Below are 144,179 nucleotides of genomic sequence, written 5' to 3'. Positions count from 1 at the left end.
CTACATGTCCAAAGACTCTCTCTCTCTCTTTCTACTTCACAAATTTCAGGGCTTAGTAGAGAAAATTAGATCAAGTCTAAAATCAGTTTGAATAAGGAACTGGCTGGCTGATATAAACAGCTACTCTGTAGAACATAAGGTAGACCAAAGATCTAAAGACCCAGTATTCCATAAATATCCATGGAAAGTCCACAAGCAGGGCATGAGCCCAGTGGCTTCTTCCTGCTATTGTTTCCCAGCAGCTGGTGTTCAGAAACAGTTTATTATTATTTGTTTGATTTGTGCTCCACATTTCTGTACCGCCAACTCAAAGTGGTTAATTTAAAAATACTTTCTCTGATATTGAGAGTAAGATACCGCCATTATATTCATTAGCCATTGATAGCCTTATCTCTTCCTCAATCTATTTAGCTTTGATCTCCCACACTATATGTTATGTAGCAAACTTCATAACTTTCTGAACAGCAAGATATTTACATGTAAGAGAACACACACACACATATATATACATTTTTTCCATATGGGTGGTGTGAATATATTTACACAAGTTCTTCAAAGGGCAATTCTAAGGAGACTATTTTTATGAAAGACTTTGGGATATGGAGATATGTAAAAATATTCAATTCAAAAGAATCAATGAGATGAGTAAGATAGGAGCATTCCTGCAGGGGACAATACATTGACTTATATTTTCTCCCCTGTACTGTCTTGTAGATATTAAATATTTACACAAGAATTTGGAAATTATATATATTTTTGCCTCATGCACTCTCTTTTCCCATGTTCCTTGTCATACATCTACAATAGGCATATTTATTTATTAAAGCGGGACTGGCATAATTAGTGTTGAATTTTAATTGGGTATTCTTAATTATTTTAAATTTTTAAATCTAAATTTTAATAATCAGCCTTTAAAATTTGCTCTTTTTAAATGTTGTTTTAAATTGTATATATTTTGTTTTTATTCTGGCTGTACACCGCCCTGAGTCCTTCGGGAGAAGGGCGGTATAAAAATTTAATAAATAAATAAATAAATAAAATAAATATATTTTCTCCCCTGTACTGTCTTGTAGATATTAAATATTTACACAAGAATTTGGAAATTATATATATTTTTGCCTCATGCACTCTCTTTTCCCATGTTCCTTGTCATACATCTACAATAGGCATGTTGGTTCTTCTGGAGGAATGGAGGAGTGGTATGCCAGATATTTAGGAAAAAAATTCAAATAAATTCAAATTCCACTGTTATGGAACTCACCACTGAAAAAATTAGGATATCACAGAAAAATTAAAGGGTGTACATGTGAAGAAAAAGAAAGTACTAAGATACTATGGAGTTTTGAAAATATTGCATTAGAGACAGATCTTCGTCTTTGGTTTGGTAAAACCAGTAGGCAGATTTTGAAGATAAACCAGTTATGGATTAGAGGAAATTCACGTGGTTTGAAATAGTTGCATTATAGGGAGTGATCATTTTCATATAATCTCTGATTTTGAATATCTTCATTCCTTCATTAATGTAGAAAAGCAAAAGATGATACCTTTGCTGTGCTTGGGGATGGTTCTTGGTGGGATCAGCATGGCTCATTCTATTTTCCTTTCCTTTTTTTTTTTTTGATCTTTTGGTAAACTGGTTGGATTGCCTCCAATTCTATTCTTACATTAGCTTTGCAGAAATTGGCTCATTTATTCTAGCTGTTCTCCTGGTGCTGAACAGCCAGAGTTTCTGCCAGTACTCCTTAATCCCTACATGCTGGCTTGGAAATTTGGGAAGTTGAAATCCATACATCTTAAAGTTATGGGGTTTGAAATACATGGCCCTACCCATTTCTTTTTCCTAAGCATGGACATAGGTAGAGTTGGCTGATCTATATTCCTAACAATAGGAAGAGTAGTTTTAATCAGTGCTGGTTATTTGCCAATACTGGTTGCTGTCCAAGATGAACTTTGTTTCTTGGTTATTGATATATCAGGAATTGATGAAGAGGTTATTAGTATGTTTGTGTGGTCATTTATTTTTCTGGTTTTACTGTTGAATGCTTTTACTATAGATGTTTTAAAAATTGTGACTTTAAAAAAAATTTTAAAATTTAATTGTAATCTTGATTCATTTTTCTAAGAAAAAGGAAAACTGAGAATTATTTTTAAAAGTAGGACTATAGAAGGAAAACAGAAATATATAAAACAATCCTATTGTACTGTATGGACCAATGCTTACAGTGAAAAAAGATTTGACACATCTCTTCTCCCCTCTCCCTTCCTCTCCTCCATTATCCATCAATATGTTCAACAGATGAAGACAGTTTATCAGGGGACAAGAACAACCTGAAGGCATCTGACTCTCAGATCAAGAGAAAGAAACGACGTCACAGGTACAAAAAGCAACTCGTGCTAGATATATGGGAGCATAGCTGCAATATCTTCTGTATTAGTATTAGGATATGTTGCATTAATATTCCAAAAATTGTTACAATGGTTTTGTAATATATGATTACATTGCCTTTTGGGGTGTATATGGAAGTGGATAATAGAATTATGAATGTGAAAGACAGAGGGAGATATGATGGGAGGCAGGAAGTGGGCTGCCCTCAGAGAATGCAAGAAAGTTGTTTTATACCAGTTTTACATTGCAGCTCATTTCACGGTCTCAAGCCTGGTACCCTATCAGCAGGCCTTCAGTAGCCCTGCTTTTTGGCTGTTACTTTTAAATGCCACGTCAGACTGTAAGAAGTCCCACAATGAGAAGGAAGGACTCACTGGAGAAGTGCCTAGTGCTGGGAAAGATTGAGGGCAAAAGAAGAATGGGACGACAGAGAATATAGTGGCTAGATGGAGTCACTGAAGCAGTCTGCGTGAACTTAAATGGACTCCAGAGGATGGTAGAGGAAAGGAAGGCCTGGAGGAAGGTTGTTCATGGGGTCGTGATGGGTCGGACACAACTTCGCGACTAACAACAAGAAGAAGAAGAGGGCCAACCTGGGTTGTAATGTAGGCTCCAATCCGTTTAGAGATATGCCCAGCTGGGTTTGGGGTTTGGCATTAACCAGAGTTTTAGGGTAGGGATGGGGCTGTGATGATTTTCATCTGGAAATCTTACAGCTTTAAAGGGAGCTGGATCACAGATCACTGGATGTGAGACCCTATTCATTAAATTGGGCTCTAAGGATCAGTTGGGATTCACCAAACTCTCTGCTGTATAGCAACTCCCCTGCCTGAGCAAATTGACTTCATTTCTCAGTTGGCAGTAGAATTCCCCAGACTTATGGTTCTGGGGAACTTCAACCTGTCTTCTCTGTGAGGAGGATCTGAGGTAATTCTGGAATTCATGGTCACCAAGATGACCATGGGCTTATCCCAGATCATCTAGAACCCAACATGGAACAGCAGTCATATACCAGATCTGATGTTCCTGTCAGAGTAGTGGCTTTGTGAGCTGAAATTGGGGGAGCTTTTTGTGTTGTCTTTGTCTTGGTCATATCACACCCTGATTTCCATGTGACTTTTTTAGTGCCACTGCAGGGAGGTGAGAGCCGTTAGATTAGTCTGTCCCCCATTACTGATGGACCTGGATGGGTTTCAGAGGGAGCTGGGAATTGTTCCTGTTGATCTGCTGCATGATCCATCTGAAGCTGTATAGAACCATGATTAAGTCCTACTTTGTGGCATTAAGAGTGGTGAAGCATTAGTACTTCGCCCTTATTGCATCTGCAGATAGCTGCCCTGTAGCCCTTTTTGAGTAATAAGAACCATTTTGGGTAAAGGAGGCTTAGAAGACCTGTTGCAGGGACATGAAGAGGAATTTATTCACAGTCAGCTGGAGAAAGTCACTTAGATTTGCTCACAGTAGGACACCAGCCTCGTTATAGGAAAGAATATTGCCCAGTTATCTGGAAACAGTTTGAACCTATTGGACTTGAGGAAGTGGACAAGGTCCTTAAAACTGTGTGCTTAGGCATCTGTTCTTTAGATCTATGCCCTTACTGGCTTGTTAAAGTGACCCAGGGGGTGTTGTATGACTAGGTTCTAGAAGTGGCTAACTCTTTTTTGAGTGAGGGCTTTCTTTACCTCTTAAAGAAGATTTGATTTGTCCCTTCTCAGGAAGCCATCACTTAACCCCACCAGAGTGAACAATTTTAGTCCATCATCTAATTTCCCCTGTTTGGGGAAGGTGATTGAGAAGATGGTTATGCAACAGTTTCAGAGGAAGTGGCTGAACCAGATTATCTGGATCCTTTTCTGTCAGCATTCAGACTTGTGTATATTACACTGAAACAGTAATGGTCATGCTTTTGGATGAACTCTGGTGTGGATGAGATGGGGGTTCTACATCAGTTCTTGCCTACTTGACCTCTTGGCAGCTTTTGATATCATCAACACCGAGGGGCACTCAGAAGAGAATGCGGAATAGTGTTGTGCTGGATCACCACTTTTCCCTGTGGTAAACTAGTTGGGGATGATTAGGGAGGAGAGGTTCCACACTTTTTAAAAAGGCTGTTTTTGCTCCCTACTATAGTAGTGATGCTGTTACCTTCTTTGGTAATGAAACATCTGCAAGAAAACAATCAAGCTCAACAAGCACTAAGGACCCCACTAGATTAAACACAACATTTACTTTATAAATTTGGTTCTACAGGAGCATATTTCTTATTTAAGATGCTGCATGGGCAACCTAATCTGGACAGTATTTATTTTTGTCCCCATAGAACTGTGTTTACTGCCCATCAGCTGGAAGAACTGGAAAAGGCTTTTAATGAAGCTCATTACCCGGATGTGTATTCCAGAGAAATGTTAGCTATGAAAACTGAATTGCCAGAGGACAGAATACAGGTAGGTTGTTTTGTTTTTCGAGCCATTGGATTTCTTTGATGCAGTAGACAAATGCAAGGCCCAAACCCTTCCAGACCTACCTAAGTTTGAAGTTTGCAAGATGGTTTTACAGAAAACATTGAAGTATTTTCAAAGTTGAAAACTAAGAAGGGAGAAGGGCAGGGGTATCCATGGGGTGTGGTCAAAATAGCAAGATGGTAGCTGTGACCGTGTGATCAATGCTCTGTTTTTATGTGTGTGTCACACGTGTGACATGTTCACACGTTCAAGGATTTGAATGAACCATCATGACTGCTATCTTAATTTTTTTGACTGTATCATGCAGACATTCCAGGACAAGGGGTGGCTCTATAGTAGTTGCTATTGCAAATCACATCTAGAATTGATTTTTTATTACTAAAAATAATACTAAAAATAATAATTCTCTCCTGCTTGGGGAGAATTCAATTGAGAACCATTTGAAATTGACATTTATAGGTTAAGGGGAGGCTAGATTAAAGTATTTAAGAAATCATGCTATCTTAACAAATCTGCCACAGGATAGAAGGCTAGGCTAAATAATCTACTGGTCATTTGACTGTTATTCAACATAAGTCCAATTAGACTGAGGAAGCTTTTTAGATCTACAGAAAAACATCGGTCAGATATTAGTGCAACCTATAACATACTTTATCCCAAGGTTTTCAAGTCAATCCGTTACCTCAGGGTTGACTTGAAAAACGACCAAATACAAATAGGCCTGTGGGTCTAACCTTTGGAAATAGAGAACGTTTGGCTGCTTTTTGGTATATTTACAGAGGGAGAGGCCCACTGAATTCCCCAAAATTGGTTGTTCATGGTTAAGGTTAAAAAAACCCACCTTAAATAAGATATCATAATGAAATCCTAGAGTATAGCTGTTCTTTTAAACTTTCTCATCTGAATCCTGATTTGAAAAGCGATGCCAAACTTTCTCTATGTACACACGGCTGCTTATTGTTTGGTACAAAATAGTGATGTGTCCCCCCCTCTCCTAAACTAAGTGTCTACCTGCAAAATTGACCAAAATGGAGAAAGTATTCAATGCATGGGGTGGGGGTGGGGGGCTTTCCATCAATTGTATTGAATTAAATTATAAATAATTTCAATAATTTCAACCCCACTCATGCACATGGACACATATATATTGTTAAATGTGTGCTTCTGGTTCTACTTTTGAAAGGTTTGGTTTCAGAACCGAAGAGCCAAGTGGCGGAAGCGTGAGAAATGTTGGGGCCGCAGTAGTGTGATGGCCGAATATGGTCTCTACGGTGCCATGGTGAGGCACTCCATCCCACTTCCAGAATCAATTATCAATTCTGCCAAAAGTGGAATGGTTGGTTCCTGTGCCCCTTGGCTATTGGGTAAGCGTGTCTGTAGAGTTGTTAATGTATAGGTGATTAAAATTACTAAGTAGACAAATGACTAAGTACTACTGTTTCCTGTTGAAAGTATCTTTTTCCTTCTTTCACTCAGGGGTTAAAATAATCACTAGCAGTAGAATGACCCTTCAAAATGTTACATTTGGTAACATAGAGGTTATTAAATCTGCCTTCTAAAACTAATGGAGGGTAACTGATCTCCCCTTAACAAGAATCCTATATTGTGTCTGTACAAGTAGTCTTTGACATGTGACCATTTGTTTAGCAACAGGGACAGCACTGAAAAAAGTGACTTATAACTGGTCTTTAAACTTACAATTGTCATAGTATCCCTGAGGTCACATGATCATGATTTGGGTGCTTGGCTGCCATCAAGCATTTACATTAGTCGCAGCGTCTCATAGTGATGTGATCACCATTATAACCTTCCAAGATGGCTTTTGACAAACAAAGTGAACGTGTTGATTTGGAAGTTTGCAAGTTGCAGTCACCTGATGTCTTGCTTAATAGAATAGAATAGAATAGAATAGAATAGAATAGAATAGAATCTTTTTATTGGCCAAGTGTGATTGGACACACAAGGAATTTGTCTTGGTGTATATGCTCTCAGTGTACATAAAAGATACGTTCATCAAGAATCATAAAGTACAACACTTAATGATAGTCATAGGGTACAAATAGCAATCAGGAAACAACATCAATATAAATTGTAAGGATAGAAGCAACAAAGTTACAGTCATAAGTGGAAGGAGATGGATGATGGGAACGATGAGAAGATTAATAGTAGTACAGATTTAGTCAATAGTTTGACAGTGTTGAGGGAATTATTTGGTTAGCAGAGTGATGGCCTTCGGGAAAAAACTGTTCTTGTGTCTAGTTGGTCTGGTGTGCAGTGCTCTATTGATGTTATAATGACTGTGATTCACTTGCCAACTATACAGCAAAAGGTTATAAAATCAAGTGCAGTCACATGATGTCTCACTTAACAACCTTAATGCTCAATAAGGAATTTTCTGGTTGCTATTGTGGTCATAAATTGAGGATTATCTATGTGTATGGTTATGTGTGCACATATCTGTCTATGTAAGTCATTTAGTGTCCATATGACTCACCAGAAAATGTCTGTGCAAAACACATGCAGACATACACACTCACAATACACACTATTTTAAACTTATTTTCTGCCTATAGCTTACCCATAACATTTTCTGTTATAAGAAGACTAAATTTGTGTGAGTAGTGGAATTCGATATTTCTTACCATTCATATAATCTGCAGTTTTCAGGTTTGAGAAATGTTAATGGATCTTCATAATTTCATAGAAAAGTAGAGTGAGTTACAGAACAATATGTATGTATACATTAGATTTTTTTTATTCCACTTGTTTTACTTTTATAAGTAAAAAGATAGCAAGCATACATAATACTCTTTCCTCCTATTTTCCCCACAACAACAACCCTGTGCGGTGGTTTGGGTGAGAAACCACAGGGCCGTGGTGGCTCAAGGCTGTAAGAAGCCTGTTATTAAAACCAGCTGCCTGCAATTACTGCAGGTTCAAGCCCCACCAGGCCCAAGGTTGACTCAGCCTTCCATCCTTTATAAGGTAGGTAAAATGAGGACCCAGATTGTTGGGGGGGCAATAAGTTGACTTTGTAAATATACAAATAGAATGAGACTATTGCCTTACACACTGTAAGCCGCCCTGAGTCTTCGGAGAAGGGCGGGATATAAATGTAAACAAACAAACAAAAAAAAGAGAGCTTCCTCTTTATTATAACTTAAGTTGACATTCAAGGGACCTCATTACGGGGCACTAGGGATTCAAATGCTGAACTGCCGATCTTTTGATTGGTGGCTCAGCAGCTAAGACACTGACCTTGTCGATCGAAAGGTTGGCAGTTCAGCAGTTCGAATCCTAGTGCCGTGTAATGGGGTGAGCTCCCGTTACTTGTCCTAGCTTCTGCCAACCTAGCAGTTTGAAAGCATGTAAAAAAAAAATGCAAGTAGAAAAATAGAGACCACCTTTGGTGGGAAGATAAGCGTTCTGTGCCCTTTTGGTGTTTAGTCATGCCGGCCACATGACCACTGAGACATCTTCAGACAGCGCTGGCTCTTCGGCTTTGAAACGGAGATGAGCACCTCCCCCTAGAGCCAGGAACGACTAACACATACTTGCGAGGGGAACCTTTACCATTACCTTTAAACTGATATTCATAGCCAGAAGACCCCCCTCTTGAAAACTGATATTTTAGCTTTCACCCTAAACTAGAAGTGTTCACCCACATGAAACAGAAGCTGTTGCATTAATTTCATGTCTCTTCTAGTGTGGTTGATGCCAATCCATTTATGGGTTGGGGAAAAAGGGAGGAAAGGGGCATTTTCTTTCCCTGTTTCTCTGTAGTACAATAAGGTAGCCCAGGGATTGAGTTACTGTCTCATTGCATTGATTTATTGGGAACAGGATGATTGTATAATATAACTGACTTTTTATTTATTTTAGGAATGCATAAAAAATCAATAAATATTATAAGAAAGCCTGAAAATGAGGAAAAAGGAAATGGCATCTGGAAATCTGAACATCCCGAGGAGGAATTCAAAATTAAGCAGACAGAATATGAACGAAACCCCACTAATAAATTAATCTCAATGGACAGTTCGGAAGATACTGCAATTGATCTCTCTAGTACGGCAAAGCAGGAAAAGAAGAGTAGTAATCTGAGTTTTGGTGGAGGCCCACAGACCAAAATGAAAGATGCTGAACACTAAGGACAAGGAGGGGCCACAAGACACACTGTTAACCAGCACTTAAGTCAGCTTCTTCAATGCTCTGGCAAAATATGAGTATTATTGCTCTATGCTTATTTATTAGTCTTTTTGAAGTGACTCATTTTACATGCAAAGGGGACTTTCTGAGATAGGATATATCCAAGATGTAATTTATTTTTACAACTTGAAAGTTGTGTATTTGTAAAGAAGATAATTTGCTGCAGCTGGATATTTTTTCTTTATATGTCTCACTAAGTCACCTTTCACCAAAAGTCTAAAAATAGCATTTGGTTCTATTTTTGTTAGAGAGGCAAATAAATACCCAATCATTCAATAAATCTTACTCGATCAAGTAAGTAGAATTATTAATGAAAACAATATGCAATAGATTTCTGCTAAATTAAACCAAGGTAGAAAATTATAAAAAGATCTGAATTTTCCCCCCAAAGATGATCATTCTCCGTACCTGCGTATGGATATTTAATAATGAAGGAAAAATTATGTGATAAAGTAAATAATAATGAGAAACACTTTTCTGAGATTATCTGGTACCCTCCTGATACGTTGGAAACACAAATCCTAGAATTCACCACCAGCCTGGAATCTCAGATATATCCGTCCTGATAGTCATTTGCAGTGGACTTAGGGGAATTTCTGACTTCAGCTGGTTTTAACAATAGCACCAGCTGTTTTTTCTTCCTTCTCCATTAAAGCACAATATACATCGGATAAGAAACAGATCTCTGTGTGAAAATATTTATTAATAATAAATATCCTTTAATTTCAAGTATCCTTTTGCACTAGACTCCAGTTGGAGAAACTCAGGTTTCTTGTAAAATGTAAAGTAGTTCCTACAAACCTTACTTCTGCCTATTTCTACTGTATTGTAAAAGCAATATTCATTAGTGCAGTTAGATGTCTCACATGTACTGTACCATATACGTGATACACAGAACAAGGGAAATGAAGAACCTTGATGAAAATCTGCCAGTAGCAACCAAGAACCTATTTTGCTTGACAGATCTGCACTGAAGCTTGTAAATTGATGATACTGTTCTGATTTAATGCTGATCAGAATCCTTCTGACCCCCTTGAAAGTTCTATGGAATAATATAGAGTTATAATTAAGTTAAATGCTCAAATTTTCCTTTGAAAATCGAAGAACACTGTGCTCACCTTTAAACAAATGACAGGACAATATTGATCCGTAACAAAACACAAAACCAAATTTATTTTCATGACATAAATACGGTATCAGTTCCTGATCCCTAACAGGATAGAGCTACGTTTTATTACATGGAATTATGTGTGTAGATTGGAACTCAGTTATTTGCCAGTTTGTGGCCTTCTTTAAATTCCAAGCCCAGCAGCTTTATTCACCAAGGGTTATGAGAATGGAAGTACAACAACATATAAACGTTTGCACGTTGCTCACCTTGTTTTAGAGGATTTTGTATTAGTGATGTTGGTGATTACATTAGAACATCCAATAGTCCAATTGCTGAAGGCTTGCAAAAACATAGGTTTCTGTTATCCTCAATTATACGATTTCATTACATATTATTTTCTGAAAATAGGAAATTAACCCTTTTTACCTATGTTTTCAGCATAAAATATGACCCTCTGTTTCTTACTACAAAACTCTATTAGTGGAAAAATATGCAATAAATCCAATTTATGTTATATGACACTATGCATAATTGAACACAAACCTGTATTTATAGAGAAAAAAGCCATAGAATGCAGAAATAAAATGTTATTTTATAAGATGTCATAGAAAAATATTTTGTACTTATTCTGCATGGAAGAGTATCAACATTTGATCTTTTCCCTTTGAACTTTTTATATGTACATCTGAAAAGCACTTTGGATATCTAGCTTTGTTTGTCATCTATTTATTTATATATTCACAATAAATGTTAGTGTTTTTGTGGCTTTGTGGAACTGTATATTAGCTGCGGACAGTGTGCTTACAACTCCTAAAGGCACTGCCAGATGGCCATGTTAAAATGCAATCCGCCAGTCCTACTTAGAGGCTTAGGGACATGGAAAGGAATTCTTTTTCACGAAACATAGATATTTGCATCCATTTTTGTTTGTTTATTTTTAAAGATACTTGAAGAGTGAAAATAGAAAAAATAGACAAAGAGGAGGAAAAAAAGAGAATACATTAAAAAATTTACAATAAAAATTCTATGAAGTATTTACAAAATATTAAAATTGAAAAGTTCCCCTATTAGATTGCATCAGATAGTCATACAAAGCTTAGAATTCTAAGAGCTAATATTAGAATACAATCAGAGATTGATAAAAACAGTTGAAATAATAAAATTTAAAAAATAAGATTTAACAATTTCCAATGAATATGAAGCAGTTCATTTTTTTATTTCAATCAGACAAAATCTAGTGCTTAAAAATGTTGAAAAATCCAAAACTTTGGATGTAGAAGAAGTTTATCTGCAGAATTATAAACTTTATAAACTTCATAAAGAGCTTCCAATTTAAAGTTAGCATCAGGCTTCAAAATATGAAATTATTTTTGACAATAAAATATATTCTATAAATTTAATGTTCCTGAGCTGGCATATAATTTCCAGTGGAAGGGAGGGTAACTTAGCAGTAGTTACATATAAAGTCAATTCAGTATATTTTGTAAGAATATAAATTTTGATGAGGCAACAGAAAAACAACTGCCAGAAAACGAATCTTTGTTTCATCCTTAAATAATTATTTTCCCAATTGCTGAGTTTTGTAACATTACTACTAGATATGAAAAAAAAAGATCCAATCTTCCATTAAATATATGTATGATAATATTATAAATTATATTAACTTTAGAGTCATGTTGAGTTTACTGAAAGAATTATTAAACCTTTGGGGCAAAGGAGGTATTAGGAACTAGTAGTAGGTAACCTCAGCATCTTGTTAAAACACATATATTTATATAATGAAGTGAAAGGACAAGGATCTTACTTCTTGGTTGGAACCCAAGCTACTCCGCTTGTCATTTTCTCTGGCAAGAAAATAAATGTCACAGAACATGGGGTTTTGAATGACCCAAGGATTTATTCAGAAGAGATAACAAAAGAGATATGTAGTAAAAGAATAAATCATACATTTATTCATAAACAATGGAAGGTCTGGGGGTGAGATGAAAATAACTACAAAAGTTTTTTCCTTTGAACATGTTGGCTAAAGGTGGAAGAAACTGTGACCAAGCAGTATCTGAGGATTCCTCACCATTCTTCTTGAGGGTGAGAAAGAAACTGAATGCAAGGAATGAAAAAACAAAACAAAACACCAGCTGATGACAGCAGGATATGACACACCTGAATGAAAAATAAAATATCCTTAGCGGTCCATGTGGAAAGAATGGGTTGAGAAACAAAAGACTAGAGATGGGATGAATTGTCAACAAAGAGGAAGCAAAAAGTTATGAGATGAAAAAAGGTTCAGGTTCACACTTCACAAAACCTATTCCAACAACATATTTAATACAATCAACCACTAAGTCCATCAAATTTCCTTATTCATGGTTCTGTCAGCATACAATCACGCTGTCTAGTCAAAATTTGCCACTTTGGGATTGTAAAGAACCTGTCCATCTTCCCCAGCAAATGTCTGGTATCTCATTAACCTTTACACTAATAAATATTCGTACAACTTACTTAATTTCAGCACTACATTTTGGCCAGGAAGACAAAAAACAGTCCTGTCTTAGATATGATGAACAATCACTATTTGGAAGTTATGCTATATCCTGCCAGTTCTTAGTAGTGAGTTCAGGGTGGCCTCCTTTTTCAACTGTTCTTTCTTTCCAGCAATTTTTCTCAAAAAACTAGCTAGGTAAAACAAGTTAATTGTGATAATATTGCATTAGGAAAGATGCTACATACAAAAGGTCTTGTTCTTGTTCTTTACCTTTCCAAAATATTGAACATGGAATAATTTATACGAAGTCAGATTCTAATTTAATGCTACAGGAAAAAAAATCTGAATACTAAAGGGAATTTGACAGTGAGATCAATTGTCCAGATAGTAGTATATATACCCATTCACTGGATGTCTTGGTTGATAGCTATCTGAAGGGGATTGCAGCCCATTGCAATCAGGGGCATAAATAATCTCTTTTGATGCTGAAATTGCATGTCTGGAACATCTGACTTATTTTTGTTCTTTAGCCAAACTGAATATGTTCTGGGAAGCATGATTTATATACATAGGTGAGGTCGTGTAGTGCACTATCTATAAATGATGATTTGCACTCTACAATAGTTTGGTACACATAACATCCCGATTCAAAATTTATCAAACTGTATTCTAGTTTAGAGCCCAGTGTGACTCAAGAATCAGACTTTTGGAAAAGTTTTTGAGATTTGTGATTAGATGATTGTGTGGTGAGTACTTTGGTTTGGTTATGAAATCAGACAGAATTACTTTAGAATCCAATGTTTCTTTATGATATCACTACATTCCTTGATTGGAAACCTTTAGACTGTCACTCATGCCCTAGTCACTTCATGATTAGATTATTGCAGAGGTGGAATGGACCTTGAAGGTCTTCTGGTCCAACCTCCTGTCAAGCAGAAAACCCTATACCATTTTAGACAAATGATTATCTAATCTTTTCTTAAAAACCTTCAGTGCTGGAGCACCCACAACTTCTGGAGGCAAGTTGTTCCACTGATTAATTGTTCTGTCAGGAAAATTCTCCTTAGTTTTAGGTTGGTTGTCTCCTTAATTAGTTTCCATCCATTGCTTCTTATACTGTCTTCTGCTGTTTTGGAGATCGATTGAGCCCCTCTTCTTTGTGGCAACCCCTGAGAGATTGGAATACTGCTATCATGTCTCCCTAGTCCTTCTTTTCATTAAACTAGACATATCCAATTCTTGCAACCGTTCTTCCTATGCTTTAGCCTTCAGTCCCCTTTGTTGCTCTTGTCTGCATTCTTTCTAGGGTCTCAACACCATTTTTATGTCATGGCAACCAAAACTGGATGCAATATTCCAAGTAAGGTCTTAATAAGGCATTATAATGTGGTATTTACACTTCATGTGATCTTGATCCTATCCCTCTGTTATTGCAGCCTAGAACTGGCTTTTTTGGCAGCTGCCGCACACTGTTGGCTCATATGACTGTATGACTATAACTTGTTGCTGGCAATCCTTATGATTTATATTGATATATTGATCATCAATTGTGTTGTAAATGTTGTACCTTGATGAACGTATCTTTTCTTTTATGTACACTGAGAGCATATGCACCAAGACAAATTCCTTGTGTGTCCAATCACACTTGGCCAATAAAATTCTATTTTTTCTATTTAAGTGATTGTCCACTAGGACTCCAAGATCTCTCTCACAGTTATTACTGTTGAACCAGGTACCATCTATTCCAGGGGTGAAATGCTCCCGGTTCGGACCGGATCTTCCAATCTGGTAGCAATGGTGGCAGGTGGTTCGGAGAATCCCTGCCCCCGCCCCCAATGCCCAGCTGAGCTGCGTGATCATCAGTTGTTTTTTTTAATTTTTAAAAGTATTTTTTCCTTCGGCTGAAAAAATGCTTTTAAAAGTAAAAAAAAAAAGCCTCTGATGATCGTGCGGCTTAGCTGGGATCGTCAGAACCTTTTAAAAGCATTTTTTCTACAACCTCTTCGGCCGAAGAGGCTGTAAAAAATGCTTTTAAAGGGTTCTGGCAACCAGGCAATTCAGATGGGATCAACAGAACCCTTTAAAAGCATTTAAAAGGCTCCTCTGGCGATCCCAGCTGAGTTGCCTGATCATCAGAGGCTTTTAAAAGCATATTTTTACACCGAAGAGGTTGTAGAAAAAATGCTTTTAAAAGTTTTTAAAAAAAAGTTGGCCATGCCCACCCAGTCACATTACCCCTACCAAGCCATGCCCACAGAACCGGTAGTAACAAATTTTACATTTCACCTCTGATCTATTCCATACGTGCATTTGGGTTTGGGGTGGAGTGTTTTTTTTTGCCTAAATGTAAAATCTTACTTTTCTCTACATCGAATTTCATTTTGTTATATAGTGTTCCAATTTGTCAAGATCCTTCTGTATCCAGAACCTATCTTCTGGAATATTGACTATTCCTGCCACCTTGGTGTTATCTGCAAATTTGATGAGTTCCCCTTCTACCTCCTAGTCCAAGTCATTGATGAAGATATTGAAGAATACTGGGCCTAAGGCAGAGCCTTGTGTAACCCACTGCATACTTGTCTCCATGTAGATGCAGTTCCATTAAGGATTTACATGTTAAATGTGGTTGGTTAGTCAGTTACAAATCCATCTGATGGTCATGCTGTCTAACCCACATTTTTCTTTTCTTTTTTTAAACAAGTTTTTATTGATTTTTTAATTCCCCCCCCTACACACATACGTAGTTTATGAACAGAGTATTGGCCATATGATATCTTATACAGTTTAACATATCCAAATACATTTTATTTTATTAAAATTTCTGCCAAAGTATTCTTATCCATATTTTGATCGTGTCTTAATATTTCCATGCTCATTTATATAAATCACATCTTCCTTCGCCCTCCAGTTCTAATTTCTCCATTTTTACTAATATTTATTCTCTTTTATTATTTTTAAGCTATTTCAATTTTTATCCTGATATATTCAAACATATTCAGGGTTGTCTTTCTTCCATTTCATCTTTTCCATTTTACAGCAATCTTTCTTCTCATTCCTCTCGCTCCCTTTTATCCTTCCTACTTTCTTCTCTTCTCTCCTCTCCTACTCCTTCTCTACTTCCCCTAACTTTCTCCCCTTCCTCCCTTCTTCCTCCCTATCTTTCTCTCCTACTCTTATTTCCCCTCCCTTTCTTCCTCTCCTCTTCCCTTTCTTCTTTCTCTCTCTCTCCTTCCCTCTTTCCATCTCTCTCCCTCTTCTTATCTCTCTCTATTGCTCTATTCATTTTCATTTCAATATTTTTAACTATGGTCCAGACAACCCCAATTTTCCCATTTATTAAGTAAATTTCTCAGCATTCCTCACGTATGTTTTAATTATTAACATTGTCTTCATATTATTCCATTTTTACTTTACAACCTTTTAATTAATACAACCTTCCATCTCTTGTTTTCTTTAAATTCTTATTCACAATTCAATAATCATTTTTCTCTTCCAATAGAATACATTATTTACTAACATTTCAATTACATCTCAGTTTCAATTATTTTCAATTATGCACCATACTTTCACATTTCATCTGCTGGACTATTTTTCTTAAACAATATACTTCTTTTTTTTTACTTCTTTTCAATTTTATATCTTAATTTCAATTAATTTCAATTAATTAAAAATCAATTTATTTCTTTGTCCTTTTCTTTGTCCTTTCCTTTTCTCCATTTTGCATTAAACAGCATATTTTTTATTTCTTACGTTCACTTCATTTCAACCTTTCATACTTCCCTTTAAAATAATCTATATATTTCTTCTAAATTACCTCTTACCTAAAATTTCTACAACTATTTTAATTTCTTTTCTGCTATTCATTTTTCTACTCCTTTTAACCATTTTCTTTCAATCTTTCCAAAATTCCATTTCTTAATATTCTTCTCCCTTTCCCCCATTCTTTTACCTTCTTCTTTTTCTCTTTCTTATATCTTCCTTTCCCCTTCCTTTCTCTAATTTTTACTCTTTTGACTTCCCCCCCTCAATCTTTCTCCATTTCCCCTTCTTCTCTTTTGTCTTTCACTGCCAATCCCAGTGTAATCATCTATTTTTTTAACTCCTTTAATTTTCCCCCTCAATCTTTTCCCATTTCCTTCTTTTCTTTTCTTTTTTTAAATATCCTTCCCCCTCATTTTTCTATCTTATCAAATAGTAGGTTGTGGTCTACTTTATCAAATGCCTTAGTGAAGTCCAAGTAAATTATACCCACAGCATTTTTCTGTTCCCCTAATTTTGTCACTTGGTCAAAGATCACAATGTGCTTTACATTGAAGACCCCCTGGAAGCTACAGCTAGTTCAAAATGCAGCAGTGTGAGCAGCAACAGATGCCCCTCAGTGTACCTAGGTGTCATCACTGGTATGTCAGTTATACTGGGTACCAGTCAGCTTCTGAATGTAATTGCAGGTGCTGGTTATTACCTAAACCCTGTATGATAGCCTCCCTGGATATCTGATGGACTGCTTGTCTTCACTTATTTCTGCCCACCCTGTATGCTCCAGGTCTCCTCTATTAAACACTGTAATCTTGTGGGAAATTTTGTTTGAAAAGATTAAAAATTAGAATACCAAAAAGCAATGATTATGTTACTTTTCAGTTGTGTATAAATATAAATGCCGATTGTGTAGAAAGATGAGTATGTGTAGACAGATTTTTCAGAAAAACGTTAGCCAGATGTAGTTCTGTGTACTGTAGTTCTGTGAACTATTTTTAGAACATTCATAGGATAAAAAACAATAGGATCAATGAATGGTTTGGATTGCTCTCAAAACACAGATGTACTGGATATGATAGCAAGAAATAGAAGCTTAAAATTATTTGTGATAAACTGAAATGTTAATTTTCTAAGTGAAAGTGCAGGATATATGATAAAATAATGATTAGCAAAGGCTTATTTAATCAGAAATTAGGCTTTACTAGAGCAGAAGTTTGGCACATTTAAAACCTAATCCTGATTCAACAGCATCTGCAGACAAATTGATCTGGGCTGTGTAATGCTGGCACCAGCAATAGTTTGCACGTATGACCAAACCGCTATAATGATGCAGATGTCATGTCTCTTTTTGCTTATTACATTGGAAAACAGCTACCAATTCTCAGTAAAAATATAAAAGGTGATGAAACACAAAATAAAAAATAGGCAGTTTAACTTGCAAGTACTTTTGCTATTGGACAACACAGTAAACAATAGAATTGTACTATCTATAATAGCTTTTATTTGTGACCTCTCTCTGGAGAAAACAGATGAATATCTAAAGAATTTTTTTTTACTGAGGATTACAGAGCAGAAACAGATTATGAATGGACCTATAACAATAAGCAAAGTTTGTGAAGCTATAAAAAAGATTTAATCAGGAAAAGGTGCCTGGAACTAGATGGATCGTTATTCCTATTATAGATTCTTATGCATAGATTCTTATTATAAAATTTTGAGGATGAACTTTTACAATCATTGCAAAATACAATGAAGTCTATCTTATAGGAAGGAAAGATGCCAGAGAGTTGGAAAGAGGCTAAAATAACACCAATACTAATGAGGGATAATATTTGACTTTAACAAAAAACTATAGGCCGTGATGGTGAATCTATGGCACGTGTGCCATAGCTGGCAGGCAGAGCCCTCTCTGCGGGCACGCGAGCCGTTCCCAGCTCAGCTCCACTGCACATGCACGCCTGTCTCCAGTTGGCCAGATGATTTTCGGGATGTGCGGGGGTGGGGCACATGCAAGATACATGCATGCATGCACGGGGAGGGGTCACATGTACATGTGCGGGGGGCAGGAGGATGCTTGCAACCCCCCCACGGCTCATTTGTGGGCCCAGGAGGCTGCAGGGAGGCCTGCTAGGCCCAAAATGGGGGCGTGGGGTCACATGTGCATGCACAGGGGGTGTGGGAAGCATGGGGGGGACGTGTGCGCATGCACAGGGAGGGCCATTGCATTAAGAGTGCTGGCATGTGCACGTGCTATCACATGCACATGCACTATTGGCACAGGATGAAAAAAAGGTTAGCCATCACTGGCCTATATCAAATTTAATCAAATTTATATGGCTGCCCACCTCATGGGAAGTGACTCTGGGTGGCATACAACAATCCAATACAACAATAAATACAAAAAGCAAAAATTTTCCTAAATAACCATTATACAATAATTATTTTTTAAAAAGCATAAAACTGTAACAACAGAACTAAAACAAGAAAAGAAAATAACGTAGTACACAAAGAAACGTTAATAATAATAAAGTCACCTCACGAGTTTGCCTGTCTCCAGGAGTCCCCAGACCGGCTGGCATTACCAGGTTTTAAGGAACCTTTGAAAGTTCAGAAATGATGAAGCTGACCTCATCTCTGAGGGGGAAGGAGAAGATTCTATAGGGCAGGCACCACAGCAGAAAATCTTTGCCACTTAGGGTCTACCATATGTAATTCTCTAGAGCAGGGGTCTCCAACCATGGCAACTTTAAGTCTTGTGGACTTCAACTCCCAGAACTTGAGTTGAAGTCCACAAGTCTTAAAGTTGCCAGGGTTGGAGATTCCTGCTCTCGACAATGGAGTCAGTATCATATCCATTCTGTTGGATTTGGTGGGATAGGCAGATGAAATTGGGAAGAGGCAGTCCCTCAAATAACTGAATGCCTTGCACGATTTTATAGCTCAACAGCAGCACCTTGAATTGGACCTGGGATCAAACTGGTAATTAATGTAGTTTGTGCTGCAGAGATGTGATGTGTGCTCTACCAGTTATGCAAAACACACACAGCTGCTTGCACTGCGGCTTTCTGCAGTAGGAAGTTTCTGGATATTCTTCAGGAATAGCCCTAATTAAGGGCATGGGTGATTATGATTAGAGCCCCTTGATCCAGAAACAAGAGTAACTGACATATAATATGAAGTTGTGCAAAGCCCTCCTAGCTACAACTGCCACCTGCTTCTCAAGCAGGAATTGTTAATCCAGAAAGAACCTCCCCACCCTGCCCCAAATTTCTCACAGGATCTTCTTTGTGGCAGTGCAACTGCATCCATCACCAAAAATAATGTAGATCTAGAACTAGAACAAAACCCAAAGTTACTCACTTTTGCCATGGTTCAGTTGAAGCCTGTTTCTCATCCAGACCTTTATTGCCTCCAGACGCTGGGTTAGGATGTCCATAGCACTGTTTTTTTTTTTTTTGTTATAAAAAGTTTTTATTGGTCAAAAAAAATTAATGCAAATACATATCAGGTATGGTAAATTTTCATTTTTCTTATACATGATAAGAATTTTACTCAAAATTTTAAACACATACAACAGCCATATGGCAAGCAGGTGATACGAAGTAGCTAAGTTTCAATCTTACACAATAAGGAAGGGTCAAGAATAATCAGAATATCATACGAAAGAGAATAAGGAAAACCAACACAATACCAAATATCTTTGTCACTTCCTAGTTTTGGATCTCAGAACTCTGGGTTCAGCCTGACCCAACTCCAGGGCCGCAACAGCGGCAGCCGCCTCCGCCCCATGGTCTATAACCTCCCCTTCTTCAATTCCTGGGTCATCTAAATCCAGGAGGGCTTTGTGTTCCTGTCCATAGCACTGTTTAATTCACCAGGAGCAGATGTACAAGATGGGTATCATTAGCATAGTAATGATTATTGAATAATGGCTACAAGTTATTTACCATGATTCTATCTGATAGAGTGAAAATAAATGTTGTAAGAATTTATTCATTTTGGTTTTTACTTAAAGGATAGTTAAAGGACAATATTAGAAATCTGTTGGGCATTTTTGAATATTAGCAACATAATGAAAAACAAGCTGTATTGATTTTTGTAGAAGAAGAGAATGCCATTGACAATTTGAACTATGCTTGCTAGTTCAAAGTTTTGGAGATACGAACTTTATAAAATGGGTAAGATCAATTTATATTTCATAGAAACCACCAATAATTGTTAATGAAGATCTAACAAAGCCTTGTGAGATACAAAAAGGACAAGGTAGGGACGTCCACTGTTTCTTTCTTGTTTATTTTGGTTCTTGAAATACTGACTAAATACGTAAGATGAGAGGATTGTGTGAGTAAAGATTAAAACAGAAACTTATAATATAAGAGCTTCTGCAAATGACTTGGTTGGTTTTGAAAGATCTTTTACAGGGAATTGAAACATAAATTGGAAAACTAAAAAAATTTAGTGCATTAGTAGGTTTTGAGATTAACAAACGTGAGGATGATGATGTTAAAAAACATGAAAACAGAAAACAAACTGAACTGAGGAATAAAATGGGTTTTACGACTGAGAAGAAAATAAAATATCCGTCTCTCACTATATCAGATATGACTCATTTACTTTTTTCTTGCACTTTTAGTTTTCTCTTTGATTTTTCATTTTCATTTTCTTCCCTACTTTATATTAGTTTGTATTACCTCCTTTTTAAAACCATGTATATAGTAAAATAATAGATTGTATTTATATGCTTGCTTTTTTATTTAATGTATTTACTGTATATACCTGCCATTTTGCAATCACAACTGTGGCTGGTGAACACAGGATTAAGATAAACACCCAATAAACAATGACACAATAATAGGGAATGGCAACTGAGGGCAATCAAGATGAAACCTCATGATCTCAGTAATGTCAGAGAAAACCACAATGATGCAGTCATTCAACCTATAGATTCAATGCCCAAGGGAACAATCAGGTTTGCAAGGATTTATGAAATGCCAACAAGATCAAAGCCAAATAAATTGTCTGTGTGGGTTGGTGGTGTTGATGATGATGATGATATGATGATGATGATCTGAAGGGCAAGAACACAGAAGACTTCTGAGGTTCTGCCATATGGCTCTACTTAATGGATGGGACCCAGAACATACCAATCCTCCTGGATCTAGTGGGCCAGGCAGAAACAATTAATTCTGCAATATGCAAGTCAAAATGATGAATTCCTTTCTGACTTGAAATAATATATAAGACGCTGATGGGAGACCCAAATGGCAGAGGTACAGTTTCAGGCAGGGCAGCCATAGGCTGTATCCACAGTAGAGACCTTCAAATTTCTATGTTCTACCATATTGCAAGATGTAAAATAGACAGCTAACATCAAAAACGTCATCAAAAAAGGACAACAAAGAATGTTCTTTCTGCGCCAACTCAGAAAGCTCAAACTGCCAAAGGATCTGCTGATCCAGTTTACAGAGGAATTACTGAGTCTGTCATCTGCACCTCTGTAACTATTTGGTTTGGTTCTGCAACCCAACAAGACAGACGCAGACTTCAGAGGATAATTACAACTGCAGAAAAAACAATTGCTACCAACCTGCCTTCCATTGACAACCTGTATACTTCATGAGTCAAAAAGAGGGCTGTGAAAATATTTACAAACCCCTCACATCCTGGACATAAACTGTTTCAACTCCTACCCTCAAAACGACACTATAGAGCACTGCACACCAGAACAACTAGACACAAGAACAATTGTCTCCCGAACGCCATCACTCTGCTAAACAAATAATTCCCTCAGCACTGTCAAACTATTTACTAAGTCTGCACTACTATTAATCTTCTCATTATTTCCACCACCCATCTCCTTCCACCTATGACTATATGACTGTAACTTTGTTGCTTGTATCCTTATGATTTATATTGATATTGTCTCCTGATTGCTTATTTGTACCCTGTGACTATCATTAAGTGTTATACCTTATGATTCTTGATGAACGTATCTTTTCTTTTATGTATACATATGCACAAAGACAAATTCCTTGTGTGCCCAATCACACTTGGCCAATAAAAAATCTATTCTATTCTATTCTATTCTATTCTATTCTATTCTATTCTATTCTATTCTATTCTATTCTATTCTTCACAAGAATGCAGCTTATGAGTTGCTACTGGATAACCTGTATAGCCATATATAGCTGAAAGGTTCTTTACCTATGCAGCGGGACTAAAAGCTTATGAAATAGCATTCAGTGATTAGACACAGATTCATATTATCCAACTGATAACCTCCACTAATTATTATTGTGCTGATACTAAGTATGGGCTGGTTGGTACAACCAGAAAGGCATTTATATAAACTGCAAGAATAAAGATTATAAATCCTTGGCTAGAAACATCCATTCTCCCCCACCCCACCTCAATCTGGAATGTTTAAAATAGAAACATGCATAATGCTGTAAGTAATTCCACATTCCTTTTAATTTATCTGGGTTACAGCAACATTTTCTATCATATGTACATCTTTTCACTTTGCCATATGGACAGTTAGATCCCGGGATTTAAAAGTATTTACTGAATTAATGGTAGCAGGGAGTGTAAGGGAGGACATTTAAAAATGTGACAATTTAAATTATCTAGATCTGAATTGGGGGGAGGATGTTACAACATTATCTGGATAATATATTGGCTTTCACAAAGAGACACCCTCCCATGTTTTAATAATAAATGGCTCTAACATCTGAGGACACATTTTCTAAACAGGAAGGCTGTGCGTGTTCATTTCAGAAACATCTGTATTTTGTCATTACTGAATAGTTTAACAGTATTAATTTGTGACTGGCATTTTATCTATTTATCCTACCTTGCTGTCTGGTGTTGTTTTGGATTGGAAGATTAAGCAAAGGTGATGCTTTACAAAATTGCCTCAGAAAGGATAACAGGAGGGCTAATTTTTAAAATTTATATAAAATGTTACAAAAGCATGCTAGATTCTTTCCTATTCCATCTTAAGATCACGCTCTGATTGGGGCCTCTTTTATGCAATCTTAAACAACAGAAAAATACTTGTCAATACTCTGCAGTGTTTACTTATAAGAAAAGTGAAAAACTGAAGAGGTGCAATGAAATGTATATGTATGAAGTGGTCACCTGATTATTTGTTGCTGAAGGTTACATGTATTATATATTACATATTTTTAAAATACCACTGCATTTTACTGATATTTAACATTTTGGAGTAACAATAAATAAAATTTAAAAATATGACAGAAAATTGAGCTGGATAAAGGGAAGCTACAAGAATGTAAGGGTCAGACTTGGTTCCATCTTGTGACAAAAATGTTATTTCTCTTAATATGTTTAATTTTGTTTTATTTATAGCCTGTATATCTGCCCATGGGGTACTTACAGTGTATAACTATCTAAAATAAGATAAATAATTAAAAATATGAGAAAATATAAACACAGTTAAAATTAATTTAAATATTAAAGGACTTGTCTGAAAACGAAGAAGTTGAAATATTGGGGGTAAATGCAATTCCCAGGGAAGACTTTTCCATAGATTGGAGTAATATTGGCAACATCGTCTTCCATCTGCTCTTCAGACAAGCCTGGCAAAACAGGCAAAAATGGGGCTATTTTTTAAGAGTGCCTCCTGCCAGTCTCAATACTCAGACGAGTTTTCTAGTGAAATAAGGAATTCCTTGGATAGAACTAATGCTGTTTGATTTCAAGTTAATCTTCAACCAGAGAAGAAAATAATTGACCATAAATGCAGGATTAGCATACAGAATATGATCCTACTACTGCATATTAGTTGGCAGCCTAGATGTTGCATTTTGCATCAACTGAAGCTTTTGACCCTTCTCAAAGGAAGCAGGGCATCAGTTACAGGTAATACAGGTAGAATAACTGATGAAGGTAAGATATTTATAACTGTAGCCAGTTCTGGTCTGCTTAGGAATGATCACAGCTGGAGCACAAAATTTAGTTAAGCTATCCAGGCAGCTGAGAGACAGCTGGAGTTAAGGAGTGAAGCCAGACCATGCCTTGCTCTCCTAGAAGCAAAATACAGCCCCATTTCAAATAAGCTGAATTTCATATTCATAAATTTATTTCCTCATGAGTGTACAGCAGTTGTCTCTTGTCTGGACTTCATTTCAGTCTGTTCACCCTTATTCATCATGACTGAATTGAACGTATCGCTACAGCTTCTTTGCCAAGATATTCCACTTACCATTTGCCAAAGTTATTCTTGTGATGTTGGTACTTATCATCAACCCACTTGTTCTGTCCCCCCACCTCAGTCTGGGAGGCACGAGAAATGACTCAATTAGCCGGCAATTTAGTCCACGGCAGCTATCAGCTCTGGCAGCAAACCAGCGAGCGTCTGCCAAGGTTTTCTGTTATCTTTCTTGATGCCGGCGTGTCAACCAGGAAGTCAGGAACAAACAGCACTTCAGCTCAAGTTTTCTCCAGGCAGTTTGATTTGTTCGTCACGAAGTAGTATAGCAGCCCCTCCTGCTTTTATACCCTGTGGGGTGTGGCTCCGTGACTCAGCACTTTCTAGGCCTGCCCCACCCCTGCTTCTGTTGTTCCCGCCTCTCTTGTCTACGAAACCTGGGATCTAACCAGGATTGACTGTCCACAGCTGGGTCTGGGAGCATTGCCTGGGCGGGGGAGATACAGGAGACAGAGGCCTCGTTACTTCCTCCACCTGGCCTGCCTCTGGCTCCTGGAGCTGAGCCAGAGAGGCCGGCCCTGCGGAGGGGAGCCCTGACGGCCCTTCCCCCTTACTCTCTGAGTCACTCTCTGGCAGGGGGCCAGGCCCCGGGGAGTGGAGGGAGGGTTGGAGCCACAACACCACTGCTAAGGCAGCCTGAAGACAGCTAGAGGTGTTTTAGTATGGAAACAATATTTTCCACACAACACCACCACAAGGTATTGTATGCAAATAATCTAGGAGGGTGGCGAAGGGGGGAAGCTTGAGATGTTGGAGTTAATGATCCACTCAGTTCTTGGTGTAGTTGTTTTGTGACAATAACCCCTTCTGTCAATCATTTGCCTCTATGCTTTCTACAATAAGAATTCAGTTATAAGAGAGAGTGAACTGTTATTTTTGCAGACACTTTTTTATGGTTCTCATTTTTTTGCCTTTGTTATGGTTGGGTCAACTAAAATGAGTTATACTTCTGCCAAGAAACTGTAGAATCCAAAGCACCCAATAGGTGAATGCTGCACACAACCACTCCAATGCCAGATTACCGGTTGGCATTTGGGCGATACAGCTTTCTTCTACATTTACCATTGCTTTGGCTCAGGGGTGAAATGTAAAATTTGTTATTACCGGTTCTGTGGGTGTGGCTTGGGGGGGGGTAATGTGACTGGGTGTAGCCAACTTTTTTTTTTTACTTTTAAAAGCATTTTTTTATAGCGTCTTCGGCCAAAGAGGTTGTAGAAAAAATGTTTTGAAAGGGTTCTGACGATCCCAGTTGAGCTTTTAAAAATGCTTTTAAAAGTATAAAAAACCTCTGATGATCGTGCGGCTCAGCTGGGTATGTGGGGGGGAAGGGGGGGCAGGGATTTTTGCTACCAGTTCTCCGAATCACCCGCCGCCATCGCTACCGGATCAGGCAATCCAGTCCAAACCAGGAGCATTTCACCCCTGCTTTGGCTGCAAATGTTGGCTTTTGCAGCAGTTTTAATTGCTGCATTTGAGGGTAACTCAACCTGCTATCCTACACTCAGCAACACCCCTATACTTAACTACAACTTTTAAAAATGCTGTCTGGGTGCTTCTTGGCTGCTTATGCTTATATATACTGTTGTGACAAATAAATAAATAAATAAATAAATAAATAAATAAATAAATAAATAAATAAATAAATAAATAAATAAATAAATAAGATAACCTCTGGATGACACCCAAAAGATACAAAACTATCTAGTGTTCATATTTTGACCAAATGTCAGGTCAACAATCTTTGGGGTCCTTGGTGCTCTCTGAGCTTAGTGGTTTTCTTGCAGGCTTTTTCTTATCAAACTAAGTAACATCATCACTAGCACTGATGATCTTACCTAGTTTGGTAATGAAACATTTGCAAGAAAACCATCAAGTTCAGAGAGCACCAAGAACTCCACAGTTCAACCCTGGGCTACAAATAGTTTTATCTTGATTCCTGTATTTTGCTTGATTTGTTTATATGGTCATCTGGTCTTTTTGTCCTGGATAGTTCACTTATTATTCTATGTTGTTCTTGCTGTACAACTGGAAGATTTCAGCAGCAGACTTAGACTGGACACCCAAAGGTACTAAAAAACAGAAGGATAGATAGCATTCTATGTCTTATTACAGCCAAAGAATTCACTGCAGAACACTAGTACCCCAGCACCACCTTCTGGACATGACCCAGCAGGACGGGCAGCATTACTCCTGAACAATATTTTCAAAATCTATACTTAGCCAGTTAGGAGTTCCACAATTGATCCAGCAGGTTTGGAACCTATGAATTAAACACTATCAAGTGGTCTAAGAAAGCATATATGGCTACACCCCTTCAATTCAATTCTTGCCATAAGTTATCCACCAAGGTAACTAAATAAGACTTGTGTAGGGTGCTTGGCGCTTTCTGAGGTTGTTTTCTTGCAGATATTTCATTACCAAACTAGGTAACATCATCACTGCTACTGGTAGAAGGGAGCAGGGTTTGCTCTCATATTATATACAAATGGCTTGCTTTGCCCTCTCAATATTTGTAGGACTGGTCTTGATGTACCTGGATTAGTCTGTTATTTATTGTTAGCTTGCTTGTTTTAGTAGTTCCTTAATTGGGGTATTGTTTAACTTCTTGATGTCTGATGTTCTTGTTGTCTTATGTTAATCTTGATGTTAATTCCTGTTCACCTGAATATTGTTAGTAAGGAGGTGTTTTGGTCGTTTTCTTTTTCTTTGGCTTTTTGATTGTCTCTTTTGAATGGTATGTAGAAGTTGCTATCTTTATGTGCCTGAGAAGACTCAGAGAAGACTCAGTTTCATATTTTTAGTATACTATTGGCCCATGAATATTTTATTAGTGTAAATAGCTGATAGGTATGATTACCATGATCTAAAGATGAAACAATTACAATAATCAAACAATCAATTAATGAAGAGGCGCAGTGGCTCAGTGGTTTAATGATGCTGGAGATGGTCTCTGCTCCAGCGGTTTAAGTCATCCACTAATAATAATAATGAATTAATCAATCGAATGACCGGCCTAAAGAGTTGATTAAAATGGATGCAGTTAATTGATATCCTCTAGCAGCTGTTCCTGGAGTTACTATTTCTTTCTTGATCTCCTTAAAGTTAAATTGTATATTTGGGACCAGCTGACTTATTTAACAATGGTTTTAACAGATAAGAATATAATTGCTCCTTCAAGGAAATGTGAATTCCCTTCATCAGGGTAGGGATTTAACTAGAAAGAGCAAAAAGTGAGTAAAGGGGAGGTGGCTTCATTTGAGGATTCCCAAGCTAAAAATAATTCAAAGCACCAAAATGGTCATTTCAATTATCTCAATGTGTCTTTTCCCCAATTTTAGAATATGAAGTAAGACAGATCCAATTTACTTATTCATAAGGAGTGGCAAGTGCTCAGAATGAGCTTCTGACTGCTCTGTCCCACGTTTCCTGTCACACAGCAGGTGCCATATGAAGAGGAGGTTCCTCACAGTGTGAAAAAAAACATACTCGATACCAACACAATGGAGACAGAAAGCCAAGCCTTCTTTGTTAACTCCTCCATTAGGGAATAATGCTTTAATGGGCTTTCATTCATGCTTGATCTGATTCACCCTGAGAGTTCCACCAGTTGTACTCAAGGTTTATTTTATTTTATTAATTATATAGTCTTTCTTGTGAAACACAGATGCTTGTCTATTCAAATCAGTAGAGTGTACAGCATAGCAATATTCATATTCTTGCTGAATGCTGCTTCTGCGGGCAACGAAGTCCAGACATATGAACTGATGTCCATGGATTCAAAAATCTGTAATAACTACTTATTACTGAAAACATTTTAAATACTTATAAGTAAATCAGTTGGTTTCCTAAAAGTTCATAATAAATACATACAGGAACATCACAAAAATGCCTTGAGATTTGTTTCATAAAATATATAAAGAACTGTATTAAAATAAATGACATACTAAAATATGTTAGACATGTAATGAACAGACGAGGGCACTATCCAGTTATTTTTGACTGCTACTAGTTTTCATTTTTATTGCTAATGGAAGAAGATGATAGTATTTATGGGATACTTTCAGAGAGATTTGAAAATTTCAATTGTCTCCCGATGTAAACCACTTATTTTTCTTGGTAGACAAAATCATTTATTACCCATTTTGTGATAATTAATGCATTTCTGACCCAAATTTAAGAAGCTAGGCCCTGTAATAATAATATGATTGCAATTTCAATGATTTAAGAAAACAAAACTTGACTGACAAACATCGTAAGAAGTTTAGCACAAATATAGCAATGGAATTTGACCTAGAGAAATGTGCTACAATAGCAACCCTGGGTGTCATACTAAAAAATCTTAAATGGCATTTAGAAAATATTTCCATTGACAAAATTTCCATCTGAGCAACAGTGGAGTGGATTCAAAGAGAATGAAAAACCTTGGATAGGAAGTTCAGAAAAACAATGACGATGAATCATACCCTTTATATATGCAGCAATGTTGACAGACAATAATTACCAAGGAAAATAGGAGGGTGTGGAAGGTTGTAAGTACACCAGACAATTGAAAAAGGAAAAAGGGCATTGGAAGACTATCGCAAGGACTGTGAAAAAAATGCACTGAAGTTAGTGCGCCATGAAAGCTTACTGAGTACTGGAGAGACTCAATAGGCTTCCAAGAAAGACAAAATGCGACTTGGTAAGACAAAAGATAACATGGCCAGTACATTAAAAAAAAAAAAAGCAGGCCAAGCAGATAACAACAAGACCTGGCAATGACTAAGAACAGGAAAGCTGAAGAAAGAAACAGAAAGAAAGGCCAATTCTGGCTGTATAAGACCACATCTTAAGAAAAATGCATACAAAGCCAGAGTTGAGAAGAGGACAAGCGTCTGCCACACAATACACAAGATTAACAATTAACAATTACTATCCAATTGTTAATTGGATAGTAAACATTGCAATACCTAGAGACAACAAAATAGAAGAGAAAGAATTGGAGAAAACAACAAAATATAAAGATCTGCAAATAGAAGTAGAACAACTATGGCAAAACGAAGCAAAAATAATACCAATTGTAATAGTCATCTTGAGTGCAATTCCAAAACTTTTGGAACACTATTTGAACATCATTGGCATTGACAAAATCATCATCAGTCAATTGCAAAAGGCAGCTTTACTTGGAACAGTTCATATCCTGCAGCAATATCCTAAATATTATTAAACAACACCTTCTGACAATTCCAGGTCCTTAGGAAAGACTCGGTAAGAGAACAAAAATGCCAGATCCAATCTAGCAGTGTGTGACCAACTATAGTTGAATGGATGGCTCACAACAAAAATATTGCACTAAAATCAATAAAACAAATCGTATAAGTATAAAGATAAAAGATGGCAAATATGATGAACCAGCAACCAGTACAGCTCTTGGAACAGAAGTGTCACATGGGCATACAAGTTATGTCCACTGCTGTTCACATTGCTGCATTCAGGACCACATGAAGCTTCCAGAAGGTCTTCAAGGGCACACCCATGTAAACTGTGTACAGTAATCAAGCTACAAGACGATAAGGCATGATGACTTTCTGAAGCATCCCCTGAATTGGAAAGAGTGCAATTAGTGCATCAGATGGACTTATGCAAAGGCCTTCATGGCCATACCTGAAAACTGCTCTTTTAGCAAGAATTGTAAGTCCAGGAAGATCTAAAGACTGTCTATCTACCTTGAAGAGTTTTAAAGCTACGGCATCCAAGGTCAAAGATGGAATATCCTGAGATCTGACTGGCCCAATCACCACAGCCATTCAGTCTTGGTAGGTTTGAGTGGGAGATGGTTCCTCCATATCCAAGATTTGGTCACAGAGATTACTCTGTAATTAAGAAAATAAAAGACAAAGACTTAATAAATGGATTTAATGTTAAACCTTGCAAGAAACAAAGAGAATTAAAATATGGTGTTATTTAAAGGCAAAAACTGAAAAAAATAATGTTTCTGTACTAGAATTCGAAGAATTTAGCCAGGTATTTTCACATTTGTGGTGAAAATATTTGTGTCCCTTGACACAAAAAACAAAGGACAGGAAAAACTACTTTATAACATTCATAGACTGTCATTCAAAGTATATTGGCACTTATTTCTTAATCAGTAAGAGTGACGTATTTGAGAAATTCAGACTGTTGTGTGTCATGTAGAAAATAAGTTGAACAAAAAAATATTAATTATAGTCTGATAACAGGGAAGAATATTGCAACCAGGAATTTGAAAAATAGTAGAACAATAAAGATATAAAACATAAAAAAATAAGTTTGAGCCCTGAGCAAAATGGGGCTGCAAAAAAATAAGTAAATCAAAGCTTGCTAATTATGATGAGATACCGCTTGCTTGATGCAAGACTGCCAGACAACCTTTGAGGAGAAGCAACACAGCTACTTATCTGCAAGGCTGTTTATAAACAAAAAGGTGATAAAGTCCCATTTAAGTTATGAAATGGGAGAAAATTGAAAAATTATTTGGATGCAAAACTTATGCATATATATATATATCCCTAAAGAAAAAGAAGGAAAAACTAAACTGTTGATCTCAAGTAGGAAGAACGCTGAGTTATTAAATAAGAACAAAAGGCTATAAGATTTTGGACTTAAAAATTGGAAAAGTAAACATATACAGTGCTGCTCATTTTTATGAGAAGAAAGGATAACGCAAAATAAGCTGCAATATTTACATACTAGTGCAAACTGGCCTAGTTTTACAACAACAATGACATTGCAGATTACAGAAAATGGGCTTGAGAAATGATTAAACAACAATTTCTGACAATCCCAGATCCCTGTGAAGGGAGAAATAACATCAGATTCAGAAGTCTGCTAATGCAGAGAATCAGAATTAAGAATATCTCAAAGATGTGCCTAATATATATAATAGGCTGGTTTACACTAGTATATTATAGGATGTGCCTGATTCTAATTCATGGAAATAAGCACAAAGACTAGTAACTACTAAGGCACAGAAGTGGATAGAAACTGCATAGGAAGAAATTGAATTCTTACATAAAAAAACATGGATTTTAGTGAAATTACTGAAGAGGCCAGGGTGGGTGGGGGGAGAACCTGAAAGTGTTTTTCAAAACAAAGCAGAATGTTCAAAAACGCATTCTATGGAATTTCATAAAGCTAGGTTATAGCAAAGGTCCGCATTAAAAATATGGTGAGGATTACGATATTTTTGGACCAGTATTAAATATGCAAGCATCAAGCTTCAATGAAATAGGACTGTTAGCCAGAAATGACAGACTGGACAGCAGTAAAAAGTTTAAGCATACTTAAAAGCGACTATGGACTTTAATTTAAAATAACCTATAATCACTAATAAGCAAAATGCATTGGATGTACAGATTCTGATTGGGCTAGAGATAAATCTGACAGGAAATCTATCATTGGATATATATTCTTTAATGGGAACATACCCTTTGCCTACTGCAACAAGAAACAAAGCTCTGTAATCCTGTCATTTACAAAGGCGGAATACAGGTGATCTTTACTTACTGACCACAATTGGGACCAGCAACTGTTGCTAAGCAACATGGTTGTTAATGTTAGCATACAGTATGTAAATATGACATGATCACATTGGATTTAGGACATTAATTCCATTGCACTCGTAAAGTGAATCATTGCAGGTTGCTAAGTACAGTAACATGTGACAGCTTCCTGACAGCCTCCCCACTGACATCTAACCATTGGTGGTGCAGTGGTTAGAATCAGTGGTGGGTTTCAAATATTTTTACTACCGGTTCTGTGGGTGTGGCTTGGTGGGGGTGGCATGGCATGGCTTGCTGGGCATGGCTTGGTGGGTAGGGGAAGGATATTGTAAAATCTCCATTCCCACCCCACTCCAGAGGAAGGATACTACAAAATCTCCATTCCCTCCCCAATCCAGGGGAAGGTTAGTGCAAAATCCACATTACTTCCCGATGACTACAAATCTTGATCAAGGCAAAACAATAGATGCAATCTACATAGACTTCTGCAAAGCTTTTGACTCAGTAGTAGACAATAAACTTCTCCTAAAACTAAAATCCTATGGCATTTCAGGACCCCTCCACAAATGGATATCTGCTTTTCTGTCTAACAGACAACAAATGGTCAAAATTGGCAATGCTCTATCTAATCCTGTTCCTGTCAAGAGTGGCGTTCCTCAAGGCAGCGTCCTTGGACCAACACTCTTCAAACGATACATTAATGATCTTTGTGACCATATCTCAAGTAATAAGTAATAAGACCAGATGGACTATGTGCATACTTTTTAAAAAAACTTTCAATTAATATAGCTGAACCCCTAAGCATAATCTTCAATAAAGCCTTCAAAACCAGTTCCCTTCCAAAACTCTGGTCTCTAGCCACAGTCATCCCTATCTTCAAAAAAGGAGATCCAAGCCTTGTTGAAAATTACAGACCTATCTCTCTATGTTGTATCTCATGCAAAGTAATGGAATCCATCATAAACCAATCCATTACACTCCATCTCGAAACAAACAACCTTCTCTCTAATAAACAATTTGGTTTCAGAAAAAAATTGTCTTGTAACCTACAACTACTCCACTGCAAAAACATATGGACTACCAACCTTGATCAAGGAAAAACAATAGATGCAATCTACATAGACTTCTGCAAAGCTTTTGATTCAATAGTACATGATAAACTACTCTTCAAACTAAAATCCTACGGCATTTCGGGACCTCTTCACAATTGGATAAATGCCTTCCTGTCAAACAGACAACAAGTGGTCAAAATTGGCAACGCTATATCAAATCCTGTTCCTGTCAAAAGTGGCGTTCCCCAAGGTAGTGTTCTTGGACCAACACTCTTCATACTATACATAAATGATCTCTGTGACCTCATCTCAAGTTATTGTGTTCTCTTTGCTGATGATGTTGAACTATTTAATACCACCAACAATACAGCTATCCTCCAAAAAGACCTTGACTTTTTATCTGAATGGTTTAAAACTTGGGAACTCCAAATCTCAACCAGCAAATGCTCAGTCTTACATATTGGAAAAAAGAACCTAAACACTAAGTACAAGCTTGATGGACATTACCTTATTGATGACCCCCACCCTGTTAAAGATCTTGGAGTTTTCATATCAAATGATCTAAGTGCCAAAGCCCACTGTAAGTACATCGCAAAAAAGGCCTTAAAAGTTGTAAACCTAATCTTGCGTAGCTTCTTCTCCAAAAACACTACACTACTAACCAGAGCATATAAAACATTTGCTAGACCAATTCTAGAATACAGCTCGCCTGTTTGGAACCCGCACCACAACTCTGACATCAATACAATTGAACGTGTCCAGAAATATTTTATAAGAAGAGTTCTCCATTCCTCTGAAAACAACAAAATACCTTATCCCACCAGACTTGAAATCCTAGGCTTAGAAAACTTGGAACTCTGTCGCCTTCGACAAGACCTAAGTTTAACTCATAGAATCATCTATTGTAATGTCCTTCCTGTTATGTATCTTTAAATATTTTGGGCGGGAAACAAGCACGTTGCTGATTGGTTGAAGCCGCTGGTTGAACTGTATATAAGGAGAGGTTTTTCCCCAGTCTTGTTGCTGGGTTCACCCTATATTAAAGAGCTGTTGTCACTACCCTGGTCTCCAGCCTCGTTACTTCCCGAACTTAACACTGGCGACGAAGGTGGGATCTCGAGGCTAAGGAGCACCAGAACCGAGCTGAAGCACGGAAGAACCGAACCCAGCAAACCCAGGGCAGAAAGCGGAGATGGCCAGTTACACTCCGCCCGCCGTTTGACCCAGCCAGAGAGAAATGGGGAACGACATGACCCGTTTGAGCTTCCTAGAAGCAAACGAACTGCAAGGAGTTCCAGACAACCGCAAAGGGCATATTTCTTGAGCCACTGCGGTCCGAGGTCATCGACATCGCGAAGCCCTGGCAGAGCCAACGCCGGTACAATCGGTATCGTGGCAAACTCTGCAAACCCTGCTAAAAAACCACTTCGCGCCAACGCCGTCCAAATACGTGCGGCGTTTTGAATTTGGAGAGCGCAGACAGCTGGAGGGCGAATCCATCAGCGACTACATGGCCGCCCTGCGGAAAGCCTCCAAGGACTGTGGGTACCGAGACCTGGACGAGGCGCTGCTAGAGCAACTCATCCGTGGGGTCAGAGACATTCGTTTCCGGAGGCGGCTGCTATCAAAAAGCAACCTAACGCTGGCAAACGCTCTGGACAAAGCCAGAGCTCATGAGATGTCCACCCAAGCGGCGGAAACCCTGCAAAAGCCGCTCACGCCGAAGGCAAGCACAAAACCAATCCCAGTACACCACGAAGAGATCCAGACCGAATCAGACGGTGAGGATGATGAGGAAGGGGTTTGTCGAACCGAGAAACGTGGCAAAGAAGACCGGGACGAATGCGGAAGTTGCGGAGGTCAACACCAGCACCAACAATGCAAGTTCAAGGACGCTACATGTCGGCGGTGCGAGAAGAAGGGGCACCTGGCTCAAGTCTGTCGAGCTCCCCAACCTTCCCGCCGAAAATTCAAATCAGCTAATCAGAGCGCGGGATCGGCAAGGCGACCCGTGATTGGCTCAAACAAAAAGGGCGCGAACTCGAATCAAACGACAGTGATAATCGGCCGCGCCACAACCCGGGTGGAGAAGAAAATCTTCACCAAACCCAAAATAGAAGGAGTGCCGTGCCGACTAGAAGTGGACACCGGGTCAGCGATCACAATCATGTCCTGGGACACTTTGCGAAGCTTTCCCATCAGTCGCGAAACGCCACCTGCAAACACAACGGCTACGAGTCCACGACTACCAAGGGAATCGCATCCCTGTTCGAGGGACCACCTCTGTCCGAGTCGAGTACGGACCACACAAGAAGACCCTCCCCCTCACGATCGTCGAAGGGACCCTGCCAAGTTTGTTGGGACTAGACTGGTTCCGTGCATTGGGCATGGGAGTGACTGGCATCTACAGAAGTGACTGTAACCTAAAGACACACTCATGAGTGAATTCAAGATGTGTTCAAGGACTGCCTGGGCAAGTACAAGGGGACCCCTATTTCCTTCAACTTAGACCCCAGGTAGCCCCTATCCGGATAAAAGCAAGGAGGTACCTTTGCCCTTAAACCCAAGATTGACAAGGAGATAGACAAGTTAATAAGGCAAGGGATACTGGTACCAGTCGACCATGCCAAATGGGAGACGCCAATCGTCACCCCAGTAAAACCAGATGGGTCAGTTAGAATCTGCGCTGATTACAAGGCGACGTTAAACAAAGCCTTACAAAAAGCGCTTACCCAGTTCCGTGGTGCAACACTTGCTGCACTCGTTGGGACAAGGGCAAGTTTTGCTAAATTAGATTTGGCACAAGCCTATCAACAACTACCCGTAGACGCAGCCACAGCGAAGCCCAAACGATTGTGACTCACAGGGGGCTTTCAAGTGCACCCGGTTGCAGTTTGGGGTGAGTGTGGCACCAGGTCTATTTCAAAACTTAATGGAGCGACTTCTGCAAGGGCTCCCAGGGTAGTTCCCTATTTTGATGATGTATTGGTATCAGCAGAAAATTTAGAGGAATTGGGGAGCGTCTGAGAAAAGTTCTGGGCATTTTCCGGTCAGCGGTCTAAAGGTTAAAGTGAACAAATGCCAAATAGGGGTAGAATCCGTAGAATTCTTGGGCTACAGAATAGACAAGAGAATTCACCCACTGAGAGCAAGGTCAAGGCAATAAGAAAGGCTCCAGCGCCCAAAAACAAAACAGAGCTACAGGCATTCCTGGGTCTAGTGAACTTTACGCGGTCTTTTAAAAACAAGGCAACCGTTGCCGAGCCGCTACATAAGTTGCTGGGAAAGAATACTGTTTGGTCTTGGGGAAAGTCGGAAGCTAGGGCTTTCAAGCAGTAAAAACCTACTCTCGGCGATAGCTTGCTAATTCAGTATCATAGCTCATTGCCATTGGTTCTAGTATGTGACGCTTCCCCTTACGGAGTGGGGCTGTGCTCAGCCACAGGCTCCAAATGGCACAGAAGCCCCAATAGCATTCTATTCCAGAACAATGTCCTCAACAGAGAGGAACTATAGCCAGTTGGATAAAGAAGCCCTAGCTATAGTGTCAGGGGTAAAGAAGTTTCACGAATACGTGTTTGGCAGAGACTTTGAAATTGTTACAGACCATAGACCACTGTTAGGATACTGGCTGGCGATCACCAACGCCTGTGGCACTTTCACCCGATTGACCAGATGGACTATCTTTTGGCTGCTTACTCCTACAAGCTGCAGCATCGACCAGGAAAAGACCTGGGGCATGCGGACGCATTAAGCAGATGCCCACTGCCAGGGCGATCGAGACCCCACTCCGGGGCACCTGTACTATTGATTGACTCTCTGGACTCTGGCCCAGTCACATCTAAGGAGGTGGCTAGGGCGTCTTACCGGGACGTTACCTTAAGAACTGTACTTGGTTGGGTGCAAAGAGGGTGGCCCGCTGCGCCGGGCGAGCGTTTTAAGGAATTTGTGAAGAAGCGGGAGGAACTCTCGGCTCAAGGGGGGTGCCTGCTATGGGGCGATCGAGTGGTGATCCCGGAGAAATTGAGGGAAAAGGTATTGGACCTTCTCCACGAGGGTCACCCAGGGATCGTAAGGATGAAGGGGCTAGCGAGAAGCTATGTTTGGTGGCCATTAATGGACTCAGAAATTGCTGAGAGGGTAGGGAAATGCCGGGCCTGCCAGGAATCCAGGCCACTACCCCCAACGGCCCCGGTTAGGGAATGGGAAAAACCCCAAGGGCCCTGGTCAAGAATCCACATCGATTTTGCCGGCCCCTTCCACGGCCAAACTTTCCTAGTGGTAGTCGACGCGTTCTCTAAATGGTTGGAAATCATTCTCATGAGATCCATGACAGCCGAGGCGGTAATCGCAGCCCTGCGGCACCTGTTTGCAACCCACGGGTTGCCCGACACGCTAGTATCCGACAACGGCCCGCAATTCACGGCAACCCAGTTTGAGGAATACTTGGCAGATGAGGGCATCCGACATGCCCTCTCTGCGCCGTTCCACCCTGCGTCGAATGGCCTTGCAGGCGTTCCGTCCGGGCGCTAAAGAGGCATTGTCAAGACTCAAGCCAGGCGACTGGCAAACAAAGATAGATTTCTTTCTGGCCGTCCAGCATAGAACCCCCAGCACTGCAACAGGCAGAAGCCCAGCCGAATTATTGATGGGACGGAAGCTCCGGTGCCCACTCGACCGTTTAAATCCCCACTACACACCAGAGGGTTACAAGGGGGAACTAGAAAAAACTAGAGGAATGGACATAGGCGACCGAGTGTGGGCCCGCAACTATGGGGACGGCCCAAGTTGGCTAGCAGGGCAAATCGTAAAAGCAACCGGTCCAAAGTCATACTTGGTTGAGTTAAAAGACAACCGAGTATGGAGGCGCCACATAGATCAAATCAGAAAAAGAATAGCCGAACAATCCGAGCTCAATGAAACAGACCCTGACCACACATTATTTGACCCCACAGCTGATTTAAACCCGGGAGAGGCGCAAGACTTAGCTGAGTCCCCGGAGGTCCAGCGACGCCACCAGGCTCCCGTAGAGAACAGCAGGGACGACTCTGCAAGTAATCCAGGGCCGGAGGGCCTAGGGAAAGAGCTGGGAGGAGCAGACAGCCCCTCCGACCAGCTCAACCCACTCCCAAAGACTGAACTGCGCAGGTCCGAAAGAGTCAGGAGACGCCCAAGTTATTTACGTGACTACGTCGAAAAATAACATGTAAATAATATGTAGATGTTGATAAAGTGTTTTCTGGGAGGGGAGGAGTGTTATGTATCTTTAAATATTTTGGGCGGGAAACAAGCACGTTGCTGATTGGTTGAAGCCGCCGGTTGAACTGTATATAAGGAGAGGTTTTTCCCCAGTCTTGTTGCTGGGTTCACCCTATATTAAAGAGCTGTTGTCACTACCCTGGTCTCCAGCCTCGTTACTTCCCGAACTTAACACTTCCTGTTAAAGACTACTTCAGCTTTAATTGCAATAATACAAGAGCAACCAATAGATTTAAACTTAATGTTAACCACTTTAATCTAGATTGCAGAAAATATGACTTCTGTAACAGAATCATAAGTGCTTGGAACACTTTACCTGACTCTGTGGTCTCTTCCCATAATCCTAAAAACTTTAACCAAAAACTTTCTACTATTGACCTCACCCCATTCCTAAGAGGACCATAAGGGGCATGCATAAGCGCACAAACATGCCTACCGTTCCTGTCCTATTGTTTTTCTTTTCTTCTTCCTATATATAAATATGCTTATACCTCCGAATATTTACTCATATATATGTTTATATACTATATAATTTTTTTTGTATGACACATATATATTGTTGTGACAAAATAAATAAAATAAAATAAAATAAAGCTGGGACTTGGGAGGCAGAGAATAGATGGGGGCTGGACAAGTCAGAATTTTTACTACTGGTTCTCCGAATTATTCAAAATTTCCGCTACCGGTTCTCCAGAACTAGTCAGAACCTACTGAAACCCACCTCTGGTTACAATGCAGTATTACAAGCTAATTCTGCCCATAGTCTGGAATTTGATCCTGATGGTCTCAAGGTTGACTCAGTCTTCCATCCTTCTGAAGTCAGTAAAAGAAGGATCCAGATTGTTGGCAATATGCTGACTTTGTAAACTGTACAGAGAGGGCTGTAAAGCACTGTGGAGTGATATATACGTCTTAGTGCTACTGCTATTGCTATTGCCTTTGCTTGTTGGAAACTGTCTGTCAAGATCGCAAATAGCTATTAGATGACCATGGGATGCTACAACCATCATAAATGTGCCCCATTTTGAAGTGCCTAAATCGTGATCACATTACCATAGGGATGCTACGATGGCTGCAAGTTTGAGTACTGGTTATAAATTGGCACGGCAGTTCCCTCAGTACCTGGAGGAAGCTGTCTATCTAGACCCGTTCCAGTCCGGCTTCCGGCCCGGGTATAGCACGGAGACAGCTTTGGTCGCGTTGGTGGATGACCTCTGGAGGGCCAGGGATAGGGGTTGCTCCTCTGCCCTGGTCCTGTTGGATCTCTCATCGGCTTTTGATACCATCGACCATGGTATCCTGCTGCGCCGGTTGGAGGGGTTGGGAGTGGGAGGCACTGTCTATCGGTGGTTCTCCTCCTACCTCTCCGACCGGTCGCAGACGGTGTTGACAGGGGGGCAGAGATCGGCCGCGAGGCGCCTCACTTGTGGGGTGCCGCAGGGGTCGATTCTCTCGCCTCTCCTGTTCAACATCTACATGAAGCCATTGGGCGAGGTCATCAGTGGCTTTGGGGTGAGTTATCATCTGTACGCTGATGATACCCAGCTGTACTTCTCCACCCCAGGCCACCCCAGCGAAGCTGTCAAAGTGCTGTCCCGTTGTTTGGAGGCCGTACGGGTCTGGATGGGGAGAAACAGACTCAGACTCAATCCATCCAAGACGGAGTGGCTGTGGATGCCGGCATCCCGGTACAGTCAGCTGCAACCGCGGCTGACTGTTGGTGGCGAGTCACTGGCCCCAACGGAAAGGGTGCGCAACTTGGGCGTTCTCCTGGATGGACGGCTGTCATTTGAAGATCACTTGACGGCCGTCTCCAGAAGAGCTTTTTACCAGGTTCGCCTGGTGCGCCAGTTGCGCCCCTTTCTGGACCGGGATGACTTATGCACGGTCACTCATGCTCTCATCATTTCCCGCCTGGATTATTGCAATGCTCTCTACATGGGGCTACCCCTGAGGTGCACCCGGAGACTTCAGTTAGTCCAGAATGCAGCTGCGCGGGTGATTGAGGGAGCACCACGTTGCTCCCGGGTAACACCACTCCTGCACAGCCTGCACTGGCTACCTGTGGTCTTCCGGGTACGCTTCAAGGTTTTGGTTACCACCTTCAAAGCGCTCCAAGGCTTAGGGCCCGGGTACTTACGGGACCGCCTGCTGTTTCCACATGCCTCCCACCGACCCGTACGCTCTCACAGAGAGGGTCTTCTCAGGGTGCTGTCCGCCAAGCAGTGTCGGCTGGCGGCCCAGGGGAAGGTCCTTCTCTGTGGGAGCACCTACCCTCTGGAACGAACTTCCCCCTGGTTTACGCCAATTGCCTGACCTTCGGACCTTTCGCCGGGAACTGAAAACTTATTTATTTATCCAAGCGGGACTGGCCTGATTTTTAAATTCTAAATTTTAAATTTTTAATTGTAATTTTACTGGGTATTTTATATGGTCAATTGGACGGTTTTAATTTCGGCCTTTTATTGAATAAGCTTTTTAATTGTTATTTTAATATGTATATTAATTGTTTTAAATGAAGGCTGTACACCGCCCTGAGTCCTTCGGGAGAAGGGCGGTATAAAAGTTTAATTAAATAAATAAATAAATAAATAAAATAAATCCACTTCTTAGTGTTGTTCTAATTTCAAACAGTCACTGAATGAAGCAGTCAGTCAGTAAAGACTATCTGTACTGTTCTGTGGAACAAGTACATGTGGAACAACCAACTGAACCAAAGTATGTGAGAATCACACCAGGTGATTAGAATTGTAAACATAAAGTAGTACAGACCCAATTTGAAATACACGGATATTAATTTACACTAGGGGAGAGACATGCAAGAAAAGGGGAAAATAGAAGTATTGTCTAACTCAGAAGTCCCCGACCCCCGATCCGTGGACTGGTACCAGTCCATTGCATGTCAGAAACCTGTCCATGCAAACAAGTGAAGCCCCATCCGTGGGATGCAGGCACACATGAAACCACGCCCCCTCTGGTCTGTTGAAAAACCACTCTCTGTGGAACCAGTCCCTGGTGCCCAAAAGATGGGGGGGGGATGCTGGTGTAACTGATGATATGATGGCATATGCCTTGTAAAGTCACTGCCCAGGGATAGCTTCCTCAGACTGAAAATAGTGAATAACAGTATTCACTGTATACAATCCATTTTGAAACACAGTTTGGGGTACTTCACTGATGAGAAGGGGAAATTGGATACTTTATCTGGATTCATCAGACTGTTTCCTTCATGAGTAGAAGAATCACCTGGTGTCCTACTTTCTATTTTATTCTGCCTTTATGTCTATAAGGTAAAGGTAAAGGTTCCCCTCGTTTCAAAGCCGAAGAGCCAGTGCTGTCCGAAGACGTCTCCGTGGTCATGTGGCCAGCATGACTAAACGGCAAAGGTGCATGGAACGCTATTACCTTTCCACCAAAGATGGTCCCTATTTTTCTACTTGCATTTTTTACTTGCTTTTGAACTGCTAGGTTGGCAGAAGCTGGGACAAGTAATGTCCCAGCTCACCCCATTATGCAGTATAAGGGATTCAAACCACTGAACTGCCAACCTTTCCATCAAGCTCAGGGTCTTAGCCACCACCTCCCTTATGTACATAAAAGGGGGTAACTAAATATCATTTCCTTTGCAATTGTGCTAATTACCCTCAGCATTGTTTCATTATTCTAGGAAGTTCTGTGTTCTTTGGATATATAGATGGATTTAGATAATGTAAATTCTTGTATCTTCAAGGTTCTCTCTCCCCCCCATAACCTTTCGATCACGTTTTTGCCAGCGTTTTTTTTTTAATTAGTTATATTTTAGCTAGTTAAAGTAGAAAATTGTTCACAGTAATTTTCTAATATTCTGGGTAACAGGAAGGGGGCTTTTCCGAGGTAGCTGCCTCAACCCACGATTCCCACCGCGTGGCTCTTACTGTATGTCCTCTATAAACTTCAACTATGTGTGCGCGCTTGGCACCACTTAGTACTCTTAGACTTCCTCAATGGATACGTTAGCCTCGCGTCACACTAACTGGCCTTTCCAAGTTATCTGGGAGGGATGGGGATCGTCCTCTTACGGGGTTAGGAAGCTTCACGCTGCCCTGAACCTCAGCGGCACCAACGTTTGGTCAGCTTCTTTAAAGTTTCTTCCTCGTTGTCAAAGCTGGAGATTTCTGCGAGGAACTCCTCCAAACGCGGGCGGACACCAGGGGAGGAGAGAAGGGGAGGAAAAGGCGTAATGCGGAGCAGGGGCGGCGCGGAAGGGCCCCCCCTTGGCACAGCAGCCTGGCGCCTCCCTGAGGCTCGGGCCGTTCCGCCTGAGACTCTTCACTGGTCAGGCGGCTGCGGCGGCATTCGGCGGGCTAACCGGCGTTTTGCCCGCCCTCGGCTCCTTCCCTCTCCGGTCTTTGGTGGTGGACCCAAGCGCCCATGGCAATCGCCGCCTTGAGCTACCTGCGGAACGCCGTAGGAAGGCAGCAACTCTGGAGGCACAGCTGCCTAAGGACTCCCTGGGCACCCCTCTCTTTTGCCCACCGTGGCAGAAGCGATCGCGGGGGGCGAGGTGAACCGCGAGCTCCCTCCCTGAAGGGAAACTACTGGCAGCTGTGCGAGCGGGCAGCCCGGGAGCCCGGCCCTTTCTGGGGGGCTCTGGCACGGGAGACGCTGCAATGGGACACCCCGCACCACACCGATTGCGAGTGGGATTTCGCGCAGGGCCGGATCCGCTGGTTCTTAGGCGGCCGGTTAAATGTGGCGGGTAAGAGGCGCCTTTCCTTGACAGGGGAAGGGACGGCGACGGCACCGAAACTGCCTCGGGTCCCTCGGTCCTTTCCTTCTCCGGGCGGGTCGACGATTTATATTTAGCCTCCAGGTTTCGAAAGAGAAAGGCACGGTGGAAGCTCTGCTCTCCGGCATTTGGAAGTCACACCTAAATTGTCTGCAGGCAAGTCACGCCCGAGTTATCTGGAATCCCGCACCCTCTAACCGGAATACTGGCATAGCGATACTGCGGTGGAAAATGGGGGCAACGCAGTGACAGCACCTAGGTTTCATCCGACTCTCCTTCCCAAAACCGATCGCGGGTACGAACGCATTCTAAGAAGGCCTGACTCGGAGTCGCAAAGTTTTGCGGCCGAGGCTGTACTTTATGTGCAATAGTTTTCGCTCAAAACACTCCACCCTTGCACAGAGGGAGGGAGAGGAAGACTGCGGCTTGAAAAACCGATCTCCGTTACAATAGGTTGCATTCGGCTAATTTAAATACTAGCTTCCCGTTGCTTGATGGGTGCTAGAGCCAATAGGATTTGCCTGATAAGATTCAAGACAAAACTTTAAAATGTTTTGGTTACTGTAGATACTTATGGTCGCAAGTACAGTAGGAGATTCCTAGACGAGGGATGGGATATAGAGGAGTGATGGGATATAAATCAGTCGGTAAAAGGTTAAGAATTAAGTAATGCCAACATTCAAACCCTGGAAGAAAATGAAATTCTAGCATAGAGAGCATTTTCTCTGTTGCTAACATGCTCTAAAGAATGTGATCATCTGTTCTGTCCGATAATCCACGGTTCTAGAATGAAGGTAATAGCATTTGTTGTGTCACTTATCAGTTTAATTATAGGGACTTACAGCTAAAATTATAGATTCCCAAAAACAACTTCTATTAAGGAAACTAAAGTGCCATTATTGAAATAGAAAGTGAAACATAAAAGTACATGGAAAGTAAAATACTTAGTATTAAGACCTGAAAAAGCAGCTTGTCTAGTTTGATAAAGGATTTTACTTAAAAGTAAAGTCTTTAGTACCTAACATACTATTTTAACATGCTACTAAGATTTTAAAGTGAAAATTTGAAACATCAAAATATTTAAGAAATTTCATCGGTTTTAATTTATTAAGACTGTTTTTCCACTTCTTTTTTTTTCATGGGTTCAATGTGCCTGGCTAGCATTTTAACTTCAGTTTAAATTGTTGTTTCTCTTTTGCTGGAGAAGGTTTATGGCACTACTTAAAATAAGTATTTTTTATTTTTATTTTTTATTTATTAAATTTATATGCTGCCTATTTCACTATGAAGGCGACTTACAAAGGTAGCTTACAAAGGTAAAAAATATTAAAACATTAAATATTAAAATGAACGAATATTAAATAAGTAAAAAACTCCAGAATCCTGCTGAGTGGAGGTGGGATTTTTTTCTTAATCCATTAACCACCTCCAACATGGAACACCCGCATTGGGCCCCCAAACCAATCAATAGAGCCAAGTTTTGAGGTTCTTATGGAAGGCTAAGAAGGTGAGAAAGAAAAAAAAATGAAGATTGGTTTTGTTTGTACAGTATGTACTTTACAAAGGAGGGGGGCACCAAGATTTGTCAGTGCTTAGGGCCCCATTGAGCCTTAATCCACCACTGGCTGTGAGTCTAGGAGGACCCCCAGATTGCAGACCGAGTCTGTCTGGGGTAGTGTCACCCCATCTAGAAATAAAAGAACCTTGGTTCTGGAGGGTCTAAATATCCCCCAAATTCTATATTTTTTGCCAGCTATTCTAACAGATATTTATTTAGATGGTGAAATGTGATGATAGTTGTAATGGTACCCTGTAATAAAAAAAGAGAAAGAAATTAAAAAAGTTCCCCTTGCCTGTATTTAAGTATAATGTATGGAGGAGGCTCTGCCTACTCGTCCGGATGCTTCTGCGCATGCATAGCAAACACAAGCAAACCAGTAGCAAACTAAGTTGAAACCCACTGCTGATGTATACATAAAGTAATCTACAATTGAATGTTTGTTAAATATATCTACGTGTACCTGTAGAAAGTCATTTTGTATATCTCTGGTTTGAACTTGTGTACTGTACAGTATTGAGAAAATAGGAAGTGAAAGAAAGCAGGCCCTTGTGAGGAGCAGAATGAGCTTACATGATGAATTGCTATTTTGGCAGAAGGGAATTGTGACATCACAATGATTATTGCTTAACTTAGTAGAACAAATAATAAATGAATTTTAGTACAGTATTTATGGATGTATTTTTTATTTAATGTAGGTGTATGATATCTCTTGTGGCGAAGTCTCCCCAACATACTTTATAAATTAAAATAGAGTGATATGGAGCAAAATATTATTGACTAAAACAATTAATATTTATTAATAATTAAATGCGATAGCAAAATGTCTGATTGATAATATAAGCTGGCAACTTTTAATTTAAAAGTGCACTGAAATATTCAGTTTTTGAGGCTTGTTTAAAAAGTATGGAGGAATACACCATGTTCATGCACATCCACCCACCCACCCACACATATTTGTTGAAGGGTGTTCTACAAGGATACGGTAAAAAAAACATAATTTTGGTCTGCTATTCTAACAGATTGTATTGGTGAACCCTAAACATATTCATATAATGCATGCAGTTTTTCAGATAACATGATCTCAACAAGGATTTTGATTTGACTCTGGAAGCCTTTGCCACGAATGTCGCTGTTATAAAATTGCCCAGCCCTGTAAGCAATAAAGTAATTTCTGAAGCTTTTGAAATGATTTTCAGGATACCTGCAGTATAGTTTAGTCTGGATATATCTGCCACATTAATTATTGTAGTGGGATCTAATTTTTTTTTCCAGAGAATCTCAAGTAAGTAAAGCTATCTGAACTAAGTTTTCATAAATGTCTTCAAGATTGTAATATATGTAAATATTGTATATTTAAGTTGTAGGTTGCTCCTAACATAGGAAATACAGTTGTACTGTTAACTCATGGTGCTTCCAGAATAGTCATACAGAATCTAACAGTAATCAACATGGTTTTTTTATGGGTCATGGCAGCAAGGTGTGGTCATACAGATTTTGTATCATGGCAATACTGTTTCACAGTGAGTTTTTGGCCATTTGCTATTTTAGACCAGTCCCAGGGACCAGATCTGGCCCGTGGGGTGCTTAGATGCGGCCCGTGGGACCACCCTGGAAACAGCAAAGGATCAGCCCGCGGTGGCTCTGCCAGCAAAAACTGAGCTCGTGAGGGCCAGGGGCAGCCTTCCCGAGCTCCGTTTTCACTGGCAGAGGGTTGCAGGAGGCCATTGCAGCTGAAAATTGAGCTTGGGACCCGGTTTTTGCTGGCAGAGCACTTGGGCCACCACAGGCACCCTGACATGAGTGATGTTGAGCTGACCACACCCACCCCAAGCCCCCAAGGTCAAACACAATCCTGATGCAGCCCCCAATGAAATCAAGTTTGACACCCCTGTTTTAGACCATGCAAAATGTTTCCCTTATACAAAGCTATAATATTACTTTCCTTTTTTCCAGTACTATGTTGGACTCATACCAATGACTCAACTACACTCTGGTAATAGTTAAATAATAGTAATAATAGTACTACCAACAAAAATAATAATAATGGACAAAATCAGCATTAGTCAATTGCAAGTCAGCTTTATTTGGAACAGCTTACATCCTGCAACAATACTCTTAACACCATCAAACAACAACAGCTGCCTATCCCAGGTCTTTGGGAAGAAAGTGGGTGGATTAAAAATGCCAAATCCAGCCTAAACATCTGTCTGACTGTGTGACCAACCATAATAATAATAAATTATTTTATGCCTTTTTCTAGGCTTGATACAAATTAAAAGAAAATCAAAATAGTTACAAAACTGTTGCCAAAAATTAATGCAGTGAATTATTTTTGGTTAAATAACAATTAATTGTTAATATAACAACTAACCAGTAAAACCCAATCATTATAATTACAATGAATGAAATTCAACCATACATATTTAAAGGAACACCCAAGATACTGCAGAAGGTATACACACCCGTAATGAATAAGAAAATAAATACTATGTTAAATACTTTGATATTATGAAGCTTTGCATATTTTAATTAAATTAAAGCAAGACTGAAGTAGGCTAAATAAATGAAAATTTGATAGCATGCAATCACAATATACCATAATATATTAAAAATTTAGTCATCAATAAAAATGAGTCTTGAAATAGCATTTTTTTAAAGTAAATGGAAACAAAGAATTGAATGCAGAATATTATATTCTGTAATAATTATGTATATTATCAATTGGTTGAATCAGCCTATTTAGACTTGATAAAAACAAAGCTTAGGAACACAGTCCTTTTAAAATACTCCACCAGAATTGCTTTGAAGGAGTGCTCTACAAATGTGCTTAATAAAGAACATCCTTAGACATTCCATTGTTAGTTAAATGGTGGCTTTATGTTGTTCAGCAAATATATAAACATATAGAAGATTGACAACAAACAATGCTTATTTCAGATCACCTTGTTTAGAGTACAGTGACAAAGAATTGCCCAGATGATAAAAGGAATGTATTCTATTGTTAACATAGTTTGTAAGGCAATATGTGAAGACTAATGATAACCAACTCAAATTCAAAACAAACACAAAATGTGAAAAAAGAACACTTGTTGAATCTGTCTTCAGTATTCACATACAGTTTTATTCAAAGGTAAAGAGGTGGCAGATTAGATAAACTCAATGGTTGTGATAACAGAATTGGTTTCTATGGTGTTCAACTTGAAGTAGCCTATTTATGCCTCTGTTTTCAGAGCATTTTTTTCCACGGTTTCTATAACCCAAAGGCATGTGATAGCATTGATGATTAACACTAATACAAACAGTAATAATATATTAAACTGCTTATTAGCAGATACTTTGTGTGTGTATTTTGATGCTATATATACTTCTTAAATTTGGGGAGTAAGATCCTCACTTAGCTTTCTGTCTTAGTACCAGTTTATTTGTAGATATAATTAATCAATTAGTCAAGGTTTCATCAGCAATAGTAAAGATAAAATTCATAGTGGAATATTATTGTATCAGTAATAAGATTATTTAATTATTTAATCACATTTATATAGCCAGCCATCTCACATAGTGACTTTGAGTGGCATACATAGTAACATAACATATGAAAACCATTAAAGCAACCAATTTAAATTTAAATTAAAAAAGTAGGAAAATAGACAGAGGGTGCATTCCATTAATTGTCACATAACAATCTCCAACTTATATGACATCTGCAAGCTAGTTGATAAAATAACGTTTTGAAGGCCTTTATGAAGAGCAACAGGACAGGGGCCAACTTCAACTTTGGGGGTGGGGAGTGAGGTTCCGCAGGGTAGGGGGCCACAACAGAAAAGGCTTTCTTCCTACAGTATTTCCTGCATGATGACATTCCTTAGCAACATTCCCAGCAGACGGGGCCCACAAGAAGCTTTTCCTGCCAGACAGATGTAAGGGAACAGGTGCCCTTAGGTCTAGGTTAAAGTTTTACAACCACAACTAAAATAGCTAGCTAACCCTGACAAATAAAATATCTGACATCAAAGGTATTCAACAAAAATGTAGGTTGCAATTATTTAGTCTATGTATAAACTAGCTGAATACCCGGTTCTGGAGTTTTTGTGATGATGCACGAGTGGTATTTCGCTTTTATATATATAGATTTAATAATAAATGTTTAGAGACAGTAGTTTTTTAAAAAATATTTTTACTCTCCTGCAAAAAAGAAGAAAGCAGAATTAATGTTTCAATTACTTATGACATGGCTGGATTCAGATTTTGTAATTGTAATTGGCATAAGCTAAAAAAGTTGAGAAAAACCATATTTTATATTTCCAGAAATACTATGTAATTATCTTCATCTGCTGCGTTTTACAAGTTAATATTCACCAAGACAGGTGCCCTTAATTGCTACACATGGATAGCTTATTCATAATTAAGACACTGCATTAAAACCATTTCAGTTTGATCATTGACTAGTGTTTAGTCTTTTGTTCCAAGAATACGTTATCTGTTCTCCAAAAGCTATATAACCATACAGTGGAATTTTATTAATGGTAGTTATTACTATTTTTCCAGAAGTGGTCTTATCTTTTAGATTCTTGCTAATTGCAAAATTCTTGTAAATAAATTCATTAAGGCAGAAAAATCATTAATGAGGGGATTGATTGAAGAGCAATAGTATGCCATTATTTGGTTCTCTGTAGATATTGAAAACATTAATTGTAATGAAAAATGTGCATTGTACTATGGAATATTGGCACAGAATTGTATGTTTCTTTAATGATTCACTGCATTATTGCAGAATTTGACAGCCACCCATCTTTATTGTTAAAAATTAGATATGATCCCTGACTTGTGCCCTTCAGATTTATTGAATCACAATTCACATTTATGGATTATGATAATTGTAGTTTATCTGAGGGATAGCGGGACAAAATTGGAATAGATGTTTTGCAGAGGAAAAATTTGAAATTGTAAGAACCATGTCAGCCAACTCAGCATAAACATTTATGGATTTTATTGCATTTAAAGATTCTCTTGGTGTAAGGTTAAACTTTGAAATCCACAATTTATCACATCAAATTTCACAAGTCTTACAACATACAAGTCACAGCACTTTAAAATTGAATCAGGATAATAATTTAGCTGGCAATAAATATTCATATTAAGACAGATATTATAAACATGCCAATCCTTCTTTATTAATATAGTATTAAGAATAGAATAAAGTAGTGTTTATGGAGTACAGCTGTATAGATTTTGGAAATGATCCCAGAAGACCTTACAATACTTCTCTGCTACTATACAATAAAATAACTATCTCCATTTTCAAGCTAAGCTTCTGTTCTTGTACAAAAACATACAGAAAAGATTATGAAAGTAGCAGTCAAGAATAACCATCAAAAATAATAATTTGGAAGCTAGTTTAACCTTCTAACCAGGGGTCCCCAACCCCCAGACCATGGACTGATAGCAGTCCCTGAAGTGGTGGGATTCAGCCAGTTCGCACCACTTTGGGAGAACCAGTTGTTAACTTTCTGAGCAGTTCGGTAAACTGGTTGTTGGAAGAAATCATTAGGGCAGAGTACCAGTTGTTAAATTATTTGAATCCCACCACTGAATCCCTGGCCATTAGGAACTGGGTTGCACAAGCAAGCAAAGCGCATGATAGATAGTTCATGAAACTATGCTGCCCTGGGCCGTGAAAATTATTGGTTTTTTACCACAGAACCGGTTCCTGATGTCCAAAAGGTTGGGGGCTGCTATTTTAACCTGAATGGGAGAACAGATGTGTTTACAATTGGAAGATAGTGACCTGATTTAAAATAAATCATAATATGGTTCCCTTTTGGCACAGTATATTGAAGGACAGTAGCCATTTTAATTTGCAGATTATGATCTAGGGCAATATGTAAATCCTACGCATGTATACTAACATGTAGATGCTGTGTGTGTGTGTGTGTGTGTGGTATGTGGTAGCTAATTATAGCATAGTATGATCCAGAGGGCAGGACAAGAAACAATGGATGGAAATTAATCAAATGAATGGAAAAAAACAACCTGGAATTAAGGAGAAACTCCTTAATGGTGAGGATAATTAACCAGTAGAATATATTTCGGGCTCTTCATCACTGGAGGTTTTTAAGAAGAGACTGGACTGGGTGTTGGACTAGAAAACCCCCCAAGATCCCTTCCAGCTCTGATTGATTGTGTGAACCCAGCCTGTGTAGGATCAAGTACCTACTGAGGGATGTTGATCTATGATAGTTAACTGCAATTTTATCTTACCACCTTCCTGTTAATTGCTTTATGTTGGGTAGGAATTGAAGTGTAGCTTGTTCTACCAAATCTTTAATATGTAAGTCAGAACTGACTGTTTATCCTGATTAAAGTAATTGTCTTCCCTGTCATTGATTCATCAGCAGGCCTTCACTCAAAAGGAGTGTTGAAAAGTATCTCAGGTTCTTTGATTTTGAAGCAGTAAACATGCCCTCCTGTATAACAGTTCACTTGGTTCCAGTACCCACTACAGGATAAAGTTGCTTTTCTCCACCTTTCTATCTCTTTTTCAAAACACTTAGCTTTCATTAGCAGTTAAGTTTAGGGCTCTGATAAAGATGCATAATATGACCACACAACCTATTTTAAAAAGGGGGGGGGGGCTGACATCCTCTTTTGTCTTAGTTTATGGCTTTTATCTCATTGTTTCCTGAAGAGATGATTTTTCCTATCATTCTGCCAAAATTCTTACCCAATGGCAAATCCTTAATAAATATTTTGCCAAAAAAATGTTCCTGTTATGCTTTCAGCTCTAGAACTCTTGCTACAGGCTATTACAATTGACAGAAAGTTCCTCCTGAAAAATGCTGATTCAGATTTGAGTCCTTCTAGGTCCAAAGAGCTGTCAAAGTTGCAGTAAATCTATGTTTCTTTACTTTGAAAAAGTTTTAGAATCAGTCTAAAATTCACCTTATTTTAACATTTGATCTTGATTGTAGTGAGTGCTAAAAATTTAGTTTCGCAAAGATATATTGAAGTTGTAAATGCTCCAACACTGGAAATTTTAAAGAAAATGTTGGATAACCATCTGTCTGAGATGGTGTAGGGTTTCCTGCCTAGGCAGGGGGTTGGACTAGAAGGCCTCCGAGGTCCTTTCCAACTCTGTTGTTATTATTGTTATTATATGTAAATAAAAGGTGGTAGGAAGTCTAGTGTGTTTTGATCTAAAACCTTCATTATGAGCTTTCATCTAAAATCTAGTGACACATTCTTTTTTCAGTTGTATCATTGTGATGTCTAAGAAGAATTATCTCTACTCTTCATTAATGAATAGTACATTTGTTTGGCTAATGTAATTAAATGGGTTCAATACATACATACAAATCTTGGAATATCTTCAAATTTTTCAGATTATATTGGTATACCATAAAACAATTTAAGAAATTGTGTACTAGAATAATCAGTGGTAGGCAAGTATAATAGGCTGAAGCAGTGCCCTCCTGATCTATTTTGTCAAGATGTTCGATTCTTTTTTCTTATGAGGATTCTTGACCCGAGCATCTTATATAGTAATAAATTGAACTCAGGTATATGTAAATTATTCCTCTGTTTGCTTCTGTTTTTCTCCCATGTATTCCATTTCTATTTCATAGATAGTGGTAGAGTCATAGCTAATATTTAAATGGAATATCATAATGAAATTGTATAGCTGTGGGGTAGACTGAGGAAGTAGGAAACTATCCTTGAAGAAGGCGGTAACAATCCCTTCAGCATTATTATCAAAAAAGACTACACAGAGAAGCCCAGGTACTTAATAGCTTAACTTAGTCAATGTTCTGTCAAAGTTGTTATTTGTAAAGCAACGTAAGTATAATTACTGTTATAGAACGAAATATTTGATCAGCAAAAACATATAGTAACTGTATCAGGTAAAACTATCCTATTTATTAGCTGAGTATAAATTGCATGGTGTGAATTAAACTGAGATACAATGCAAGACTGTGTATTTTACACTGATTACATTTGAAATGAGTAATGAGAGAGAGTGAATGGAAAAGCTATTTACATAGGTTTATGTGGACGCATGAGGTATAGCAAATGTTGGCAACAAAGCATTCTAGAAAGATTAGGGTAAGATAGTGATAAACACTTTATCTAACATCATTGATCTTGTGATATTTTAAAGTGTGTATGGGGTTACAACCTGCTATCCTGCACTATTTTTTCTAACTACATGAGGACTGTACTTTATTGTTGTGCTAGCTTCAGTTCTATGTTAACATTTAAACTTGGACTCCACCAAACTACTTCTGCCTTGGCTTTCTTTAATATTGGGCTGCTAATTGATTCACCTGTGCTTGACCATCATGATACTGGGACTACTCCACTATTGCTTGGCGTGACCATCAGTGTCACACTTTATAATGTTGGTTCTTGCTCTGCCTGATATTTTGACTTTAGCTCTGTGGTAATAATCCTTCAGTATTGTCTCCTCCCTTGTCTTTGCTTTTCTTGACCATTTGGAGAATCTGGTCCTTTTTGGCTCCACCTGTTCATTGGGTGCTTTGGTTTGACCGTTTCTCTGCACCTGTTAGTAATGTGGCTAACAGTACTGGCTGCTACTATGGCCATATTTCCTGGCTTTCTATTGATGCTACCATCAAAATATGGCAGGTTGTAATTTGCTTTCCCTTTCCCATTGCACTCTGTTGAACTCCATTACTTCTATTTTTAGCTAAGATAGCTTCTGGTATCACTACCTTTAGCCTTAGGCTATGGTTGTACAACCACTGGCATCTCCTTTCAGCCTTTCCAGACAAATGCTAAGTCTCCAGGGTCTTTTAGAGTCATACATTGGTTTCTTGTAATTCTACAGGCAAGAAGGCTAACCATTTCCCCTTCTCTCCCTTCTTTCTTCTGGTCTGAATTTCTCTGATAGAGACACAGCCTGTCACTACCAAACTTTCTATTCTCCAGAGAACTTTTCCCATTGAGGCTAACTAGCCACCTGGGCTGTGACCTGTACTTCTCCAGCTTTGTCTGGATCTTATGTAATTAAATTCCTCTGGAATTGCTTCTCCAACTCAAAAGCCTTTAACTCCTTAATTGAAGTAGTTCTTCAGTAGCCCTGCACAGAGTACAAAAACACATTTATATACTGCCAGATGCAGGTTTATCTCTCACACAGCATCTTTGGCTTCTTTTTTTCTTCTTCTAACCTTAGTCCTTTGGCATTCTTCTTTCCAATTTTTGTTCTTTTGTTTTCTGGCATTCTGAAATCCTGCATCACTTCTTAATTGTGAAAGCAACTAAGCCATCAAGGAAGTCCCCATTTAGAGGGAATGAGTCTCTTTTTCTTTTGGTTTTTGAGGAAAATGCTTTGAAACAGTAGTGCTTTTTTCTTTTACAACCATCCTCTCACAAACACCAGTACTTTAACACAGCAACTGAAGTATAAGTGTTATGCTGCTAGCCCTACTCACCTAGTTAGCTACATTTTGGACCAGTCAGGTTTTCCAAGCTATCTTTAAAAGCAACCTAACATAGATGGGTAGTTGTGTAACTAACTGATGATGAATGTGTAGCCACGTTCAAAAGGGCTTCTTAGTCCAAATGCATTCAGATGCAAAACATCTCCAATTCATGCAATAGAGATTAAAATACACATTCTCCTCTATTTTGTAGTGGGTGATCAAAACACACAATTATACCCTGTGCTTCTTAATAGTTCTAGGTTAGTATTGACTGTTGCCACTAACTGTCTTGAGTTGCTTGTACAGTAATAGCTGCTCTTTGCTATTTTGCCTTCTGAGGATTTTTTTTTTTGTAAATAGCTCAAGGTTATACAACCAGATTGTTGGACCCAGATTGTTGGGGGCAATAAGTTGACTTTGTATATAATATAAAAATGGATGAAGACTATTGCTTGGCATAGTGTAAGCCGCCCTGAGTCTTCGGAGAAGGGTGGGATATAAATGCAAAATAAAAAAAAAAGGTGGTAAATACTTTCAATCAGCAACAAGCTACATGCTTTATTTTTTTCCCCACAATTTGTTTTTTTGCAGTTAATTGTTTGGATCGGCATGTACAACATACACCAGACAAGGTAGCTTTGATTTGGGAAAAAGATGAGCCTGGTACTGAAGAAAAAATAACTTACAGGTATGACATGTTCCTCCTACTTGGTTTCAAAATCATTTGTACAGAATTTCACCAGAATTACCATCTATAAGCAATGGGGTTGTAAAGTGCAATATAATGTGACTTCATCGCATTAGTCCCAGTTCTTGTTGTAATTTTTTAGTGAATAGATTTGGTAGACAGTTTCAGTTTGCTTATCTTGCAGTATTTTACTAACCCTTTTTTAGAGAGTCAAAGTTATGACAGATCATTGTGAGTATTGCAAAATATTTTAACAAGGTAGTGATTCTGATTGCAATTAAATTGTTTTTACTGTTTGGTGTTCAAGGTGAGAATTATATTTATATTGCACAGTTATTTAAGCCTTAACAATAAGCAGTTATTGTATAAGAACATCATTACACCACCTTCAATTTATATAGCCACCCATCTCACCTAAGCAACTTTGGATGGCAAAATGTGAAGCTAATAATCCAAAGTGAAAAAGAAAAATAAGAATATGCAGCAAAAATAAATCAACAAGATGCTTTGTATTTCTTTTTCATCTATTGCTAATTTTTTGTCTCTTTCACAAGCATCTGAGAAAATGGTAAGTTTGTGTTTGACTTCTACTGCTTCAGGTTATTAACAGACACCGTATGTTTGTGTGTGTATACATACACACTGTACATATATATACATATATAGTGAGTATGTTTGTACTGCATACTGATGCATCATTAATTTAACTATAGTTTACTAATATATCAAAAATTATGTGACTTTATACATAAGTCTAAACCATAAGGTTACTATTTTGGCTGTATTCACATAAGATATTGACCCACAGTTAATGTCAAGTTTTTCTTGAATTTAATCCTTAGGTATTCACATAATTTTCTTTACAATAGTGAGTAAGTGGTTTGCCATTGCTTTCTTCTGAGATTTTTATTTTATTTTCCAAACCTGGGGTATACCTGGTGTTTTATTCAAGTAATAATCTGATACACACTGCCGCCTAGTTAGCTGAACTATAATAAGTTAACCAAATTATAGTTTACTTAGTTTCAAGAAGCCAAATGTTATGAATTTACTGGAAGCTAAAGCATGGAACCTACAAAACTTCTTTTATTGCTGTTTATTTGTATGTTCTGATCTGTGTATCCTTTTTAATGACGTTCTTAGTTGAGAATCACATTCTTCTGGTTAGCACATTCCACTAAGCTATTATTTGCTTAGCTAGGCTTATAAAATAAACTACAGTGAAATGGGTTCATTCAACATGCTAAGTCATGTTCATTCTAACATGCTAAGTTCATTCAACATGCTAAGTTATAAACACTAAGTACAAACTTGATGGACATTACCTTACAGATGACCCCCACCCTGTTAAAGACCTTGGAGTTTTCATATCAAATGATCTAGGTGCCAAAGCCCATTGCAACTACATCGCAAAAAAGGCTTTAAGAGTTGTAAACCTAATCTTGCGTAGCTTCTTCTCCAGAAACACTACACTACTAACCAGAGCATATAAAACATTTGCTAGACCAATTCTTGAATACAGCTCGACTGTCTGGAACCCATACCACATTTACGGTATTGTATAACCGTAAATAACTATACGATATATAAGCATAAGTATGTTGCATTTGAATATAATACATTATTTGAAAATAATATTTTTTTTAAATTAGTAGGCCTCTGGCTGCTCATGAATTGGCTCCTCTATTCAGATTTCTAGATAATGGCAAATGAGTGAGTTGCATTCCATCTTTAGCTTACTTGCATGTGCCTTGAACTGAAAGCTACAGGTATTTTTACAATGAAGTAATGCAAAATGTTAGCTTTGGATGTAATTTTAACTTGTGTGCACATAATGGACACTACTATAGCACACTTTTCTTAACTGTGCACAATTGGATTAGGAAGGGGCAGTTTGTCTTCATAATTATAGTAGCCCAGGTGTCAAACTCGATCGTGTCGTGTGACTTATCGTGTTGTGTTTTGCCTTTGTGGACCAGGGGTGGGCATGGCCTGCACATGACACATCTGGCCCGCAGGCCACTAGTTTGACAGGCCTGCTAGATGATTTGTCAAGAGGTGAATCTTGTGTTCTACAATAGGAATATAGGAAACTGCTTTGTCAGTCTGTTTGTCAGTCTGGTTTTCTGTACTGACTGGTAACTCTTTTTAAGAGTTCCAGACCCAACCTTTCTTAGGATTAAATATTGGATTACATTTTTACCTTAGAGCAGATAAGATGTGACCTCAATATGGAGGATATTGCTATCTCTTCTTTACCATGTTGAAGATCACGTTATGGCTCAACTAGAAGTCATGAACAAAATAATGTAAACCAGTGGTTCTCAACCTTTTTATGGCCATGCCCCACCTAAGCATCTCTAAAATCCTGATGCCCCCCCCTCCCCGTGTCTTATAATTCTTACTATTCAAAAAGTGAACTCCTACTCATGCGGAGGAAGCCTAAAAGGCCATTAACTTGGTTTAAAGAAGGTTCCAAATTGCCCCCATTAAAAATCAAATTGCCCCCATTAAAATCAAATTGCCCCCATTAAAATCAAATTGCCCCCATTAAAATCAAATTGCCCCCATTAAAATCAAATTGCCCCCATTAAAATCAAATTGCCCCCATTAAAATCAAATTGCCCCCATTAAAATCAAATTGCCCCCATTAAAATCAAATTGCCCCCATTAAAATCAAATTGCCCCCATTAAAATCAAATTGCCCCCATTAAAATCAAATTGCCCCCATTAAAATCAAATTGCCCCCATTAAAATCAAATTGCCCCCATTAAAATCAAATTGCCCCCATTAAAATCAAATTGCCCCCATTAAAATCAAATTGCCCCCATTAAAAATCAAATTGCCCCCCTGTGGGGTATAGGCTCCACAGTGGGAATTACTGATGTAGACCTATTGAGATGGTATATCCAAGGCTTCTGGGGGGACCTGGGAGTCGATATCTGAGATGAGATTTCACTTGTGAGGCCTCTTCCCAGAAGAGGCCATTTGATCCAGAATAGCTGCCTAATTTTCAGAGGAAGTAGAAAAAAATGGAGTGAAAAGACACCTAACCAATTGTGGTATAAAAGTGAACATGGGGTCTTGCCTGTCCAAAGGCAATATGAGTGAGTAGTGAAGTATATGTGTTTCTCCAGTTTCCTTATGTTTTCACAAGTGCTTATCATTATTTCTGAAGCCTAAATTAAATATTGGATTACATTTTTACCTTAGAGCAGATAAGATGTGACCTCAATATGGAGGATATTGCTATCTCTTCTTTACCATGTTTAAGATTTATTTATTTATTTATTGTTTCAATTTTTATACAGCCCTTCTCCCAAAGGATTCAGGGCAGTTTACAGCCAAAGTAAAGACAGTTAGTACAATTTTTAGGACCAGTTTAAAAGGAAAATTTAGAGTTGGTTGAAGAACTTAAAACCAATAAAACCCCTTATTAAAACCCCACTAGGCCAGTCCTGCACGGTGAAACAAAAATGTTTTCAGCTCGCGTCGAAAGGTCCGAAGATCAGGGAGTTGACGGATACCTGGTGGTAACTTGTTCCAGAGGGTTGGTGCCCCCACAGAGAAGGCCCTCCCCCTGGGCGCCGCCAGCCGACATTGACTGGCCGACGGCACCCTGAGGAGAACCTCCCTATGGGAGCGCACTGGTCGATGGGAGGTCGCCGGTAGCAGCAGGCGGTCCCGTAAGTAACCCGGTCCTATGCCATGGAGTGCTTTGAAGGTGGTAACTAACACCTTGAATTGCACTTGAAAGTCCCCTGGAAGCCAGTGCAGCCTGCGCAGGAGAGGTGTTATATGGGAGCAACGAGTCGCTCCCTCTATCACCCGCACGGCCGCATTCTGAACTAACTGGAGTCTTCGGGTGCTCTTCAAGGGAAGGCCTATGTAGAGAGCATTGCAATAGTCCAGACGGGAAGTGACGAGGGCGTGAGTGACTGTGCACAAGGAATCCCGGTGCAAGAAGGGACGCAACTGGCTATCAGGCAGACCTGGTAAAAAGCTCCCCTGGCGACGGCCGTCAAATGCTCTTCCAACGACAGTCGTGCATCCAGAAGGACGCCCAGATTGCGGACCTTCTCTGTGGGGGCCAATGACTCGTCCCCCACAGACAGCGATGGCCTCAGCTGATTATACCGGGACGCCGGCATCCACAGCCACTCAGTCTTGGCGGGGTTGAGTCGAAGCCTGTTTTTCCCCATCCAGACCTGCATGGCCTCCAGACAACAGGACATCACCTCAACGGCTTCGCTGGGGTGGTTGGGAGTGGAAATGTACAACTGCGTATCATCAGCGTACAGATGACATCGCACCCCAAAACCACGGATGATCTCACCCAGCGGCTTCATATAGATATTGAACAGGAGAGGCGAGAGAACCGACCCCTGGGGCACCCCACATAAGAGGTGCCTCGCGGTCAATCTCTGCCTCCCTGCCAAAACCGTCTGCGACCGGTCAGAGAGGAAGGAGGAGAACCACCGAAAAACGGTGCCCCCCACTCCCAGGCCCCCTAGCCGCCGCAGCAAGATACCATGGTCGATGGTATCAAAAGCCGCTGAAAGATCTAATAGGACCAGGACAGAAGAACAGCCTCTGTCCCGGGCCCTCCAGAGATCATCCACCAACGCGACCAAAGCCATTTCAGTGCTGTACCAGTCCGGCTTCCGGCCTGGAATGGGTCCAGATAGACAGTTTCATCCAGGTACTGAGGGAGCTGATGCGCTACCACACTCTCAACAACCTTCGCCACAAAATGAAGGTTGGAGACTGGACGGTAGTTCGATAAAACAGCTGGATCCAGGGAGGGCTTCTTGAGGAGGGGTCTCACCACAGCCTCTTTCAAGGCTGTAGGAAAGACACCCTCTCTCAGAGAAGCATTAACAATTCCCTGGAGCCAGCCTCGTGTAATCTTCTGTGTGGCCAGTACCAACCAGGAGGGACACGGGTCCAATAAACATGTGGTTGCATTCAGCCTCCTCAGTATCCTGTCCATGTCATCGGGAGCCACAGTGTCAAACTCCTCCCAGATGACAGCCTCAAGAACCGCCTCCATCATCCCATCTGAGACTACCCAATCTGTGTCCAGCCCATCCCGAATCTGAGCGATTTTATCGTGCAGATATTGTCCAAAGTCCTCAGCACGGCCTTGCAAGGGGTCTTCCCTAACTCCCTGAGTAAGAAGGGAGCGGGTCACCCTAAACAAGGCTGCTGGGCGGTTATCTGCCGACGCAATAAGAGCGGAGAAATACTCACGTTTCGCCGATCCTATCGCCACTAGGTAGGTCTGAATATGAGACCTTACTAGTGTTCGATCAGGTTCAGAACGGCTGGCCCTCCAATTACTCTCTAGGCGTCTTTTCCAGCGCTTCATCTCTCTCAACTCCTCGGAATACCAAGGAGCCGGTCGAGACCGGTGCCGGGTCAGAGGCCGCAAAGGCACGACACGGTCCAAGGCCCCCGCTGCCGCCCTTTCTCAGGCGGCGACGAGTTCTTCAGCCGAGTCGTGGGCTACGTCCTCAGGAAGTGGCCCAAGCTCTGTCAGAAACCTCTCCGGGTCCATCAGGCCCCTGGGATGGAACCAACGTGTTGGTTCCGTCTCCCTGTGGTGCGGGATAGCGGTTCGAACGTCCAACCGAAGTAGAGAATGATCCGACCATGACAAGGGTAGAGTGACTAAGTCCCTTGATTCTAGATCATTCAGCCACAGTCCAGAGATAAAAATTAAAATCCAGAGTGTTTTCCCCAATGTGAGTGGGACCATCAACTAACTGGGTCAGGTCCAAGGCCATCATGGAAGCCATGAACTCCCGAGCTACAGTAGATGACTCACCGAGCGATGGTAGAAGTCCCCCATAACCATAAGTCTGGGGGTATCAACTGCCAATTCGGCTATTACCTCCAGCAGCTCGGGCAGGGCTGCTGTCACGCTGCAGGGAGCCAGGTACGTAATCAGCAAACCCACCTGTATCCCCTGACCCCACCTCACAAAGAGGGACTCACATCCAGCTATCTGTGGAACAGTGACCTCCCTCGGTCGAAGACCTTCGACCTTCGAAGTTCACGTTATGGCTCAACTGTAAGTCATGAACAAAATAATGTAAACCAGTGGTTCCCAACCTTTTTATGGCCATGCCCCACCTAAGCATCTCTAAAATCCTGATGCCCCCACTCCCTGTGTCTTATAATTCTTACTATTCAAAAAGTGAACTCCTACTCACGCGGAGGAAGCCTAAAAGGCCATTAACTTGGTTTAAAGAAGGTTCCAAATTGCCCCCATTAAAAATCAAATTGCCCCCCTGTGGGGTATAGGCTCCACAGTGGGAACCACTGATGTAGACCTATTGAGATGGTATATCCAAGGCTTCTGGGGGGACCTGGAAGTCAATATCTAAGATGAGATTTCCCTTGTGAGGCCTTTTCCCAGAAGAGGCCATTTGATCCAGAATAGCTGCCTAATTTTCAGAGGAAGTAGAAAAATGGAGTGAAAAGACACCTAACCAATTGTGGTATAAAAGTGAACATGGGGTCTTGCCTGTCCAGAGGCAATATGAGTGAGTAGTGAAGTATATGTGTTTCTCCAGTTTCCTTACGTTTTCACAAGTGCTTATCATTATTTCTGAAGCCTAAATTAAATATTGTCTTATCTAGAAAGCTGCTGATTATCCAGTAGTGAGAGAGAGAGAAAGAGGGAGGGAGGGAGAGAGAGAGAGAGAGAGAGAGAGACTCTTGCTCAATAATGTTGAGAAATTTACCCAAGGCCAAGTAGGCAAATGGCAGACAGGAAAAGAAGCATAAATCAGAGTCTTTGAAGATAAAACTTGCTTGAATAGTTTCACTTTCCACAGAAACACACAAAAAAATAGTTAAGATTCAATCTGAAGTTCGGAGCCAAGAAAGGATCATCATCAATTTATAGGTCAGTTTTAGGTTCCTTATATGAACAGAGGGCAATGACATGCAAGGCACAGACAGTTGTTTATAACAAGGAAATATGGTACCAATAGAAGATAGTAACTGTGGGTTGTATAATAACTGAGGGTTGAACTATGGAGTCCTTGGTGCTCTCTGAGATTGATTGTTCGCTTCCACACATTTCATTACTGATTATGTTACCTAGTTGGGTAATGAAACATATGCATGCAAAGTTCAGAAGGTATGAAGGACTCCAAAAGAGATAGGGATCAGAGCTGCCTCTTAAATAAGACTGCAGCCGACTGTTTTTAGTTAAGACAGGCATGTCTTGCTTGGCAAGGAGCCTCATGGACCACTTTGATTCTGATGTTTGAATGCCATGTCTGAGAACTAGGAGGCCTTATTTCATCTTTTAATCCCTCCAGCTGTTCTGATGCTGCCTGTGTTTGATCAGCCTCAGGTAATTCCTGGCTTAGTATCAGCTGAAGTTGATTACACACAGCCTTCCCTGAGGCTGGCATTCCAGTTTAGTAGCGGAACTTCTTCAGATTCCAGGTCATCTGAGCTCTGGGCCATGACATTGCATTTGTGAGGGATGCCAGGGACCAGAACATGGACATTCTCTGGTTGCTCTGATAACAGCAGTATAAAAGGATTTTGATCTTTTGCTTCGGACTTCAGAAGGCACTAGGTACTTTTTTTAACAGGGGATGCTTGTTAATCCAGAGGTAGCTGAATGATTATTTTGAAATGAGTTTTTATGATTAGTTTTATGTTTGTTGGCAACTTATCTAATCAACAACTTGGCCCAAGTAGCAAGAAATCTGAGAAGAAGCTTTTCAAATCATTCAAAGTTATTCCATTTTACCAGACTCACTCACTGTAAATGAAGATGAGAAACTGCTCTTAAAATTTCCAAGATTCAATATTTACCCCAGACTTACATTAAAGGTATTCTTCTCCTGACATCTGTGTAGTTCCTGCTTTCTTGATTTTGTCCAGCAGCTTGAGACTTGATAGGACTGTCAATTTTGATTATTCTGATGATGAATTTTTATGTCGATCCTTTTAGATTGTACACAGTCCAGAGTCCTTTGGGAGGACACAACAATATAGAAATGGTGTACAATAAATAAACAATAAAGAAATAAACGTTAAACTTTATGCTTGTTAAGGATAGCTTCCCCCACCCCTTGGTACTGGAAACAGCAATATAAACATATTGTCATGAATAGTAATGGAGTTTGTAATGAGAATATTTTTCAATAAAGATGAAGAATTTATATGCAAACTACGAATTTTGTATATAAACTAGTTTATCTTGCTTTCATATTATTTAGCTCGCTCTTGCAAGATCAGTGGAACCATCAAACAATATAAAGCATATTATCTAATGGAAGCAAGATAGTTCAGTCTATTTCACATCTTAGTCTGGGAGAGATGACTGAGATCTACATTCTATCTATGGAAATCTTCATGGAAACAGGAATTGCTGCTGTTTCCTGATTAATATAAATCTGCTCAAAGAAGTAGTATTTAGAAGGAAAAATATATAATGTCTCCTGCACTTGCCAGGCCTTCCCTGGAATCCTTTCTAGGCTGTTTTTCTTTCCCCTGCAGCTGAGTCTCTTCTGATCTCAAAGTACAGTGGGATGACCAGGCATGGCCACAGAACAATTGCAGATGAAAAACCGTGGACGTTACAAGAGTTAAACACCTCTCTATTTCTTCCCTCGGAAATATCTTCTGATATCCACATTAGTATTGTGAGACAAGCACAGGTCAGAATTCTGAAATATAATTCTGACCTCACACAAATTATTTATGAAAATGACCTTTTACTATGTAGAAGCCTGAGGACTTTAAACATACTTCTGAATAATGTTGATATAATAATAGTTGTAATAAAAATGAAGTGATAGTTCATTAACCCAGCTCTGGACTGATGGGGTTTCCAGGTAATGTAGTTTTGTCATAAAGGTACTATATAGTACTTGGCCAATAATGTGCTTTTCTTTCATTCCTTTGGTAATCCATTTGAATTGTAAAAGTAACTTTTGAAAACAACAAAGAGAAAAAGAAAAGGAAGAGAAAGTATTTTGCTTAAAATGATATTCTTGATTTGGCATTAGGCTATTATTACCAGCAAAAATGAATTTAAATAGACAAACTTAGGAAGGAAACATGCTTCCTCCAAAGTATTCTTTAAAGTAGTTTTAATTCTAGGAATGCTGAAGAATACCAGATATTTCTCAGAATTATTGATAATTTAAGAAATTCAACTATTTTTTTAACTCACCAAATTTAGTGATCCAAATGATTATTATATCTCAAAGTTGTTTTTGTAATATCTATGCATTTTAAACTGTTTCTAGGATTGTTGCTATTGTAACAGTGTCTGTTTAATTTATGATTATTTTGTAAAGAGCAGAAATTAAGACTACAAAAGCTGAACTTCAGTGGATTAGATTTAAATTTAAGTTTGCTTGATAAATATTTATCAGTATTTTTTGTAGATTGAAATATCATACTTCTAAAGTTAAACAAATGATAAGGCATTTGTTTCTACATTGCAGGGAACTTTTGGACATGACTTGTCGCCTTGCTAATACGTTAAAGAGAAATGGTATAAAAAAGGGAGACAGAGTTGCTATCTATATGTCTGTATCTCCAATGGCAGTGTCTGCCATGTTAGCTTGTGCCAGAATTGGTGCTGTTCATACAGTTGTTTTTGCTGGATTCAGTGCAGAATCTTTAGCAGGGAGAATAAATGATGGTGAGTATTTTTTTAAAAAAACAACACCCTTTTCAAATAATAATTCATGGATTCTTTTGTTATTGCAGGGGAAATGTAATTTTTTTCATTAGAAAATCAATATATCAACAATATAACATTTGTTGGACTCTGAGAATTTGTTGTAAGCAAGGAGCCTTCATAATCTTGTACATGCCATTCTACTTTCATAACTACATTTAGCAGAAAAACAACCCTGAGAATTTCATTACTATAGGATTTATTGTTTTACAATATATTATGTGCTATTTCTTTTTATTTATTAGATTATGATGCAAAACAGAGGAATAGATTAAAAATGGCTCTCTCTATAAATTATTTTTCTTCCTAGCTAAATGTAAAGCAGTGATCACCTGTAACCAGGGAATCAGGGGAGGACGGATTCTAGAACTGAAAAACACCGTGGATGAAGCTGTAAAGAACTGTCCAAGTGTCAAGTGTGTCTTTGTAGCCCAGAGAACTGACAACAAAATCCATACATGCAGTCATGATATTCTCCTTGAAGAAGTATGTTCATGGTGTTCATAATACTCCTTCTGATCAGAGATTTCTACATTGTATGATATATTGCATGCTATATTGAAGCCTAGCTTAGGAAAAAATCAAAGGCTAAACTAAAATGTAGCACAAGATTATCCAGAAAAACATAAAGGGAGAACAAATTCCTCCCCACCCCTTTATTTTTGAAATAGAAGTCAGAACTATTTCATGCTTCACTATTCAATTTTCTTCTGGATGACATTTGTTCTTGTTGTAGGAAGCCACCAGTGCATGTTGCCCATCCAGTTAGTGATTAGTGATTTATTTATTATAAATAAATATTATTTATAAATAATAAATATTATTAATATTATTTATTAGTGCTTTACATAGCATGGGAGGTGTTGTGTGTGTTTGTGTGTATACTATATTTACAATGAGAGATTTCATACTTAGTCTTCTCACTTGCCAGTCAGGCTTTTAAGTTATTACTGTTTTTTTCCCTTTCTGTTCAAGTATCTCTTATCCTTGGAGATTGCCTGAAAAAGTCCCAGCAGTTTCTTGGCAAGCTTTTTCAGAAATGGTTTGCTGTTGCCTTCTTTCTAGTGCTGAGAAAAAGTGACTGGCACAAAGCCAGATCACCCAGCTGGCTTTGTGCCTAAGGGAGAACTAGAATTTAGTCTCCTGGTTTCTAGGATGATACCTTAATCTCTGCACTAAAATGATTCTTTAGTCTACTCCAATAAAGTATTGTTTCAGTAAAACTTCTGCAGACTAATTCTTGAATTGCCTACCTCAAAGGGTTGACATCAATCTTGCAAGCCTGCCTGTCTTTTCCATTCCTTCCTTCTTTTAGCCTAGTAAATTTGAGTGGAGCTGGCCTGAGCTTTCTAATGATTTAAGATATGCTTTGGTTTTTGTAATCATTTTCTACATATTTTTTCCAAGGGAATGTCTATGGGCTTTCTACAGATAGAGAATTAAGATTCCCTCTTTGTCTACCACTCTACCTGGCCTTATTTAAGAGATTGCTAATCTGAAATCACTTCCTTCTTTTTTTTCTTCCCAAACAGCATCACACAAAATGTCAAACTCTTGACTTTCTCCTGGTAGAATGTAGCTAGTTAGGTACAGGGCTTTGTTTACCTCTGTTGGGTGTTTTCATTAAATAAATTTCATGTTTGTTATATTCAAAATGTTTACTTTAGGAAAGTAAATATAGATTAAATTCCTATTCTTAGGAATGCTCCTGTGCAGATAGGAATCTTACATCAACAACAGTTGCAAGCTTATTTCTCAAAAATTATCCATGAAGTAATAATAACCAGAAATTTAAAATACTATAAAAAGCAGAGAACGCAATTGAAAGACTTCTGCAGCAAAACAGTATTCATTAAAATAAAATAAAATAAAATAAAATAAAATAAAATAAAATAAAAGCCATAAAAGCCATTCATGGCCATGATTCCAGGAGAAGCATTGAATTCAGTATTCCTAAAAAAATCTAATTTACACCATTCAAGGCATGGAACCTGAATTTTAAACTGAGTTTTCAAATAATAATATCCTTTGGTGCTTTAAATGCCAAAATTGCATTACACACTTGTTATTTCTTTGTGAAATGTGAAAAAATTGAAGAAGGAAAACATACTTTTGTTATGTATTTGAGAAATTTAATATGCTATTGCTCTGCTTTTCATTTAATTGTCAATTAAAAAAATTTTTTTTAGGAGATGGCTAAGGAAGCATTGGTTTGCCCCTCTGAAATTATGGACAGTGAGGATATGCTTTTTATGCTTTACACTTCAGGAAGCACAGGAAAACCTAAAGGAATTGTTCATACCCAGGCTGGCTATCTGCTTTATGCTGCCGTAACACATGAGGTACCGGTAGAATCCTTCGTTTTATTGTTTTACTTTATTACTTTCAATAGTGTTAAAATCATGTTGACAAAGAATTTTGGTAGCATTGGAAATTTTGAATATGATGTGAGATGAAAAAATGATTTCTCAACTAGTATGAAATTTGTTAGGACTATGCAGCAATCTAGATTTGAGGAGAAAAGGGTGATGCAGAATATACAAAGGTGTTCACAAAGTATCTATGGGCAATTTCTTTAAAAAGCTGCATATCTCTTTAATCACATGGTCTAAGTCACTTTTCCCCCTTTGAATTTGGATTGCTGCAGAACCCTAAAAATTATACATATGCACATTTGATCAAAAGCAGACTTCTCAAGCAGACTTTTAAATTTAATTTTGGAATGCTACATTTAAAAAAAAATAGGGCTATTGGGCCAAATTTCAAAGCAAATGTACCTGTTAACACGGTTGGTTAATTATACCCTGAGTGTAAATCATAATAGATTTTTATATATACTTTACTGTTAAAAGAAAGAAAGAATGATACATAAATTGTAGGAATAATGTTACTTGAAATTGCTCTTGTTTTATGAAATGGTAAGTAGCAAAATCTCTGTTTATTCTGTAATTAGAGGTGGAGTAAATTTTCTCATACGAGGTTAAAATTCTGAAACCATGATTGGAAGCCATAAAAAGTTATTTGCCTGAATTTGTGATTGAGTTTTTTCTTCACACAAGGATGATAATATATTGATTACTGGCAAGTGTTTCTTGATCATAATAATTTTTCATTAGTATACACTGATTCTAACCAGTTATATTGTTTTTATAGCATGTTTTTGGCCTCAAACAAGATGACATTTTTGGTTGTGTAGCAGATATTGGTTGGATCACAGGACACAGCTATGTTGTCTATGGACCACTTTGCAATGGAAGTACCACAGTTTTGTTTGAAAGTACTCCTGTTTATCCAGATCCAGGTAGAAATTTTAAACATAATTTATAAAAACAGCAGTGGACATTAGGAAAGGCAATTAGTCATGATACAATCATTTCTTTCTTGTGAAGATTTAAAGGTTAACCACTTGCTTGTCTACCGAGGGCCAGCTTGGTCCAGTGGTTAACGCATCAGACTAAAATCCAGGAGACTATGAACTCTAGTTCCACTTTAGGCATGAGAGCCAGTTGTGTGATTTTGGGACAGTCACTCTTTCTCAGCCAACTCATCTCACAGGGTTCTTGTGGAGAAAATAAGATGAAGGTGTATGTTCGATTCTTTTTTTTTTTAATTTCTTTTTGTCACAAGGGCGGTATACAAATTAAAATATTATTATTATTATTATTATTATTATTATTATTAGAAGTATTATTATTAGAAGTATTATTATTATTATTATTATTATTATTATTATTATTATTATTATTATTATTATTATTAGAAGTATTAGAAGTATTAGAAGTATTATTAGTGGTATTAAATAGTTTGACATCGTCAGCAAAGAGAACACAATAACTTGAGATGAGGTCACAGAGATCATTTATGTATAGTATGAAGAGCGTTGGACCAAGAACACTACCTTGGGGAATGCCACTTTTGACAGGAACAGGATTTGATATAGCATTACCAATTTTGACCACTTGTTGTCTGTTTGACAGGAAGGCGTTTATCCAATTGTGAAGAGGTCCCGAAATGCCGTAGGATTTTAGTTTGAGGGGTAGTTTATCATGTACTACTGAATCAAAAGCTTTGCAGAAGTCTATGTAGATTGCATCTATTGCTTTTCCTTGATCAAGGTTTGTAGTCCATATGTTTTTGCAGTGGAGAAGTTGTAGATTACAAGACATTTTTTTTCTGAAACCAAATTGTTTATTAGAGAGAAGGTTGTTTGTTTCGAGATGGAGTGTAATGGATTGGTTTATGATGGATTCCATTACTTTGCATGAGACACAACATAGAGAGATAGGTCTGTAATTTTCATTGATTCCTTGAGTTATTTATAAAAATAATAAAGGTGGAATTTAAAAGTGCAAAAAAATAATAATCCTGCATGCAACCTTAGATTACTGGCATCAGTAAGTAGGGAGCAGAATTGCATATGTATTGGTTACTTTCTTATCTATCTATCTATCTATCTATCTATCTATCTATCTATTTATTTATTTATTTATTTTGTTACACAATATATATAAGCATAAGCATGAAATAATTATACAATATATAAGCATATATATGAGTATGAGTATATAATAACTATATTAATTGGATATAACGAAAGGAAACAATAGGACAGGAACGGTAGGCACGTTTGTGCTCTTATGCACGCCCCTTACAGACCTCTTAGGAATGGGGTGAGGTCAATGGTAGATAATTTTTGGTTGAAGCTTTGGGGATTTTGGGAAGAGACCACAGAGTCAGGTAGTGTATTCCAAGCATTAACAACTCTGTTACTGAAGTTTGGAGTGGTTAATATTAAGCTTAAATCTATTGTGTGCTTGTGTATTGTTGCAATTGAAGCTGAAGTAGTCTTCGACAGGAAGGACATTGTAATAGATGATTCTATGAAACTCAGGTCATGTCGAAGGCAGCGTAGTTCTAAATTTTCTAAACCCAGGATTTCAAGTCTGGTAGCATAAGATATTTTGTTGTATTCGGAGGAGTGGAGAACTCTTCTTATTTATTTTATTTATTTATTTTGTCACAACAATATATGTAACTATCATACAGAAAGGTTATATAGTATATAAAGGTATAGAAGAAAAGAAAAACAATAGGACAGGAACGGTAGGCACGTTTGTGCGCTTATGCACGCCCCTTATGGTCCTCTTAGGAATGGGGTGAGGTCAATAGTAGAAAGTTTTTGGTTAAAGCTTTTAGGATTATGAGAAGAGACCACAGAGTCAGGTAAAGTATTCCAAGCACTGATGATTCTGTTACAGAAGTCATATTTTCTGCAATCTAGATTAAAGCGGTTGACATTAAGTTTAAATCTATTGGTTGCTCTTGTATTATTGCAATTAAAGCTGAAGTAGTCTTTGACAGGAAGGACATTACAATAGATGATTCTATGAGTTAAACTTAGGTCTTGTCGAAGGCTCTTGTCGAGTTCCAAGTTTTCCAAGCCCAGGATTTCAAGTCTAGTGGGATAAGGTATTTTGTTGTTTACAGAGGAATGGAGAACTCTTCTTGTAAAATATTTCTGGACACGTTCAATTGTATTGATGTCAGAGATATGGTGAGGGTTCCAAACAGGTGAGCTGTATTCTAGAATTGGTCTAGCAAATGTTTTATATGCTCTGGTTAGTAGTGTAGTGTTTTTGGAAAAGAAGCTACGCAAGATTAGGTTTACAACTCTTAGAGCCTTTTTTGCTATGTATTTGCAGTGGGCTTTGGCACTTAGATCATTTGACATGAAAACTCCAAGGTCTTTAACAGAGTGGGGGTCATCTGTAAGGTAATGTCCATCAAGCAAGTACTTAGTGTTTGGGTTCTTTTTTCCTATATGTAAGACTGAGCATTTGCTGGTTGAGATTTGGAGTTGCCAAGTTTTAGACCAAGCGGTTAGATGATCAAGGTCTTTTTGAATGATAGATGTATTATCAGTGGTGTTAAATAGTTTGACATCGTCAGCAAAGAGAACACAATTACTTGAGATATGGTCACAAAGATCATTAATGTATAGTATGAAGAGTGTTGGTCCAAGAACGCTGCCTTGAGGAACGCCACTCTTGACAGGAACAGGATTTGATAGAGCATTGCCAATTTTGACCACTTGTTGTCTGTTAGACAGAAAAGCAGATATCCATTTGTGAAGGGGTCCTGAAATGCCATAGGATTTTAGTTTTAGGAGAAGTTTATCGTGTACTACTGAGTCAAAAGCTTTGCAGAAGTCTATGTAGATTGCATCTATTGTTTTGCCTTGATCAAGATTTGTAGTCCATATGTTGGAGAAGTTGTAAGTTGCATGATAATTTTTTCCTGAAACCAAATTGTTTATTGGAGAGTAGGTTGTTTGTTTCTAAGTGTGAGGTAATGTATTGGTTGATGACTGATTCCATGACTTTGCAGGTGACGCAGCATAGAGAGATTGGTCTGTAATTTTCGACTAAGCTGGGGTCTCCTTTTTTGAAGATGGGGATGACTGTGGCCAGTGACCACAGTTTGGGAAGGGAACTGGTAGTGAAAGCTTTATCAAAGATTATGCTTAGGGGTTCTGCTATATTAGTGGAAAGTTTTTTAAGAAGTAGGCACATAGTCCATCGGGTCCAATAGATAGCGATGGTTTTATGTTATGAAGAGCTTTTCCAACATTTTCTTCTGTGAAGTCTATATGAGTTAAGTCATCATGTTCATTGCTGGTACGTTTATGGAATGTCAGATATGTGTCATCGCTGTTAACAAAAACTGAGCCAAAGAATATGTTGAAGAGGTTGGCTTAAACTGTTTCGTCATTGCTTTTCGTCATGTTCTTGTAAAATATTTCTGGACACGTTCAATTGTATTGATGTCAGAAATGTGGTATGGGTTCCAAACAGTTGAACTGTATTCAAGAATTGGTCTAGCAAATGTTTTATATGCTCTGGTTAGTAGTGTAGTGTTTTTGGAGAAGAAGCTACGCAAGATTAGGTTTACAATTTTTAAGGCCTTTTTTGCGATGTAGTTACAGTGGGCTTTGGCACTTAGATCATTTGATATGAAAACTCCAAGATCTTTAACAGGGTGGGGGTCATCAATAAGGTAATGTCCATCAAGCTTGTACTTAGTGTTTAGGTTCTTTTTTCCAATATGTAAGACTGAGCATTTGCTGGTTGAAATTTGGAGTTGCCAAGTTTTAGACCATTCAGATAAAAAATCAAGGTCTTTTTGGAGGATAGCTGTATTGTTGGTGGTATTAAATAGTTCAACATCATCAGCAAAGAAAACACAATTACTTGTAATATGGTCACAGAGATCATTAATGTATAATGTGAAGAGTGTTGGTCCAAGAACGCTGCCTTGGGGAATGCCACTTTTAACAGGAATAGGATTTGATAGAGCATTAACAATTTTGACCACGTGTTGCCTGTTTGATAGAAAAGCTGTTATCCAATTGTGGAGGGATCCTGAGATGCCGTAGGATTTTAGTTTAAGGAGAAGTGTACTACTGAGTCGAAAGCTTTACAGAAGTCTATGTAGATTGCATCTATTGCTTTGCCCTGATCAAGATTTATAGTCCATATGTTTTTGCAGTGAAGAAGTTGTAAATTACATGATTATTTTTTTCTGAAACCAAATTGTTTATTAGAGAGTAGGTTGACCAGGTTTAGATTATTTTATCTAACTGTTGGTATGGTAGCAGCTGTTCCTCATTTCAAAGCCATTCCTTCTGCCCTGTACATCAGGAATCTCCAACCTTGGCAACTTTAAGACTTATGGACTTCAACTCCCAGAATTCTGGGAGTTGAAGTCACAAGTCTTAAAGTTGCCAAGGTTGGAGACCTCTGCTCTACATTAGGGTTCCTTAAACCTCTTAGGCAAGTCAAGGGAAAGAGACTGCTGGTTGGCTGAGGAATTAGTAAAAATTGCATCTCTCCCTAATTTGCTAATAAAAGACTGCTGTGTCAAATAATACAGGTAGTCCTTGATTTACAACCATTTGTTCAATGACTGTTCTAAGTATTCAGCAGTGCTAAAAGACACCCAACAGATGCCTGAAGTTATGGCTGTTGCAGTGTCCCTGTGGTCACCTAGCAGGGGTGAAGCAGGGGTGCTTTAATTGCTGCACCTACTGTACCTGCCCCCCCTCATTTATGCCCTTTTGGCTCCCTGCCCTTTGCTGTCCCAGCTGCTAACTTTTGCCGTATTCTTGCTGTTGCTGTTGCTGCTGCTGACAAGGCATGCCTGGCCTGGCTGCTGGCAGGGCTGTGCTTTTGCTGCAGGAGAAAAAAAAGAAGAAGCCAAAAGCAACCTCAGAGCTGTGATGCCAAAAAAAAAAAAAAGTCACTTTGCGCTGCACACAAAAAAGTGAAAAAACAGCCCCAGATCTGCAGTGCACCAAAAAGCCCTTTGTGGTTTGTTTGTTTTTTTCCTTTTCTCAGCACAAACAGGTATTTTGGTGTCATGGGTTCTGGGCTGCTTTTGGCTGTCTTTATTTAGTAATGTGAAGGGGATTTTGCTACTGCTCTGTGACTACTCTTTGTTTCGTTTTCTTTTGTTTTTGCTTTCTCCAGTCTGATGTTTTCAGCTGCATTAGATGGCAGTGCCATTTTTGGCTTTCTAAAGTCTTCCTTTCATTATGCAGCAGTAGGCCACTTATTTTTCATGACTAAAGATGGAAAATATGGATAGTCAAAGACAGGGCCAGGATACAGCAAATTGTTATGGATGATGCAGCAAGTAGAAAACATCACAAACTATTTTCAATGGAAGCTGTATTGGAAAGATAACATGCAAGGGCCAAAGAGTAAATTTTAGTCTTAGACTGGATTGCACACACCAAACTAAACACCTTATTGCTACACTTTTTAAAAATATAAATGAAGTGCCAAAAGTCCTTACATGGGTCTGATTAAAAAGATGTGTCATCCTTGTATAAATTAGTAAATGAATACTTCAAGCCTAAAGTCTGGATTATATAGAATGTTTAAGATATATTGATTTGCTTCAGCAACTCAAAAATATACATGTTAAACCACTAAGATAAACAAACTATAAAAATACTTACAGCCAAAGTTCAATTTGAACTTTAATCATATTTTTTGGGGGAATTAACAATTAAATTAAAATTCACTCTGACTTGGAAATCTGAGCTCAGTTTGAAGGAGTTTTTTTTTTATTCAATAGGTTTTTAAAGCTATTTTAATGAATAAAAATTAAGCTGTGGGCCATTCCTTGCCACTTGTTTTCTTCCAAGATGTCTCTTCAACTTCCCTCACTAATATTCCCTCAGATCTGCCACCCAAGTATTTTAAGTTTAAGCTTCTTTACTTTCTGAGCCCAGAAAAAAAATCAACCAGATGCTGCCACCTCCTGATACTTCAGAATAATGTGAAACACACACACAAACACAGAATTTTTTCAACCGTATTTAATTGTGATAGTTTTATTTGTCTTTACTATTTGACTCTGAAGATATAAAATAAGGGGGCAGTTGTGTATTTCAAAATGTTAATGTGTTCCAGATATTCATTCTCATTTAATATGAAATATTCTGAGCTTATAAGACTTTAGGAGCTTACTAATATATGGTTATTTTAAGGTCGCTATTGGGAAACTGTGGAGAGATTAAAAATTAACCAATTTTACTGTGCTCCAACTGCATTACGTTTGTTGCTGAAGTATGGTGATGAATATGTGAAGAAATATGACAGATCTTCTCTTACTACTCTTGGATCAGGTGAGAATGGACAAGCTAAATTTTATGTCTATTTAAAATCAAAGAGTTTGCTAGTTTTCTGTGGAAAGGGAACTGAGCTTTTTGCAGGAAACTTATTTTTCTTTTTAGTGATTCTTGCAAAGACCAGGGAAGTCACTCTCTGTTATTTCTTTATGTTATTCTTTTTTTTTATGAAAAGAATTAATAGAGTTGAATAGTGTCAGCTAATCAATCTTCTCTCAGTTTTTTTCTAACAGAATTGGTCATGCCCAGTTTTTTTAAGCAGTCTTCAAGTTAAGTTGCTTTATTGCCAGTTATAAAATATCCTCAATACTATAAATATTATTTATTTTGCTGTTTTGAATTGCAGTGGGAGAACCAATAAATCATGAAGCTTGGCACTGGTACTACAGTGTGGTAGGAGACAAAAGGTGTATCCTTGTGGATACTTGGTGGCAAACAGGTAAATCAACTTGCGAATGAAAAACCACTTTAAACTTAATTGTAAAAAAATTGATTTTTGTAACAGAGTTGTCCGAAGTCTGAAATGTCTTACTTAATTCAGCTGTTTCACCCTAACTTTCACAGTTTTAATTTCAACTTAACTTCGGTGGACCTTATGCTATATTTAAGAGGTTCCTAATGGGGTGTGTGTGTGTGTAAGTATTGTCCCTGCCCCATGTTAGTTTTTTCATTTTGTTTGTTTGAATTTGTAATTTTTGTTTGATAAATAAATAAATAAAAGTAACAGTACCCTGTTTCCTCAAAAATAAGACATCCCCTGATAATAAGCCCAATTGGGCTTTTGAGCGCATGCACTAAAATAAGCCTCCCCCTGAAAATAAGCCCTCCCCCAAAATATTTAAATGCAGAGCTGGAAATCAGGTAAGACTGCAAGAGGAGCTCCACATGCCCCAAAATAATAAGACCACCCTGAAAATAAGGCCAAGCGCTTATTTCAGGGTTCAAAAAATATAAGACAGGGTCTTATTTTCGGGGAAACACAGTATAGCCTGGTTTCAAACATTAAGGTTGCTAAAGATTTTACACATGGATAATTTTAGCATTTTTTCCAAAATAAAACAATTATATGTGTATCTTCTTAACAAATTCTGAATTCATTCAGTTACATTCATGCTATGTATATATACTGAGTTACACTCATGCTACAGTATGTATATATATATACTGAGTATTTGTTTCATTTTGGTTTGAGATCTTCAGTAAAGAAATTGTGTGAAATATATTTTTTAAAATACAAAAACTTGACAAATAGGAATTTCTCAGTCTTGGATTCTAGATAAGTTTATGATACTGCAAAAAGAAATACACGTGTAACTCAAAATAGTTAAAATATGATGCTAAATTTAGCTGTAACATAAAAATAGGCCAAAAAATGTTGCCCTATCTGATCTTGTTTCCTGTAACTGTACTATCTGTAGTAAAGTTTAGATTCTGAAAAATCCTATGTTCATTTTTTTCTGATGACTTCTGTATTTTGAGCATCCGTTCTGTGTATATTTGTATATAATTTGCTTTTGCTCCTTAAAATCTCGCCTCAAGAGCTACCACTGTGTTTCTTTAAGCCTTATTATTCGGAAGTATGGTAGTTTCCTTTTCTTTCTCCCAAACTTCCCTTTTTTTTGCTTTATATCATTCTTGACTTCCCCTCCATTCTTTATTGAGCCATAGTCTGTCTCTTTTCTGCTTTTGGCTAGTGTGTTTGTATGGTATAAGCAGTGGTGGGATTCAAGTAAGTTAACAACCGGTTCTTTGCCCTAATGATTTCTTCCAACAACCAGTTTGCCAAACTGTTCAGAAAGTTAACAACCGGTTCTCCCGAAGTGGTGCGAACTGGCTGAATCCCACCACTGGATATAAATTATTCTATGCAGCAACAGGTGTGGCAAAGAACCAAAATTATTGGACAGTCTTGTGATTTGTAACTGGTTTCAGCTCTGCTTATTTTCATTTCTTTCCTTCTTTTCCCCCCTCCTTCTTGAGCTAACAGAAACTCTTTAAAAATTACACCATCTTCATATAAGCAAACATTTACTTACAGTTCAAATAATAGGAGAAAAACAGTCTGTGTGATCACATACCATGAGAGAAAATGAAGGAATAGTAACAGGGTCAACAAACAGAGCAAGGTTAATAGAATTTTCCAGAACCTCACACTCTCCAAGGGACCACCTAACTTACATATATTAATATGGTATTAGCTGTTACAATTAACCCTTCCCTGTACATGTACAGTTGTTTAGCCCAACATGAATAACAATTTGAAGTCAGTGCAGCTTGAAAAAATTCATAATGTGAAAATACAGTTAAGAATAAGTCCAAAACCATAGTATTCTTTAAATATCAAATGGAAGATTGAAATAAATGTTCAGTCTTTTTAAGCTATCAATCTTGAGATCATATGTTTATATCTCCATGAGGAGAAAATTCCAAAAATATGAGTTCACCATGAAAGAAGTGACAATATGATAGAAGAAGTAGAATTCTCAATGTTGATTCTTGGCAAGCTCACACATGTATAAGTGATCTTAAAACTAATATTACACAACATAGGGTAAATATGCTCAATCGTCAATTTATGAGCTTCATGCTTTAATGTGGCTTTGAAGCCTCTATCATTACTATTGAATTTAATGGCATGGCAGGGTGCCACTTAGTTGTAGCAAAGAAACTCTAGAGTAGGCCTGTCAAACTCCTGCGGGCCAGATGTGTCACACACTGGCCACACCCACGCCCTGTTTAGCAATGGGGGGAAAAGTCCCAATACGTCATGTGACGCCACCGTGACAATGTGAGTTTGACACCCCTGCTCCAGGGAGAAAACTATGGATTTCGTCTTGCAGAATTTGGCAGGTATAAAGAACATTACTCTTTTATAAGAGGTGGGAGGACTTTTTTTATTTGGAAAGAATATGGTAGTTGTCAAAGAGACTAGTCTGGAGAAATTCTTGGCCAATGCCAGAAATGAGCAGGACCACCAGTGTTGTCTATTATATATTCCCCCCTTTTTCTGTTTTTGTCCTTTTTCTTTATGTCTTTGTGACATCTCTTCCTCCAAGACACTGATTATAAAAAAGATGACAGATAATAGTTACCAGAGATCTGAACTGATAATTAAATAGGAGTTTTTTAATTAGGTGAAAGGCTGCATGAAACCCTCTGGCAAGTTACAGATTTTTGAAAGCTGTTCTTAGAGTGATTTTCCAAGAGAAATATTAACTTTCATACATACAATCATTGTATGTACATTGTATACATTGATACAATCAAATACTTGACTCAAAAACACCATTACATTATGCATAATTGCATAGGGAAGGGGGAAATAAATAAATATTGTCATCGTCCCCCTTATTCCTGAAGCAACCATGTTCTAACCCCTTCCGCAAAGTCGAATTACAGATAGTTTTCACTTACCGACAGAAATTGGTCAAGGAACCCTGTCATAAGGGATGTGGTTATAAAATGTGGTGTCACATAACCGCACTGACTTAAAATAGAAGTTGCGGCAGTTCAAGTTATGATTTTTAGGTGAAACTCATGTGGTCAAAGCTTCTTATAGTCATGTAATCACAATTTGTGATCTCCTGCCAGCTTCCTCATTGACTTTGCTTGTTGAAAGCTGGCAATGAAAGTTGCAAGTTGTAATCACATGACTGAGTTGCTGCAAAGCTGTAAGTGTAATGTGGTTGCTGAGCACTTGAATTCTGATCACATGACCCCAGGACGCTACTGCATCAGTTGCTACTACGAATGATAGTCATAGATCCCCCTTGTTTGCTCTCATTGTAACTTCAAATGGTTGCTGAACAAGTGGATATTCAACTAGGACTACTTGTAATATTACAAGATTGCTTTTCCAGAAATAATCATCTTATTTTCTGGAAACACTTCCATTCAAGTTCCCCATATAACATCATAATGTTGGTCTTTCTAGCTGAATCAGTTAATGTTATGTTTTCTCAAAAGCTGACCACTTGATACAAAAACAAAGGCAACTACTTGTGAGATTTATTATTTTCTGGGGATATGAATAACAATAACAATAATTCTTCAGAGAATTTGCAAGTATATTGATTTATTACCTAGTGTTAGGCCAGTGGTATATCTTATGTTTGGTTTAAAAATAGCATAATTATTGCAGCTTATCTTTCTTAAACATAGCTCTTGGAAGTAGTGATATGCCACAAATAATCAACTCAAACATGCATAAAGATTAGCAAATCAGGCTTTGCAAATATATTTGAAAGCATTTGAGTGGATAAGAGGAAGGGAGATTATGGGAGAGGTGGGGGAAATTCACTATGCAGATTCTTGTGTATAAATATATTTTAAAAGTGTGATCAGGCTTAGTGTAATAGCATCATTCTCAAATCCAGTATCCCTATAAAGCTTGATCACATTCTAGAAATCAAGACTGGTGACCTTCTGTATGAAAAGCTTCGTGATTGATCTCTGAATTGTGGTCTGTTAGGTCCACAGGCAAAGAAACTTGGATTTGTGTGCCTATGGGGTTGCTTTATTATATAAAATTAAAGTCTTAACGTTTTACACTTTTAGTCTTAATCTTAATTTTGTGTTTGCATTTATTTTCTACTTATTCTTTTAGTACCCATATTAATCTAGGATGTAACTATAAATTCAAACTACTCATATCTAGTAAGTAGATAGTCTCATAAACCGCTTTTAAGCCAACAGTTTGAAGTGTTATCAAAACAAGGCAAGGAAATATATTCCATGATTTCCTTGCATTTCTATCATTTGCTGCTGAAATTACTTGCTAAGTGCATCTAATTGTGTTGAACATAATCAGCTTAGGACTTTGTGGGGGTAAAATAAGGAGTTCCGGGTACTTTTTTTTAATGGAAAATGAAGCTGCCCTCAGTCCAGAAATGTTGCTTTACACTCATTTAATTCCAGAAACCAGAGATTGCATTCATTTTTAGTGGTGTTTCTTCCTCATTTATCATTCCAGAAACTGGTGGCATTTGCATTGCTCCTCGGCCTTCAGAAGAAGGAGCTGAGATCATTCCAGCTATAGCAATGCGGCCTTTCTATGGAATTACCCCAGTGCTAATGGACGAGAATGTAAGCTAAAATATTGAAAAATTCTGGATTTTGAAAATACATTTAATTGAAAATAGCGGGAGAGGAGAATGATCTGAATGGTTCCTTAAGTACTAAGCATTTTAAAGAATATTTTAAAACATTTAATAACGTTCAAAAATGTAATTATTAGACTGCTGATAGTTGTAGAAGCTAAAGTCCAGAACAGCTTTGAAAATTTTTTAGAGAGAGTTAGTCCACTTAATCATACCTTCTTTTGGTAAGGAGGGTCTTACAAGAATCAATAGGCAACTTTTAGAGAGTAGCTTGAAGGACCAGCATTATTCTGAAGTCTCAGGCAGGAAAGGGTCAGAAAAGGAAAGAGCTGGAATTTTTGCCATATGGATAAAAACATCAAGAAAGAAATAGTTACACATTCCAAGAGAACTAATATGAAATACGTGTCCTGCTGTCTATGAAATCTAAACCAGTTTTCTAAAATAAACCATGATAGAAAAATCACTGACTTGTGTGGAATCAGAATGTATATTTGTCTCAGAATGTTCCCTAAACCTTAAAAACCGTAAATGTTAACCTGTGAGTAATGTAACTGTTAGGGATAACAGATAATATAGCATTATTCGTTCCTATTTAATTGTTATACTGGTTCTGTATTGATTTATATAGATAACATTTTAATTCTTAATGCTAGCAAAATTAATTACAAATAAGAGCCAGCCTTATATCAGAACAGCTGGGATGCTAGTGGAATTCACTATCCCATGGCATGATATAAAATAAATTTTGAAGAGGTGAGTGGTCAGGAAAGAGGCCCCTCAGAAAGGAAGCTTTGTGCTTGTCAGTTCTAAATGCCCATTCTTTCCCTTCTATCCAACACAAAAATATTTTTTATTCATACAAGGAGTCCTTGTTTAGCAACCACAATCAGGACCGGCAACTTGGTTGCTAAGTGAAGTGGTTTCTAATTGAAACTCTGACTGTGCTTACTTCAGCTTTTTTACTTCTATCTTATTTCAGCTTTCCTTTGCTTTACAGATTTGCAAAGATCATAAATGCAAGGATTGGTCATGTTACTTTTTTATCACTGGTGTGACTGCAAATAATTGCTAAAACAATGCAGTCACTCAACAAGGACTACTTGTGCTTGCAGGCAAATTGAGTTCATTTCTTTATCACGTGTTTGATCAAACTGTTAATGGAAAAAATAAATATGAAATTAAATTCAATTTCTGGGGAAATTCTCTTTTATTGATTGATTGAGAGAAGTGTTTTTTTTACTTGATTTCCTAGGGAAAAGTTTTAGAAGGCAATGATACCTCTGGTGCTCTCTGCATTGCACAACCCTGGCCTGGTATAGCACGGACTATCTATGAAGACCATCAGCGTTTTGTAGAAGCTTATTTCAAAGCTTATCCAGGTGAGAATGATGAAAATGTTGGTAGAAGTAAAGCACTGAAGTGGATGTTATATATGAAGCACAGTTTTTAGTACAGTTTTTTTTATTATTATTATTATTTGAATTTATATCCCACTCTTCTCCGAAGACTCAGGGCGGCTTACACTGTGTTAAGCAATAGTCTCATCCATTTGTATATTATATACAAAGTCAACTTTTATTGCCCCCAACAATCTGGGTCCTCATTTTACCTACCTTATAAAGGATGGAAGGCTGAGTCAACCTTGGGCCTGGTAGGACTTGAACTTGCAGTAATTGCAAGCAGCTGTGTTAATAACAGACAGACTTAGTCTGCTGAGTCACCAGAGGCCCCTAGTGACAATATTGTTACGTTATACTTTCTTTCCAGCATTTAAAAATAGTGCAGCAACAGTCTGTACACCAGAGAAGTATTCATGCACACTTCTACATGCATAACATGTTGATTGACATGAACATTCTGAAAAATCTTTGCTAATTTTCTTACTTTATAATTCATATGGACCTGAATGCTAAATTATAAAAATGAACTGAATTCCAAAAGAGTTGCAGTAGATTAATAATATAGGTGTTCCTTGGTTAACAACCTCTTGTTTATTGACCATTTGAATTTGCAATGGTATTGTACAAGCAGTTCTTATGACTGATCCTTGAAATTCTGGTTGTTAAACTACTGCCACTGTAACATGATTGCAATCTGGGCACTTGGCAACTGGCCTGGATTTCCAACTGTTACAGCATCCTGCAGTCACATGATTGCAATCTGTGACCTTCCCTCCTGATTCTCCCAAGCAAAATCAGTGAGAAAGCTGGCAGGAAATTGGAAATCAGAGTCAAATGAAGTCCTCATTTAACAGTAACTGGGGACTGCTGGAATTCCTATTGCTAAGCAGCACAGTCACATGATATTATATTTTCCAACTGCACTACTTAGTGATGGAAATTCCAATCCCAGTTACTGTGTTAAGTGAAGACTAATAGAATAGAATATAATTCTTTATTGGCCAAGTGTGATTGGACACACAAGGAATTTGTCTTGGTACATATGCTCTCAGTGTACATAAAAGAAAAGATACATTTGTCAAGAATCATGAGTCTCCATGGAAGTTGACACATATCCTGGCTTCTCAACATTGTACACAATGGACTGATCCATCATTGCCTTTCTTGTCTCAGTTATATTTTACACTTTAAAAATACTTCAATTTAAGAAAAACAGAAAGCCAGCATGCTGCAGAATAAAGTCTGGCACCCAACACTGTCTTTTATTTTCAAGAATCTGAAGTGATAACACTGAGCAAAGACCCTATTACAGCAGAATCAATTTCTGCAAAGCACCTGAATTCCACTCACAGAATTCCCTGATTCATTACACACATTTTCATATAATGCATATCTTGTTAAATGTTTGTTTCATGCTCTGACAAATTAATAGATGTGTATTATAAAAGCAGTGTGCTATGTTCTCCTGTTATAATGGCATATTGATGAGTTGTGATATGCAATATACATACATTACTTTCCCACAGAGATAATGAACTATGTCGGTTCAGGGTATTTTTCTCTTCACAAAAAGTGAACATCTATGTTTACTGATACTAAATTTGTTATTGCCACAGGGTATTATTTCACAGGAGATGCTGCTTATAGAACTAAGGAAGGATATTATCAGCTAACAGGGCGAATGGATGATGTCCTAAACATCAGTGGGCACAGGCTTGGAACTGCAGAAATTGAAGATGCCATGGTAATTTCTGAGTCAAAAAAAGTGTAGACTCCAATAATTTATTCTTGTAAATTAATTGAAACATAGATATTTAGAACAATGAGAAGATTTGAATGGCTGGCTCCCATGGTTAATTTAGATTTGATTGTAGCATTGTCCTTTTGCATATTTAAATCATTATGAATTAGTAATCACAGATGGGTTCTTTATCTGATATTAACTGAAATACAGTATATACAGTGGAAATGGTTCATCAACTTAGTCAGGTTTCTTTACGTTATGCAAGATGAAAGCCTAGTTTTCAAAACAAGTTGTATGTAGATCTGTATCTACCAAAACTGTGACAGACTACAAGGCAGGACATATTTCTACAGGAGTTTTTGATATGTGAATTTCATTTATAGTGACATCAGAGGTCTATGGTCATAGATTTATCACCTTATTTATGAGCTTGTATTACACGCATATATGATTGCATGCATATATATGAATCTGGCTCAGTTCATAAATATTTTTCAAAAGCTTTCATGTTATGCCAGGAACAATGCCTAGTTTTTTTTACTAATTTTTTTAAAAATTTAAATTGATTTCAAAAGAGGATAAAATACAAATAAAAACAAGAACAAAGAATAACAAAAACTACAAAAATAGTAACAACACTGGGTAAAAAGAAAAAAGTATACATAACAGTTATACAAGTAACGCTAAACATACAACATCCATCTTAACTGAATGTTGATTACAACTGAAACAAGTCTAATAGACTCCCCTCTTATTCGAGGGATATACAATGGTTGTAAAATTTCCCATTTATACTTACTAAGTTACTATTTTAAATCAGTCTCTTAACAAATATCCCAGATATAAAACTCTGTTGTCTATCAATCAAATTGACTCCAGTCTCTGTTCACTATAAAAAAGCTACTAACTAGTAACCCAAAAGTTACATTAATCTCCAAAGCCCTCTATTAACAGTTGTTGTATTTAACACACAGAAACTCTACAAATGGTCTCCAATCTTTTATAAACGTGTCCAAACCATAGTCTCTAATTAGCACAGTTAATTTCACTATCTCTGCCAGTTCGGTCAATTTCAGGATCCATTCTTCAAGTTTCAGTATTTGGCATATACTTATTTGACCATCTTTGTGGCAGTCACTACATACAAAAATTTATTATTTATTTATTATTTATTTATTTATTCGTACTTTTATACCGCCCTATCTCCCTAAGGACTCAGGGCGGTGTACAGCCATATAAAAACACATAAATATACAAAGTAAAACATTCATCTAAAAAACTTATTATAAAGGCCAAATATTTAAAATAAACATATAAATGATAAAACCCAATTTAAAACCAAATCTAAAATTTAGTCATTTAAAAATTTAAAACCCTAGTCCAGTCCTGCGCAAATGAATAGATGTGTCTTAAGCTCGCGGCGGAAGGTCCGAAGGTCAGGAAGTTGACGAAGTCCTGGGGGAAGCTCGTTCCAGAGGGTGGGAGCCCCCACAGAAAAGGCCCTTCCCCTGGGCATCGCCAGTCGGCACTGCCTGGCCGACGGCACCCTGAGGAGTCCCTCCCTGTGAGAGCGCACGGGTCGGTGGGAGGCATTCGGTGGCAGCAGACGGTCCCGTAAGTAACCCGGCCCTATGCCATGGAGCGCTTTGAAGATCATTACCAGAACCTTGAAGCGCACCCGGAAAACCACAGGCAGCCAGTGCAGTCTGCGCAGGAGAGGTGTTACGTGGGATGCCCCAAATTGTTTTTCAATCAGTTTATCCATAATACCTAGAAGAAAGTTTTCAGGTTTCATTACTATTTGTGTGTTAAGTATTTTTTTGCATAACCATTACTATATTTATCAGTTTACTATTTCTTTCCAAATCATCTTTTTCAAAAGGATGAACATCCTGCAATTCCAGAAACAGCTGTGATTAGCTATCCCCATGATATCAAAGGGGAAGGTAAGTGACTAAAATGTTTTAAAATAAGTACGAAAACATTTATTTGTATATTAAATAATTGCTTTGTTGATGTCAGGACTTTTAATGATACAATTGAAAAGTAGAAAATAAACAAGAATGTTTGGCAGAAACTGATCCTTGAATAATTACTTTTTTCAAAGCATATACGCAACAGTATTATAATGTGTTACATGCATGGAAACTATTGTTAAGGAATGTAATTTAAGTTTAAAATTTTGAAACCGCTACAGCAATCAAAATAATTGTAGTACTGTAGTTGCATTACTTTTATTTTTTCCTTTATTTTTTCCCCATGTCAATCTTTTTATTAATTTATATAATATAAAATAGAAAAATAGAAAAGCAAATAGGTAACTAGTATCAATATATAGTAAATGTGAGTTGAGAAACAAAGCCAGTTTGGTGTAGTGGTTAAAATGCTGACCTAGAAGCCAGGAGACTATGAGTTCTGGTCCTTGTATGCTTTAGGCATAAAAGCCAATGGCTTTATAAATTATTTTATAAATTAATAAAGGTGGAGTAAAAAAATATTAAATAGTAAATGTATTCCTTTTTTCCAGTTGCATTAGCTTTCATAGTGTTAAAAGATGACATGGAAGATAAAGATACAATTATCAAAGAAGTGAAGACAATAGTTGCCACCAAGATAGCAAAATATGCTGTTCCTGAACATATTATGGTAAGTATTTAAATATTGCATATGTTTTTAATAAGGACATATGCCTGAAAAGAATATCTGCATTGTTTGTGGAATATGGCCAAGGAATTTCAGCTAGTGGGATCCAGGAGAAGATCCAGGAGAAGAATCAAGATCATGTGATGTGTTAATACCACTTTATAATCCTTGGTAAGGCCACACTTGGAATATTGCATTCAGTTTTGGTCGCCACGATGTAAAAAAGATGTTGAGACTCTAGAAAGAGTGCAGAGAAGAGCAACAAAGATGATTAGGGGACTGGAGGCTAAAACATATGAAGAACGGTTGCAGGAACTCGGTATGCCTAGTTTAATGAAAAGAAGGACTAGGGGAGACATGATAGCAGTGTTCCAATATCTCAGGGGTTGCCACAATGAAGAGGGAGAAACTATTCTCCAAAGCACCTGAGGGTAGAACAAGAAGCAATGGGTGGAAACTAATTAAGGAGAGATGCAACTTAGAACTAAGGAGAAATTTGCTGACAGTTAGAACAATTAATCAGTGGAACAACTTGCCTGCAGAAGTTGTAAATGCTCCAACACTGGAAATCTTTAAGAAAATGTTGGATAACCATTTGTCTGAAATGGTGTAGGGTTTCCTGCCTGGGCAGGGGTTGGACAAGAAGACCTCCAAAGTCCCTTCCAACTCTGTTATTATTATTATATCATTTTCTGCTGTGGAAGTGAGATCTGCCTCCTCCCTTCTAGTCTTCCAGAAGGGCCTTAAAATCTGACTCTGTCAATTGGCTTGGGGCCCCAATAAGGGTCTGCTATGCTGGAGGTGGGTTGGTTGAGTGAAAGACAAAAGCCCACTCCCATTCCATCCATGGTATTTAATAGTTTATTTACTAGTTTATTTATTATTTTTAATGTGATTATATTTATGCTTTCATGCCATTGTAAGCTACCAAAGTCACTTTGGATGGTGAGATGGATGGCAAATAAATGTAATAAAAATATTTAATATTAAACAATGATTGTTTTATATAATCATTGCCAGTTCAGATGGAAAGACTTTATTTATTTATTTTTTTCAGTCTTGTCTTTCTCTTTTTTTTTCCTGCCAGTTTTTAATTTTTTATAAAAATGTCAAAGCAATGCATGAACAGTGTGGCACCTGGGCGCCATACATCCCAATACAAATGCAATTGATCAAATTAAACATAATTATTACATCCAATCAACTTACATATTTCTAATAACAATACACATCTATGTTAGATTGCAGTCTATCATTATTCAATTATTCCCGATTTTCTCATTATTACTTTCATTTTGTAAAATAAAAATGTATACATTAATATTCTCCTTATTTCTTTCACTTATTCTAACTTTTAATCATATCACCCTTTATTAAGAAATTTTTTCTTTCTTTCCTGTCTAACTTCTAATCATGTCACCTGCCTAAAGAGAAAAAGAGAGAGAGAGAGAGAAGTAAAAGCAACTCAGAACAACAACAAAAAGAGGAATCATCCATCCATCATATCTTGCCTGCTTCATACTTTAATTGCTATGCTTTAAAAGGAAGAGAGGAAAAAGGAAAAGCGAAACAGTCCAACAATAAACAAGAAAAACATCTACCCATCGTCTCTTGCCCACTTCAGTACTTTAGTTGCTATGCTTTTTTTTCTCACTTGCCTCCCAAATTCCTCTCTTGAATCTCCATCTATGTCTATTTCTTGGATGTCCAATCTAGGTGTTCCCCCTACCTCTGCCCTCTTCCACTGGCGAGTTTCTAAAATTTCTACCCACACCCCTGCCTCCATTTCAAATATGTCTTCCAACTCTCTTATATGTTTTCCCCCTGGTTTAATTCATCAACCACTATTATTTTCATTATTATCTCCTCTTTGTCTTCTTCCTTCTTCCTTTCTTTTTTTGACTCTTACCTTTCCTGGGCATCTTGGTCTGTGCTCATCATCTCTTATATAGTATTTCCCATTTTTTCCATAATCTCCTTAAATCCTTTATCCATTATATCTTTTGTATTTTGAAAGAGTAAATCCATCTCCTGTAAAATTCCACTCATTTCTTCCTTTTTAAGTATCTTATTTTGTTTTTTAAAAGAAATTGACTTTTATCCAACAGTCCAAGAACTATTAATTCAGTCTTTAAATTGCCCTTCAGGGAGTACTTTAGTCCCAATTCTTTATATCTCATAGGTTAACAATCAGTTCCATTTAAGTAGTCCCAGAGGTTATCAAAGCCCCTTTATATCCTCTACAAATTCTAATATAATATTCAAATGTCTCTTTAATTGAATCACTTCCTCATTTTCATATTGGGATCTCCAGTATTCATAGGGTAGCTAAAAATAATCCAACTTTCATTGTCTTTCATATAAGTAGAAGGCTTGTAATTTTCCTTTTTGTCAGCAGGTGGCACTTTCCACTTAGATTTATTTATTTATTTTTATTTATTTGATCATATTTATATACCGCCCTATCTCCCGAAGGACTCAGGGCGGTTTACAGGCACTTAAAAACACATAAATACAATATAAAAGCAATTAAAAAACTTATTCTAAAAGCCCAATAATTAAAAATATAGAAATAAAACCCAATTTAAAACCCATAAATTTAAAATCTAACTCAGTCCTGCGCAATTAAATAAGTATGTTTTAAGCCCGCGGCGGAAGGTCAGAAGGTCCGAAAGCTGACGAAGTCCGGGGGGTAGTTCGTTCCAGAGGGTGGGAGCCCCCACAGAGAAGGCCCTTCCCCTGGGCGTCGCCAGACGACATTGCCTCGCTGACGGCACCCTGAGGAGTCCCTCTCATGAGAGCGCACGGTCGGTGAGAGGTATTCGGTAGCAGTAGGCGGTCCCGTAAATAACCCGGCCCTATGCCATGGGCGCTTTAAAGGTGGTCACCAAAACCTTGAAGCGCACCGGAAGGCCACAGGTAGCCAGTGCAGTCTGCGCAGGATGGGTGTTATGCAGGAGCCACGGGGCTCCATCTATCACCAGCGCAGCCGCATTCTGGACTAACTGTAGCCTCCGGATGCCCTTCAAGGGAGCCCCATGTAGAGAGCATTGCAGTAATCCAGGCGAGGCGTCACGAGTGCGTGGTGACCGTGCATAGGGCATCCCGGTCCAGAAAGGCGCAACTGGCGTACCAGGCGAACCTGGTAGAACGCTCTCCTGGAGGCGGCCGTCAAATGATCTTCTAGAGACAGCCGTTCATCCAGGAGGCGCCTAAGTTGCGCACCTTCCATCGGGCCAATGACTCGCCACCGATGGTCAGCCGCGGTTAGCTGACTGTACCGGGATGCCGCATCCACAGCCACTCTGTCTTGGAGGATTGAGCTTGAGCCTGTTTCTCCCCATCCAGACCCGTCGGCCTCCAGACACGGGACAGCACTTCGATAGCTTCGCTGGGGTGGTCCGTGGAAAAGTACAGCTGGGTGTCATCCGCATACAGCTGGTACTTCACACGAAACCACTGATGATCTCACCCAGCGGCTTCATGTAGATGTTAAACAGAAGGCGAGAGGATCGACCCCTGCGGCACCCACAAGTGAGGCGCCTCGGGGCCGACCTCTGCCCCTGTCAACACCGACTGCGACGGTCGGAGAGATAGGAGGAGAACCACCGATAAACGGTGCCTCCACTCCCAATCCCTCCAACCGCGCAGCAGGATACCATGGTCGATGGTATCGAAAGCCGCTGAGAGGTCTAATAGGACCAGGGCAGAGGAACAACCCCTATCCCTGGCCCTCCAGAGATCATCCACCAACGCGACCAAAGCCGTCTCCGTGCTGTAACCGGGCGGAAACCGGACTGGAGCAGGTCTAGATAGACAGTTTCATCCAGGTGCAAGGAAACTGATATGCCACCATACTCTCTACAACCTTCGCCAAGCGAAGGTTGGAGACCGGACGATAATTACCTAAAACAGCCGGGTCCAGGGAAGGCTTTAAGGAGGGCCTCACCACCGCCTCTTTCAAGGCGGCCGGAAGACACCCTCCACCAAAGAAGCGGTCGTAATCGCCTGGAGCCAGCCTCGTGTCACCTCCTGGTGGCCAGCACCAGCCAGGAGGGGCACGGGTCCAGTAAACACGTGGTGGCATTCAACCTACCCAACAACCTGTCCATGTCCTCGGAGCCACAGGGTCAAACTCATCCCAAACAATGTCACCAAGACCACCTCAGCGCCTCACCTGAGTCACCGCAATTTTGGTCCAACCCGTCCCAAGTTGAACGATTTTATCGTATAGATAACCGTTAAACTCCTCAGCACGTCCCTGCAGCGGGTCATCCGCTCCCCTGGTGAAGGAGGGAACGAGTCACCCAAACAGGGCGGCTGGGCGGTTATCTGCCGACGCAATGAGGGAGGAGGCGAGCAACGCCGCTTCCCTCAATGCCACTAGGTAAGTCCTAGTATAGGACTTCACTAGTGTCGATCAGCCTCTGAGCAGCTAGACCTCCAGGAACTCTCTAGGCGTCTTCTCCGGCGCTTCATCCCCTCAGCTCCTCGGAGAACCAAGGGCGGTTGGGACCTGCGCGGGTCAGAGGCCGCAGAGGCACGACACGATCTAAGGCCCCGCCGCGCCCGCTCCCAGGCCGCAACAAGTTCCTCAGGCGTGCCGTGAGCCAGACCCTCAGGAAATGGCCCAAGCTCCGTCCGGAACCTCTCCGGGTCCATCAGGCGCCTGGGACGGAACCAACGATCGCTCTGTCTCCCTGCGGTGTTGGATGGCGGTCAGAAAGTCCAGGCGAAGGAGAGAGTGATCTGACCATGACAAAGGTTCAATGACTATTTCCTTTAAGTCCAGATCTCTCAACCACTGACCAGAGACAAAAATCAGATCGAGTGTACCACCCCCAATGTGGGTAGGGCCATCAACTACTTGAGTCAGGTCCAAGGCCGTCATGGAGGCCGTGAACTCCCGAGCTGCTGTCGATGACGAGCCGGAAGATGGCAGGTTAAAATCCCCCATGACTAAAAGTCTGGGGGTCTCAACTGCCACCCCAGCAAGCACCTCCAGGAGCTCGGGCAGGGCAGCTGTCACGCAGCAAGGAGCCAGGTACGTGACCAGCAAGCCCATCTGACATCTATGGCCCCACTTCACAAAGAGGGATTCACACCCGGCAATCTGAGGTACAGTGGTCTCCCTCGGCTCCAGACTCTCTCTATTTCAGTATTTCAGTTTACTAGTCCATCTTCATTTCATTTCATTTCCAGTTAGGTATTTCTTTGGAATGCCCCTAAAATGCTTAGACATCGCTTTAACACATGATTCTGAGCAAATGATTCTGAATTACTTCTTGGGTTAGGTTTAAAGCAAAAGAAAAATCCTCTCCTCCAGTTCCAATATGGTTCACCTTCTTCTCTCCATCACCAGTCTTTGCTGTTGTTCTTTGGTTGTCCCAGCTTTGTAGCAGCCATCTTTAGGCTGCTTCTTCTTCTTCTTGTCGTAGCTGAGAGGGAGAAAAAACCCCAGGCCGGATAGGAGAGCTGCTAATCTCCCCAACCTTACAGGGTTCTCCTCTTTGCTTCACCACCCCTACAGTGTGGTTTTTGGCTCCCTCTGCAGCCCACAAACAGGAAGAATTCAGCACAGAGAATGCCCATTCATCTGTGTCTGTACCACAGCAACCTCAACTGGAAGTTCTCTTTTTAAAATCTTTTAGAAAGCCATGGTTTCTTGTAATGAAAATCTATTATCACTTTTGAGTAGAGGTAATAGGTAGCCTCCTCTCCCTTCTGGGTATATTTAAATATGGGACATGGAAATACTGATGAACAATAGCAACTATACCCAAGAGAGAGGCAGATGATTTGAGGGATAGCATAGAATTCTGTAGTTGTAGTTAATTTTATAATTGGGATGCAGTGGCTCAATGGCTAAGATACTGAGCTTGTCAATGGAAAGGTTGGCAGTTCAGGGGTTTGACGCCCTAGTGCCATGTAATGGAGTGAGCTCCCGTTACTTGTCCCAGTTTCTGCCAACCTAGCAGTTCAAAAGCAGGTAAAAAATGCAAGTAGAAAAATAGGGACCACCTTTGGTGGGAAGGTAACAGTGTTCCGTGTGCCTTTGCTGTTTAGTCATGCCGGCCACATGACCACGAAGACGTCTTTGGACAGCGCTGGGTCTTCGGCTTTGAAACGGAGATGAGCACTGCCCCCTAGAGTCGGGAACAATTAGCACATATGTGCGAGGGGAACCTTTACCTTTACCTAATTAATTTTATAGTTTGGGGAGGCCTGTGCTGACAGAGTAACTGCAGAATCTCTATTCCAATACAGATTTTAGTTAATATGTGATCTTTATTCCAAAATGCAAATAAAGCATTTAAATGTTGTTCCTTTGAACATTTTTGAAATAGAAAACTATGTTTTCCCAGTGTGTCTGAACCACAACAGTGTCTTCAGCTATAAAACAATTTACCTTTAAAAAGTGCACCACAAATAAGGATGATATGGATATGGTAGAAATTATGGCTTTTATTTGCACAGATGTCTTACTATCAAGGATCTAGGTTGAGGGTGGGGACTGCGAAGATGGTAAAGTTAATCAGGGGGGATAAAAATCAATGATTTAATTTTTTTAAATGATTTTTTTAATTTAAATCAGATTTTTTTGATTTTTATTAAATTTATTTTAATAAAATGGTTTTGGAGTAAAAATCTATCTAAAGGTAGTTTCCTATTTAAGATACATTAATAATTTAGTTTATTTAGTTTACAGAGATGACAATTGCTGTTTAAAAATTATGATTTAGATCAAGTTGATTTAAATCAAGCCTTTTTACTAGTGATTTAAATCATGATTTAAATTGATTTGGTTTAAATTAAATCCACCCTGGTGTTAATCATGAGATTGCAATTGCCATCATGATCTTTTTGATATCCCCCCCCACTCCGCAAGAATGTCAACCTCAGTTGTTTTGCGACCCTGTAACAGTAATTACTTTTCCTTAGCTTGGAAAAGAGTTTGACTTCTAGAATTCTTATGGTTTTATTTCTTTGCTTTGCTTAAATTACATGAAGCTTCCCATCTCTCATTCGTGTAGTGAAGGATGCACTGTAAATACTTACAATTGCCAACATTTCACCTTAGGGTATTGTACTTCACTAACTTGGGGCATTATCATGGTCTTCTCAGGTGAAGAGAAAGACCAGGAAAAGGTAACTAGTAGTAACTAATATTTTATTTTGTAATAGCTATTCTAAAACAATGGCCTATATCCCTAGCTTGGACCCAGGAGACTATGACTGAGACCAGAAGCTTCCTCTACTTAGTGCTTGAGAATGCTGATGTCCAAGAATAAAAATGAAAAAACAGAGCTATAACTGGTGTTTAAAATGCCAAGCTTGATCTGAAGGCCAGCAGTGTTCAACTAGGCTAGAGACTTCTGGTATTTAGGGAGCAATCTGCCTATGGTAATGCTGATTCAACAGAATCCCTGCTACAAGAACACCCTCTTATTTGCTTTGCCTCTTGATTTGAGAGTTTGTATACTTTTTAAAGATTTTTTTTTAATAAACTTAATTTTGTGTTAGGACTTCATGATTAGCTTCATGGATTTATGACAGTAACAATCTAACTTGTTTAGGTAGGAGGCCCTATTTGAGGCTTTGGTAGCCTTCTTTACTTACTTTTAATAGGGATTCTTCAGTTGGTCATCTGTAAATTCACTCATCCATCCTGCCTTCACCTAAGTCAGTTAATGAGTATTCCTTTTTTTCAAAGGCTAATGTGAAGATCTTAGGAAGGCTGAACAGAGGAATGAGCAGTTGGGGTAGGGGCTGTTTACCTTGATAATTTTGAAAGGGTCCACATTCCACAATATTCTGCGTAGACACATTTATTCATGTAAGTGTAGAAGAAAAACTCAAGGAAGTAGCTATTTAGATATTTAGCTATCTTTATTTAAAGTAATACTATTTATAATAATTTTTTATTTCTCAAACAGGTAGTAAAACGTCTTCCTAAAACTAGATCAGGAAAAATCATGAGAAGATTGCTACGGAGAATAGTGACTGATAATATTAGCGATATGGGAGATATCACAACACTAGATGATCCCAGTGTCATAGAGGAAATACTTGAAACGTGTAAGAAATACAAACTTAAGCATCCTACTCTATGATGAATGGACTATTGTGAAGATGAGTTCTGTTAAGAAGCTGAAGGAACAAAAGGAACGATTAGATTTATTCTTGATACATTAAAGAGCTATACTTATTCATATAAAATAAAATAAAAAATCCTGAAAAGAATGTGCATTGTAACAGTTTACCTCTTGCTATACTGAATTTATATTTTCTTTTCTTTGAAAGCATGAAAAAATAATTTTCAAACTGCTGTTTAAGACATGTTCTGCCTTTGTTAAACAGAGTGTGGAAACTTAAAGAGTAAGTTTGCATTTAGCCTTAATATTTTTGCCACCAATATATAAAACATTGTTTTAAAATCAGTCTTACTGTACTTTTTCCCTAATTTTACCTTATCAGATGAACTGAAACGCTCCGTATTTTTAAATTGTGAATTTCTTTTAAAAATCACACACAATGACCATTTTTAAATACTATATGAATTTCATTTTACATAATTGAAAGCCAAATGAAATTCAAAACTGTTTATCAATACTTATAGTTATGTATAATGTGTGGGAAGTTATGTTTTACTACAGTTGGACAAATTGAATTGTTATAATGCTGCATTGGCATATAATTATGAACAGGCATATAGTATTCTTTATTAAACATGTATATTTTTAGTTTTTATCCTTTTTTTTCATATATTACTCAAGGCAGTAAACACACCACTCCTTTGTCTGTCTATTTTCCCCCATAGCAAAAACAAGCGAGTAAGTTGGGCTGAGAGTGAGTGGCCCAAAGTCACTCAGTTTTTCATGCCCAAGGTGGGTTCACAGCCTCCTGCTTGCTAGGCCAGCACCTTAACCACTATACCAGATTGGCTCTCTTTTATGCATCTAGATATTGCTGATATGCATGACCCTGAGCATGTACTGTACATACAATAACGAAGAAACAGTTTTCTGAATTCAGTAAAAAACATCTGACTTAGGGCTCAGTTCAGACACCAAACCAACTCTATCACCTACTTTCATGTTGAATTATGTGATGGAATTGAAGAAAAAGATGTAGTAGAAGAAAGATACTCAGTTACTATTGGATTGGTTTCTGGAAAGCTGTGATTGAATGGTTTATTTTGACACTAGTGAGTGAGCATTGCAACAAACATTTGTTCTGATTTGCAAGCCAGTAAATTAAAACAATTGTTTGCCATGATTGCTGGTTAAATGATAGGATACCAGATAATTAGACCACAGCCTATTAGCCTAGGAACTTATCACTAGTGAAGTTTCTAACTGTTGGGAAGGGCAAAGGGATATGTTCCCATCCCATATGCAAAAAGCATTTGGATTAGCAGTCCAGTTCATTCCAAAACTAAGCATAAACTAATTTCATTTATTTAAACAATGTACATAGCCACCCATTTCACAGGGTTAGCAATAAAACAATATTTGCAAAAATAACATATGGTTTCTATTTTCCAGTCATTAAGACAAGAACTAAACTACCAACACAGCTTCTTTAAACTTCCTATCCAATTGAGAACATGCTTGTTTAGCAAGCCCAAGACTGGCTATGTAAGACATGCATACTCTGCCCTCCAAAGAATGACTCAGAAGAAATTTTTGGAGAACTTCAGAAACGCCCTGTTTCTCAACATTTACCACCTGAGGCCATTACTGCACTTTCCCAAGGATAAAACGGCAAGCTAATGGTTAAAGACAGCAGACTAAAAACTAGGAGACTGAACTCTAGTCCCATTTTAGGCACAAAATCAGTTGGGTGACCTTGGCCCAACCAACTGACTCTTTTAGTGATAGGAAGCAGGCAAGAGCAATCCATTTCTGAAAAACCTTCCCTAGAAAACTACAAGTTTTCTGACTCAAAGGCACACACAAAAATAGTGATAAAATTACTTGGGCATACTTCTCTTACTGGATCTTATGGCAAATGATTGATCCTCAATAAGAATCAACTTTTTACACTGTAAGCGATGGAAATTGACATTTTTATCTTACCCAATATTAGTAGCTTTGGCTTCATCTTTAGCATTTAGAAGTGCAATAATGTTGCACCTATTAGGGTCACCTAATTTATGTGTCTCTAATTGTCTTTTCAATACAATATTCTAACTATTCCCTTTCAAAATCATACAAATCACAGCAAGATTACCCTATTACTCCACATTCAATTTCACTTCAAAATCAATAAATAAAAAACAAAATACATACACTCTTATAAAAATAGGTATTGTCTTTTCTAGAAATACTTTCCCTCTTTCAAATCCATGCTGATAGTATCCCTTCCTTCTGGATAGAACAGTGGTACTCAACCTGATCCCTATCGCCCACTAGTGGGCGTTCCAGCTTTCATGGTGGGGGGCTAGGGGTTTTGTCCGATACTGAAGCACTTTCCTTTTTTTTAATTTGACTTTTTAAAAAACATTTAAAACATTTAAAAACATTTTCATTAGGTTTTCATAAAATTCCCTGTGACAATTTAAATTTCTGAAAATATACTATTTGTATTGCCCGCGCATAAGTTTAGTTCACATTACGTAAGTGAAACTAAACGGCGCTATAGTACGACCGCAAAAAAAAGAGCCTCATCCCAGAATAGCTCATGCATCTCCCCCCACACCACCTAGCTGTAACAGACAAGCAGAGCTGGTAGCGGGCACCCCTCCCCCAAACCCAATCCATGATGCGCAAGAGGCATGCACAGAGGACGATACACGGCACATTACTGTGGAACCTGTGTGTGGTTAGAAAATTTTACTACTAACAGAGGTACAAAAGTGGGCGGTAGGTATAAAAAGGTTGACTACCCCTGGGATAGAACATTCCTCCCTCAAGATCCCCCCCACTCCCAGTTTCTCTCCAAGTACAACCAGCCTTTCGAAAGGAGCATTTCCTATGTTTTTTCACATGGAAAGTAAGTGGATGTTCTACTGACCCCGCCCCCTCGAGGGAGAAACTCTCGCTCCAAGTAGCCAACGAAGTGGGGCGTGGTCTTAGCTGATTCGTTGAACTTAAGCGGTTAAGGATGGAGGCATCCTTATGAAGGGGGCAAAAGAGTGTTAGGCAATCAAAGAGGAAAAAACGGGGAGGTTTAGGTACTGGCAGCAGGGAGTCGTCGCCAAAAGAGTGATGGGGCATGGCTCTATGGAGGCTGTTGGTGGGTTATCAGGGGCGATGGATATGGGAGACGTTGGGGCCACCTCTAAAGCAGGCCCAGACATGCGATGCCCCCCTTGAACACCCTCGGTGGATAGCGCGAAGCTGTCATTTGGGGACTAGATGGTGGTTGGGCGTTTCTGAAGGCAGGGGCGGGTGTCTGGCGCCACAGTTATTGGGCAAGCTCAGCCGAGGGGGTGGGGCGTCATGGCGGCCTTCGGAGGCAAATCGGGGTGGGGGCGTGGCTTCTGTGTGGCAACCGTTGAAGCAGGCTGGGGCGAGAGGCGGGGCTGCTCCTCGACTTTCTCCAGCGAGCCTCGGCGGCGGAGTTGGACCACCGCGGTTGAGCTCTGTATCTCGGCGGACCATTCATCGCAACATGAATGAAGCTGACGGCCTGCGGCAGCGGCGGCCCGCTCGGCCGCAAGTGCTTACCGAGGAGAACGCGGCGCAGGCAGGCAAAGATAGCAGGTGCGGGTGAGGTCTTTGCTTTTCTCCTGGCCTCTCGGCGTTCCCTCTTCCCCGGGGAGGATAGGAGGCACCGCGGCTTTAGGAAAGGGCGAAGATTTGGAGACGTCCTCGTCTCTTCCCCCTGCCCTGCTCACCCATAATAATACGGGGAGGTGGGCGCCGGCTTCCTGAACCGGTGGGAGGGCCAGGCTGGAGCGGCGCGAGCGCCTCTTCCGCCCCTCGCGTGCAGAGCTCGGTGCCGCCGGACGGAGCTCGGGGTGGGGGATAGATGAGCGCTAGATACTCAGGGGTTTAGGCCTCTTGGTGTTTAGGAACAATAAATATTCCACGGCCTTTGCTGCTAAGAATGCTCGGGGTGGGGGGGACCCCACGCTGAAGTCAAGGACAGAAATGCCCTTAAAAATAATAAGTGGTCTCCGAAGATCCAGGGTAAGTAACAGCGATCGCTCGTAGAAATGGCTTTTGACATGACTGGGCTCAATTGAAATCGGTAGGAATTAACAACTCGGAGGTCCAGAAGGGAAGGTCTGGGTTTGTTTGTTTTTTATGAGGAGTGGAATGGGTCATGGAATAAAAATAACCATCTCTTTCTATCGGACTTTGCAAAATACAGTAAATGCCCACAGTTTGTTATTATTCTCGGCAGTTGTTTTAAAACGACCTCTACAATTAAAAAAAAAAGCAGGTAGGGTAACATGTGACATGTCATTTTTTTTTAGCAACAATTTTATATATTCACATTACACCTACAATTAATGAAAAGCATTAGCCTTCTGATAGGTGGCAGAATGTTTTTCTTAGATGAAGCAATTTTAATCTATAACCGGTGTGTTCATAATTTGTTTTGTTATTTTCCCCCCATGCGCTTCACTTTCCTCTAGATAGGAAGTGTAAAGGCTCTGAGGCTGTGCAAAGAAAAAAATCTGTAATGGAGGCAATAACAACACAGCAATTAAAAAACACTTAAGAAAGCCATAGTTTTTCCTTCTAAGATGTAGAAGTAGTTGGCTGTGGATGAATAGGTACTTAAAAACTCTCATTTATTAAGAAATTATATCTTTATGTATTTGTTTATTTATATCCCACCTTCCCCACAACTACAGTCTGGTGAGGTGAGCTGAAGGAGAGTGACCGGCCTGAGGCCACCCAGTTGGGTTTCATGGCTAAAACAGGTCTCTTACTTTCTAGCCTATTGCCTTAATCACCAGACCAAAGCGGCTCTCTTGGTAAGATTCTGGAGTTAGAGGTGGGTTGAACAATCGTATCTAATAAACTCTTCTGAAAAGAAAATACTAGAGAAAGAATGGTTAACTAGATAGAGTGAAAAATTCAGGAAACTTAATATACAGACATCTGGAACGACTTTGCAACAGTATTAATCATGTTGATTTTTTTAAAAAACCATTTGGAGATTTATATCTGAAACATGACTAACTATAACTAACTTCCTCCTGCAGAACTGTTATGAATATTGTTGGAAGCTAGCAAATGTTTTCTTTGGAGAAATATACAACTTGAATCTTAACATTTAATACTGTTATGCAATATTAAAAAAATAACCTTTATTTGGAAAAGGTGCAAACTGTCATCAAGATGTAGGACACAGTTACGCGGTATTTAAAATTTCTAGGTATTTCAGTATTTAAAATTGCGGTATATGATGTTTGCAGGTTTCCATGTTTTCAAGAGAAGAATATGATATCCTATGTATTTTAGTGCATATATGTGCTATAATAAAGTTGAAGTTAAATTACTTTTAGTTAATTCCTTCCTCAGTCAAGAGGACATATTAAAACATATAGCTTCTTAATATATAATTGCAGCTGGTGTAATTTGCATTGCAGCTGAATAACTATGTACATATTTGAGGAAAGGTGTGGCTTTCCTACTTAAAATGATATATGGAAGAAGTTACATTGATATTTCAAGAGCTGCTTTGAGGTAGTAGTAAAGGTGCTGGATTAGAAAGTGGGGGTTGTAAATCCTAATCCTGTTGTACACACAGATGCTGGTTGGGTAACCTATCATTCATTCACTTGCAGCCCAACACATGTTTCAAGAGTTACTATGAGAAAGTAGTAGGAGGGAATACTCTCTTTTTCTAACGGTAAACATGTTCTTGCAAAATTGTTGATCTTGTGTTTTGCATTGTCATTGCCTTTTGGTGATCTGCAAGAAATAGCTTACTAATTAGTACTTTTTTATGTTGTAAACTTGAGACAGGGGAAGTGATTTAAGGAAGCATTCTCCAGGTTGTTGCTGTGTACAGGTAATCCTCATCTTACAACCATTCATTTAATGACTTCAACGTTACAGTGGCACTGAAAAAAGGTGACTTATGACCAGTTCTCCGAGAGTCATATGATCAAACTGGGTGCTTGGAAATTGGCATGTATTTACATATCAGGGTCCTGGGATTACCACTTGCAACATCCCTAGGGAGCTTCTGTGATTTGCTTCACAATTATGGCAAAACTAATAAAATGGGACATGTCTCATTTAATAACTGCCTTGGTTAGCAACAGAAATTTTGGGCTCAATTGTGGTTGTAAATGGAGGACTACCTGTATGAGTTTCCCATAATTCTTAAAAAGCATAATCATTATGCGTGTTATATCAAAAACTCACTCCCTCTTTCTCTGTTATTCTTGGGTACTAATGCAGGGACCACATTATAATGTTATATGCCAGTCTTGCATTATTTATGTGGAAATAAGATGGTGATTATTTCCAACTCAGGGTGCATAGAATTTCAGCCATATTTTTTGTGAATGAAATTTTATATTTGGCTTGTTTTGATGAAGATATTCTCCATCCTGTTTGTGGATTCCATATTGTGGAAGCAATAATTTAAATGCCAAATCTAATGGATTCAATATATTATATGTATTTTAATCAAGCCACAAAACTGTGAAAAGCTAAAAGCAGTTTTGTTCAAAGCTCAATTAGTTTACTTTTTTGAGCTTTTATTCAAAGTCCAGTAGTTTGCTAAAAGCTATTTTTCATAGTCTACCCAGAACCAAGAATCATATATAGACATGCTTCCTAAGCGAAGGGCTGAAATCCTCATAATTTTTCTGTAATATTTAGCTACTAAAGCTGTTGTATCATAGAGCTTGTATTCATCTTTTATATTAACAGAATATTACAAATTTAGTGCCTGTTCCATGTATATGCCTCTATCTAAAAACCCTGAACTTTATATAATGGGATGTTTGTGAAATAAGACGCCCTATTGATTTGGAAAAATGGTAACTATGCAGACCCGACCCTACATTAATTATATTTCTTCAATAATCCCTGTACATTAACCATCACTCCATCTCTACCAAACCCCCAATTCCCTCCCCTTACCCCCACCCCGACTTCCCAGAACAAAATGCAGGGTATCAAAACTAACAATCATAATCCAAAATAATTCCTAAATTATAATCTTTAGTCACACCACACTTAGTCACACTCTCAATTCCCTCTCCTTCCTCTTCTACCTTCTTTTACTTTCCAAACCTTCCTCTCCTTCTCTTATCTACATCCACTCCTCCCTCCACCCTACACCTTCCTTCTCCTCTACTATCCCTCTTCCTTCCTCTTCTCCTCTTTCCTACCTCCTACTCTCTTTTCTCCCTCCCCACCGTTCTAAAATGGTAACTATGCAGACCCGACCCTACATTAATTATATTTCTTCAATAATCCCTGTACATTAACCATCACTCCATCTCTACCAAACCCCCAATTCCCTCCCCTTACCCCCACCCCCACCCCGACTTCCCAGAACAAAATGCAGGGTATCAAAACTAACAATCATAATCCAAAATAATTCCTAAATTATAATCTTTAGTCACACCACACTTAGTCACACTCTCAATTCCCTCTCCTTCAAAAATATATCTAATACAAAATATTTCCTAAATTTACTCATATGCTATTCGATATTTTTTTATCTGATACTTATTTTAAATATAATCAATCCACATTTTCCATTCTAAAATATATTTTCTAGTATATAGTCTTTCAAGTAAGCGGAGATTTTGTCATCTCTGCCAGATTTGATACTTTGAGTGTCCATTTGTTGTTTTGTTTTGTCCATTCTTGATTGTAGGTAATTCTTCTTTCTTCCAATACTGAGCAATCAAAAGTCTTGCGACTGTTATTAAGTTCAAAATCAATTTAGTCTCTATAGCTGTATAGTCCATAATTATTCCTAGTAGAAAGAACTGCAGTAAACTTAATCTTCTTTTCAAAATATTCTGCATGATCCACCAGCCTTTAATCCAAAATACTTTAACTTTTTTACAAGTCCACCATATATGGTAATAAGTAGCATCTTCACAATCGCATCTCCAACATTTAGCAAGATCTAATATGTGTTTCTTGTAAACAGGTAATGTCATTTTTAAATTATTTCAAATAATGAAATACTTTCCTTCTCTTCTGCGGTGAATTCAGGCCATTAACATTCCAAGATAATAGTTTAATTGCCATTATCGGCCAAAGGAAACTTTTGGAACACCAGCCAGATCACATTTTACTTTAGGCCTTGCTCATCCCACTGTTTCCATTGTAGTAGTTGCCAGGTATTGTTGTGCCTTCATCTCTTGTTCCTTGCGTTTAGCAGCAGCTCTAGTCAGCCTTTGTTCTTTTGAATCTAAACCCGTCGTAGGTATTTCCAACACTTGTAATAAATCTTCTTCCATCACAATCTGTTCTTGTACCTGCTTCACTTCTCTTTCCTTCACTTCAGCCTCCCTTCTTCTAGCTTCCAATGGGGGAAGACTTCCAACTTTTAATACCTCAACATAAAATTCTCTTGCTTTTCCAACCGTATTGAAACGATGTACTTTCCCTGCATAATATACTATTATACCAGTTGGAATATCCCATCTATATTCAATCTGATGTTTTCTAGGTTCATTCACCAGGAAGGCAAATTCCTTCCTAGCCCTTAACATTTTGGTGGAATTTCCTTTAATATCAAGATATCTTGACCAGCAATCTGAATCTTCTCCCCCTTATATGAAGCTTGCAAAATCTGATTTCTCACTATTCTGTTTGTAAAATAAATAACAACATCCCTTGGCAACTTTTTTGCCTTGCTATCCAAGAATTCACACGATATATTTTATCAATTTGATAAGCCACATCTGCTGGACGAGCTGCTAATATCTCAGCAAATACTTCAGAAAAATTTCCTTAAATTCTCTTCCTTATTTTCTTTCAAACCTCGAATTCTAAGAGCAAATTCCATATTTCTATATTGTATCAAAACTATTTCATCCTCTGTTTTTTCCATTTTACTTTGAAATTCATCCATTTTATTTTCTAATTTTAAATTATGTCGCTTAATTTCTTCAACCTCCTCTTCCAATAAAATCACATTCGTTGCCAAACTTTGTACTGCCATTACAAATCCTTCTTTAACTTCTTTATTTCCCACTTGAATTTCTGATATCTGCTCTTTCATTTCAGACATCTCATCAGTTATAACTTTAAATTTTTCTTCTATAAAGCCTTTTAAGTTCTCTTGTAACGCCTCTAAATTCAATGTTCTAGTCTCTGCTGTATGAGCTGGAGAGGCACCAGCTGATAAAGTTCCAGAGCTCTTTGTTACAGTAGACTTTAATTGTTTGGCTGCCATCTTCTATAAAATTATTTATTTATTTATTTCCAACTTAATATTCACTTTAAATCTTCTTAACTTCTGAGAAACACAGTCTTTTAAAGCAGTATTTAAAAAATCTCCCTAGATTCTATCAGCAGGCAGCAAAGAGTTAAAGCAGCAAGTAACATGCAAATTACCAACTGCAGAGGCACACGCTGAAAGTATCACTTTCGCTTTCCACTCGTTAACTTGTTAACAATTCGCCTCCATTTTCTTGCTGTTTTCAAGCTTGTTACAAAGTATCGGGGAATCGGCTTGGCTACTTGCTTAAAGTTCTCCCACTTTCGTTCTGTCCGGTATAATCCTTTATTGTCCAAAATAAATCTCGGCGTTTGGTCGTGGTGATTGGTTCCGCCAAAGCAGAAGAATCCTCGGATCTGGAGCACTTCGGGTTACTGGAGGGAACTTAACCCTTCAAACCCCTTTTTTCTCAGGGGCTTTAGGGAAATTCAACCTCTGCCCTCAGCTCACCCCTTCTCCTTCTTCCGAAGAGGGGGTTTTCCGAACCGCTGGACAGCAGATTTAAGCTGTCCTAGCGATTCCACATAATCCAGAGGTTGGTGATCGTAAAGATCACCGCCATCACCTACGGTGCCAAACCGGAAGTCTTTGCAAATCATTTTTTACGTTGGTTGGGCAGGGATGCCTCTGAGGATTGCAAGTAATTTTCATACATTTATACCTGAAAATGGCAGCTATCAGTTTTTAGCAGTCCTGATAAAGTGGTCTCCAACAGCTGCAAAAAGAGAATTTGAGAGGCTGGTGTGGTTCTGAGACCTCAGGTTGTCCACCTTGTATTCTACACATATTTCAACAATACTGTTTAATTCTACCTCAAATCATTGCAATTTTATTATCTTTTAAGCAGAGTAGACCTGCATTTTTGTCTATGAGCTACAAAAACAAAATTATACCTCATACCAAACTAGCATCCAGAGTGTCTTTTTAATACCTCCATGCCTTAGAACTGAAGTTATATATTGGATAAAAAATTTTTGCTTGAGCAAAGACTGCATACTACTGTTAAAGAGGGAGGCTTTGTGACCATACAGAATCTAGAGCATGGGTGTCAGACTCGTGGTGTCATGTTGCCGAAACATGACGTTTTGCAACATTTTTTCATCTTCATGGGTGTGGCCTGTGCGTGATGTATCGGCCTGCGGGACACCAGTTTGACACCCCTGATCTAAAGGCACAGAAAATAACATCAAGTAGGATTTGGATATTTTGTTTTCTTTTTTCCTTTTACTAATTATTCCTGGTATTTAAAAAAAATCTTTCTTGAAATTATTGGAACATTTAGTTTAGAATAGTAAGATTTAAACTGATTTCATCCACAGAATGTCTGTTTCTCCCATTTAGTCTTAAGCTCTTTTTCAGTATGTCTAATGATGTTTGAAGTCTAACCACAAAGTATATAATTTATGAAGCAACCTTTCCCAATCTGTCCAAATTTGTTTTATTTTATTTTATTTATTTTGTCACAACATTATATACAAGCACATATAATGAAAGAAAACAATAGGACAGGAACGGTACATTGATTATATTTCATCTCCCAGATTCCCACCTAGCATATTTTGAGATAATTCTTGTGCTCATCTGGAAAAGTAAACATGTACAGCTGCAAATTCAACTGCATGTTTGCATAGTAGAAATTTACTTCCCGACAAAGTAATCTTGTCCTGAGATTGGTAAAGAGATTTACTGAGATATATTTGATAGTGCTAAGAAAGATGGTTTAAAAAACAGGGAGATTTAACTATTAATGGCTACTTGTCTTGATGGCTGTTCCATGGTTTTAGAATTGCAAATAGCATAATTTAAATACTTTATTGGTGAGCAACACTATATTTCTATTATCCATCTTTTTGAGCATCCGGAGTGGATCTTATTAGCTACTGGATGACACAAACTACAATATTGGAATAGCCACTGGCCTGATATAGCGGACTCTTACATTGTTAGCTGCTCTTGTATAATCATGTTCTAATTTATGGTTTTGTTTATTTTTACAGTACTTACAGCAACAGGGTATTTCGTGTAACTTTCATGACTTTAGCTGTGTCATTAATTGTTCCATTATTTGGAGCGCTCATTTTTCTGGATTGTCCAATAGATCCTCAGCCTATTAGGTGAGTACATAAGCATGTTTAATATTAGAATGTTGCATGTGACTTAAACTTTCACTGAGGACGTTGTTAAGAGGACTTTTTAGCTTTATGAATGGAACAGTGCTGTATTCAACTGTTTAGAAAAACTGTTGTGCCATTACTTACAGTTGTACAGAAATGAAAAGCAACTGTTTTATATCTTCCAAATTAACAGGTGAACTTATGTGCCTTATACTACTTTTAGTTGCTCCTTCTGGATCCCTAAACAATTCATTTAATAGATACAATATATTTAAATTAAAAGATTGTCATTTTTCTTAATCATGTTCTTTCAAGTCATTGTCTTAATGTGTGCTATGTGCACATGAATTTTCATGGTTATAATATTTTACTACTTCTGTATTAAAATTAGTATGCAGTAACTGTACCTGCAAAAAGAATGGAAGGCTCATTTGTAAAAAATGAATAGTTAATTACAAATTAAATGTGTGAAGAAAGAATGAATTGGTCCAGAGAAATAGGAAGACTAAGAAAGTTTAATTTTATCCAAATAAACTTTCTTAATATTCCTATTTCTCAAGACCAAGAAAAAAAGAGCTGAAAAAAAGAGAAGTTGTTTTTTTTATTCGCATTTATATCCTGCCCTTTTCTGAAGACTCAGGGCGGCTTAACACTATGTTAGCAATAGTCTTCATCCTATTTGTATATTTATATACAAAGTCAACTTATTGCCCCCAACAATCTGGGTCCTCATTTTACCTACCTTATAAAGGATGGAAGGCTGAGTCAACCTTAGGCCTGGTGGGACTAGAACCTGCAGTAATTGCAGGCAGCTGTGTTAATAACAGACTGCATTAGTCTGTTGAGCCACAAGAGGCCCCAGAAGTGAAAAATTTAAAAAACAAAAGGCAACGTATGAAGCACTATACAGGTAGTCCTCAACTTACGACCACAATTGAGTCCAAAAATTCTGTTGCTAAGTGAGACATTTGTTAAGTGAGCCCCATTTTATGATTTTTCTTGCCATAGCAGTTAAGTGAGTCACGGCAGTTGTTAAGTTAGTAACAAGCTTCCTCATTGACTTTGCTTGTCAGAAGGTCGCAAAAGGTGATCACATGATTCCAAGACACTGCAGCCATCATAAATATGAGTCAATTGCCAAGCATCTGAATTTTGATCACTTGACCATGGGAATGCTGCAATGATCGTGTGAAAAATGGTCATAAGTCACTTTTTTCATTGCTGTTGTAACTTCAAATAGTCACTAATGATCTATTATAAATCAAGGATTACCTGTACAGATACACTAGAAACAGAGATTGTTTGCAAAGATAAAAACATATATAATACCTATGTAATAAATGGAAATTTAAATTAGATTTACAATGGTACTTCAGTACTAAACTACTTTAAAACTCATCAAATTTGGGCCCACACGGCAGGGGCCATAGGTGAGACCCCAATCACCACAGTTGGAATTGACCGCAAAGAAAGGAGGTGAGCCAACACAATACCATGCCACCACCCTCAGTCTTCTGAATGAATCCAGAAGAATACCATGGTCAGTGGTACCGAAACCCACCAAGAGGTCAAGTAACGCAAGAATGGATTTGAATATAGATTTTAAAAAGCTAGGTGATAAGAATGATTTGGAAAAAGATTAAACTAGATGTGTTGCTATTTCTAGTAACTCTTAATGGACTTTTGCTGACCAGAACTGAATGATGAGGTTTTAAGGATATGTTTATAGATAAGGGATGGGATATGGAAACAAGAAATCATTTGTTGTATTTTAACAGAAATGGATAAGTTATTAAAATTGTTTATACTTGTGATGGAGGGAGAAGTCATTTCTTAACATATTGAACATATTTTTTTTCTTTACGATATTTTTCCTTTTTTATTTTTCTTTCAATTCTTTTCTAATTTTTTTACTCTTTAATTTTTTAGTTTGCATTACTTTTTATCTTTTTAATTGTAATATTTAATGTTGTTAAAATTGTTACCCACTTAATTAGCTTGATCCTTAGGCTGATGGAAACTGTTGCTACGTATGAAATTAATAATTGCATAAGTTGCTTTGGATAAATTAAACTATGCGGTTTTGAAAAATATCTGATACATCTAAGTTACTTGGTATTTTGTTATTTTTGTATTAATCTTTTCCGTATGCTTATGAAAATCTTCTTTCTTGATAGCTTTAAAGAACCTCCTCTTCTTACTGGTGCTTTAGAGCCAAATGTTAAGCTTCGACAAGCAGAAAGATTATTTGAAAACCAGCTTGTTGGACCAGAATCTATTGCAAATATTGGTGGTAAGCACAGATATTTGATATAAATTTTAAATATCTGCTTAATAAGTTTACATTTTTTCTAAGAAATAACTTCTGGATTCTAAACTATAAGAATTCTGAATTCTAAGTAACATGTAAAATAATTTGTATCCAATAAAGTTTTATGCTGATATAATATTACTGTATTACACAAAATAGCAGAAATCATACACATATTTGTGAATAAATGTGATATTACAGAAAACAAAACCAAGTTTTTTCATTGGTCATATGCAAAGTGTTTACCAGTCTTCATAGATTTCAAATACTGAGATTCTATGAAGAAGAATGTATGCATTTTTATTTAAAATGTTACTTCGTTAAATTTGAATTTCAGTTAAAAATCTGAATAGTGGGATAAGCATAAAATATGTGAAATAATATTGGACTTCTAGAATTGCATTTCTATCAATCAAATATGGAAAATACAATTAAATAATATTTCTGTATTTATATTTTTATACTAACTAAATCCCAAAAGGACACAACTGAATGAGTGTGTGTGTTATATATGTATGTATGTATGTATGTATGTAGGTCTTTGGTTGTTCGGGTTTTCTCCCGTGTAAAATTAGAAGTGTCTTGGCGACGTTTCGACGAAGTCTCATTCGTCATCTTCAGGCTTCAGCTTCGTGCTTCTGGGAGCAAAGCTGAAGCCACGGCTGAAGCCTGAAGATGACGAATGAGACTTCGTCGAAACGTCGCCAAGACACTTCTAATTTTACACGGGAGAAAACCCGAACAACCAAAGACCTACATACAAACGCCCGTGAAAACCTCAGAAAACAAATATATATATATAACCAAAGACCTACATATATATATATATATATATATATATATATATATAAGAAACAAGTTTCTCTTGTATCAACAAACTATTCATCAAAAGAGACTAATTTCATTTTTAAAGTACCTTACCCTGATTTGTTGTAATAGAGCCTTCAAGCTCTTTATTCCAAAGGGTTATAAAAATAATATTAATTCATTAGATTATAAAAAGAGTGTTAATTATTTTCACATCACTTTTCCTTATGACATGGAATATTAAGGGGCTTACATAGACGAATCTTACTTACACTTTCAAAAGAGGAACTGAAATTGCTCTTTTACAAGAGACTAATATTCATAATTTAAAAGAATGCTTGGGTGAGAGAGATATTTGGAAAAAGCTTTAAATAGTTAGATTACAGAACATTTAGCATTGCTGAGTCTGTATGATTTAACATTGACAACCCCCATAATTACTTTGACCATTTGTATGTAATGATTAGATATAATTAATAAATATAATAATTATGTAATTATATAATAATTAGAGAAAAACAGACCTTTGGTTCCCTTTCCAAATTGTAACATCTTCATATGTAAATTATGCTTTCAAATATGCAATATTTTACAGGAATATATATACAGATTTAATCCAGTGATTATTCAGTATATTTTAAATTTTCTATCATGAATATCTCTTTTCTTATTTATGCATTGTAAGTTATAACTTTACAAGAAAATAATATAAATACATCTTGTAAAGAATTCCTGAATGTATTGCTTGTAAATTGTAACATTTTAATTGTATAAATAGAAAAAATGTTATCGTATTTATTCTAACAGGACTAAATTTCAACTTTACTTAAGACTAGATTCTCAGATTCTGCTTATATCATTGCCTGTACAGGCTACCCACTGTTTCTGGAGTGCAGGATCAGCCAATACCATTCTCCATCCATTCCCAAACCATTGCAAATGCACTCCTTGCTCATGTTTTGAAATTTGATTCAAAAATAATATTTTCTATCCTAAGTTACCTTAAGTGCTTGTGAGCAATTAGTCTACCTTGTTTCATTCCAGTCTAAGGAAGTCTTGAGATCCAGTTGGCCAGAGTATCAGATATAGTCCTTCCTTTCCAGTGTTTGGTCACTGCCTATAAACCCACTTCATCCTGGGCTGCTATGTTCTCATCTGGACAGCAGCATTTTTTTTCTTTCCATTTGATTTATCAGTGACCCTAATAGCTCATGAAATCTAGTGAAATGTTTTGGTCACATTGTTTTCGGTACCTGTTTTGATAGCACACTTGCATCACATTCTTTAATCTTCCAGTTGGCGGTGTGTGTGTGTGTGTGTGTGTGTGTGTGTGTGTGCGCCCTTTTGGTTTTTCCCCACAGGCTGGTTACTGTACTTTGTTTTTCAGCCTGTGCATCTTGTACTAGAATGTTACCATATTTGAAGCTATTTTCCTTTGTTTCTGTGAAGCTGAGCCATTAGTTCCTCATTGCCACAAAGTTTCTGTAGAGCCACAGTAGAACACAGAAACCAGAAAAAATCCTTATTCTCTTTGCTTTGATCATTGGGCATCAAAGTAATGACTATGCAGTAAAGGTAGCGGGAAGAATTTGCATTGGTGTCAAAGGGGAAAATATGGGAAGGAAGTGTGAAGACATCAGTGCCTGTAAACTTGGGAAAGCCATGAAAAAGGAGAAGGACTAGTGAAGAGGAACTGTTTTTTTTTTAAAAAAGCAGGCAATTATAGACATGTCCTCTCAGTGAGGCTTGCCCTCTCTGCGTGAATGAGAGGGGCAAGAAGCAGAACAAAGGTCCCCGGTGGCCATAGTCCAAATTGAGCAGTAACCTGGTCAATTGCTAAACAATTGCAATCAAGATGCAAATCTTTTAAATCAGCCTTGGGAACAACCAAGTAGTTTAGATTGCTGTGCAGAATTGTTCTAATTTATATATTGTATAAATAATTACTCAAGCTTGCATTATTCCATATTCTTTTTTTTTAAAGAAGCAGCTTTTAAGTGTATATTTTGGGGAGTTAAAGTAACAGTTAATCCTTTGTGGATCCTATCAGCAATACAGGTTTCTGATTTTTGCTAATTAAAAACCCAATAACTCAATAAGCTTAATGTCCCTAAAACTGAATTTTGATTACATTATGCCAAAAAAAGATACTGAAAGGGGATGGGTAAATTACTTAGTAATCTTTTGACTTTTAGATTTACATTAATCAAGCATCATACAATATTATATATAGTATGATATATATAGAAAAGTACATACAGATTCTAGATTTATTATCAACATTTAAAAAGAACATCTTAAATTGTATTCTGAATTCTCAAGAGCAGATTGTTTTTGTTTTTTGTTTGATTCTTTTAAGATATCAATAAGCTCATTTCATCTATTTTTGTTGTGTCTGCCCCCCCCCAAGCTGGGCCCCTGCCTGAAAGTGACTTGGAAAGTGAGGGGGAAGGGCCATCAGGACTTACCTCAGGAGCACTGGCTTCCCTGGCTCAGCTCTAGGAGCCAGAGGCAGGCCAGGTGGAGGAGATAACGAGGCCTCCGTCCCCTGACTCTTTCCCCTCCCAGGCCATGCCTCCAGACCCAGCTGATGGCAATCAGGCCTGGCTGGACCCTAGGTTTTGTAGGCAGGAGAGGCGGGAACAACAGAAGCAGGGGTGGGGCAGGCCTAGGAAGTGCTGAGTCATGGAGCCACACCCCACGGGATATAAAACCAGCGAGGGCTGCTATGCCTCTTCGTAGCAGGCAAATCAACTGCTTAACTAGAGCTGAAGTACTGTTTGTTCCTGGGTGACTCATTGGCATCAACGGAGATAAGAGTCACTTGGCAGACGCTCGCTAGTTTGCTGCCAGAGCTGATAGTGCCGGCTAATTAAGCCATCGCTCGGACGGAGGCGAGGGGGGACAGAACAATATTCCTGGAAAAGTCCAGGAAAGCAAGCAGAGAACTTTTGCTTCAGAAATCTGTTTATTTCTAAGAAATGGATATGTAAAGGAAGGACTTAATTTCCACAATCCTTCCAACAACGATAAAGAAGTCTGTCCAGAAAACTGTATTATGTATTTGTCGTTTTTCATTTTGTAATCTGTCTACATCTTGCATGTTCTCTTTTTAAAGTAATTTTCTTTTTATTTCTATTTCTCTGTTCTTGAATAAAGGGCTGATTGTCCTAATCCCATGCCTTCCCCCTACATACAGAATAGGGAGATTGCAATAGAGACATTAAGTCATTTTCCCCACTAGTTTTATCTTTTCATAAAGGCAGACCAGGTGATGAAAATACCACCTGTCTTATACACTGTGGTGGTGAGAAGAATGCTAGGCAAGGCATTCCTTGAAAGATAAGCAGTGGCAATGGGATCTACCAAGTTACTATTCCAAGATAGCAGATGGTGCCAGGAAAAAACGGGGTTCTCAGAAGAGGAAGTTTGAAACTTTCATCATGCCACCCTTTAGGCTCATCCATGTCACCATTATGATTTGATTATTTGAAAAAAGATTAAAAGAAGTTAGATAAAGCTGAATAAGAGAAAATAAAATTAAGAAAAAGTAATTGTAGTTGTCTTTTATAACAACACTTTTAATGTTAATAGAAGCTAGCAGTTTCTGAATAGTCTTCTCTGCAATTTCAGTAGAGCTAAGAAAGCTATTTTTAGAAATCTAAGATAAATAATAGCCATCATAGTGACAAGGTATAATCATTTGATAAAATTAAAGATGCTCACAATTTGGTCCAAACAGCCCACTTGAGACTTTCTATTCCATATACGAAACTTGATGTTCGAATTAGAACTTTATACAGTATGTAAACTCATTCTTTCATTATCACCTACGTGAGGCAGTCTTTAATAACAGTTCAAAAGTTGCAGCTGGTATAAAATGATGTGGATTTTATATAATGTGGATTTTTACTATTAATTGTTATTGTAAACAGCCATGACTGTAATAGTTAAATAGAACTATATCAATAAATCCCATCAGTGTAGATTTCCATTGATTTGAAGTAATTGCGGTAGGTTTCCAGCACAATTCTTAATGCTTAAGGTCATAAAGCCCTAAATAGTGCAGCAGCAAGTTATATTTTCCATTCATTGTAAACATTTAGGGAGGTTCTGTTGAAGATCCATCCTTCTGGGAAGGTATACGGGATATGGACCAGGTGATAGGCCTTCTTAGTAGCAGCCTCCCAGCAAGTTTTTGACCCTTGGTATTCAGGCAACCATCATATATTATTTGTTACTTACATTACTGTTTTAATTGTAACATATTTTTAATTGTTGCTGCCCCCTTATCAGGTCTGTAAACAGGGTGGTCTATAAATAATAAAGCTTATTGCTAATGGAGACAAACGCATTTCAGTGATAATCTTATATTATTCTATTTTTGTAAAAAATATGCTAATCTGGAAGGCAAACTTCAGTTTTTCTCTTTGAGGGTTTTGTGATATCACTGTATAGAAAGTATTTTTGGTGTTTTGAAATCTTATATAAGCCTTGTGTGTTAAATAACATGCATAGCTCATGTCACTGCTTGTCTTTCATAGATGTATTGTTTACTGGTACTGCTGATGGAAAAATTCTGAAGATTGAAAATGGGAAAATTTCCACTTTAGCACGTCTTGGCCATGGTCCTTGTGGTAAACAAACACTACTTATTTGTTATTCCTTTTATACTGTGATTTGACTTGTCTAATAAATCATTTTAGACTTGTTGCATACCTTCCACTGAATATTTTTAAATATATGAAAATTTATTTCATCTTATGTAGTTTGTGCATTTTGGAGTGGTTGTGTGGTTGTCCAACTCAGCATGGGCAGCATCACACATCGTCTCCCAACCAGCCAGCGTGGCTGGGTCCTGGCTCTAACCCATGACAGTGATTATGAAAAACCTATGGACATTTGGTTAACAAACTCTTTTTAAAGTGAAAAATAACACGATAGGAATGGTCCTCTGCAATAAAATCTTGATAATATTTCTGGTTAACATTAGGTACTGTGATACAATATTCATCATTATGTGCTTAGCTTTATTTAACAAGTGAAAAACTATTTAAAAAGGACCAGATTATAAATGTACTTCAGAATTTAGGACAAAATGAAATCAGATCTATTGACTATAAAAGCCTATCTAGCCTTATGTTTAGAGGAAATTTATTTATATTTATTTACAAGAGCCAATTGGTATAGTGATTAAAGCATCAGGATAAAAACCAGGAGACTGTGATGTCTAGTTGTGCTTTGGCACCAAGTCAAGTTAGAGTAATCTTGGGCCAGTCACACTCTCTTAGCCCTAGAAAGGAGGCAAGGGCAAACCGCTTCTGAAAATCCTTGCCAAGAAAACTGCAAGGACTTGCCCAGGTAGTCTCTGAGAATCGGACACAATTGTGCAGAAGAAAAAAAAGAATATTTATTTATTCAGAGATGGGCGGTGAATGATTCTCCAGGTGTTACTGAACTCAGTTCCCTTCAGACTTAACCAACTTGATCAGGACAAAGAGGTAAATAAGAGTTGCATTCCAGTATTTGGAAGATCATGTATTGTCCATCCCTTCAAGTCTTGCAAGATGCACTGTTTTAACTACATCAAAATAATATGGGTTTTGTCAATATTTATTGTAATTATATGAAAAAAGTATATAAAGCTAAACAGATGTTTTTGAATATACAAAATTTTTATCTTTTATTAGTCAGATTCAAGATTATTGATATTCTGTTTTAGAAGTACAATAGAAACTTTTGTTTAGAAGCTGAATACTTTATATCTATTTGTATTTTCTAAAAAGGTACAAGAGAAGATGAGCCTACATGTGGGAGACCACTAGGAATCCGTGTGGGACCAAACAATACTCTCTTTGTTGTAGATGCCTATTACGGGCTGTTTGAAATAAATCCTATCTCAGGCAAGTCTACCTCTCCTTCTCCCCACCTACCCATTGTGCCAGACCCTAGCTGGTTTTAATTATGGTTTGAATGGTAAGCTGTAAGCTGATATGCAAGTGATACCTATTTTGAATTCTGCTTAAGAATCTGCTAATTTTTTTTGAATCTTTAATATTAAATAAATTCAGCAAAGGCATAAGTAGAAATGATATACTCATGATTACAATCCATACACATATAAATACAAAAGAGCAAAGAGCTTTTTTAAAAAAAATGTTTTTCTGTGACCAGGTGCAGTCAGGCCACTTGTGTCTTCAAAGATTCCTATTGAAGGGAAGAACATATCCTTTCTGAACGATCTTACAATGACTCGGGATGGAAGGAAAATCTATTTTACAGACTCTAGTAGTAAATGGCAAAGAAAAGATTATTCCTTATTAATCATGGAGGCTTCAGATGATGGACGGTAAATGTGGTAGCCTGAATTGTAAATTATATAACAAAATTGTGATCAAGCATCATATGGAGAATAATTTTCTAGGGATAGTGGGAATTGCATTTCTAGAAACAAGTATTCTTATTTAATGTTATTGTTAAAATATTTACTTAAAATAGTGAAGTAACATTTAAACTTTGTTGACATTCTTAATTCAGATATCTTTCCTTATCCTTTCTTCCCTGGCATAGGAAATCTGTATTCTTTTCTATTCTATACATAGTTATTTATCTCCCAAGGACATGGCCCCCAACTTTTTGGGCACCAGGGACCAGTTCTGTGGAGAGAGATTTTTCTGTGAACCGGAGGGGGTGTGGTTTCGTGTGCTGCCTGCATCTCACGGATGGGGCTTTGCTTCTTTGTGTGGCCCGGTTTCTGGCATGCCGCAAACCGGTGCCAGTTCATGGACCTGGGGTTGGGGACCCTTGACCAAACAGAATAATATGATGGGTATGTGGAGGAGGTTAGTGGTAATTTGGCACTACTGGCTCTGTTATAAACCTAAATACCACTTTGTTTCCTGGTACAATTCAAGCATCGGAGATAAATGTAATTTTCAAGATATCTCCGAGAACACTGTATTCCATATTAACTGGTTTGGGCCTTAAAATGTAATGATTGATGAGGCATATTTGATTCAGGCAAGTTAAAAGGCCTTCTTAGTAGTATAACTAAGCTCTGAAACTTCCTAGCCTGAGAGGCCAGTTGTTCCATCGATGCTGTTTTTTTTAATAGACTCAGCTGTAGGCTGTTCTTATACATATGGGTAATTAATATATATTTTGACATACAGTTGTCAAAGATCATATTGAGATTGTGAGGGGATTAGTAATACAATTAGTAATACCCTGTAATTGTTCTGTCTTTAGTTTACTTGAATATGACACAGTCACAAAGGAAGTCAAAGTCTTAATGGAAGGACTCCGATTTCCAAATGGAGTCCAGCTGTCTCCTGCTGAAGACTTTGTGTTGGTGGCTGAAACAACTATGGCAAGAATACGAAGGTAGATGAAATACTTGTAGCGGTGCGGTATAGATCCAGCTATTTTGTTAAGAATTGACTAAATGCTTGTTTAATTTATATGAGTAAACTTTTCCTATTTATGTATTATCCTTGCTAAGCAAGGAGGATTTTTTACTAAGTCACTGTGTTCTGTAATTTCTAAAGAACGATGCTGGCTAACTGAGATGCTACGTAGGTTTTGTGATCTTTGCTTATTTTTTAGTAAGCTGTAAACTTTATCCTGTCCTTTGTGTTTGTTCTGTATTGCTGTTGTTTTAATGTATTCTGTGTTCTTCATACATGTTTTATAGTTCCAACTGTGTTCTGATCATTAGGGTAGTAGATTAGAAATATAGCATAAAATATTAATACATTCTTTTTTTCATATAGCAAACTTGTAAAATGTTATGCTTCTTTAGGTATTATGTATCTGGTCTAATGAAAGGTGGAGAGGACCTGTTTGTTGAAAACATGCCTGGTTTTCCAGACAACATCCGTTTAAGCAGCTCTGGAGGTTATTGGGTAGCTATGTCAGCTATTAGAGCAAATCCTGGATTTTCTATGGTGGATTTCTTATCTGAAAAACCATGGATTAAAAGAATCATATTTAAGGTAAGAAACAACAGTAATAAATCTTATGTATTCACATACTAGACTGAGCTCAGTATCCTCTAAATGAAATTCTTTTGAATAGGTTTCCTTTGGAAATATTTTTTTTTAAATTTGCGTTTATATCCTTCCCTTCTCCGAAGACTCAGGTTGGCTTGCACTATGTCAAACAATAGTCTTCATCCGTTTGTATATTATATACAAAGTCAACTTATTGCCCCCAACAATCTGGGTCCTCATTTTACTTACCTTATAAAGGATGGAAGGCTGAGTCAATCTTTTCCCTGTCCTGTTCCAGGTCTAGCCATTGCAACTTTTTAAAAAGTATTTTGTTTAATAACACAGAACAAGAGAAAGAGGATAAAATAATAAAAAAGTAAGAGGAAATAAAAGGAATGCAACAATTATTGTAATAGTTGTTAAAATTGCAGCCAATGCAAACACACTGAAAAGTATGGATTTATATGCCCACAAAAAAAGGCTTGTATGAGTTTGTATTTTGAACTCCTCTGGCTCCTTGTTTGGCCATCCTAAAATATGGCAGTTAAAAGAAAGTTTGGCAAATAAATATTTTCAGTCTGTAGTTCGGTAGATGGGTCTGTTGCTTTTACTGGCATTCTGCATATTTAACATCAAATTCTGGCTGTTAGAAAACATGCTGCCCTGCCCCCCTCTCCCCCTACACACACACAGTTGCGTGATCAGGATCTGGGTACTTAGCAAGCTATTTACATTTGTTAAGTAAACACCTCTCTCTCTCTCACACACACACACACATACACACACACACACAAACGATTGCTATTTGCAATCGTCTCTGCAGGCTTCCCCAGAAAGTCAGTAAAGAAGCTGGCAGAGAAGGTTGCCAAGAGGATTCCCTCTCATCTCTGGGTGCTGACTGAAAGAGCTGCCTGCTAAGGGGAGCTGAACTACTTCACTGTTCTGGAGATGATCTGAGACTTCTGCACTCCGCGGAAGGCATTATCTTCTGCATTGAGAAATGACATCCTCAGAAATGGAACTGATGATTTGAGCTCTGTTTATGCACCTGCAGAAGGAGTTCTCTTCTGCATGCAGAGGAGAGATGACTCCTTCCCATTACCCTGTGGAAGGCATTCCCTTCTATATTCAGAGATATGACATCCTTTGGCAGGTAGCTTTTCAGACAGCCTTTGGCGACGAGAGGGAGCCAAACCCAAGCATAGAGCCAGCACAATAAGTTAAATAGTGTGAGGTACCTCAAGTGTGTGTGGGAGGCCTGAGGCAGGCCACATAGAAGTGTCTGTCCCTCAGAGGCTGAAAATCCTGCTTAGATTTCAGCCTGAAGGATTTTCAGCTTCTGAGCAAAGCATTCCAGGCCCCTCCTATCTAGGCCCCAAGCACTTATGCTCCCTAAAAGGGTTTCTATCCACTTAAAAAAAACTGTGTGATCACTTAACCCACAGAATTGCTTAATGACCAGTGCTGGGATTGCAGTTGTTGAGCCAAAAGTCCACACGGGCAGTCATATGACATCTCATTTAAGAGCCACATTCCTCAGTGATCAAGATTCCAGCTCAATTTTGATCAAAAACTGAACTATATGAAGGATTGCTGCAAAAATCATGCAGGTTGAAATGGAGCAAAAAGAATATTCTACTTAATGTTATGATATAGCAAACATTATTTTTGTGTATCATACTTATAGTCAAAAATTTGATGTGTGAGATGTTATAATTTGCTATTTTTCATATTCCTACCATAATTATTTTAAAAAGTTAGACAATTCCAGGTGATAGTTATATAAATTGTAGTTAACATTGTGTAATATCTTAGAGCATTCTCCAATTATGCATTTGATAATGGCATAAATATAAACCTAATGTAAAAAAATTCCAACTAGTATTGGTTTGCTAATAAAATCTATTTCAATACACATCCATTGATTAACAGTAAAAATTATTATCACGTATATTCCAGAGTGCTTAACTTTGTCTTGCATTATGCAAATTCAGGTATTTAAAACATGTTATAATAAAACAGTTGATAGTAATTGATTCAATCATCTCAAATTTTGTAATGTTGATGATTAAAAGAAAACTGTCTATAACTTGATTGTTTGTGTTGCAGCTGCTCAGTCCAGAAACTGTGATAAAATTTGTGCCCAAGTACGGCCTTGTGGTAGAATTAAGTAATACTGGATCCTACAGAAGAAGCTTCCATGATCCAAATGGAATGGTGGCAACATATATAAGCGAAGCACATGAATATAATGGACATCTCTATTTGGGGTCCTTCCGATCCCCTTTTATTTGTAAGTTGGACCTTAAGGATGTCTAATTCTGAGTTGAAAGCCTTACTGCTGTCGCCTTGAATTACTCTAGAAAGACAAAGAAAGATGAGACATATTTTGGACGAAAAAGAAGAATGGAAGCACAGTCAGTCATGAGCACTGTAACACTGTTTAACTAGCAGAATGCAGATTTAGTCCTTAGGCATGCCATACCTTAAAACCTGTGAATTACCTTGTTTAAATTCTCTTTCAAAATGGTGGGCTGTGTAGACGTTTTTGGTGCACTGTACCCTCTCTATAGCACCTTTATTACCTTTCCAGAAGGTAAATAAAATACAAAATTACCTCATGAAACAATATTCGTTGCATTTAATATTTTAGAAATGCTATTCAAATCCATTATACATATGTGGTCAGCTTTTCAAAATTTTGTCCTGTAAATACATCATTGCTCTAAAGTTGCTAATCTTAGATGATCTAATACAGTGAACTTATTTCCAATTTGGATCTCTATAAACATGTTTTAATGCATGCACTATATAATAGCAGTGCAATTTATAGTTGTATTAATAAATCAAACATACTACAGCTATAATTCCATTTCTAGTCAATGCTATTTTCTGCATGAATAGTTTTAAACACATGGAATTATTTGTATGGGAGTCTCTAAATCTAAGGCTAATGTAACTAATTTAGGAAAAGCTGGTTTGACCATCTTACTGTTGCTCTATTTAATCATTGACATAAGTCATTCAGGCAGAAGAATTTTTTAATATTGGGTGTGTGTGTGTGTTAAAAAAAGTCAGGATGGCAGCCATAACCGTGCAATCAAAGCTCTACTGCTTTTTAAACGTTTGTCACTATGTATATTAAAAATTGATGGGGCTTTGGTCAGATGAATGTGGTGACATTTTTTTTACCTGTCTATTGCATAAATCCATTTACTATCCTTAGCTTTTAAATGAGGGATCAACCCTAGTGCTGCTGAATATAAGTCTCAATCTAGCAGACGTGGTGAATGTTATTTAAAATTACAGTCCAGTAATGTGTAGAATACTGTCATTTCTCCATCTTGCATTAAATTCTCATGCTATTTCACTGGTACTAATTTCCAAAGAAGCCGCTCTGCCTCTATCAGCTGATCAAAACTTCATTAATTTAATATTAAATATGAGGTTTAATCAAAAGTCTGTTAATTATGACCGAAACTTCTTTTTCAGATGCATAAGAAACTAATCTTGGCTAGCCAAAGCATATTTTATTAAATAGATTTGGCGTTATAAAGTTAAGTGCTTTCATTATGTATGAATAGGTTTTTTTCCAAAAATGTTGACATAAAGAGTTTAAAAATCATTATAAAAAAGTCATGCATATATTGTGTTTTTTCATTTGACCAGTTCCATCTCACGCATCCCTCCCATCCTCCAAACAGCCCAGGTGGAACTCAAAATCCAAAGATAGCAAAAATAAACTGCATGTTGAATTAAACTGCATAGGCAGAATGGATATTATTCTGATGCTACTTTTCAAAGAGGGAGTATCATCTGCAGAAAAGATCTGCATCAGGACATATTATTGGCTTTACTTACATGAACAACCTCCACATACACATCAAAACAAAAAACTTAAAACAAAAAACAAACCCAGAGGCAAACAGGTTCTTCTAGGTTGCAGATGGTTCACAAGTCCTGCATTTGAGTTTAACACTCAAGGGAGAGAAAGGAAGGATTGTTTCAAAACATCCATTTCATTCCCTTGGTAGAAAGCTAGTAGAGATCTATATAGTTTTTGTGGAGTGAGATTTCCAGAATTCTCCAGAGGACAGTGTTTTGCCTAGCAACCAAGAGGGGAAAGAGTAGGAATTATAACAAATGCAACGTTCAATAACTCAACAAACATGGAATTTGGAAGGAAGAGATACAAATTTTGAGCTCATTAAGGAAAATGCCAGTGCCTGACAAAATAATGATCTCTGTCTTCATAGGATACTAATCAAGTCGTTCTTTCTTAATTACAGTATTTCAAAATCAGCCACTTGCTACTACCCATTGGTCTAATGGATGGGATTAAGTCCCATCTTTTGTAAACCACTGTTTATAGTAATGATGAGCAAGCAAAAAGTTCCTGAAATCTACCATGGTACAAAAGTGGGGAAAGAGGTGCCTTGCCAAATGTTGACTATAATACCTAATAGTCCCAATTAATATAATTGAGTTTTAGTTCATCAACCTTGTGAGAGCTTTAATCGTTTACATCCCAGAAATGGTGGAATTAGGATCAGTTGACATGATATGCTAAGCCATAATATAGTTTATTTGGTTTTGACTTATTGTGTTATATGAATGCAGCCAACTGTTGCTCATTCAGTAAACAAACTTAAACCAGTTCATGCTTTAACATATAAATTCACTCTTTGGGAACAGGCTACTTCTGAGAACATAGCCCAACAGAATGTTTTCCAATTTCAGAATTAAACTTGCAACATTTTCATACAATTTTTTTTTTAATTTCTAGTTTTTTTCCCTATCAAGGTTATTTTTTTAATGCAGCATAATTCAGGGGAAAATCATTTTCTGGCAAATGCACCCTGCAACTTGAGAATCATGTTGACTAACCTGCAAATTACCCAGAATTTACTCATTAAACTGCCTATTTAGAGTTTAAATATTTGATTTGGTCTAGATAGGAATCTGTTATATTATTCTTTTCAAAATTTGCTATTAGGAAACAAATACGCAGAATGAGAAGTGTATTTTTTAGTAAGTTAAGTAAAAGTTAAAGATGCCAGGATTAAATGTACGTATTCACTCTCAAATTGCTGCATAATCTACTTTTGACTATGATTCAATCAGATTGATTGTGAAATAAATTTGTTATTGTTCAGAAGCAACATTCAAGAGATGTGCTCTAAATAAGAAATATTTGGAGGAAATAGTGTACATTTTTGCTTTATTAATTTTAGATATCCACAAGAACTCTTCTTTAGGTTTTGCTTATGTGTTACAATTTTTTAAATGTAGAATTTGGTTTCAAAAGCTTAGCTAAAACTGCCATTTCAATTGGTGGGCACGTTAGCAGAATTTGAACAAACTTTAAAGACTCACCCATTCACGGACGGAAAACCCAAATTTATAAAAATACCTTAACTTGATTAGTTTATATCAAAACCCAAATAGTATTTCTGAGTATATATATCTTTTGAAATTCACCAGTGGTTTATCTTACCTGGTTATAACAGCCGTAATTCAGTGTGTGGCACTAAGGAGTTAGTTATCTGTTTCATGTTCCTGGAAAGTCCAGCTGGACTTAGTGACTCACGGTAGATCTCCACCCCAAAACCAAACATTACCGTTTGAAAAGGTGGAGTTTTTACACACAGCAATCTTAAACTATCAGGCACCAAAGTATAAATAAGCTTCACAAAAGAATATGCATTTTCTTAAAATGTAATCTATTTTAAGAAGTATTAACAGTGCTCCTCAAAGGAGAATTTAAAAACAAAATTTCAATTACTTGGGTTTAGCTAATGCTTAAATTGATAAGACAAGATTTCCATTTCAGTACAGTTTTGAAAAACTGAAAAGCATGGGATGCACTAATGAAAGGAAACAAGCTCGGCTTTTAGTATCAACTTTTGAGAATCCATGAAAGTTGTTTCAGGTATTATTTATTTATTTTATGTGCTGCCTATCTCCCAATAAGGTGACTCTGGATCTCTGTGCACATGTGTTTGTTGACTAGAGACCAAACATACAACATCTATTTTCCTCACAACCACCCCCCTGTGAATGATCTGAAGGAGAATGATGGGCCCCAAAACCCCCAGTTGGTTTTCATATCTAAGAGAGGCCTAAAACCGAATCTCTTGATTTCTAGACCATCACCTTAACGGTTACATCAAACTGGGGCTCTAGTATTTTTCTTTAGATTTGTAGCATATGCATCTAGTTATAGCAAAAACAAAAATGTGAGATCAAGCTGTTTAATATTCTGTGCTAATTCTTTCTGAGAACAGAACACTTTATTGCTGGGCAGTGGGTGTGATGACTTATGTATATGCACAAAATATCCATAAATGCCCTATGTTATCAAAACTAATGCATTTAACTATTCAGTGCTATGTGAATAAAAGAAAAAGCAATGGATACAAGAAGCATATATCTTAGAGCTGCTGAATAGCAAGAAACATCTTGTGATTTAGCACACTGCCTTTTCACTTGTGATGTTTAACACAGCCACTTTCATAGTACTTTAACACAAACTCCAAAACAAAACAAATGTTAATGTATATTCATCAGACATTTATTGTAGCAGTACATACAGTAGTGACTCCTCTGAAAAAATTGTTACTGTAAAGTCTGCATCCTGTAGATATATTTCTCAGATATATTTCTCTATTTCAGCAATCCTCAACCTTATGCCTTCTAAATGCTAGTAGGAGATAATACAAATTACTATATTGAAAGGTCATTGGTTTGAAAAAAAGACAGTATTGTACTACCAAAACAATCATGCAAGTTACCCAGTCATTTACAAAAATATACTTAGTGTGCAGATATCTGAATTGCCTATTAATTCAACTGGACATACTTCTGGCTAGAGAAAAAAGTGGAGGAGGTACAAGTAGTCTTTGACTTATGATAGTTCATTTAGTGATAGTTCAAAGTTACAACATCACTGAAAAAAGTGATTTATAACCATTTTTCACATGACCATTGCGGTCTCCCCATGAACACATGATCAAAATTCAGACATCTGGCAACTGATTCATATTTATGACAGTTGCATTGTCCCGGGATCATATGATCAACTTTTGCAATCTTCTGTCAAGCAAAGTCAATGGGGAAGCCAGATTCACTAACTTACCAACTGCAGTCATTCACTTAACTGCCTCAAGAAAGGCCATAAAATGGGGCAAAACTCACATAACAAATGTCTCGCTTAGCAACATAATTTTTTGTCTCCAGACGCTGTAAGTTGACTATCTGTATTATGTATGCTGCCTTAAAAGCTCCTTTATAAAAAAATCTGACAAAACATAACTAAGGATGAATGCAGGAGAGAAAAAATGGTTGTGCAAGAATGAATCAGTGTACAAATAGTTTCTATATGCTGGTCTGTGAGTCACTGCTGACTAGTCCCTGTAGTTTTCTTTGCAAAATTTTGAAGTGGTTTACCATTGCCTGCTTTCTAGGGATGAATGTATATGACTGGCTCAAGATAACCCAGCTTGCTTTACCTCTAACCACTTCACCAGAACGACAGTTCTATATGATTTTAGTTTTCTGAAAGGAAAAAACCTTCAATGAACTAATTTCAAGTAGCAGCACATTTTCACCCTGGTTCTTAGCTGGGATGGCTTTCTACATGTCAGTAAAAGTACTTCTTTTCTATCATTTTGGAAGAGGACAAAATGTGAAAATAGCTGGTTTGGTCACAAAATAATTAGAATTAATGTTAGCAGAAAAAAATGAGTTATTTTGTATATAAATCTCCAGCTAAAAATAGAACTTGTATAAAAGATGAGCATAGTAGATTTGTTGGGATGGAAGTTGATTTGCATTAAAACTTTGACATTGGGAATTTGTGTCTCAAATTAGGATAAAGTACTGTTTTACAAACGACTTGTGGAAAAATTAATAGGTTTCTCCTATGGAAATTGGTGTTTGATGGAGAATTGGAATGGAGTGATCCCAGAACTGGATAGAATTTCTGAGAAAAACATTAAAATGACTCGGTAAATTACCAAAAAATGAAGGGATAGAAGGAGAACTCATAAAATTTACAGATGACACCAAACTGTAGGGGAATAGCCAACACTTTAGAAGATTTAAACACAGAGCCCTAGCCAATAAAATGCAACTCAATGGTGAGAAAAGGAAGGTTTTACACTTAGGCAAGAAAAACCAAATCCAAATGCACAGGTATTAGAGCAGGTGCTACATGATTCAACAGCAGTTAACTGTGAGAGGGATCTTGGAGTCCTATTTAACAGCCACTTAAATTATGAGCCAGCAGTGTGCTACAACTGCCAAAAAAGCCAATGCAGTCCAAGGCTGCATCAACATAGGGGTAGTATCAAGGTTACATGAAATGTTACTACCACTTTGTATTGCTTTGATAAGACCACATTTGGAATACTGTGTCCAGCTTTAGTCACCACAATACAATAAAAGATGAAATTTTAGAAAGAGTGCAGAGAAGAGCAACAAAGATGATTAGGGGGCTGGAGGCTAAAACATGAATGGTTGCAGGAACTAGGTATGTCTAGTCTAGGACTAGGGGGTGACATGATATCAGTCTTCTACTATTTGAGGGACTGTCACAGAAAAGTGGGAAGGTAAACAATTCGCCAAAGCACCTGAACAAGACAAGAAGTAATAGATGAAAACTTATCATAGAGATCCAACCTAGAACTAAGAAAAAAATTCCTGACAGAACAATTAACGAGTGGAACAACTTGCCTCCAGACATTGTGGGTGGCAACTTGAGAGCAGGCTGAGCAACCCTAATGGAGTGGGTACTCCATCACTGGAGGAGATGAGATTGAACAGCCATTTGTTCAGAATGTCATAGGATTTCCTGCTTGAGCAGGGAGTTGGACTAGAAAACCTCCAAGGTCCCTTTCAATTCTGTTATTCTGTATTCGATTCTTTGGTTTGTTGGACAGTTTAGGGTTGATTAATATATCAACACAGAAAATACTAATTGAAAGTGCTAATATATCTATTTTTTAAAAAGACTTGATCCTTTTGGTTGATATTGATACTTTTGATACTTTTCAATTGATATATTGGTATTTTTCAAGAATAGACGTAATTTGAATTTTAAAGAACTTGACTACTAAGGTTTCTAAAATAGAGATGACCAAATACTTTTTCAGATCATAATCTGATGGAGTTTGATTTATAAAAGAAAATCTTATTTCTTTTAAATTAAGACTAAAAGAAAGTTGTTACGGAAAAAGCAATAGTGGAGGATTCTAAAAAGAAATTTAAATAATGTTTTGAGTATAATTTAATAAAGGCACCAATTTAAAAATAGTTTGGGATGCAAGTAAAGCTTTTATTAGAGGTTATTTATTCAACATAATAGTGAACTGGAAAAGAAGAGACTAAAGTTGTTTTGCTTATTTTGCACTTATTTTGGATGAGATAAAGAAAAAAGACAAAATTTTTGGAGAAGATAAAAGAAAATGGAGAAAATCTATGTAGTTGCTATGAGTTGCCACTGACTTCATGGTACATAACAATCAAAGGTCTATATTATTTTAAACATTAAACATTATTTTAAATACAAGTTTCTAAAACGAACATAGGCTTGAATCATGTCAGAGATGGTACTCCATTCACACAGAACAAAATAATTTATCTTGTTTTATTGGACAATACCTGTACATATTATAAAAAAGAAAGAAAGAAACTTTCTTTTTCTTTAGAATTATTTGAATCTTTTCTAACTATATATAAATACAGATAAAAATTCTACATTATCTGCATTTCTCTAAACCCCATTGCTCATTCTTTAGAATGCATAACATTATTCTGGAAATCAATGAGAATTTTTTTGGTTAATTGATTTTTTATTTTTAATCTGCTATTAGAGTATAGACAATGTATAATTCAGAACCACTTTTTCAACCTGACCTGTGAATTGTATTCCCATAATTTTTTTCTTTTGCTGCCTTTATCTTCTTGAGGGAATCCCTGTTGCTGTGGTTGTTAGCTTATCCATAAGGGAGATGGGAATTGATTTTTGGCAACACCTGCTCTTGTTATTGTTTTCCTGGCCATGTCCCTCTTCTTTTACCTCAAATGCTGCTTAAATGTAAGCTTAAATGCTGCTGTCTAATAAGCCTAATATTTTACATAAAATATATCAGTCATCTAGTATAAACAGATCAGTCCTTTTATTTGCCTTGCTATTTAGAAAACAAACATACCTATCTTACAGGCTATCACCAGTTTGAGCCACAGAAGGGGTGACTCAGTTCTTGGTAAACATACATCTGCAGAGTTTGTTTCATATACTGCTTAAAAGAACCATTTTAACAGGCAAGTTCTATGATACTGGTGGTATCAGAAATTCCAAGGATTCATCTATTGTATTGTAGAAAAACAGTTCTACCATATATAAATTTCTTAAAGGCCATAAAATATCCCATAGTTGGGAGAATGACTAGTATGAACGGAAGTATAAATGGGAGTAAATAGCACTAAACAATTTTTAATAGACATTCAAACTTCTCATTTGAAGGACATTGTAGACTATGTAGCAGAAAGTGAACCCTTCTAACTATAGGAAGCATCATAAACTGTCTCATACCTTAGCTTGACATTTTCTATATAATCCTTTCCCAATCTGATGTCTTCCAAATCAGTAGCGTTATAATTCCAAACATCCCAGACAACATTTAACGTATTTAGAAAGTATCAGGTTGAAAAGACATGCAGTGATGTTGATCTCCATGGTTTCATGGAAACCTAAAAAACTGATGGCAGAAAAAGACTTAGTGGTCCATTGAGTCTGCCCTTTGAGTGGGTAGGTGTTTATTTAATACCTATATATACTGATATGACAAAATAAAAAATAATTAATAAAATTTTTCAAATTTTTTGTTGGATGGTGGACACGTGTTTATCCCAACCATATTTCCACTCAGTTACTGATGGTTGACCTGCTATCTCCACTGGAAGTTGGTTCCAAACTTCTACTATTTTTGTAAAGTAATATTTTCTAACATTATTCTTGAACTTCCCTCTGGCTTATGTCCCCATGTTGTTCTTTTTTTTTTTCCAAATAGCTTTTCATAGCCCTATGCCCAGTGGTGGGATTCAGCCAGTTCGCACCACTTCGGGAGAACCAGTTGTTAACTTTTTTTTTAATTTCTTTTTGTCACAACAGTATACACAAACAAATGTCATAGATAAAACAGCATATCTTGAAGAAAATATATATATATATATAATTAAAAATATGCATCAACTATATTAATTGGATATAATGAAGGGAACAATAGGACAGGAACAGTATGGCAAACTGGTTGTTGGAAAAAATTATTAGAGCAGAGAACCGGTTGTTAAATTACTTGAATCCCACCACTGCCTATGCCAGAAATGGAACTTGGAACTTTGGGCATATAAAATGTAGATTGTTAGATATAGCGTTCTTCTCCACAAAGGGAAAAAGTTGTAATTTATTCACTCCAATCATTTATGAATGACATGGAAAATTTTTTGAATACAACCCACAATGAATAGCTCCATTTCTTTTCATTTTAATTAATTCTGTTTTTCCATTGGGGGAGGGTCAGGGTGGCATACATTTATATATTTTTCTTACAATATCAATGGAGATACTGTCTGACTCAGAGTTATCTTATCACTGAACCATAATCTGAATCTAGATCTATCTGGCTGAAATACAACAGCACTCACAACGTTTATGCATATATGCACCCATATTTTCAAGATTCATGAATATTTTGCTTTAAGACCTAAAAAAAAGTTGTAAAGTTACTAATTATTACAAACTACATGGTGGATTGATCGGTCACAGAATAGCATGTTTATTTATGATTTTGATTTGTTCAGCAGCCCACTCATACACTACTCTATGTGAAAAAATAAGCCCCATTGCTCATTCTTTTAGTCTAGTTTTCTTGATAGTAGTAGAAAAGCTAAAGACATGACACACACACAAACTGCTTTACAATAACCTGTAAATCACTACACTTTGAGGAGCCTATTGCAAATTGGACTTTGACTTTAATGAACTTCTGGTTTCAGGAAATAGTTTATTGTCTTCTGATACAGAAAGGTATGGTGTATTTCAACTTTTCTTCCTTTGCAACTCCTTTTCCTTTGAAACAGAAATTATTTACCAAGTCAAGTCTTAACATGCTTCATGTATTTGGCATTTTAGGGTGGTGTGGTAATGAAGGCTACAAAGAGCAGTTCATCCAAACAGTTTTAATCAACAATTGTTTGATGAGGATAATTCAATTTTAAAATTTCTTTATTTAAACATTTTGTGTTGTAAGTTTAAACTTTACATTTATTCAGATTGGCCTGTCATGTTTAAAAGTGGAAAGAACCTTTTTTTAAAATTCCTGCTACGGTCACAGTTTTCTAGACCACAGCCCACAATTTAAACCTTTCTCTTCCATTTACTTCTAATAAGAATATAATTGTGTCACAAATTAAAAAATATTTCTAGAACAGTTGAAGCAATAAATTAAACAGATTATTTTTTAAATATATAAATTTTAATCCAAATCTGTAAGGGGTACTAAGGAAAGGAGTCACAGAGCGGAATAGAGTGTAGATTTGTAATTGGTTCTACATTTATTCTACATTACAGCTTATACATTTTATCATAGCTTATTTAATGCCAATATTAGTATAAGTCATGAAAACTGAAAGATAAAGTTAAAGAATGAGACAAGCCAATTGGACCTTTATCTACTGCCCGTCAGACATATCACTACTTTCACAAAAATAACATAGGCAGTTTTCCCAGCCTAATGCTTCAACATGATGTTGTGATTGCTGTTCCTTTTGACACTGGCTTTTATTCCTTGTGAATTGTCTTATGCATCTGTCTATTTAACTGTTGCCTACGGACAGAAAAGTCTCAACAAACAAAACATAAAGTCTACAGGGGCAACAAAATATGGGCAACAAAATATTTGTAATGATCTTGCCTACACACCATTATAAGACTCTGAAATATGCTTATAGACAAATATTCACATCTCTTTATTTCTTCATTATTTTTTAGAACACAACATATAAAAAGAAAGGAATGAAAATACACAGCCTATTAAGGATGAAAATTTAAGATATGTCAAAAAACATAGAATAACAGAGTTATGAGGGACTTTAGAGGTCTTCTAGTTCAACCCCTTGCTCAAATAACAGATCTTATACCATCCCAGAAAATGATTGTCCAATCTCTTAAGATCTGGCAATAAAAATTATTCATACTTAAAAAATCAATATTAAGAGAATATTAACTTTTTATTCTTTACAGTTCATCTGAGATTGATAAAATCTGCTCACTCATTTGCTATTAATTGAATGCTTTCAAAATTATTCTTTAAAATATATAAGAGATACAAATAATATTTAGTATTAAATTCAAGGTAATCTTATAAAGAGGTCAATACAAAGGTGCCAGTTATATTCCAAGTGAGCTCCAGTACACACTAGTTCACAACCTTCCACAAACTGGGATTTTCATTGCTGCTCCAATTCTTTATCATTGATTTGTTTATTGATATCTTCCTCAATAGAATGTGCCCCCTCTGATACGTAGATTTTCAGCTTGTGCTTGAAAGATAAACATCTCTGAAGTTTGATCCTCAAATACAGTCCAAAGATTGAGCATGATCAGCCAGCAAAAAAAAAAAAAAAAGGAAAAGGCTTTGTCTAGACAACGAATTTGCACATAGAATGGGGAGTTTGGAAGTAACAGAACTAAGCCCAATATACAGAAGCAGGGAATATGGTCCATATAGACTTTGGATAAGAGAATAGAATTTTATTGGCCAAGTGTGATTGGACACACAAGGAATTTGTCTTGGTGCATATGCTCTCAGTGTACATAAAAGAAAAGATACGTTCATCAAGGTACAACATTTACAACACAATTGATGGTCAATATATCAATATAAATCATAAGGATTGCCAGCAACAAGTTATAGTCATACAGTCATAAGTGGAAAGAGATTGGTGATGGGAACTATGAAACGATTAATAGTAGTGCAGATTCAGTAAATAGTCTGACAGTGTTGAGGGAATTATTTGTTTAGCAGAGTGATGGCCTTCGGGAAAAAACTGTTCTTGTGTCTAGTTATTCTGATGTGCAGTGCTCTATAGCGTCGTTTTGAGGGTAGGAGTTGAAACAGTTTATGTCCAGGATGTGAGGGATCTGCAAATATTTTCACAATGCCCTCACAATTATTTTATTTATTTTCCACATTTTCAAACTGCCCATCTCCTTCAGGAAGGGAATCTGGGCAGTGTTCAATAAAATGTTAAAATATAAAAACAATATATAAAACTTTAACATTTGGAAAAAAGCAAGGATGATTAAACATTGATAAAATTGGAAGGTGAAAAGAGGGCTTTCAGGGCTCTGGCCAGCCCCACAACTGTGTGATCCTCTGTGCTCCCCACACAAGGCTGCAGAACCATGTTCTGACTCTTTTCAGGAAGGCCAGGAGAATGAGGGTCTTATCTCCGGAGGAAAAATATTCCATGGAACAGGGTAATGGCAGAGAAGATTCTTTTCCTGCACCCCATTACTCAAGAGAATTTTAAATAGCAATAGCATTTAGACTTATATACCACATCACAATGCTTTACAGCCCTCTCTAAGCGGTTTATACTTAGCATATTGCCACCAACAATCTGGGTCCACATTTTACTGACCTCGGAAGGATGGAAGGTTGAGTCAACCTTGAGTGGGTCAGGATTGAACTCCTGAGTCAGCAGAATTAGCCTGCAATATTTCATTCTAATCACTGGGCCACCATAGCTCTTAAATAAATATTAATCTCTTAAATATTAATCTTAAATATTAAATAAATGATGGAGTCTGCAACATACCTTCCCTGCTTGACCAGTTGAGATAGGTCAATATAATGGCATGAAGATGGTTCTATAGGTAGACTGGGCCCATGCCATGTAGTGCTTTGTAAGTCACAACCAATACCTTGAATTGGATCTGGAAGCAAACTAGCACTCAATGCAGTTCATGGAGCAAAAGGGTTACATGCACCCTTTTTTTACGCATCCAAAATTGCTCACGTGATCACCTGAAGTTTTCAGATGTTTTTCAAGGGTAGTCTCATGTAGAACACATTGCAATAGTCCAAACAGGAGACGACTGGGGCATGAATGACTGAGCAGAGAATCTCTCTGTGCAGGAAATTAGAACAGAGTAGGATAATGGATAGATCCTATTACCTTTGGGGGGATAGCTTGTAGAGTATGGAGGGAAAAACACACAAGAAAAATCATTATCGAGAATATCTATCCCATCTTAAACAATTGCCGTGTTTTTGATGTAGCATGCATGTGTGCAAATGCACATTTTCAAATCTGGGCGAACTGGTTGTTAAATTATGTGAAGCCCACTTCTGGATATATGTAATGCAACACCAGAGTGATATAATCCCATGCCACAAACTTGGGTGTAGATTTATACCATATCTTGGATTATGTTCTTGAACCACAGCTTGAAAAGTTTTAGATACCAGATAGATTTCTCCCCCTATTTTTGTTTCCTCCTTTAAGCCAGTTCTATCATATGTTGCTTTCTCTTTACAGTAAGCTTGATTATGGACTAAATGAGTGATTTGGCACTTTTTTTTCTGGCTGTTGCACTGGCACCTCTTTGCAAGAACAGTTCAGCTATTGTGTTGTACCACACCTTTCAAGTTCCATTAATGTAGTCTTGTTGAATGCTATATTTCCCTTACCAGCTAGATCCTCAGTATAAGACTGCACCCTAAACACTTTGATAAAGAAGCAGGTCTTTTTAAATTAAAGTTTCCCTAAGTAGAATCTTAGAAAGATTTAAAAATGAAAATTTCCCTGGATACTTATGAAGACATATAAGGTGAAAACGTATCAGATGAGAAGGATTCCTCTGTTCTGCATTACTAATATTACTGAAGACCAACAGGGAAGGAAATGACAATGTGCCACGCCTGAGCATTAGATAAAGACACCAAGTGAGATGACAGACTGCATTGACATAGCCAAAGCTAATATGAGGGAGGCAATAGGCTGTGTGGTAAGCCAATTACCTTTGACCCTAAGAACAGAAGTTCTTTATACCTGCCAACTTAAAATTTCAATGTCTCCAAGCCCCAGCATGCAATGCAATGCCAGCTGGTTCTCACCTTTAACACAAGGGTTGATTTGGCTAAGATACCTTTTAAATCATTTGTCATTTGTAAAAGAGGACAGCACAGTACTCAAGTAAGTATAGACCAGTGTGATGTCATTTAAAATAGAGAAAGTGTTTGTGTATTGTTAAGAGCTGAGTTACTTGTGGTGCCACCCATCTCCCACTAGTTCTGCTTGTCCCATCCAATTAGAGGTGGCAGGTCATGTCTATCAAGCATTGCTATGTGATGTGACCCAGGAAATGTGCATTCTTTGTTGCAGCACCTCCCCCGATTAGGCCTGACCCTATAGGCTTTTTACAAAGTACTGAAGACCTGGCTGTTCCTATAGGTATTAAACCAGAGTCTTGACTCCAGCTCTAAGGGGTGGTGTAATATATTAATAAGTATTCCTAGATGCCAATCAATTCTGTTTGGTTTTGGTATTTTTTTAAATCATTTTTAAAATTCATACATTTTATGCATTGGGCAGCCATACAAATCAAATGAATGAATAAGTAGAATTCCCTGAAGTTAGAATAGACATCTAATGTATAATTTAAAAAGTTCAAGTGTATTTTAAAATTTCATACAATTATTTTCAGATTATGTGAAACAACTTCTATATCATTTGGGCAATGATACCGATCTTCCGAAATTCTATTTAATCATTAAAAAATAAACAGTGTATGATGAGTGAGAGATTTGCAAGCTGTTTTAACAAAATATGTCATGAAAACTGGCTGTTTCCATTAACACCAAACAGAAAAGATATTATTAGTTTCCTCCATCTAGCAGAAAAGGATTTCAATGATGTTGAATTACCTGTCTAGTATCCACCCCTTGCCCTTTGCTTTCTTTTCTATTGCGCATTATCATCCTGATGATCTTTGCCTGTTCCTCCTCCTCTCTTGTTCCTGTTCAAATGTCCTAAGGCACTATAATACTCTGCTGAACTAAAAAAATACTGGAACCTTGGATCTCTGTCTGATCTGCTTGGACTGTCCTAGTTGTTTTGTACGAACACATAGGTATTTTATTGTGAATGAAGACAAACATACATGCCCCAAGATTAATGTTGCAGGATCCGATCTGAGTGGTCACCGAAACCAAAGATTTATTGTTTCAAACTTTCGGGCTCATGCTGAAGCATATAAAGAGAACGTATTCTGGAGAAAGAGAAGTTCCCTGATGATGGGCTCCACAGCACGAGCCTGAAAGCTTGGAAGAATAAATTTGGTCCCAGTGACCGGCTCAAGATTAGATCATGCAACATATTTTATTCTAAATGAGAAAGCTTGTATTTTAAAAAACAAATTTTGCACATATGAAATCTATAAATAAACTTACTTAATGCAGTTTCACTACCACTTAAACATACTTATGTTATCATAATTAACATAATTTAAAAGTATAAAAGTATTTTTAAAAATGCATTCTTAAAGTGTATACTAATTTTGAAAGGTTTTTCTTGGCAACAATCAACTTTTCTGGCATGTTGTCAAAACATTTAAAAAGACATTCAAGTTTAAACATTTATAATTTTTCTGTATCTAGGAAACAGTATGTATAAGATAAAAATAGAAAGAAAGAAAAAGAAAGAAAGAAAGATGAAAAGCAGAAATTACTTGCCAATTTATATTTGCTTCCAATTCCAATTCTTCCACTCGTTTTGTCAAATGAGAATGTACAATGTTAAAGGAAGGTAAATGTTCTGCTATCACATATTACATACTTGTGGGTGGAGAAGCAATTGGCATAACCATTAGTGATTCCACAGCTATGGGAAGTATTAGATTGATTAGTCTGAATAAACAAGTGTATTCTTAGATGTGTTCATAGAACTTAATGTACTTTTTGAGAATGTGTATAATTTTTGTGTGGATGCATATAATTGGAAAAATTATTCCATGGAAAACGATTAGTTTAGTATTCCTCATCCCAGGATTGTTTTGGTGATACTAAAGCCATTTATTTGTAAAAATTTCACAAAAAGCATTTTATTTTTATCATAGAGGTGATTAGAACTGACTTTAAGAAGGAAAAATTCTAATTGTACAAATGAAAGGATGGGATTTTAAGAATCTGCCCTCATCTGGTAGAATACCAAGAGTCACTGAAAATTTGCATGATTCAAGCTAGAATGAGAACAGTAACAGAGATCAACAATAGTACCAATTATTTAAAATATATATACTATGTTTAACTCTTGTAATCTCACTTTGTTGTTTCATGTAACTTTTCCCCTCAGTCAACTTTTTTAAAAATGGTCTTTTTAGTTTATAAATTGGATGATGACTGGAAGTACTCCTCAACTTACACCCACAATCGAAGCCAATTTTCCTGTTGCTAAGTGAGACATTTGTTAAGTGAGTTTTGCCCATTTTAAGACCTTGCTTGCCACAGTTGTTAAATGAATCACTGCAGTTGTTAACTTAGTAACATGGTTGTTAAGTGAATCTGGCTTCTCCACTTGTCAGGTTACAAAAGGTGATCTCATGATTCCAGGACACTGCAGCCATCATAAATATGTCAGTTGCCAAGCACCTGAATTTTGATCCTGTGACCATGGGGATGCTACAATACTCATAAGTGTGAAAAACGATCATTTTTTCAATGCCGTTGTAACTTCGAACAGACACTAAATGAATTATTGTTAAGTCAACGACTACCTGTATTATATTTTCATTTTTTTTCTGATGCAAGTTATCTAAGAAATTTTTTTTGTCAGGAAAGTGAAATAGAAAGACAGTAAATAAACAAATTATTGGAATGCTATATAAACAATTATTGGGATGCTATGGGAATTTGGAAGTTGGGAAAATTCTAATAGATATTTATTCTGACTTTCCAGATCACAAACCTGTGCAATGCAGAGCAGGCACATAAAGATAGTCCTGATTTCTCTGAATGTTTGAATTATATGTTTATTAAGAAATGTGTCATCTTAACAAAGAACTACATGTTAAGTAACAGATTTGATTTATATCTACCTCTGAATACAAACATCTGAAATCATTCTTAAATATTAATGGAGCCCAAGCAATTTGACAAGGTGAGCATATTTCTCAGTTTGCCCTCATAAATCTACTATAAGATAGTAAAAACCAGCATGTAGATACAAACAAGAGCCCTAATTTATTCAGATGAAAGTATAGAAAGAAAGAAAAATATCTTTGTGGATACAAAGGGAAGGATCTAAAGAATTTTAAGAAAAAAAAACCCTTATATTTGCAGGGCACTTAATACCTGCATTTTTCAAATATCTTTACCCTGTTGTTAATTTGACTATGCATCATTTTTATATCTTTGAATTCTATTAATTTAATAGATATAAAAAAATGCTGTAACACCAAGAGCCAGCCTTGCTATTGGGGGAGGGGGACGGCTCTTTTCTTCAAAGATGTTCATCACAAATCCTTGATAGGTCACTGATGGTTTTGTGTTGCTTTTATTATTAATTTGTATGATGAACTATCTGAGCAAAATTTTGTTAAACTCAGCACTGTGAAAATCTAAAACCTACGGAGCTGAGCCTCTGTCACATCTAAAACGACGGTAATCTTCACTAAAGGGATTTGTCTGTTTTAAACCAGTTTTTGATTTATTTCCTGTGATCTCCACTGTAAATTTAGATTCTAAACAAATTGGTAGATAGGTCCTCTCAAGATTGGTAAATTTTGGGGGAAAGCCAAGAAAAACCACAATGGAGCAAATCTCCCCGATGGTTGATAAGGCGTTTTATAACACTCAAACCGCCTCGCCTATTGTTACCTCACATACTACCCTCGAAACATACCAACATTGTACCACTTCCTTCCCGCAACGTATGTCACCCGGAAAAGTCTATATATGGGTAGTCGGGCGCGCAGGTGAGTCCTCGTCGCTGTGCTGCACAGACCCCGCCCGTCGGCCGCTCCCAGTTTCGTGCAGGTGGCGTTGTGAGCTATAAGAGGCCGGAGCCAACGACATTCGCTGGTTCACCTTCGGAGAGGCGGAAGTAGTGGGGGATACGAGCGGCGCAGGTGCTGAGGCGAAGTGCGTGCGTGGGAAACCAGGTGAAACCTGAGGAGGCGGGCGCGGCCGGCTGAAAGGAGCTCAGTTTTCCTGCGGAACTTGCTGAGCAGCTTGAGAGAAAAGGGGGAAGAAAGAGTGAAGTGAAGACACAGAGGCCGGAGCGTCGCCCTCACCTATTCGCGTTGCCGTCTACCTGCTTTCTGACATCGCGGACGATGGGATTTCCTTCTAGGGCTGTTTTCCTTCTGGGAGCGCTTTTGGCGCTCACCGCTACGGTGTGGAGCCAAGGTTTGTCTTCCCTCGGCGGGTTTGCCCGACTTTTCTTTTCCAGCTCCTGGTTTTCGTGCGTGCGAGGGCAGCGCCTTGGGGAAGAGGAACCCCGCACAAAATGGCCCCTCTTCGAGATTCCCGGCCTTCGCGTGGAGGAAGGGGCAGGTTGCTTTCATGTCGGTGGATAGGAACAGAGGTGGCCGGGCTTTCTTGGCCGCGACTTCTGGGGCGGACTGGAGCCAGTTAGAAGCAGCCTGTCCCTGGAGACTCCCGGAGAGTTGGAGGCGGAGGCGCGAAGCCAACGCCCTGTGGAGCCATGGCGCTCGGGCAGCTCCAACCGTCCCTGGAGGGCAAGCAGATTTGGAGTTCCCAGGATTTCCTTCGGCACGAAACTTTCCGTGTGGCTTTTCTCCGAGGGATGGAAACTTTCTGTCCTAAATCGTTTAAAAATTAGATTCGTTTTAGAATCAGCTTAAGAAATTAACTTCATAAACTTAGCCATAAGCTTCCTTTATGGTTTTACTTACAAAAATAGGGCAGAACTCTTAACATGCTTAATCTTATTTTTAAAAAAAAAAAACCTGGATTTAGTTTAATGTGAATAGACAAAAGTGTCCCATGTACCAATAATAGTAGATGTAGATCAGTGGCAACTCCATCTTAACTCCCAGCTAAAATGGAAGGTTCTGTATCATTTTCTGGTTTGTAAAGCCTTGAATATAGTAGCTTTGCATTATCTGAGCTCTTTTAAAGTTTTCTTAGGGTGTTTCTCTTCTTTTGTGTTGAAATTCCAGCCATTCATCTTAAGTTGGTACAAAGCTATACATATGTAAAGTTTGCTGTCCTCATTTTTGATGGTTTGGGTCTCTTGTTTTAAGCTGCTGGAGTCATCTGATTTCTCTCCAAGGTAATAGATGACAAGTTTAGAAGCTTTTATACAACTTGAGTCTGCCCTTGGTGTCAAAATAAGGGGTGAAATACTTTTTTAATACCAGTACAGCTGACAATGCTGTTCCATTCATGGTTTGGGGAGAATATGAAGGCAGAGTCCAAGACAGAATAAGGATGTTTTCAGCAGGGCATGCATGTGCCATGCTTGAATGAGAATGGAAAAATACCTTTAAGTATATAAATGACTGAAAAGTAGATGGTTCCTGCCTAACCTTGTCAGAACTTGGAAGCAAAGTTGGATTGTCCGGTTAATGCTTAGGTAATCAGAGAATATTAGGGTTACAGGCTCAATCATGAAGTCACAAAATCTCCCAGAAGAAAGCACTTTTGCATAGTTAAGAAAGCATGGTTGTGATTACATAGTTTTAGTCAAGTACAACATGGGCTCTTTTTTTATGATTGGAAGCTAACCTGTAGAAACCACCATTGATTCGTCCTCCCCCTTTTGGGGATTTCCCCTCCCCCCTAATTTTTATTTGATCATACACAAGTTCTTACCAAATTGTAACAACTTGTTTTGGTTTTATATATGTCCAAAATGAATACTTTTCTAGAGTACATTTTCTAGAGCTGATTGTCAGGAAATTAAACTCTGGTTTTAAAAGGAAGTAAGACTGCTAATCCCTGTTAAACACTAAAATGCACTGTGCTGTTGCTTCCCAGGTAATTTTTTTCACTGAAGTGGGTGGAGATACTTGGGAGTTTTTAACTGGTGTTTTTTTTTAGTACTATAATGGGGAAAAGGTATGGTACATTTGAGAATGAGGTTCACCTATACTGTACTGCTAGTTTATTTTGCAGAACCAGGGCTCTGAACTTACAGTCTGAAGTGTGTAGAGATAACAGTTACTCTTCAGAAGAGGTCTACAGAATAAATGTTAAAAGTAGCAGCTTTGGCAATCCCTGAGACCTATGATTTGAATTGGAATTATATTTTTAACTGAACCAATATCAAAATATTTTTGAGATTTTTTTTCCTGTGAGTTTATTATTGAAAGATATCTATAATGTTACATAAAAATGTTACCTAGAATATCAGTAAGTGGATACATGCTCTGCTTTAAAGCCAACTCAAGAATCTTTATGGAATTGCAATATAGAGAAAATTTCAGATATGGTATCAGCTATTACAGAGTCAGAATTTCAAATTGTAATTACAGTAATTTGAATTTTCTGTTAGCAAAGGAATATTTTCCTGAAGTAGGATGATTTTGCAGGTATCTACTACAAAAAAATAGAAATAGTTATCTATTTGGTGCAGAATACAAAGGACTATTTTGTAATAATTTGGTTTGAATATTACAGAAGGATGTAGCTGCGAGATGAACAAACGGACAACAAATTGTTCTATTGCTAATGGTGTATGCCAGTGTAAATCAATTGGACTTGATATCACAGTGAACTGTCGGACATGTAAGTATAAGAACTGAACAAATACCACTACACTTTCCATTGCTTTCTGACAAAAATATTGTATTTAAGTTAACATGATCCAGTTACTCTTTACTGTTTTTATTATTTTTAGTGACTTCAAAATGCCTATTGATGAAAGCAGAAGTGACTGGCTTAAAATCAGGTAGACGTCAAAGACCAGAAGAAGCATATGTAGACAATGATGGCATATATGATCCAGAATGTGATGCAAAGGGCAACTTCAGACCTAAACAGTGCAATGGAACAAAGACTTGCTGGTGTGTGAACAGTGCTGGAGTACGAAGAACTGACAAAAGTGATCAAAATATTACATGCCAAGAAGTAGTAAGGACAAGGTAAATTACCTGATTTAAAATTGAATTTATTTTGAGAACTATATGTTGCACCATTCTACTTTAAGGTTAAAACATCAATTAGTAACATTTTAATGATTTATACTGACAAGTTTATCATTAACAAATTAAGACCAAAAATTAAAAATGCAGAAGTTGAGTGTCCTATCTCTTGTGATTAATGTTCAGAATAATTGAGCAAATGTTTTATATTTTATTTTTAGCTGGATTATTATTGAAGCAAAGTATCTTGACAGTAATACAGGCTCAGACAAAGGTTCTATTGAAAGGTATGTCTTTGTAATTATCACTGTCTACTTAAATGTAGCAATTTAATAGATGAAATGATTTTCACAATGTAATTGAAAAGAAAATGTTTGGCACAATGTACTGTGCATGATTCCTAAATACAAGATTGTGATGTCTTACACCAAAACAAGAGAATCATAAAAGTATATATAATTAGTTGGTGTCTGTCTTTCATTAGTCAAACCTTTTGTGTCTAATAAACCATAGAATAAGCCAGGTTCAGATTCTATATACCTTTTCCCTGGCTCACTTACCTAACCTTGCAAAGAAATAGACAAAACATGAGCAAATGGATTTCTTATACTAATTTTGTTAACATTCTGGTTTACTAAGCCATAGCTCATGTATTGAAGTATAAAATAACCAGCAAGTTGCTCAAAACTATTATCCAGCTAGTTTTCATAGGGGGAAAGTGATGGAGGGATTGATGTGGGTTTCAGCACTAAATTGTGTCATAAAGATCTTTCAGAGTTTCTAATTTATTTTCTTAATTCACAGTACTGTTGGAAAAAACTTTAAGGACCGTTACCTTTTGGATGAAAAGCACGTAAAGGTTAAAGTACGTATAACATTGGATTGGATATTTTCATGGGAAGATTACTTTGGGTTATCTTTCATGGGGGCATGTAAATTTTACTTTTGAAGGTTTGGACTCTACCCTGATTAAAGGTGCGATGTCTGTTTTAAATATGTAATTGTACCATATCAAGACCTCATCTAAAATATTTTGTTAATTTAATTCAAATTTTGAACTATTTATCAAATAGGGGTTTAAAAAGCCTTGTTAACTACTGAAAAATAAAACAGAAAAATTATGTTTAAACTTGATGTATGATTTTTTTAATGTGACAATAGTATTTTTTTTCTTTCAGTATGAGAAACCTTTAATTAGTGTCCATCTCACACAAAATGCTTCAGAAAAAGGAAATACTGATGTAGATATCGCTGATGTAGCATACTATTTTGAGAAAGATGTAAGTATATGGAGCTTTTAAAAGAAAGTAAAGTGGAATTATTGGCATGAATTTGTGCTGTATTTCAATAGTTTGTATTTTTTTTAAAAACCCTGAATATTTCATTTTCCTGGTCTTTCAGGTCAAAGGGGACACAATTTTTAATGCAGAATATGGAATGAATATTGCAAGAAAACCTCTTCGGTTTGAGAACACAGTAATATATTACGTTGATGAAAAACCACCAGAGTTTACAATGAAACGTTTGACTCCTGGAGTTATTGCTGTAATTGTGGTTGTAGTCCTGGCAATAGTGGCTGGTATTCTTGTACTGGTATGTTTTTCTTATTTAGAAGATCTTAATTCTGATGTTCAAATAAAAAGTATCCTAGAGTAGATAAACATAGAACCTACTATTTTAGACAACTCTTTGAACTTTCCATTTGTCCCCTGGGTCATTATAATTCAGCCATTCCATGATAAACCATAAATGCTGTATTGTTAAAATTGAAGATTATCAACAAAAGAAATAGAATAGCTACTTAAAACTCTGTAAAACTGAATATCAAAACCCCCAGGTGTGTCATTGACTTATTCACCTCTATAGGTATTGGTAGAAGAAACTATTGATAGGTATGTTGGCTATTAGACATCATTTATTATATCTAAAATTAATACAGGTAGTCCTCAACTTATAACCACAATTGAACCCAAAATTTCTGTTGCTAAGCGAAACGTTAAGTGAAGTTTCCCCCATTTTATATTTTTTGCCACAGTTAAGTGAATCATTGCAGTTAAGTTAGTAACGGGTTGTTAAATGAATCTGGCCTGTCCATTGACTTTGATTGTCAGGTCATAAAAAGTGATCACATGACCCTGGAACACTGCAATTGCCATAAATATGAACCAGTTGCCAAGCATCTGAATTTTGATCACGTGACCATGGGGATGCTGCAATGGTCATAGGCATGAAAAATGGTTATAAACCACTTTTTTCAGGGCTGTTGTAACTTTGAACAGTCACTAAATGAATGGTTGTAAGTCGAGGACTACCTGTATGGCATTCTTATGGGGTAGTAATGTTTGAAAGAAATAGCTAGTCTGGACAAATAAAGATGTAAGATAAATTTATGGTAAGTTTTAAAAAGTTTTCACTACAATTCTGTTTCTTACGGTGTTACTCTTTGTTAGTGATAAAACATTCCTGCCATAGAAGCTAAAACTATAGGAGCTATCAAGGGCACTTGAACATCTACTTAAAGTGCCAGTCAGCAAAAAATATGCTTGTTTCATATGCCATGATTCTTTATAACATTGGGGTGGATGAGGTATCATGCAATGTGTAATTTTATTTTAACCTTGTTATATTTTAGTTTCGTATCTTCTTAGTTATTCTAACAGATTTTATATTACAATTGATCTCTCTGGTTCAGTACTCTCCACAAAAGGTTCAGGGAATCAGATGTCCTCAGTATATTGTAAAATTATTCCTGACTGCTGAACTAAAAATTTATCCATGAAATATTTAAACTACCTCAGTGGGAGTTCAGAACATCTAGAAATCACCAGATGATCCATCTCTTAGCCTACACTGACTAGTAGTGCAGTAACCCTCCACAAAGATTTAGATCTGTTCCCACTCTTCAAAGTTAGCAGAGGCTTTAAGTGAAAATCTGTTGCACATAGTATTAACCTGTAAAAGCATAAATAGGGGAGCTGAAGACTGCATTTTTCATGAGTAACATGGAATGGTTTTATAGGTGACTGTGATAGGTCATATGGATAATAGGCATCAATATCTGGAATATTGTGTCTATGTTCTGTTAAATAGGATTCTTGAATGTGTTGGAATCGAAAAATACCTGAGCTTTTTTTATTTTCTCCATGCAGGTATTTACCCGAAGAAAGAGGGGCAAGTATGAAAAAGCTGAGGTAACTATTTAAATAGAAATCTGTCTTTTTAATTTTTTTAACTATGATACAAATGTTACATATATTTAATTACAAATAGTTCTTAAGACCCCTGGAGTCTCAGTTGTTCACACAGCAACTGACATTCCAGCACTCCCTGTCATGGTTAAGTGATGTTACTGGTTGTTAACTGGACAGAGAGAGTGCCAGATAAAGAGCACAGGGTGCCTCAAGGAAGTGGGGGAGACCCTAATGTGCCCAGTGCAGGCGGCATGCAAGTTGGGGGAGAGCCTTGCTTGGATTTTTGGGCCCTGAGCGAAGAGACTTGCTTTTTTGCTCAAGCACTGCAAATCTTTCATGCTGAAAGCCAGGCAAGATTTTCAGCCACTGAGCAGAGAGACCGTCTCTTCACTTGTTGGATGAAAATATCACTTGGCTTTTAACATGGACGGGGATTTTCAGCCCGTTGGTGAACAGACGTCTCTACCTGAAGACTGAAAATACTGCTTGGATCTTTTTTAGCTAATCTTCAGAGAGGGAGGCTTCTTGGCATATGGCAGTAACTTTTAACTTTCCCTGCAGGCTTCTCAATTGACTTCCGGGGGAGCTGGCAGGAAAGATTGCATAGGACAATCACTGATCCCAGGGTGCTTTGCAACCTGTTGTAAGTGCAAACAAGTTGCCAAGCACCCAGATCTCACTCATGTGACTACGGAGGCACTGCAACAGCTATAACCTCAGTCAGGTCATAAATCGCTTTGTTTTGCAGTGTTGTAATTTCAGAGTTGCTGAATAAATGGTTATAAGTTGTGGACTACTGTAAAGACATAAACTAGCTTTAATAGTTAAGACTATTTCAGTAAGAATGATCCAATTCACATAATAAACATCCAGTGTTTCATTGCTGTATAAGTTCACAGGCATGTGTATAACTATTCAATTTTTTTAACATTGGAGAATGTTTAATATGATTAACTTGTGAAAGCTTTTTTGTAGTGAAAAGCAAACATAAGTATGAGAGAATTCTGTAGGGGAACAGTTACTGTAGCAGTCTTAAAATCTGTGTTTTTTATTCAGACTGGGTTTGCAAACATGAGTTAAATTGCATATACTTAATAATGTAAAATTGAAGATGGTATATATTCATATTTGTTTGCACAATTATGGCATAGAAAAAGTTGTCCACATCGGAGACAGATTAATATTCTTTGTACTGGCAGAAATTATTAAAAAAGCAACTCATTAAGAAAAAACTTTTTTTGTCTTCAGGTAAAGGAAATGAATGAAATGCACAGAGAACTAAACTCGTAATGTCTGTAACATGAAATGAAAGGAAGACTATGGTAAATGAATAAAATTTGACAGAAGAGAATATCATGGACTGCTACTTTGTAAAAAAAAAGTCTGAATCTTTAAGCAATCTTTCTACTAAACTGGCATATTACTGCATTTTGAAGCTATAAAGATTCTATTAAAAGTCATAATTAGTCTAAATGGATAAGTGGCATTCCTTTGTCACTCTTTCTGATGTAACTTAGTAACGTCGTTTTGGATGTCTTGAAGTATCTGATAATTTTTATGTCTAGGCTGCCAGGTAACTCTTTTGAATACAAGAGTGTATGTTTGTATATATTCACATTTAATCATTTTTTTACAAATGGTGAATTTTAATAAAGTTTTAAATGTATGTATCAGTTCTTTCTTGGTATTAAGATTTGCTTGCACGGGATACTTCCAAATACAGAGAGTCCTTGATTTACAACTGTTTGTCTGACAGATTTGAATGAAGAGACTTATGATCTGAGCCACCTCATGACCACATGATCAAAATTTGGCACTTTACAATCCGCCTGCACTTATGATGGCAGTGGTGTTGCAGCTCCCCATCTATCCCTTCCCCTTGCCTTTTGGGCTCTCTGTACTCCACAGCCCTGGTTGACCTAGTTGAGCTTTCCTGTCTTCTAGCTCCTTTATTA

General features: G+C 37.7%; 4 protein-coding genes and 1 long non-coding RNA gene across 8 annotated transcripts in view; 4 read left to right on the top strand and 1 right to left on the bottom strand.

Annotated features, from left to right (window-relative positions):
• Positions 1–8,996, top strand: part of VSX1 (visual system homeobox 1) — a 13,293-nt gene extending 4,297 nt beyond the window's left edge. Inside the window, exons 2-5 of the mRNA XM_058164877.1 lie at positions 2,297–2,375; positions 4,707–4,830; positions 6,032–6,212; positions 8,731–8,996. Coding sequence (XP_058020860.1) covers positions 2,297–2,375; positions 4,707–4,830; positions 6,032–6,212; positions 8,731–8,996 — 650 coding nt within the window. The remainder of the gene's footprint in view (positions 1–2,296; positions 2,376–4,706; positions 4,831–6,031; positions 6,213–8,730) is intronic.
• An 18,307-nt stretch (positions 8,997–27,303) lies between these two features.
• LOC131189135 (uncharacterized) lies at positions 27,304–42,651 on the bottom strand. The gene is made up of 3 exons (XR_009152926.1): positions 42,526–42,651; positions 30,342–30,488; positions 27,304–30,215 (listed from the first exon to the last, which is right to left on the bottom strand). It is a non-coding gene; the product is annotated as an uncharacterized LOC131189135 (long non-coding RNA).
• Positions 42,652–42,714: 63 nt separating this feature from the next.
• On the top strand, positions 42,715–93,977 carry ACSS1 (acyl-CoA synthetase short chain family member 1). 3 transcript variants are annotated; one of them, XM_058165015.1, is made up of 14 exons: positions 42,715–43,205; positions 54,831–54,927; positions 64,416–64,615; positions 64,965–65,140; positions 66,844–66,996; positions 67,808–67,955; positions 74,211–74,348; positions 74,698–74,790; positions 79,324–79,436; positions 80,706–80,832; positions 82,470–82,597; positions 84,480–84,543; positions 85,125–85,243; positions 93,178–93,977. In XM_058165015.1, the coding sequence occupies exons 1-14, from the start codon at positions 42,878–42,880 to the stop codon at positions 93,352–93,354; spliced, it is 2,061 nt and encodes a 686-aa protein (XP_058020998.1). In that variant the 5' UTR covers positions 42,715–42,877; the 3' UTR covers positions 93,355–93,977. The 3 variants fall into 3 exon arrangements, with proteins under 3 accessions (XP_058020998.1, XP_058021001.1, XP_058021002.1); XM_058165018.1 differs by having other exon boundaries at positions 43,063–43,530; positions 93,178–93,976; XM_058165019.1 differs by lacking the exon at positions 42,715–43,205 and adding an exon at positions 63,460–63,620 and having other exon boundaries at positions 54,913–54,927; positions 93,178–93,976.
• A 2,758-nt stretch (positions 93,978–96,735) lies between these two features.
• Positions 96,736–119,020, top strand: APMAP (adipocyte plasma membrane associated protein). 2 transcript variants are annotated; one of them, XM_058165014.1, is made up of 10 exons: positions 96,736–96,951; positions 98,055–98,177; positions 104,629–104,745; positions 106,923–107,038; positions 112,408–112,500; positions 113,650–113,766; positions 114,038–114,212; positions 115,112–115,246; positions 115,665–115,857; positions 117,964–119,020. In XM_058165014.1, the coding sequence occupies exons 3-10, from the start codon at positions 104,663–104,665 to the stop codon at positions 118,171–118,173; spliced, it is 1,122 nt and encodes a 373-aa protein (XP_058020997.1). In that variant the 5' UTR covers positions 96,736–96,951; positions 98,055–98,177; positions 104,629–104,662; the 3' UTR covers positions 118,174–119,020. The 2 variants fall into 2 exon arrangements, with proteins under 2 accessions (XP_058020997.1, XP_058020996.1); XM_058165013.1 differs by lacking the exon at positions 98,055–98,177.
• Positions 119,021–135,939: 16,919 nt separating this feature from the next.
• On the top strand, positions 135,940–143,890 carry EPCAM (epithelial cell adhesion molecule). The gene is made up of 9 exons (XM_058165012.1): positions 135,940–136,331; positions 138,570–138,677; positions 138,790–139,033; positions 139,255–139,320; positions 139,838–139,898; positions 140,212–140,313; positions 140,435–140,626; positions 142,183–142,224; positions 143,473–143,890. The coding sequence occupies exons 1-9, from the start codon at positions 136,259–136,261 to the stop codon at positions 143,512–143,514; spliced, it is 930 nt and encodes a 309-aa protein (XP_058020995.1). The 5' UTR covers positions 135,940–136,258; the 3' UTR covers positions 143,515–143,890.
• The last annotated feature ends 289 nt before the right edge of the window (positions 143,891–144,179 follow it).

Source organism: Ahaetulla prasina, chromosome 1 (genome assembly GCF_028640845.1).
Source record: "Ahaetulla prasina isolate Xishuangbanna chromosome 1, ASM2864084v1, whole genome shotgun sequence".
In the NCBI taxonomy this organism is placed as follows: Eukaryota; Metazoa; Chordata; class Lepidosauria; order Squamata; family Colubridae; genus Ahaetulla; species Ahaetulla prasina.
Note: the sequence above shows the minus strand (reverse complement) of the source record. Positions and strands in the feature narration are given on the sequence as shown.

Coding starts and splice junctions, on each gene's coding strand:
- ACSS1 (XM_058165015.1), top strand. CDS start 42,878: ATGGCAATCGCCGCCTTGAGCTACCTGCGGAACGCCGTAGGAAGGCAG. Junction 64,616..64,964: donor AGCAGGGAGAATAAATGATG/GTGAGTATTTTT, acceptor TTTTCTTCCTAG/CTAAATGTAAAGCAGTGATC. Junction 66,997..67,807: donor ATGCTGCCGTAACACATGAG/GTACCGGTAGAA, acceptor TTGTTTTTATAG/CATGTTTTTGGCCTCAAACA.
- APMAP (XM_058165013.1), top strand. CDS start 96,860: ATGAATGAAGCTGACGGCCTGCGGCAGCGGCGGCCCGCTCGGCCGCAA. Junction 112,501..113,649: donor TCTTGGCCATGGTCCTTGTG/GTAAACAAACAC, acceptor TTTTCTAAAAAG/GTACAAGAGAAGATGAGCCT. Junction 113,767..114,037: donor TGAAATAAATCCTATCTCAG/GCAAGTCTACCT, acceptor TTCTGTGACCAG/GTGCAGTCAGGCCACTTGTG.
- EPCAM (XM_058165012.1), top strand. CDS start 136,259: ATGGGATTTCCTTCTAGGGCTGTTTTCCTTCTGGGAGCGCTTTTGGCG. Junction 139,034..139,254: donor CAAGAAGTAGTAAGGACAAG/GTAAATTACCTG, acceptor TTTTATTTTTAG/CTGGATTATTATTGAAGCAA. Junction 140,627..142,182: donor TGGCTGGTATTCTTGTACTG/GTATGTTTTTCT, acceptor TTCTCCATGCAG/GTATTTACCCGAAGAAAGAG.